This window comes from Staurois parvus, unplaced genomic scaffold (assembly GCF_062004578.1).
Source record: "Staurois parvus isolate SC_StPar_1 unplaced genomic scaffold, SC_StPar_1.0 ptg000172l, whole genome shotgun sequence".
Classification (NCBI taxonomy): Eukaryota; Metazoa; Chordata; class Amphibia; order Anura; family Ranidae; genus Staurois; species Staurois parvus.
Window position 1 is genome coordinate 4,216,059 of NW_028317968.1, and position 109,046 is coordinate 4,325,104.

Here is a 109,046-nt window from a genome sequence, read left to right on the forward strand (position 1 = left end):
CCATTAACTCCTTCCCAAACTGTAAGGCCCCCGGGGAAGATGGGATACCAATTGAGGTTTACAAGCTCTATGCTGATACTTTGGTCCAGCAATTGCTAAAAGTGTACCAGACCGCTCTGGAGAAAGGTTGTCTACCTGACTCTATGAGCAGGCCCAAAATTGTTCCATTATTGAAATCTGGTAAACAACATATAGAACCCGTTGTTATAGGCCTATTTTTTGTTACCAGTAGATGTTAAAATATTGGCTAAAATACTTTCCTCCCGTTTGAATAAGTATATTGCAACTATAACAAAGCATTCAATAGCATGGAGTGGCATTACCTCTGGCAGGCACTATACAAATTTGGCTTTGGAGTTGGAGATGTCTTTATCTCCTGAGTCAGATTGTTATACCACTCTCTGGTTGCTTCTATAAAGGAAGGTGGTATGACCTTGCAGCCCTTGCACCTGGGTAGAGGAATGCGGCAGTGGTGTCCCCTATCCCCTTTGTTGTTTGCCCTTTCTGTCGAGCCCTTGGCAGCGATGATTCGTGCAAATGACAAGATAATAGGCTTTCGGTATGGGGAATTACATGAGAAAATAACCCTCTATGCAGATGATATGCTTTTATTCCTGGGGGACTCCAACACATCCCTTAATGAGGTTATGACTGTAATAAATTGGTTCGGCCTCCACTCAGGTCTAACAATAAACTGGGCCAAATCCGCCCTCTTACCCTTGCATGGTAGAGTCTCCCCGTCCTTGTCCACTTTTTGCCCTGTACTTGTAGTTCAGTCATTTAAATATTTATCTATACAGATTTCCCCATCTATCACTGACCCCTGCATACTTAATATTATACCCCTTCACCGCTTTAAGGCCAAAATTATGGTCTGGACTAAACTGTGGCTCTCCCGGATTGGCAGTGTCAATCTCATTCAGATAATCTGCATGCCTCAATTGCTTTACTTTCTTCATATCTCTCCAGTAATAATCCCCCATATATTTTCAGATTATAGATTCTCCTTTGGAAAGACAAATCCTCTAGAAATAAATTTGAACAGCTTCAACACCCCAAGGACAGAGGAGGCGTGGCCTTGTCAAATCCATGGCAATATTATTTGGCTGCCCAAATGCAACATCTCATTGGTGCCTTTACACTAGAGGCCAATACTGCCATCCATCTATCACCCTCTGCTCATTCTTTAATGAGGCACCATATGCAGACCGTGGACATTCCAGGTGCCCTGGAGTCCTTTTTTTAAATCCTATAATAAGTCTTACCCAACATATTCTTTAGTTCAGAAGGTTTGGATCCACGTGAGGGAACTCCAGAGAGTTGAAGGATTCACTGACTATAGCCCTATTTGGCATAACTCTGCATATAAAGAGCTGAAGCCTCTGACATTTGCAGGGTTATGGAAGTTTTCCGTAATGGTCTATTTTATCCTTCTCTGACCTGCAGGCAACCTTCCACCTTCCTTCCACGCCACAGTTCCCCTATCTACAACTTTGCCATGCAGTCCGAGCTTAAGGTCGTATGAGCAATTGGTCACTATCTCCAATATCTATCTTTCAACATGTCCGTTCAGCGGAGGACACAAAGGGGTTTATCTCCAGCTGCTATAACATTTTACTCTACCCATATTTAGAGGGACACTCCTGTAAGGCCAAAGAACAGTGGGAGCGGGAGTAGGCCTACTAGATGAGGAACTCTAGGACGATGCTTTCAAATCAGTATTGCATGGCTCTCTTAACACCAGTCAGGGGCTTTCACAATTATATATTATTTTGTGAGTTCATTACACACCACTCAGGCTTCATCGAATGGGCACTCTACCATCCCCTTTGTGTGCTAAATGCGCAACTGCGCACCTCATCCACCTCCTAGGACGCTGCCCAAAGCTCCACCTCTACTGGGCAGAAGTTGTTGTGACCAGGGGCGGACTGACAACTCATGGGGCCCCCGGGCAATAGGGGATCATGGGGCCCCTATGTCCTTGCCCAAACTCAAAAAAGCCTATGAAAAAGGTACCAGGGGCATCTCATGGAGCCCCCTACTGACCCCGGGCCCTCGGGCAGTGCCCGAGTTTCCAAATGGTCAGTCCACCCCTGGTTGTGACCATTAACATGGTCTTCCAACTTACTGTTCCGGTTGAACCCACCCAGTTCATTTTGGGAATACTAGATGACCTCCCGCTAACAGACTTTCAGAAAGCAGCTGTTAATAGAGCTTTGTTTTAGGCCCGACATCTTATTCTCCAGCAGTGGAAATCGGACAGGGCTTCAACTCATAAAGAATGGGTAGCAACACATGGGAGACACCCTTAGGCTGGAAAAAATAATTTTTTAAAATACAGGATGCCCAAATAAATTTAAAAAACTATGGGAGGATTGGCTTGCAGGTCTGAGCTTTACACCTACTGACTTAGTACTTGACAGGCTTTTGATTTGAGCTTGATAATCCCCCAATGGAGGAAAGGAAGAGAATAGATCAGACCCTACTTTAAAAGTTATTATAGGGTTGGTCTCATGATGCTTGTCCTCAGTATTTGATACTTAGCTTGGTCTAATGTCTGCTTATACTGTTGAATGTGTGAACTGTCTTCTGGATATACTGTGTCTATAGAGCTGTATCTACACTTTGGATCATTATCCTTCTTATTTGTAAAGCTTGTACATGTTTGGTTTACAGAGAACTGGATCCGGAGTGCCACACACAGCGTGCGCTACACTCACTGGACGTCCCAAGGGCGGAACGGAACCAGAAATTACATCAACGCATTTCGCCCCTCCTCCAGGGTGTTATCAAAGATTAAAAAAGGACCAATAAAAGGTATTTGATAACGCCCTGGAGGAGGGGCGAAAGGCATCAACGTAATTTCTGGTTGTGACGTCTGGCAAGTGGAGCGCACACTGTGTGAGACACTCTGGATCCAGTTCTCTGTGCCCATTGTAGTGGTGATCGTGAAGCCCTGTGGGGTGACACTATTTGCAGAACACCTATTGTTTAGATATAACAGATGAATTTCTTTGAAGCACTGAAGCACTGTTTGTTGGGGACTCTAGTGCTCTGATTTATTCTCAGTGCATCACAGCACTGAAGCACTTTGTTTGGGACTTTTTCACTATATCTAAATTCCTTCACATTTAAGCATGGTTTGCGCTGTATTATTGATTTATTATTATTGAAGGTGTTTTTCACTTTGCGAACAGCAGCAACATATTTTATTATATTTTGGCATATATGATTTTTCACGTTAGTGCGGGTATTTAGAGTTACATTTTATGAACCAGGGCTTAGCCTGGAAATTGGTAATTGATTTTCAGGATCATAGAGCAGAGACATAAATAAGGTTTAGATTTCATTCTTTGAATCTGGACTTTGTAATGTGTTTAACAAATTCCCTGGCGAACTGAATCGAGACACATCTGCTCATCCCTACTGAGCATAATACAGGTATATTCTTCAGTTTAAAGTGTTACTAAACCCAGGACCCTGCATTCATATCTGGTCTCCCACAGTACACAGAACATGGAAGTGCAATCATTTTAGTAAATAAAAACTGCTAAATACCTTTTCTCAGCAGAAGTTAAAGCAGTCTTGTGACTTCAGCTGAGCACTGGTTAAAGCTTGAAGGAGGAGTTTTCATTCTCCACAGATTTTCCTAGGAGGCGGTATGACCTCTGACCCTCTGTCTGGACAGTGCTGATTGGCCCTGTGCTGATCAAATTCACTCTCTCTAGCAAAACACACCAAACTGAGCATGTTCAGCTTGCCCCCAAGGCTCTGTTCTATCAGGAGATGGATTGTGGACGGTTGAAGGGGAGGATCAGTGAAGACAGAATTATTATTATTAGGGCTCATTTACACTGCAGCTGATAAACTCACGTTTAGGAGCGTTTTTTTCAGCAGCCCCTGAACTCACCCTAATGTTTTCCTATGTGTCCATGTACACATCGTCGTTTACAGGCAATTGAGTTTAAAGTAATTTTTTTGAATGCAGAAAACGTGCGTTCAGCAGTAGATTTTTTCTGCATTTCAAACGTAAAATGCTTGTAAACGTGTGTAAACGCAGCTAAACGTGGCTACCCGCATTTATAGGCATTTGCAGTTGAATTATTTTTCAACTCTTCCATTTCCAGATGCTGTCCAGAGCCTTTTTTCATCATGAAGAATGCATGCAAAGTGTTTTCCCGGTACTCAAATGGACCTGGTACACCATACTTTGAGGTTTTTCATGAAAAAAAATGTTAGACACTGCTGCAATAATTTCTGCACAGAAATGAGCTGGAACACATCCAAACACCACAAATAAAAAAAAAAAGGACAGCTAATCTCAACAAATACTGCTCTGTCTGCTTCTGCTCTCCTCTATTTCTCTCAAAATGTCTGAAATCGGTAATTTTTTACTGTTTTTCAGTGCTTTCTTGGCATTTTGTAAGATCTCCTGAGGTTATCTTAAAAAAACGCTTCTAAACGCAAACGCTCAAAACACGGTATGCAAACGCAGCTAAACAGACATTTTTTAACCTACGTTTTCCAGCAGTCAGTTTCCATTGTTCAGAAGTGTCCCGTGTACATGGGGCCTTACAAGTACTTATATAGCACCATCAATTTACACAGTGTACGATCCACAGTTGCTCATCTGTTGACCATCTCAGTGAAGAAATTGATCCGCACTACCGCCACTGCGCTAAAATCTCCCTTTATTACATCAACCACAAAAAATTACATCAAGAATACAGTAGGTTTATTATAGGTACTCATATAGTGCTGTCAATGTACGCAGCACTTTACGTGTGTGTATGTGTATATATATATATATGTATGTATGTGTGTGTGTTGTACATTCACATCAGTCCCTAACCCTCAATTCACTATCGCTGTTCTCTAGCTGGTCTGAAACCAATTTTGACCTAAAGTAACGCTTTTTGGATGCCATGGACATTCTCAAGTTTCCAGGCAGAAAGAACAGTAAAAGTGGAGGCAGGGCACAGGACAAACCTGAGGTGAAATGGTTTGATACAGTAATGGAATTACAGATTACAAAGTATTGTGTGTATGTCATGTTTTTACTTTTTTGAATCTCCCGCCGGTTCCGCCCCCTGCGTCACGATGCTCGCAAGGAAGGGAGCCCGGAAGACAAATGCCGGCATTGGCCGGAAGACACGGCCGGAGGACACAGCAGGAGGATATCGGGGGATTGCAGGACAAGGTAAATTACACTACATTGTAATCCCGAGTGTAGCTTGGGGTTACCACTTTTGGTACTGAAAATGAACCCCGAGCCACACTCGGGATTACCGCTAGGGAGGTTAAGGTCCCTAATTTACATTCATACATACACATACTAGGGCCAATTTAGACAGGAGCCAATTCCAGCATGTCTTTGGAGTGTGGGAGGAAACCGGAGTACCCGGAGGAAACCCATGCAGGCACAGGGAGAACATGCAAACTCCAGGCAGGTGGTGCAGTGGTTGGGACTAGAACCAACGCCCCTAGTGCTGCCAGGCGGAAGTGCTAACCATTTAGCCACTGTGCTGAATCCATCATCCTTTTTACACAATGCAGAGGATTAACCCCTTAGGTTCCACAGTGAGTATATCAAGCATGCTTTACTGAAGATACAGACTGATTTTACTGATGTGGGTTTAGTAACACTTTAATTACAAAAGAACAATGTAGCCATGATTTTTTTTCCCCTGATATCTAACTAGCGTTAACATTGGATGCCTATCCACTGCTAGGTTTTGTTTTTTTTTTTACATTATATTTTGCAGATGTGCACACCATTTTTTTGTTTGGGTAGGATCTGCAGTTTAGCTAGACTGATTCCCTGGGCATTACAGGGTTAAGAATCTTCAAAATGATTCATTCTATGAGCAGTATAGAAACAAGTGAGTTTCCTGTGACTGTTCCCAGACTGCAGTTGATTAGCAATGCTGCTTTCACATGGGCTCCTCCTGCCTGCCTAGGGAGGTGCCTGGATCCCTGTAATCAGTGAAGGATGTGTAGCTACATATCCCACTTCTGAGAGAACAGAACTCCACAACTGGATGTCTTCCCATCACAGCTGTTGGACTGCTCACCGCCTTGCACTTCTGCTGGACAGAGGACTGTATTATCATGCTGGACTTACTGATAATGGTAAAAATATGCTGCTTTTCTGATAACTGAAGAAGTCCAGCTTTTATCATTAAAAATGTACACATTCCAGGTCACACTCAAGATTCAATTCAGAGATGGATTTAAATCTCCATAATACTAGGACATGTCCATGAATTTGTACAAATAATAGCAGATCAGGTGGTTTAGGATGCCACCAGCTACTATGCTAAGATCAATTTAGCGTGCTTCTTTAAAGATTGGACCAGTGTGTGCTACAGGAGTGATGGTCGTATTCTAAAGTGGGCTCTGAATCAGTTTGAGAATGAAATCTGGAATTGCCTTCCTACTCTTCCTTCTTGTCATTACTTTGTGCTCAACTATCAATCGTACCAATGAGGAGGCTGTCCACACTGCGCAGGTAAGGAATTGTATCGATACTGCTGCTCCTGGATGCGCATATACCATGTAGATTTATACAATGTTACAACCTAGTACAACCCTTTTTTTTTCACTTTTTTTTTTTTTTTTTTAGTACTTTATACCAAATATTTCTTGGCCCCTATTCTCTATGCATTTTCATTTCAAAGGAAGCCTGCACTAGGGTATGATCCTGTTGCTGACTACCTAAAATTGCTGGTTGTCTTCATAACACAGAGTTACTGACTCCTTATAAGCATACAATGAGTGAATTACTGATCTGGTTGCAAATCAGTGACTCCAAAAATCTTGACTCTGTTAGATAAGCAAGACAGCCAGACAATGAGCATTTTCAGGAGAGGCCAGCAACTGTGGCCTACAGATTTACATTTTAGTTTTGAGTTTAATACCAATTTAGATCCCAAAAAATAATGTATTGCTACTTACTATTCATTAGATGTGATGGCTACATTGCTTTTCTTTTTATCCTTTTTTTATCCTTCTGTTTTCCTCTGGTGCTCTGGCCAGCAACGCATTTCATGTATTAGGGTGCCTACACTCTGGATAAAGGAGGTACCGATAACACCTTAGGACAACAGCGTTGTCATTCTGGGAGGAAGGGAGTGTTAGGAGTGCTAGCAGATTTACACTAACAAATTGAAGCCAGACTCCAGCTAAAGCCGGCCATACATGGGTTGAATTCCAAAATAATTTTCTTTCGAAAATCTTTTTTAAGAATTTTCATTCAAATTTCACACCATTAGTGGGTCACAGAAACAGACGTTTTTCGTGTGACCATCGAATCTGAGTAATCCAGGCATGTTGGAAATATTTTGAAAAATGAACAAATTACGAATCAATGATGGGAGAATCGTGCAAGAAATCTAAACAAAAAAGAAATGAGCATGAGCTGTGACCTGGAAAGAAAAGAAAATTCTTGGCCACGAAAATTCTTTTCTGTAGCAATATGAGGTGAAATTGAAGGCTTGGTTGGTTGAATTTTGAAATCAGTGGTTACTCCATCAGGTTACAAAAATGCAAAAAATTTGTAATTTTCTAAAGAAAATTCATTTGGAATTCAACCTATGTATGGCCTGGTTCACACTAGTGTGATTTCAGATACAACTTGCATCGCACAGAATCGCAAGACAATGGAAATCACATTGCTTTTAATGGTGTCCGTTCTCATCAATGCAACTTGGCATAGAGCGATTTTGGAAAAAGTTCTTGTACTACCTTTTGCTACTCTTGTTACTTTGGTGCAATTCTGGTATGTTTTAGGCTCCAAACACTATACAAACCTTTTCAAAGTTACATCCAAGTGGCACTACATAATCACACTGAAAGTTGGATCAAATTGTATCACAACAGTGTGACCCTAGCCTAACACTTTTTAAGCTGGTACTACAAACTGTTTTTCCCTTTCTGGATAAGGGTTTTTAAATAAAAGATGATCATTGTAAGCACCCCTGTCAGTGGTAAGTGGTTTGTTTTGACCCTCAAACTGCTACATCTGCAAGACAGCTTATTCTGTTGAGAAACAGACTTACTGGCTACATCAGCAGGTGAGAAAAGAAAGAAAATGAAACCAGATGTAACTTTTATTAATCAGTTAGCTGAATAATAATGTTTGCTTTTAGGTTTAAGTCAACAGTCACACCACTGCAATTTAAAATTGCGTGATTTGTGTGCAGTTTCAGCGCAATTTCATTTGCGATTTCTGAAGACTTTATTGCTACTTGTGAATATTTAGATTTGCAGTGCGATTTTTTCCATTATATTTTATGTATGTGAAATCGCAACAAAACTGCAGAAAAAGTAATGCAAGAACTACTTTAGAAATCATGCTGCAGCAAATCGCACATGTTAAAACACTGACATTCATTAGATGTGATTTCAGGTGCAAATTCAATTCACAAATCGCACATGAAATTGCACCGGTTTGAACGGGGACTATTACCACTTTAAGTTGCATGGTTCTTTTAGGGCAATATAAGTATTAAATTCACTTACACAGATATCCCTTAGGTGGAATTGAACAAAAAATTGGGTTAGATGCCTTACTAATAGATAATTCTATAAATACAGGCGTACCTTGGTTTACGAACGCCTCGGTTAACGTAATTTTTGGTTTACGAATGAAAAACCATTGAAAATAATGCTTCGGTTTACTAATTTTTTTCGCAATATGAAGTAACTTTATTTAGGTTTATTGCGCCGGTTTAAGTGCACTTTCTAAAGCATTTTGAACAGATACGACTTATTTTGACTTTTTTCTGACCTCTGGAACGGATTAATTGGTTTTCAATACATTTCTGAATCTTTTTTTAATTGTGTCCCTGTACAGTATTTATGCCTTTAAAGTGCACTTTATAAAGAGTTTTAAACAGATAAAAGACTTTTTTTTTGTTTTTTGTTTTTTTGTTTTTTTACTTTTTTTCTGACCTCCGGAACGGATTAATTGGTTTTCAATGCATTCCTTTGGGAAACCACGTTTCAGTTTACGAATTTTAGCAATACGAAACGTCCTGGAGAACGCATTAAATTTGTAAACTGAGGTACACCTATAGTATAGTATAGTATGGAGGAGTAGGTTTGATCCAGGAGATATATCTGGATGCAACTATAATGGCAAGTACATTTGTTTCCTTGGGTTACACCAGATGTTTTATTTCAATGTCTACTGCACAAAAAGTGTGAGATTTTATTAAAAGAATGATGGTCTTGATTCTATTTTTGAATTCTACTAGCTGTATATTTTGATAGTTGAAATGTATTGAATATTATACAATCATTGCTGCTTTTGCCACACAGTTGAAGGTATACAGTTAGATGGCTGGTGAGTTAGAAAATTTACATTTTTGTACTAGTATGATTGATTTTTACCATTCAGTATGTATGTGGGGGCAATTATGGTAGATATGCAATGTAAAAAAAAATAAAAATCTTAAAGGTCTGCTTTTTAGGATGGGCATTTTCAGCTTGTTCTCAGTTGGTAATACTTTCATTGTCCACTCAGATCAATAGTGTGAATGGCACTGCAATACACAAAGGCAATGTGCCATAACACATGGTAGCAAAGTACTGTGCATTGTGGTGTGCGGTGTTGCAAAACAATGGTGCATGTCCTATTTCAGTCCACATTGGCGCACTGGTAGCCTATTCAAATGAATATGCTGCCTTAACCCAATGCACATTAAAGCATGACACAACATGCATGCAATGAACCCGAAATATCTGAAGAGACCTGCAACAAAGTTTAAAAATGCTTTGTAAAAGCTTGATGTGCACACTGCTCTTACCCCTAGTTCATATTAATGCGGGCCTGGTAGCCCATTCATTTGAATGGGCTGCTGTGTCCGCGGTAAACGCAGGGAAAAGGTGCATGCACCTTTTCCAAAACATGTCTGCCTGGAAACCGCATGGTCTTTTTGACAATGCGGCTTTAGTGCGGCTCCCATACCCACGATCGCACTGCGGGATGAGATGCATGTGGGTGCCATTCAGAATGAATAGCACCACCCACATCTCGCAAGAGAAATGTGTTGTGGTTGCAGCCATCAAATCGAGTCGCATTGATACCTGAAAACTGCCCACAGCGTGCAAGCTAGTGTGAATCTAGTTTGGCACATAGAGTAGTTAGGGCTGATTTACTAAAGAAATCAAGAATCTTCACACAATAAATTGTGTAAATATTCACTCAATAATCTAAGCATGTCCAAAATCCGATTCCTGTTCACTTGCTGAATACTAAATCATGTGCAGATTGAATAATTAAAAAATTATCTGTCTGACAAGATTGCATAATTGAAGTGATTATTCACACAATTTTTGTATGAAGATTATCAACTCCTTTAGTAAATCAGCCTGCTGGGCTGAGGGCAATTTACTTTATAGGCCTATAGCTGTTGACTATATTCTCTGTCAGGATGTTGACCCCCATGGCACTTCTCTGGAGATTTGGCCAGCACTGATGGGGGTGGTGGCTAAGAAGTGCCCCCTGGATGAGTCCACTGAGTATGTGATTTATTTTTGCCTTTTTAAAAGGCAAGCTGATTTGAAACAGTACAGTTGATGATGACTTATAACCAAATACGTTGCACAACTGTTAGCAGTTAAATTTTGATGTGATCTGAAAGTGATGAACTAACAAAAAACATACAATGGGTCTTTTCTCACATATATGTGCAATGCATATGTCAACAGATGCGCTGAGGAATTTGCAGTATGTGCTGAGAATATGCTTTGAATAACTGGATTTATCTATAAAGAAAGTTGCAAAGAAATATGGCTAAGCCACAAATATTAATGCATACAAAAGAACTAAATTGTTCTTTAAACAATGTTTATTTGCTAAATGTTATGGATAGACCTTAAAAGCATATTATTATTTTATTTTTTTTTATTTAGTATAGGGTAGATTGTTAAAGCTGAACTCTAGGCAGATTAAAATAAAACACATTAATCTTTAATACATCATAACATTAAACTACTTTTACATGTTAGCAGTGTCAATACTTGAATTTGACCTGGTATCAGCAGATTGCAGTCCCTGTATAGCAAAATGTGTGTGCAAGGAAAAATTCCTACAGTGAGCCAATCGGTGCTGACCTGACCAGAAGCATGCGGATAGGAGGATAAAAGAGTGACAGAGATGAGCTCATTGCTGTGCTGCTTCTCCTGTCACTTTCCAGTTACAGGTTGGGGTGGATCCAGGATGACCTGGGACCAGAGGAAGTGGGTTAAATGATGCTGGACATCAGACTGAGGACATCAGACTGAGGACATCTAGTGGCATAAAAGTGTTCTAGGGAGACATTTCTGGATTGAATGTTAATATTGCAGCAAAAAAATTTTGTGCTTTTGTTTTTGTTTGTTTGTTTTTTTTGTTTTTATGGTAACTTTCAATGGACTATTCATTTGTATCTGGTTATTATTGCCTGGAGTTCCAACTTAAAACATTTATGTTCCCTAACCTGTTCCTGCTAACCATTTCTACCACCCAGCATTTTTGATTCAGCAAACATGAACATAATAAAATAATAAGGTAACATTTCGCAAACAAGTGGTAAAAACTGTCTATTGCAGGAGCGGACTGACCATTTGGAAACTCGGGCACTGCCCGAGGGCCCGGGGTCAGTAGGGGGCCCCATGAGATGCCCCTGGTACCTTTTTTTTCATAGGCTTTTTTGAGTTTGGGCAAGGACACAGGGGCTCCATGATCCCCTATTGCCCGGGGGCCCCATGAGTTGTCAGTCCGCCCCTGGTCCTTTGATGATAAGTCTAACACTGGCAGTAAATATCTCCTTTTGTATTTAATCCTGAACTGTAGGCATATATAAGACATAAATGAATGCAGTTCTGTAGTTCTGTATTCATTATTACATCATTAAATTGCAAGCAGTACAGCAGAGCTCAATTGGAGAAAAAGAAGCGGCACAAAGATAATTGTGACAGGAGGAGAAAGTAGAGTGACAGATGAGCGCATCATCCAGTCTTAGGCTGGTGGTGGGTACAAAGCAATCTGAGCTCAGATAAAGTGGGGTGTAATCTGTTTTCCATCCATTCCTTTTATGACTATTTTAGGCAATTATTTCCAGTGCATGTGGCTCCGGTGTTTAAATGCAGGCGGAGGGCACAGGTGCACTGTCCAACCCCACTGCCACCAGTCTGTCAAACTATGAGAGGCTGGCAGTGGCTGGGCTGTACAATCCTGTTTGTTTTCACTAACCTAGAACAAGCATGTAGTCGATGATAAGCCAAAGTTTGAAAAGACTCTTTGGGTGCCATCCTTGTAGCCTGCAACTGCAAAATCTGTTCAGTAATGTCCTCTCCTTTTACATGCATGTACCTATACATTATTTATTTTACTAGAAAATCCATGGTAAAAGCACTTTTGGCAGATAAACGTGGAGTGGTTATAAAGCTTCCTTTTTTTAATAACAAACATGTTATACTTACCTGCTCTGTCTAGTGGTTTTGCATAGCGCAACACCAAACCCCCTCTTCTGTAGTCCCTCACCAGTGATTTTGTCTCCTCCTCCTCCCTCCTCCCTCCTATGGCAGCACTCAAGCAGGCTTAATCCTGAGCCAGGCTGTGTGAGTCCATAGTCACACACAGCATTGCTCAGCCCTGCCCCCTGCTTCCTTCTCACAGGAATTTACTGACATCAGCAGGAGCCAATGGCTGCTTCTGAGTCTCCTGTGAGAAGTGAGAGAGCTAGCACAGCACTGCAACGAGATCAGGCTCAAGTGTGATTTTAAGTGGTGGCTAGGGGGGCAACTTTTTTTTGTTTTCTTTTGTTATCTTTTTAATGCAGAGAATGCCTTAAGGTAAACTTTTTACATTTATAACCACTTTGAGATCAAATCTGCTCGTGATCACATGTGACACTCCTGACCAATTAATAACAAGCGTAGACATGCACATTGTGTGTTGGGGCACACCCTAAACCATGGCCAGATCTAGGGGTGTACTGGGGGGGGCTGTGCCCCCCCCCGATTTCATTTGTGCCCCCCCCCCAAGCCAGATGCCCCTCCCTCCATGCTCATTGTGCCTATGACCACTGAGCTTCCCCCGATCCCCGCACTCAGGGCTGGCCACAGTGGACTGAAATAAACAGTCTGCACAGGAGAAGTGACAGTGGCAAGAGAGAGCGGAGAGGAGATGGACAGGAGAAGTGACAGTGGCAAGAGAGAGCGGAGAGGAGATGGACAGGAGAAGTGACAGTGGCAAGAGAGAGCGGAGAGGAGATGGACAGGAGAAGTGACAGTGGCAGGAGAGAGTGGAGAGGAGAAGTGACAGTGGAAGGAGAGAGTGGAGAGGAGAAGTGACAGTGGAAGGAGAGAGTGGAGATGGACAGGAGAAGTGACAGTGGCAGGAGAGAGTGGAGATGGACAGGAGAAGTGACAGTGGAAGGAGAGAGTGGAAATGGACAGGAGAAGTGACAGTGGAAGGAGAGAGTGGAGATGGACAGGAGAAGTGACAGTGGAAGGAGAGAGTGGAGATGGACAGGAGAAGTGACAGTGGCAGGAGAGAGTGGAGATGGACAGGAGAAGTGACAGTGGCAGGAGAGAGTGGAGAGGAGAAGTGACAGTGGCAGGAGAGAGTGGAGAGAAGAAGTGACAGTGGCAGTAGAGAGTGGAGAGGAGAAGTGACAGTGGCAGGTGAGAGTGGAGAGGAGATGGGCAGGAGAGAGTGGAGAGGAGATGGGCAGGAGAGAGTGGAGAGGAGATGGGCAGGAGAAGTGACAGTGGCAGGAGAGAGTGGAGAGGAAATGGGCAGGAGAAGTGACAGTGGCAGGAGAGAATGGAGAGGAGATGGACAGGAGAAGTGACAGTGGCAGGAGAGAGTGGAGATGGAGATGGGCAGGAGAGAGTGGAGAGGAGATGAGCAGGAGAGAGTGGAGAGGAGATGGGCAGGAGAAGTGACAGTGGGAGGAGAGAGTGGAGAGGAGATGGGCAGGAGAGAGTGGAGAGGAGATGGGCAGGAGAGAGTGGAGAGGAGATGGACAGAAGAAGTGACAGTGGCAGGAGAGAGTGGAGATGGAGAAGTGACAGTGGCAGGAGAGAGTGGAGAGAAGTGGCGGTGACAGAAGAGAGTGGAGAGGAGAAGTGGCGGTGACAGAAGAGAGTGGAGAGGAGATGCGGGCTTCTCTGTGATCTCCCTCCTCCTGTCATAACAGCGATCCTCCATACAGCAGGATACACAGGATCGCTCTTAGATCCGACAGTGCACAGCTTGATTACCCATCTCCTCCAAAGACTGCTCAACTCCTGGAAATGTGGATGGGGACGGGTAATAAAGTCGTGTACTGTTGTATCTAAGAGCGATCCTGTGTAACCTTCTGTATGGAGGATTGCTGTTATGACAGGAGGAGGGAGATCACAGAGAAGCTGCATTTCCGCACTACTCCTGTAGTTCCCACATGCAAGATTGGGGGAGGGGGAGCTTGTGGAGGAGGGGTGGTGAGGGGGCAGTTTGTGCTTGGAATGGTAATTGGGAGGGATGTGTTAGGAGGCAGGATTGGGAAGGATTTGTGTTAGGAGCGAGGAATTTGGGAACGGCAGGGGCAGACTGACAACTCATGGGGCCCTCGGGCAATAGGGGATCATGGGGCCCCTGTGTCCTTGCCCAAACTAAAAAAAGCCTATGAAAAAGGTACCAGGGGCATCTCATGGGGCCCTCTACTGACCCCGGGCCCTCGGGCAGTGCCCGAGTTTCCAAGTGGTCAGTCCGACCCTGGGGGGGGGGGGGGGGGAATTAGTGCTAGGAGGAGGGAAATTGGGGGAGATTTGTGCTAGGATGGGGATTTGAGTGGGGATTTGTGCTGGGAAGGGTGAGGATTTTTTTTGGGGGGGGGAATTTGTACTAGGAGGGGGGATTTGAGGAGAGGAATTACACTAGGAGTGGCGTTTTAGGGGGATTTGTACTGGGGGGGATTGGGAGAGAATATGTACTAGGAGGGGGGAATTTGGGGAGAGAGTTTGTTTTTTTTGAGGCATGGAAGATTTGTGGGGAATTAGGGGGGATCGGAGCTGGAAGGTGGGATGGGTGGCAAAGATTTGTGTTGGGAGGAGGATTTGGACTGTGAGGATGGGGAATTTTTGGTTGTGTAGAATTTTGGGTTTATCTGCTAAGAGCGTGTTTATTAGTGCAAATGTTTTTTTTTTATTCCGTAACAGACACATTATCAATCTGCACAATGTGTAAGTGGCTGCTATGCTACAGTTCTGACCTGTGAAATTTCCTGATTGGATTGGCAGTTGCCAGCTACACACTGTGTGGAGGGATATAGATCCCGGCTATGTGCTGTGTGGGGAGGAGGATATCTCTTAAAGCAGAGTTCCACTCAAAAGCAGAACTTTGCTTATTTGCCTCCTCTCCCCCCCACACCATATTTGACACCTTTTGAGTGGGAAGGGGGAGCGGATACCTGTTTTTGACAGGTACTTGCTCCCAGTGGGAGAGGGTAGCGGATACCTGTTTGTGATAGGTACTCACTCCCAGTGGGAAGGGGGAGCGGATACCTGTTTTTGATAGGTACTCGCTCTCACTTCCGGCTCAGTTCGCCGTGAGTCATAAGTGCGGCCCCTCCTTCCTCCCTCAGTTTCCTGGGAACTTTGACAGGTCCCAGAAGACTGCTGGACAAATCGGAAGGCGCAGCGCGAATCGCACATGCGCAGTGGGCACCAGGCTGTGAAGCCGCAAGCTGTCACAGCCTGCTGCCCAGAGTTGAGATGCCGGCGCCATGGAGGAGTGAAAGAAAGAAGGGAATGCAGGGGTGAGAACATTGCTGGCCCCCGGGACAGGTGAGTGTGTGTTTATTAAAAGTCAGCAACTACAGTTTTTGTAGCTGCTGACTTTTAATAAACACAAAAATGGCTGGAACTCCGCTTTAAGTGCCCTGCTAGCAGTGACCCTGTCCTCAACTCCGCTGACCACTGTCTTCCACCATGCTACCCCTGTCCTCTGTCCTGCTGACCCCTGTCCTCTGCCATGCTAGCCGCTGTACAATGCCTAGATAACCCAGTATACACTGCCCTTCTAACTAATGGCCTTTGTACATTGCCCTACAAACTGCTGACCCTATCCTCTACCCTGTTGACCACACTGCCCTGTTGACCTCGCATCTTCTGCCCCCTTGCTGTTTTTCACTGCATCCCCAAGTCCGCTTGCTACTGCAGGGGATGTTACAGGATGGGGAGCAGGGAAGGGGCCAGTAAATATGTAATTTACGCCCCCCCTTTTTCCTTTTCTGAATCAACACAGTGAGTGATCGGTACCAATCATTTACTGTGTTCATTCATACTTGATGCATAGTAAAATATGTTTTTACTCTTCTTCAGTTTGTGAATGAATAGGAAGCCGTTCAGCACAGAATACTTCTCATTCATTCACTGTCCAGTGCAACTTGGGCTGAGGAGTGTGTGTTAGTTAAGCATGGGTACTAAACAACTTGATTCCGTGTTTTTGTTTTTTTTTTCAGATCACTATTCCTGCCCTGCCAGTTTCTGTTTCATATCTTATAAATATTACAGCTGCATGCAGAGTATGCTTTTAGTTGGAACACAGATGATTTATACTAGAAGAGTAGCCAAGAATAATGGTTTAAATGCTGTAGTGTTCCAGTGAATTTAACATGATTAATTTAGGTTCCTTTTATGGGCAAATGATATCATATGTTTTCCCAAGACTTGATTATGTGAAAGCAAGAATCTATGTATGCCTCGTTTGTATATAACCTCATATAAAAAGCCAAATGCTATATTACACTTAAGAAAAAGCTAGTTCTGTTAATCTGTTTCTGTTGATTTAATGTGTAATAGGACATTTTAATTACCCAGTTATATACATATGATACCCATTGCAAAAAATGTATGTATGAGGAAATAAGAGATTCAAGAAATGGGTGTACAAATTCAGAGTAGAATACAGGAGTTCTAGGCAGCCTTATGAATTTAAACTAGAGCTTACACAATATTATTAAGGGCTTAAACAAACAAACAAAAACAGTCACCTGTATATTTTGGAGCAGAGTGACTTGTTCGGCCTTGTATTTAATAAGCAGGTACAGTTGCAAGAAAAAGTATGTGAACCCCTTGGGATTACGTGGAGTTTTGCATGAATTGGGCATAAAATGTGCTCTGAACGTCATCTAAGCCACAACAATAGAAGAACACAGTCTGCTGAACATAATACTACACAAACATTAGATGTTGCCATGGTTTAATTGCACATAACATGTAAACATTCACAGTGCAGGGAGGAAAAAGTATGTGAACCTTTGGACTTAATAACTGGTTGACCCTCCTTTGGCAGCAATAACCTCAACCAAACGTTTCCTGTAGTTGCAGATCAGACCTGCACAACGATCTGGAGTCATTTTGGACCACTCCTCTTCACAAAACTATTTCAGTATAGCAATATTCTTGGGATGTCTGGTGTGAATCGCTCTCTTAAGGTCATGCCACAGCATTTCAATCGGGTTGAGGTCAGAACTCTGACTGGGCCACTCCAGAAGGCGTATTCTGTGCTGTTGCAGCCATTGTTTTGTTGAATTACTTGTATGCTTTGGGTCATTGTCCTGTTGCATCACCCATCCTCTGCGGAGCTTCAGTTGGCGGACAGATGGTTGTACGTTTTCCTGCAAAATGTCTTGATAAACTCTGGAACTCATTTTCCCATCAATGACAACAATCCGTCCAGGACCTGAGGCAGCAAAGCAGCCCCAAACCATGATGCTCCCTCCGCCACGTTTTACAGTGGGGATGAGGTTTTGATGTTGGTGTGCTGTGCCTTTTTTTCTCCACACATAGTGTTGTGTGTTCTTCCCAAACAACTCAATCTTGGTTTCATCTGTCCACAGTATATTTTGCCAGTAGTGCTGTGGAACATCCAGGTGCTCTTTTGCAAACTTCAAACGTGCTGCAATATTCTTTTTGGACAGCAATGGCTTCCTCCGTGGTGTCCTCCCATCTCCTCCATTCTTGTTTAATGTTTTCCTTATTGTAGATGTGTCAATAAAAATGTTAGCATGTGCCAGAGATTTCTGTAGGTCTTTAGCTGACACTCTGGGATTCTTCTTTACTTCATGCAGCATTCTGCGCTGTGCTCTTGCAGTCATTTTTACAGGACGACCACGCCTAGGGAGAGTAGCAACAGTGCTAAACTTTCTCCATTTGTAGACAGTCTGTCTTACCATGGACACATGAACATCAAGGCTTTTGCAGATACTTTTGTAACCCTTTCCAGCTTCATGCAAGTCAACAATTCTTGATCGTAGGTCTTCTGAGAGCTCTTTTCTGCGAGGCATGGTTCACTTTAGACAGTGTTTCTTGAAACCAGCAAACCCAAAACAGGTGTGTGTTTTTTAAGGGCAGGACAGCTGTCAGCAACACATCCAATATCATCACACTGATTGGAGTCAAGGTTGGCTCACTCCTGGCTCCAATTAGCTCTGGGAGAAGTCATTAAGCTAGGGCCTCACATACTTTTTCCTCCCTGCACTGTGAATGTTTACATGTTATGTGCAATTAAACCATGGCAACATCTAATGTTTGTGTAGTATTATGTTCTGCAGACTGTGTTCTTCTATTGTTGTGACTTAGATGACGTTCAGAGCACATTTTATGTCCAATTCATGCAAAACTGCACGTAATCCCAAGGGGTTCACATACTTTTTCTTGCAACTGTATATAGTGCTTTAAATAGGTATCCCAGAACATCTGGATATACAGAGAAGAGGTGATAAAAGCATATATAAGCATCAGAATAACCATACGCTAGAGTGAAGGGGCTGCGTTTGCTTTCTACAACAGGTTTGCTTTAAAGCTGAACTCCAGACATTTTAAAACTTCATTTAAAGTACAGTATATGTAAACCCTCACCTTGTAAAACAACCTATTCCATTTAAAATAGACATGAAAGGCAAAACATTTGTCTATAGATCTAAAAGATATTCTATACACCTTTTCCCCCCTTTTTTATAAGTGATCACATACCCTCTGCGCTCAGGGAGCTGGGGGAAAGAGAAACAGCAGCACACTGGTCTTCCCAGTGAATGATTATCTAGGGATATTGGCCTCTTGCAATTCAGCAAAACTTAGATTGGAAGAGGAAAGGACTGAACTCTGCATTGTATGCAGACAGAAGGAAAGAGGATGGATATGAGCTTTTGGGAGCGGGGGGGGGGGGAAGCAGGTACCCAGATTTGAGGGGTACCCGCTAACTCTTCCGCTGCGATCTGAAGTGGAAGTTGGCCTCCCCACCCCCTCCCTCCCCGTAGTCTTTTTGGACAAGTGACAGGTCCCAGAAGACTATGGGGCCATTCACAAAGTGCAGTGCTTCTCGCACATGCACTGTGGGCATCTGGCTGTGAAGCCGCAAGCTGTGACAGCCGAATGCCCACACTAAAGATGCTGGCGCCAGGGAGAGCAGACGACCAGTGAAACCAGCTGTGGTAAGGGCCCGAGGAACAGGTAAGTGGCTGTATTTTAAAAGTCAGCAGCTACGGTTTTTGTAGCTACTGACTTTTATTTATTTTTTTTTAAATCAACTGGAACTCGGCTTTAAAGTGTTACTAAACCCAGGACCCTGCATTCACTATATCTGGTCTCCCATAGTACACAGCACATGGAAATGCAATTATTTTAGTAAATATAAACTGCTAAATACCTTTTCTCATCAGCAGTTAGAGCAGTCTTGTGACTTCTATCAGTGTTCAGCAGGGCACGGGTTAATCTTGTAGTAGTTTTTATTCTTCTGTAGTAGGATGCAGGACCCCTGACCTGTCTGCACAGTGCTGATTGGCCCTGTGCCGATCACATGCACTCTCCTAAGGAGAAAAAACCCTCTCTAGAAATGCACACTAAACTGAGCATGTGCAGCTTGCTCCCGAGCCTCCGTTCTGTTAGGAGATATTTAGGAGACACCGGTAGAAGGGGAGGATCAGAGAAAAAGGATCAAGCAGCCTTTTTACACAATGCAGAGAATTAATCCCTTAGGTTCCACAGTGAGTATAACAAGCATGCTTTACTGCATATACAGACTGATTTTACTGTTGTGGGTTTAGTAACACCTTAATTGTGTAGTCTTAGGCTTGGTCAGCTCCCTGCCCCCAGTCTGTGGTAGAGAAAAGTCAGTTTTATATACAGGTGAAACTCAAAAAATTAGAATATCGTGCAAAAGTTCATTTATTTCAGTAATACAACTTAAAAGGTGAAACTGATATATGAGACTCATTACATGCAAAGCAAGATAGTTCAAGCCGTGATTTGTCATAATTGTGATGATTATGGCTTACAGCTCATGAAAACCCCAAATCCACAATTTCAGAAAATTAGAATATTGTGAAAAGATGCAATATTCTAGGCTCAAAGTGTCCCACTCTAATCAGCTAAGTAAGCCATAACACCTGCAAAGGGTTCCTGAGCCTTTATATGGTCTCTCAGTCTGGTTCAGTAGGATTCACAATCATGGGAACGACTGCTGACCTGACAGTTGTGCAGAAAACCATCATTGACACCCTCCATAAGGAGGGAAAGCTTCAAAAGGTAATTGCAAAAGAAGAAGTTGGATGTTCCCAAAGTGCTGTATCAAAGCACATTAATAGAAAGTTGTGTGGCAGAAAAAGGTGCACAAGCAGCAGGGTATGACCGCAGCCTGGAGAGGATTGTCAGGAAAAGGCCATTCAAAAGTGTTGGGGACTTTCACAAGGAGTGGACTGAGGCTGGAGTCAGTGCATCAAGAGCCACCACGCACAGACTGATCCTGGACATGGGCTTCAAATGTCGTATTCCTCTTGTCAAGCCCCTCCTGAACAACAAACAACGTCAGCAGCGTCTTACCTGGGCTAAAGAAAAACAGACCTGATCTGTTGCTCAGTGGTCCAAAGTCCTCTTTTCTGATGAGAGCAACTTTTGCATCTCATTTGGAAACCAAGGACCCAGAGTATGGAGGACGAATGGAGAGGCACACACGATGCTTGAAGTCCAGTGTGAAGTTTCCACATCTGTGTTGATTTGGGGAGCCATGTCATCTGCTGGTGTTGGTCCACTCTGCTTCATTAAGTCCAGGGTCAACGCAGCCGTCTACCAGGAGATTTTGGAGCACTTCATGCTTCCTTCCACAGACGAGCTTCATGGGAATTCTGACTTCATTTTCCAGCAGGACTTGGCACCTGCCCACACTGCCAAAAGCACCAAAACCTGGTTCAATGACCGTGGGATTACTGTGCTTGATTGGCCAGCAAACTCGCCTGACCTGAACCCCATAGAGAATCTTTGGGGTATTGCCAAGAGAAAGAGGAGAGACATGAGACCGAACAATGCAGAAGAGCTGAAGGCCGCTATTGAAGCATCCTGGTCTTCCATAACACCTCAGCAGTGCCACAGGCTGATCTCTTCTATGCCACGCCGCATTGAGGCATTAATTGCTGCAAAAGGGGCCCAAACCAAGTACTGAGTACATATGCATGCTTATACTTTTCAGAGGTCCGATATTGTTCTATGTACAATCCTTGTTTTATTGATTGCATGTAATATTCTAATTTTCTGAGATTGTGGATTTGGGGTTTTCATGAGCTGTAAGCCATAATCACCACAATTATGACAAATCACGGCTTGAACTATCTTGCTTTGCATGTAATGAGTCTATCTCATATATTAGTTTCACCTTTTAAGTTGCATTACTGAAATAAATGAACTTTTGCACGATATTCAAATTTTTCGAGTATCACCTGTATATAGCTTGGGTGCATACTGCCCGAAACGGAAGTACCGCTGAATGCACTGCCCAGGCCTGTCCAGCTGTAGAAGTTGTTTGACTCTTATAGAATTGGACAGGCTGCCAAAAGCAGGGCTGGATGGGCGCACCTGTGCTCTCTACCCACAGTTAAACACCAGAATCTCATGCACCAGGGCTAAGTGTCAAGTGTACATGGGATCCGAGTGCCTGAGAGGGTGTTTTTCCATATGTCCTGATTTTATTGTGCTGGGTGGAGGTCATTGTCATGTTTTTGTACTTGCTATGTTATGTTTCAATTAATACTGTATTTTAAGCCGCAGTTTTGTTCTCTTGAGGACTTCTTTTCCAGTGAGTTCTCTACTCATGGGTTTTTATGTGTCCAGTGTACATGGGGGCCTACAGTCTAAGGCCTCTTGCACATGGTACTGATGTTTTGAGACTTTTCTTTCTTGGACGGAATTTCAGGCGTTTGTTTTGCAAGCATGCACACGTATGCATGCTTCATTAACCATAGCCGAATGACAGCTACAGCGCGGTTGTCCAGTTCTGGGAGGGCATCATATGATCTCCCAGAACGCGCCCTCCTGCGCGCCCGCAGTGGCGCGCACCCGGTGATCTCCGTGATCACCAGCTGATTACATGATGAGGTAAAAGGCAAATCACAGCGGCCTTTTACCACGTGATTAGCTGTGTCCAATGACACAGCAGATCACAGAGTAAATACAGTTGCCGGTTATCGTCTGCACTTTCCTCACACTGTCACAGCATGAGGAAAGTACTGCTGATAACTGGGAGCTATCACAGAGGAGATCAGCACTGATGATCAGTGCCCTGCAGTGCCACTCACAAGTGCCCAGCAGTGCCACCCACTGCTTCCCATCAGTGCTGCCTATCAGGGCCCATCATTGCTGCATATCAGTGCAGCATCTTCAGTGCCACTTCATCAATGCTGCCTATCTGTGCCACCTCCTCAGTTCTGCCTATCTGTGCCACCTCCTCAGTTCTGCCTATCTGTGCCACCTCATCAATGCACATCAGTGAAGGTGAAAAATTACCTGTTTACCAAATTTTATAATAGAAACAAAGAAACTCTTTTTTTTTTTTTTCAAATTGTTTTGCTTTTTTTTTGTTTTATAGTGCAAAAAATAAAACACCCAGTGGCGATTTAAATACTACCAAAAGAAATCTCCATTTGTGTGAAAAGGATGATAAACATTTCATATGGGTAAAGTGTTGCATGACCAGGGGCGGACTGACCATTTGGAAACTCAGGCACTGCCCGAGGGCCCGGGGTCAGTAGGGGGCCCCATGAGATGCCCCTGGTACCTTTTTCATAGGCTTTTTTGAGTTTGGGCAAGGACACGGGCCCCATGATCCCCTATTGCCCGGGGGCCCCATGAGTTGTCAGTCCGCCCCTGTGCATGACTGCGCAATTGTCGACAGCACTGAAAATTGGCCTGGGCACAAAGAGGGTAAAAGTGCCCGGTAGGCAAGTGGTTAATATTTTATGCTCGTATGTACCTATTTGCACACATGATGCATAAATTAATGACCAAAAATGCAAAAATTTTTTTTTTCTTTACTGAGAAATATGCGGCCCTCTACGCGCCTCTATGCAAAGGCACATTGTAAATAATGGCCTGTATTTTACCTCATGAAGCTGCAGTGTTCAAGAGGCCTAAAGAGATTGAACTGCCTTTCATACACCTTGCAATTCCGTGATTTCCTTAGCAGTAAAGGCAGTCACTATGACCATGTAGAAGCCTGCACCTTGAATTCATTGAAGTCATTGAAAGCTGTCATCTTTTTCTTTCTTTTCTATTCTTTTTAAATACTTCGAGAATGAAGACTGGTAGCAGAGTTTGTGTGAAAGTTTTTTTTTTTTTTTTTTTTTTTTTTTGTATGTTGGTGCGGAGTAGGCTGTGCATGCTGAGCTACAATTCTCCTCAGTCCTGATGTGTCCTCTCATTGTATAGGGCTCATACAGCAGGAAGCCTTTCATGTCCTGAATAACTGGCTATAGTTCCAGGATCCCGCACTGCCAGCTGGAACTTCAATTTCTTATGTCTGCTCAGGAAAGCAGCATGCATGGTGCAAACTGAATAAGATGTAAGATCTACAAACAACACTAATTCCCCTCCTGAGGCTAGACGACAGAGGATATTCTATTTCTCCGGGACTATAAACATTGATTTAGATCTTTAATGGATATTGGTGTGAGCTTCCAAAAAATATGCTAGTGTACAGCCCAATATAAAGTCTGCATTTTTAGTTGCTTGATAAGGACCTGCAACTTTCAAGGGTTTTCTATTTTTTCTCTTAATACCCTTTTTTCCCAGCAATCTTAAAAGCTGCTACTGGCCTTTTTGGGATATGCAATTTCAGTCTCAGAAACCAATTGCCAGAAGCTTCACCAGACTTAAAGCGGAGTTCCACTCACCTGTCAAAAAATAAAAGTCAGCAGCTACAAAAACTGTAGCTGCTGACTTTTAAAAAAAAAACAGCCACTTACTTGTCCCTCAGTGTGTGTGTCCCCCCCCCCCCCCCCCCGTTTCACTGGCTGTCCTGGATTTCAGGAGGCTGGCATCTTCAGTGTGGGCACCGGCTGTGATAGTTTGTGGCTTCACAGCCTGGTACCCACTGTGCATGCGCGATTAGGGCTGAGCTTCATGAATGGTCCTGTAGTCTTCTGGGACCTGTCACGTGTCCCAAAAGACTACAGGGAGGGAGGGAGGACACCTTCTGTTTCCGATCACCTAGGCAGTCAGACCAGAAATGGGAGTGGGTACCTGTCAAATTCGGGTACCCGCTCCCCCCCCCGCCCCCCAAACGTGCCAATCCTTAATGGGGAGCGGGGGAGCAGTCCTTAAAGCAGAACGTCCCCTTTTGGGTGGAGCTCCTCTTTAAAGCATTATTTCCCTTTATGCAGTGCCCCTCCAATACTTACCTGAGCCTCATCGAGATCCAGCGATGTGCACTACAGCCTTGGCTGTCCCAGGTCTCTGCCTTCTCATTGGTTGAGACAGGAAGTGGGAGCCATTGGCTCCCTCTGCTGTCAATCACAGCCAGTCAGCCAATGAGGAGAGGGGGTGGGGTCAAGCCACGGCTCCATGTGTGAATTGACAGCAGGTGCCCCCCATAACAAGATGCTTGCTGTGGGGGCACCTGACAGTCTTTGGGGGACCCAAGAAGAGGAGGATCTAGGCTGCTCTATGCAAAACCACTGCAGACAGCAGGTAAGTATAGACATGTTTGTTATTTTCACCCTAGACCAGAAGTTCTGCTACAGGGCGGCACAGGTGCACAAAATCGTGTGTGTGTGTGTATATATATATATATATATATATATATATATAATGTGATTTTGCATTTCCAGGTAGTGTGCCCTACCCACACCGCCATTCGCGGTTGTCAGTCACCGGGTCCCAGCTGGTGATTACTTGCCAAAGCATGGTGATTGCCAAGCATCTCCGACGGGGGGGGAGAACTGTTTGTAAACAAACCAGTTCTCTCCCCTGTCAGCTCCTGCACACTGCTTTGCATGGCTGTGTACAGCACAGCCATGCAAAGCAGTGTGCTTACAGTGAAGCACGTATACAGTAAAACACTCCCAGCACACAGTTAACCCTTTGATAGCCCCTCATGTTAACCCTTTCCTGCCCAGTACCATTAGTACAGCGTCAGTGCTTTTTATTAGCACTGATCAGTGTCTTGGTGTCACTGGGGATGTCAGTGACAGCAAGTCAGTTTCCCCAGTGTCAGAATGCCCGCCGCAGTCCCGCTATAAGTCGCTGACCGCTGCCATTACTAGTAAAAATTAAAAGAAAAAAAAAAAAATCCCAGTCTCTATACCGCCATTTGTAAACGCTATAACTTTCACATAAACCAATTAATTTACACGTATTGTTTTTTTTTTTTTTTTTTAGCCAAGACATGTAGCAGAATACATTTTGTCCTAAATTTATGATGAAATTTGATTTTCAAATTTCTTACTGAACATGTTTAATAGCAAAAAGTCAAAAACATCGATTTTTTTTTTTTTTTTTTTTTCCCCTCAAAATTTACCTTTTTTTTTTTTTTTATAGGGCAAAAATAAAAACTGCACAGGTGATCAAATACCACCAAAAGACATCTCTATTTGTGGGGAAAAGAAGAACATAAATTTAATTTGGGTTCAGCATTGCATGACCGTGTAATTTGTCAGTTAAAGTAACACAGCGCCATAACGCACAAAATGGCCTGGTCAGGAAGGGGGGTAAATCCTCTGGAGGGCAAGTGTTTAAGCAAAATATTTTTCACCTAGATAAAATCAACTATATAGTACAGTTTATGTATTGTGTGTGTGTGTGTGTGTGTGTGTGTGGGGGGGGGGGGTTGTTTTTTTTGTCTTTATTTTGAAGAAATAGTATGACACAATGTTCCAACAAATATACAACTGAATGGAATGCAGAAAAAACATTTTACACTGACAGATACGTAAACAAGTTGCCTTGAGGGTTAGGGACTGATGTGAATGTTCAATATATGTATGTAAAGTGCTGTGTAAATTGACGGCGCTATATAAGTACCTGAAATAAATAAATACAAGCAATGTGCTGAACTCTAGTGTAATTAGTACAGCAAGTAAAAAAAAAAATCAGCAGATCTACTTATCTACATCCCTAAAACATACCATCTCCTCCTTTAATTTTCATGTTTACTATTGGAGGGGGAAATCACAATCAACCACAGTGGGGAAAGTTTAATGTGAGGAGTGAGTAGACAACAAGAGGGATTAGAGAGGATGAAGGGGGTGGGGAGGGGAAGGGATTAGCAAAGGAATGAAAGGGAATGAGAGCAGCAACAGACAGGTAGATAAATTGTAGGGAAACAGACAGCAGCAACAGACAGGTAGATAACTAGGGAAAAATAAATAAATTTGGGGGGGGGGATAGAAGAGGGATCCACCTATCCTCCTGGCCCTACGCCTGTAGCAATCCCACTGTATTGTATTCTTTAAAAGTGGAACTTTACTCTCTCAATCAACTATGGACTATTTTTTTGTCAGAAAACATGGACTATTTTTAATCCTACTCCTACTAGCATTAGTAAATAGATAGAAAAGTGTATCATATTTACTTGTTTTGAACCGTTTGTTCACATTTTTCAGGTACTTCCTGGTTTCCATGCCTAGGCAAATGATGTCATACATCCCAGGAGTCTTCAGGAAAAGAGGGAGGGTTCTCAGCTCAGCCTATGCCTGAGCTATGGGCAGATGGATTTCAGGAAGTAAATGACACATGGAATCATCTGACCTTACTCAAGATGGCCACTGCCAGAAATGCCAGTGGATGCTTTTCAAAATGATTTCTTAGCAAAATAAAGCATGGAGAAATGGATGGATGGGGGAGATGGTTTTGAATATTAAAAATGAATTAAACGGCATTTTTGGTTTGTGGTGCTCAGATGCAATGCAGTTCCACTTTAAAAAAAATTTAAAAAATGTCAATGTGCTAGTATGCATTGCATACTAGCACATTGTGAAGGACTTACCTTAAAACGAAGCCCTCCAGTGGCACGCTGTCCCCGCTGCAGAGGCTTCCATCCTCTCCCGGTTTTCCTTCCGGGTTCGTGAGCTCCGGCCATCTGACTGGCCAAGCCCAATGACGCCACTCCTGTACATGCACACAGGAGTTTTAGAATACAGCATAGTGCTCTGAAGGAACGGCACGGGTATGCTGTCAAATAGCATAATTAGCTCCGCATGTGCGGCTGTCAAATAGCATGATTAGCTCCTAAACCGTGCACGTTTTATAAGGTATACAATAAAGCTTACCTGTAGGTAAAAGATACAAAAGTGGGTTTACTTCCACTTTAACCACTTTCCCTCCACAGGATTTACTCCCTTCCTGACCAGGCCGTTTTTTTGCAATACGAGGCTGTGTTACTTTAACTGACAATTGCACGGTCATGCAATGCTTTACATAAATGAAATGTATGTAATTTTTTTTCCCACAAATAGTGCTTTTTTTCAATTGGTATTTGATCACCTCGTGCTATAAACAAAAAAAGACCGACCATTTTGAAAAAAAACCCCAATATTGTTTAATTTAGCTATAAAACATATCCAATAAAAAATGAAAATCAAATTTCTTTCATAAATGTAGGCCAAAATGTATGCTGCTACATGTCTTTGCAAAAAAAAATACCAATAATTGTATATTAATTGGATTACGTGAAAGTTATAGCATCTACAAATGGCAGTATATATACTGGAATTTTTTTTTTTTTTTTATACTAGTAATGGCGGCGATCAGTGACTTATAGCGGGACTGTGGTGGGCATTCTGACACTGAGTGGGAACTGACTAATGGCTGCTGACATTCCCAGTGACACTAATACAGTGATCAGTGCTAATAAAAAGCACTGACACTGGGCAGGAAAAGGTTAACCTCTGGGGCGAACAAAGGGCTAACAGTGTGCCGTGTGTGTTTCACATTGTGTGTTGTGTTTTACTAGGGAGACATGCTGCTTTGTATCTCTCTGCTGTGTAGAGAGATACAAAGCAGCATGGTCCATGCTGACAGGAGAGAGACCTGTGTTGACCTCTCCCCTCTCATCCCTACCGACGATCGCCGGGCTGAGACCCGGTGATTGACATTGCGATCAGCCAATAGCGGCGCAGGTAGGGCACACGTGCGCCCCCTGCCCAGAAATGCAAATCACATATGTATACGTTATTTTGCACAGCCCTGCTTCCCTGTAGCGGTACTTCTGCTATAGGACGGAGGGAAAGTGGTTAAGTTACTTTTAGCAGGATGACAAAAAAAATCTGTTTTCTGATAAAAGTACATTACATCCACCTCAAGCAAGACTCCATCGGCAGTGGGTTTCTGAGACTACAGCTGTGCTGTACATGTGCATAGAAGAAAAGTAAAAAGAATATAGCTTCTCTTTAAGGGACCAGTATACCCCGATTCGTCTTGGTTTATATATAAACATGTTGATGGAACTCCTATGCATGTAAAAGTATAATAAACTGATATTTGATATTTCTGAGACTTGGACATTTTCCAATGCTTCCTGTCAGTAATTTGGATGATATACCAATCCTAAATACAATAACAAATATCTCCTATATTGTAAAGCATTGGATTATTTGTTATTTGCAGATGAATGTAAGGTGTATTGTGTTTTATTTCGTCTGGGCGTTTAAAGAATTTAGAATATTTTTATTTTTCTCAACTCTTTAATCTATGGAAGAAAAAATATGGTTGATAGCACTACTATAGTCACATTTTATTATGAACACTGTATAAAAGCAACAAATATAGCACAGCAAGAGGGACAGGGATGAACTCACATGTTTCACGCCTGCTTGCACTTAACACGGAACTTCACCCAAAGGAGGATGTTCTGCTTGTTTTCATCTCTCCACCCCCCACAGCACTTTTCGGGGCTGAGCAAGAACCCGGTTTTGACAGGTACCCACTACCACTTCTGGTCAGATGCACTGTGGCGATCTGAGCCAGAAGTTCCCCCCCCAGCTTCTCCCACAGCCTTCTGGGACACTTCACAGGTCCCAGAAGACTACAGGACCATTCCTAAAGCACAGCTGAAGTACCTGCACCAGAATCGGCTCAGATGAGGACATCGCAGGATCCCTAGATAGGTGTGTCCTTTAAATTAAAAGTCAGCAGCTACAGAATTTGTAGCTGCTGAATTTTTTTTTTTTTTGGGGGGGGGGGGAGCCTGGAGCTCTGTTTTAAACATAGTTGCTACAGTAGTTGCATAGTTTTGTTGATTTTGTGAATTTTTCATAATAAAGCTGATATCATAGTGGGGGCTTCCAATACACCCCGTCCAAATACTATAGACAAAGGAGAGAGCAGAAGGAGTACATAACCCCTTTGCCACCAAACACTAGCGGATGTTATCGGCACAGCACAAGATGAACGATTAAAAGTGTAACAAATTTATTATAGTTCACATAACATCACAAACCGAAAGCATAAAATGTCCGGGACAAACCTATAGTCCCCACAACATTAAAATGTTCATCAATTCCCAAATGCTGCATTGGAAATCAAAACACCTGTAATCTTTAGCATATGTAACACAAACCGTGAGTCAACGGTATCATAATGCTTGTCTATAAGCCTTAAAGAAGAAGTACTGCCAAAGCTTTTTTGGCTGTACTTCTCCTGTGGATCACAGTTCATTCTGCACTCCTTTGACCCAGTTTCAGCTGACAGCAGGCTGAAGCCCGCTGTTGTTTGACGTCACTCAGCTGGTCCACGCTGGGAAAAGATCTCAACTTTAAGCAAGGCATTGAGAGCCTCAGCCAGTGACTCCTTTTCTCTCCACAGCCCAGCGCTCCAGTTAGTGTGGGGGGGAGCAGAGAGCTTTGATTGACAGTCACCGCTCTCTCCTCGCAGTGGTAGTGAGAAATCAGCGGTCATGTGATCGCTGAGTTCTCACGTTTGAAGCTGGCAGGGGACAGATGCAGCGTTGGACTGATGCTGCATCCATCTAGGTAAGTATAATTTGGGGAAAAATAAAAAGTTTCTCTTTTAATCATGTATTTCGTGTTGTGCCAGTAGTGTCCGCTAGTGTTTGGTGGCAGAGGGGCTCTGTACCCCTTCTGCTCCCTCTTTTCCATAATAAAAGCTGTTATTGTAGTGCGGACATCCACATTTTTTTCTTCCATATGCTCTACAGTTGCAAAATGGGAAGGCACCTATTCCTTTGAGTGCGCAAAACCTCCGACCATAAAAATCACAATAAAAATAAAGTAATACAAATAATATCATCAATAAAACCATCAATATAGTGGGAAAATAAAAGCATATTCAGTATAAATCAAACAATGATATAATAGAAATGAAAGTCCGCTCCCAAAGGGATATACAGGGCTGCACTAGGGGGCCAATATAAACAATCTTGTGTGAAAATGAAAAGCCACTCCTAAAATAATATTTCAAAGCTCCACTAGGGGGCCAGTGTTGAATCTTGTGTCAAAATGAAATGCCACAGCTCCACGTGTTTCAGTCCCAACCGGGGACGGAAATAGCATGTTTGATGTGGGGGTGCAGTAAAAAATGTAAGGGAGCAGAGGATGCAAGGTCAGCGGGACAGTGTATAGGAGTCAGTAGGGCAGCGTATGGGGGTCTGCTGGACAAAGGACAGGGGGTCAGTAAGGAAGTGTACAGGGGTCAGCAGGATGGAGAACAGGGTGTTAGCAGAACGGAGGACAGGGGGTCAGTAGGGCAGTGTACAGGGGTCAGCAGGGCAGTGGACAGGGGGTTACCAAGACAGTTTACAGGGGGTCAGCAGGATGGAGGACAGGGTGTTAGCAGAACGGGGGTCAGTAGGGAATTGTACAGGGGTCAGGGGGTCAGCAGGGCAGTGAACAGGGGGTTACCAAGGCAGTTTACAGGGGTCAGCAGGATGGAGAACAGGGTGTTAGTAGAATGGAGGACAGGGGGTCAGTAGGGCAGTGTACAGGGGTCAGCAGGACAGAGGTCAGGGGATCAGCGGGGCAGTGGACAGGGGGTCACCAAGGCAGTTTACAGGGGACAGCAGATGGAGAACAGGGTGTTAGTAGAATGGAGGACAGGGGGTCAGTAGGGCAGTGTACAGGGGTCAGCAGGATGGAGGACCAGGGGGTCAAACTGAACCCAAGCACAAATGATTGGTCTCAGTACAATGTCCCACCTGTGTGTTCCACCGCCCCCCCCCCCCTCCAAAAACAAAATTACAGTCAGGGCAAATGCTATAGAGCTGGAGGTGTGGTGTACAGGGCTGGGCTGTACTCTCCTCCACCTGTTAGAACAGCAATTCTCCATGTAGCAGATGACACAGGATTGCGCTTCATCAGGCTGTACACAAAGGTTTGATTACCCACCCCCTATGTCCCCCAAGGGCTGCCCATCTCCCAGCAGCAGGAAATGTGGATAGGGGGCACATAATCAAACCTGTGTGTACAGCCCAATGAACAGCGATCCTGAGTTACCTGCTGCATGGATGATCGCTGTTCTGATAGGAGGAGGAGAGCACAGACTGCACTTCCTCTCCACTCTATCGCAGTGACTTCTCTTGGACTTTCCGATTTAGTTCCCTAGCTCCAGGCTAGCTCCCTAGCTCCCAAGATTTTAGTGTTAATTTGGCTTATTGTTTTTCAGTCAAGGAAATCATTGGCCATTTTGGTGATTTATAACATTTTCTAGGAAAAGAGTGTAGACATATTTATGTAATAAGTTTTTGCTTGTTGCCACCTAGAACTCTAGTGAATGAGATTCTGAATGCTAGCTAAACCTCACAATATAGAAAGTGAAAGGATTTCAGCCTTGGAGGTGAACTCCAGAATAAGCAAATATTTGTCTAAATGCAAGAGGCATGTGTATTCTTGCTTGAATCGTGGTGTGCCTTTTGTGTATTTCTTCATATCTTTGTAGGAGCTTCCTGTAATAAAGATCGGTCACATCTGCTCCCTCTCCTTGTGCAGGGTGACTGGTCTTGTATCCACCTGTGGGCAGACAAAAAAAGAAGGAAGGTGCTACTACTCGATTAAGAATCCATATCAGTGACTAGGCAGGTGCATGATCCACAATTGCTCATTTGTTGACCATCTCAGTGAAGAAACTGATCTGCACTACCGCCACTGCGCTAAAATCTCCCTTTATTACATCGACCACAAAAAATTGCATCAAGAATACAGTAGGTTTATTATTTATTACAGGTACTTGTATAGAGCTGTCAATTTATGCAGCACTGTACGTGTGTATATATGTATACTTAGGTCCCTAACCCTCAAGGGGTGTACAGTCTAAGGTCCCTAACTCACATTCATACATACACATACTAGGGCCAATTTAGTCAGGATCCAATTAATCTACCAGCATGTCTTAGGAGTGTGGGAGAAAACAGGAGTACTTGGAGGAAACGCACTCAGGCACAGGGAGAACATGCAAACTCCAGGCAGGTGATGCTGTCATTGGGATTTGGACCAATGACCCTAGTACTACCAGGCAGAAGTGCTAAACATTTAGCCACTGTGCTGCCTTTAGGTTGATGCGTGACGGCTACACAGCCTCAGTCATAACCCAAGTTGATGTAATTTTTTATGGTCTATGTACTAAAGGAAGATTTTAGCACAGTGGCGGTAGTGCGGATCAATTTCTTCACTCTTGTATCGACCCTCTTCTGCAGTTTTCCCATATCAAGAGTAGAGAAACATTGTGATTCAGAAGTTTTGGCTTCACCATTTGGTAGCAACAGAAGGCAATATCCACATGTGACAACCACACAGGTCTGACATGCGATCCTGCTGAGGAAACTGTTTCTTTGTTTAATTTCTTGTCAAACAAAAGCTAACAAAATACACTAGTCTGACTCTTGGCTGCCTATTCACTTTGCAGGAAAATCCTCATTTCCCTGTCTCTGCCAGTATCCTGGAAAATGGCAGAAGTCTTGTAGCAATTTCACTTGAAGTTGGCACTAGACATAATGAAACCACTGGGACAAGTGTGAAATTCCTGTTCCTATTGTCTAGATCTGTTAAGTGAATAGGTTATCTTGGCCAATCTTAGCTAAGTGATACATGTAAACAAAGTGAGACATACTATACACACAGAAACTATGTACAGTACAGTATATTTATTTATTACAGGTACTTATATAGCACTTTACACATATATATTGTGCATGTTTGTTTAATACAGTGTGTGTATATATATGTGTGTGTGTATATATATGTATGTGTGTGTGTGTGTGTGTGTGTATATGTATATATGTATATATATATATATATATATATATATGTGTGTGTATATATATATATATATATATTGTGTGTGTATATGTGTGTGTGTGTGTATATATATATATATATATATATATATATATATTGTGTGTGTGTGTGTGTGTGTGTGTATTTATATATATATATATATATACACCTCCTAGATTGTAAGCTCGAAAGAGCAGGACCCTCAATCCCCTCATGTTTTGCATTGTATTGGTATTGTTCTGTCACATGTTCTGTCCCCCTTTGTAATGTACAGCGCTGAGCGAACTATTGGCGCTATATAAATACTGTATAATATATATATATATATATATATGTGTATGTGTATATATATATATATATGTGTGTATGAGATATTCAAAACAAACTCCTCCACCCATCCATGTCTCTGTGCTTTATTTTGCTGAGAAATCATCATTTTGAAAAACGCCTCCTGGCACTTCTGGCAGTGGCCATCTTGAGGAAGGGCAGATGATTCATGTAGCAGTTACTCCCTAGAATTCATCTGTCCTTAGCTCAGGCATTGGCTGAGCGGAGAACCCTTCCTTCCTGAGGACTCTTGGGACATATGACATAATTTTCCTAGGCATGGAAACCAGGAAGTAAATATAGGAATGCAAAAAAAAAAAAGTTAAAACAAGTAAATCTGATATATTTTCCTATCTATTTACTAATGCTAGCAGCATAAGGATTAGACATCCCCCATGTTGATTGAGAGAGTGAAGTTTCACTTTAAAGTGGTTGTAAACCCTTACATATACCCAGTGAAGTGACTGGCCTCGGGTGATACACATAGATGAAACAAATCCTCCTACATAAGTTGTACCTCATTTCCTAAAGCAGTCTGTCCCCTACATCCTTTCAAAGTGCACAATTTACATAGGATCTCTCAGCTATGAAAAGTTGGGGGTGGGTAGCTGAAGTTACATCAGTGAGGAGAGCTCTGAGAGCTGATTGGAGAGAAAGGAACACACCCCCCTTCACAAAGCACACAGAAACAGAGCTGCGGCTGTCAAGCAGATGGAGGTCCCTCCCCTGTCACCTTAACTACTTGGTGTCAGGAAAACTTGCCAGAAGTTACTCATGCAGATAGCAGAGGAATTAGGCAGCAAACAGAAATGACACTTAGTGATCTGAATTGAGACAAGTACACACTATAGAGGGATATGTTTTGTTCATATTTCATGTCTGAGGTTTACAACCACTTTAAGGTTTAGAAGATCCACAATAAAACTAAATTCTGAGGTTTAGTATATAACACAGATTAATACATTGGTTTAATACCCATGTAATGTTTTATGTGGATCCACAATCTCAATACGTTACTACCAGTGTTAATTTTGATGTCAAATTTCGATTTCAGTTTTAGTCATAGCCTTGTGACTAGAATACCATTTTAGTTTTAGTCATCTGAATTGTTTTAGTCGTATTTTAGTTGACTAAAATAGTGTTAATTTAGTCAAAGAAAATCTTTTTGTTGATGAAATTACCACTGCTTACAATGGGGTTACAATGTGAATGAATGTAGACTTAGCTCTGCATTTATTTTTGTTAGATAAAGGGTTAATCATGTGTGCTTTAGCTTTACAGGTGGGATTTAATTGTCTTGGGGCCATTTTGCAAAATAATTTGGATATATTGTAAGCATTTGTCTGAATTAAATTGGATCATTTCTCATCTGAAAACTATTTCTATCAATGATGTGTATTAATTATTGTGGGGTTTTGTATGGCTTCAGGGAGGATCAGTTACAGACCCAAACTGTTTGCCAATATGTATTATGCTAAGATGATGCATTGACGATGTGACATACAATCATATTTTTTGCCAAACCTTCATGGGATTAAGCAGTGTATGTCAAAGTACACAAAGGCAAAGAGTAAAGAATATTCCATAGCTGATCATCTCCAATACTTGCAAGCAGTAGCAGATTATAATTAGGGTTGTTTGGGGGCAGCTCTTGACCCAGCCCATGTCCACCTGCCCAGTGTACTCCATACACTGCTATTTTACTGTGATCATTAGCACTGCCTAATTGCCCATTCCCCATATTGGGCATTACAGAAACTGCTATTTTCAGTGGATGAGTGAGTTACTCCCTGTGCTGTTCTGTCCAGAGTTCCTTTTAGGGTATAATGTAACTCCGTAATGGATATGTGCACCACAAGTGCAAATGTTATTCTGCAGTATGTGTCTTTAGACTTTATAAGCTTCTTCTACAATGTACTTATAGTTCCAAGGTGAAGGAAAAACAATTGAGTATCAGAAGGTTAAAAAACTTCCTCTTTTTTTACTATGCGTATTATGTGAAAATCACACGGATTTAGCCATGTCTACTGAGCCATACCCACTTTTTGTGTCATCACTCTAAATGCATCACTATACTACCCTCTTCGCTTAACCACTTGGCAACCGCGCTATAGCCAAATGACGGCTACAGTGCGGTTGTCCAGTCCTGGGAGAGCGTCATATGACGTCTTCCCAGAATGTGCCCTCCCGCACACCCCTGGGGGTGCGCACCCAGTGATCTCAGTGATCGCTGTGTCCTACGGACACAGCTGATTACATGACATGGTAAAAGGCCAATCACAGCGGCCTTTTACCACGTGATCAGCTGTGTCTAATGACACAGCAGATCACCAGTAAATGCAGTTTCTGGTTATCGGCTGCACTTTCCTCACGCTGTCACAGCGTGAGGAAAGTACTGCCGATAACCGGGAATTGTCAGAGGACGGATCGGCACCGATCATCAGGGAACTGATGATCAGTGCCACTCATCAGTGCCGCCAACCAGTGCCCATCATTGATGCCTATCAGTGCAGCCTCATCAATGCACATCAGTGAAGTAGAAAAATTACCTGTTTGCTAAATTTTATAATAGAAACAAAGAGTCTTTTTTTTTAAATTTTTGCTTTTTTTTTTTTTTATAGCACAAAAAATAAAACCCCCAGAGTCGATTAAATACCACCAAAAGAAAGCTCTATTTGTGTGAAAAAAAGATACAAATTTCATATGGATACAGTGTTGCATGACCGCACAATTGTCATTCAAAGTGTGACAGTGCTGGAAGCTGAAAATTGGCCTGGGCAGGAAGGGGGTATAAGTGCCCAGTAGGCAAGTGGTTAATTAAGGGCTAGATTTTACAATCCTTGGGCCAATGGAATGGAAATGCTGTTTATGTCTCTTGCACTTGTCTGGCCACTGTACGTGTGGAAGTGCAGACATGATCCTAAAACCCTCAGGTGTGTCTGTTGTGCAGAACTTTCTCTCTCAGCTCAGGAAGAGATGGATGTACTTGGTGTCTTCAGTTTGGGTGGTCTTTTCCCAGCACTGCTAATTCTCAAAATAAGAAAAGCTGTATTGTGCATGTAAACCGGTTAGAACTAGCTAGTTAGGTTCTGCCTCAGATGGGAGGGCTGGGGTTAACTTAGTTCTTGGGTTTTTCATTTGGCAGGATCTTTTGGGTCCAAACCACTGCTTCTGTGAATATAAAAAGAGACAGTGATCTGGAGCCAGAGAGGCCCTGGTGAATGAAGGAGGTTCCCCTGAAGGAGTTCGGAGCCCTGCGACTGATCCATCAGCCGTGTTCCGTGGAGAGTATGGCCACCTAAGCACCTGAAAGATGTGAGAGCCATCCGACCTGGGGTTTGCCCCAAAGATACAAGCCACTGGAGAATGCCACTTATTGACCTTTATTCACAAGGACTCTACCTTTGCAGTTACCCCGGGACAGCATACAGCCTGATTAGGAGTAGGGATTTAGGGAAAATTACGATTTTATTGAATTTCTGTTGGACTGTCCTGTCTGCTTTTGGGCTCTTTTTGTACGGTGCATGATTTTATACAATAAAATGTTTAAATGTTAACTTTTGCCTGATCTGAAGTCCTTGAAAGGAGTGTATTGCAAGTAACCAGCATGGTTTCACACAAAGTGTACAGCTTGAGTCAATAGCACATGGGGTATGAATAGTCAGCATGTTAAGAATCATCCTTGTGCAAGTTATACATGTGGTTGCCATGGGCAACAAAGGTACAGTCAGCAAGCAGCCTGTCGATTAGCATGTACCTGTTACACCTGGTGGAATTGCCTCTAGCAGGGAAGGAAATGTTGTTGGCACTTCCTACACTGCATTCCATTTCCCTTAGTAAACTGAGTGGAACTGCATTGCAGAGGTCTCCATTCTGTACAGGGGTATTGAGGTTCGAAGAGTTAAAGTTAAAGCGGAGCTCCACCCAAAAGGGCAAGTTCCGCTTTAAGCCTTTGTCCCCCGCTCCCCATTAATTAGTGGCACCTTTGGGGGGGTACCCGAATTTGACAGGTACCTGCTCCCACTTCCGCTGCGATCACCTAGGCGATCAGAAGCGGAAGTTGTCCTCCCCCTCCCCTTAGTCTTTTGGGACATGTGATAGGTCCCAGGAGACTACGGGACCATTCACAAGCGCAGTGCTTCTCGCACATGCGCAGTTGGCACCCGGCTGTGAAGCCGCAAGCTGTTACAGCCAAGTGCCCACACTGAAGATTCCAGCGCCAGGGAGAGAAGATGGCCGGTGAAACCTGCAGTGGTGAAGACACCACTGGACCGAGGGACAGGTAAGTGGTTGTATTTTAAAAGTCAGCAGCTACAGCTTTTGTAGCTGCTGACTTATATTTTTTTTTTAGGTGGAACTCCGCTTTAAGTGCATGATTTAGCCAACACTATGTGTATGGTGGGGTTCCATGCTTCTGCCGGGATCGATAGTGGGAAAATGCTGGGCAGGTGGCTGTGGCCAGTGTTTGGCATGGCCTGCCTAATTGCAAGCTACAATGGAAAGATGTACATTTACACGGGGACCCAAGAGTTAACTGGAGAACAGTTGTTATGCCAAAGTACATGGTGTACGTTCATTTCCAAGAGTAGAGGTCTGCCTTAAGGTTGAGTATTTTTCCACAGCAGCCACAGCCTTGTCCCAGTGTGTTGATGAAATGGCACAAAAGTAAAGGTACCCTATGTGTAGGAGATTCAACCTTAGGTGCCTAGTGTAGCCCAGAAGAACCCATCTCAGGGGTAGTCCTCTTATATGATCCAGACTTGGCTCCCCTCAAGTTAATTGGAGGAAGGCCTGCCATCACTCGCCTACTACACCCCTACATATGCAGGATCCCAATATGTACTAAATGCTGAGTATAATTCTCAGTGCCTGTTACTATTCCTGCAAGGGCACAATGGTAATTTTGGTCACTGTTGGTAACTGCATATTCAGTATGTGTATAGAGGTGCACCATTTTATTCCCAGCACAAAGGCAAATTTCACAGTGCCATTTTAGATTTATTCCTTATGATGAAAATGGGTCTTTACATCTTTTATATATTGAATAATTTTTTATCTGCAAGAATGTTTGTTTGTTTTTCAACTTCAGAGAAGTGGCAACTGTGTTCTGCAAGATTCCTTTTCAGTTGTCTCCTGCAGAGCCTGGTTTTAGACTTAAACCAGGGAATTAACTAAGCGTCCCATGCATCACAGTTTGACACTTCTGGATGAGTAAGTCTGATGCCTGCTCCCAGTTTCTGAGCACCAGGCAGGGAGATTTTCAAGTCTCAACTTTGTATGGTGATTCAAGTCTCTTCATAAGCAGATAGACCTGTTTCATTTATTATGTTTAGAAGAGTGGTGCAAGCACATTGCTTTTTTCTTTAATTCCCCCCATAGTGAAAACTCTCTTTAGATTTGGATTGAGTGGGGAAGGATTAAAACCCCTGCCAGTTTATTTGCTGTTTCTTGCATATTTTGTACTTTAGGTCTAAGTCGATCAGAAATTCATCAGTGGCAGATGTAGTTAAGCAATTACTTTTTCTCTGTGGGTATATGGTTATTGTAAAGATCCTTCAGCTGAAGTGGAAGGTTTGGTTTGATAGTTTTGGTGTGCAGTACAAAGACACACAGTAAACCTATGGCTAGCATAGACGATTGGCAAAAACTAGGATGTAAAGCCCATTGTGCATGATTAGAAAATCGTACAAAAAATACCACTCTCAAAGCGATTATGCGACAATCTGATCGTTGGTGCACAGCTTTTGTCCAAAATTATTCAAAGGGACAAGCATGAAAATGTTTCTCGTATGATACCAGATCGTGTGATTTTCGTTTAATCAGTACAGTATTCATCCAAAAATACAATACAAATACATTACATCACTTTTGAATTTTTAATATGTCATAATAGAAATTTTGTAACTTTAGTAACCTCTTCACTTTCTATATGAGACTAGCATAAAAACAAACAATGGATGATCATTCGTCCGATACTCTCATCGTGTTTGGGGCTTTAGTGTGGGAACAGCTTACAAACTCTGACCAGTTTCTCAACAAGTTACCAGCAGAGCTAGTATGAACCTAAGTGATGTGAGTTGAAGAAAGGCCAACTGCAGTATATTCCTGCAACTGGCCTGTGTATTTTTACATTTGTAATGCAAGACAAGTTATGTAATATCTTTAGACAGACCTCATTTAGAATATGGTGTTTCAGTTCTGGAGACCTCCTCATCAAAAAGATATTGATGAGATAGAACAAGTCCAGAGACCAGCAACAAAAATGGTCAAAGGTCTGGGGATAAAACATATCAGGAAAGACTTCGGGAATTTATTATGTACAGTTCGGAGGAAAGAAGAGAAAGGTGAGACATGATTGAAACCTTTAAGTACATTAAAGGTGTGAATAAGGTTCAGGAGAGTCCAGGTTGGAATAGACTTCCAGCAGAGGTAGTGAGTCAGTCGAGAGTAAGGCTCCATGTACAGGGAACACTTCTGAACGATGGAAACTGACTGCTGGAAAATGTAGGTTAAAAAACATCAGTTTAGCCGCATTTGCATAACTCGTTTATGAGCGTTTGTGTTTAGAAACTTTTTTTAAAGATAACCTCAGGAGACCTTCCAAAATGCCTAGAATGCACTGAAAAACAGTAAAAAATAACTATTTCAGACAGTGTGGGAGGAATAGAGAGCACAGAAGCAGAGAGAGCAGTATTTGTTGAAATTAGCTGTCTTTTTTTTTTTTTGTGGTGTTTGGATGTGTTCCAGCTCATTTCTGTGCAGAAATTATTGCAGCAGTGTCTAACATATTATCTTTCATGCGTAACCTCAAAGAACGGTGTACCAGGTCCATTTGAGTACTGGGAAAATGCTTTGCATGCAGTTTTCATTATGAAAAAAGGCTCTGGACAGCATCTGGAAATGAAAGAGTTAAAAAAAATTTCCAAATGCTTAAAAACACAGTTAGCCGCGTTTACAAGCGTTTGGCATTTGAAACTCCTGAACACAAGTTTGGTGCATTAAAAAAAACGACTGTGAACTCAACTAACTGTAAATGACTGTAAACAACATAGTGTACATGGACACATAGGAAAACATTAGGGAGAGTTCAGGGGCTGCTGAAAAAAATGCAGAAAAGCTCCTAAATGTGAGTTTATCAGCTGCAGTGTACATGGAGCCTAAGTGGATGCACACATGCTTGAAAGATCAATACTCAAGCAAAAAAAAAAAAAAAAGTTTTCTGTATTAAAATATATGTATATTTTTTTTACTTTCTAGACTTATCTTATGAAATATGGCTATCTTAAAGAAGAACAAAGAGAATATAATGCAGCAAAGTTTGGAGTGGCAGTAAGGTAATGAAAGATTTGATCGTATGCATAGATCCTTCATATTGATCTCATTTAAAGGCTAAATCAAGTTATATGGAAATCAGGTCTCTGTCCTTCATCTGGTTACCGCTGACTTTAGACTACATTCACATAGCAGTTTAGTAGCAGCCAGGGATGGCCACCGTCAAATATCAGATTCTTGCCAAAACACTGCCTGCACACACTATGTACAACCAGTAGTAGCTGTCAGATTTGTATCCTGTACAAATCAATGGCAGGCACCCCTGCTCATCTGAGCCATTACATGCAAATAGAGCCTTTAACTGACCCTGGACACAGACAGTGCACCTCTAGGGTTGACATTTCTGCAGAGTTTTGGCCGCACACAAACTGATCACAAAGAATTGGCTATTTTGTGTGTTTCCAGAGGCAGCGTATAGCCACCTCCTGAATGCAGAAAACTGCTGCTAAACTGCCATTTGAATGTAGCCGTAAAGAGTTTAATTATTAGAAGGCTTACAGCTTTTATCTCTTACCACCTAAAATTCTGTTTCCTCATCTGTTCTCCAGCTGGACGTTTCTTAGTCAATGACAGCTTTGAGTATATACATCAGGTTAAAAGTCACTTGAACATACAATAAACAACTACATTCAATATTTTGCAACATAGAAAAGCAGTATGACTTTAAAATCTTATATACAGATTCTGTTTTCCTTAAAGGATAAGTTCACCTTTTCTTGTGGGTGGCCCTCAAGGCCATGTTCTTTTCAAATAGTGACAGCGGGTGTGGGGAGAAGATCCCCAGCCCACTGTCACAAGGAGGGGGGAAGAATCAGGGAGTGGCTGCAAGTGCAGGAACATGTTACATGTTCCACCCCTTTTAAAGGATAAGTTCACCTTTTAGACAAAAATTTTGTTTGCAGGTAAAAAATGTGCATTTATTATTTTTTGTCTACAGGAGCCTGGACAGCATTGCACCAGCGATCAGCAAACCACTGGTGCCATGCAGGTCTTCTGCAGACCTGTCAGAATATCTGCTTGCTGTGTGGGATGTACAAGCAAGCAGATATTCTAACAGGACGCTTCAATGAACTAATGTGGCGCTGTACAGCGCCGTGGTAGTTCATTGAAAACTACAAGTTAACATCTGCTAAGGCTGTCGGGACTCGTAGTTCGTTCATTCATTCACGGTAGTCCGTGAATGAATGATGCAGCCGTGTGGGCAGAGCCCTGCACGGCTGCACTGTTTTAAAATTTGACAGACAGTACGGGGAGAAGTCTCCCCTTACTATCTGTCAGAGGGAGGGGGGGGGGCAGCGGGTGGCGGCTATGGGTATGTTACATGTTCCACCCTAAAAAGAGGTGGAACATGCAACATGTTCCCAAAGGTGAATTTATTCTTTAAATTCTAGGTACCAATAAAATTCAGAAACACTTATAAATATAATTGTGTGCATCAAAATTATATAATGCATATACAGTATGTATGTTCCTTAATCTTTTATACATTTATTCATACATGTTATTTGATATGCCTACAGTGCCTTGAAAAACTATTCATACCCCTTGAAATTGTCCACATTTTGTTATGTTATAACCAAAAACGTAAATGTATGTTGTTGGGATTTTATGTGATAGACCAACACAAAGTGGCACATAAAATTGTGAAGTGGAAGGAAAATGATGATAAATGGTTTTCAAAATTTTTCACAAATAAATATCTGAAAAGTGTGGCATGCATTTGTATTCAGCCCCCCCCGAGTCAGTACCACCTTTCACTGCAATTACAGCTGCAAGTCTTTTTGGGGATGTCTCTACCAGCTTTGCACATCTAAACAGTGACATTTTTGCCCATTCTTCTTTGCAAAATAGCTCAAGCTCTGTCAGATTGGATGGAGAGAGTCTGTGAACAGCAATTTTCAAGTCTTGCCACAGATTCTCAATTGGATGTAGGTCTGGACTTTCACTGGGCCATTCTAACACATGAATATGCTTTGATCTAAACCATTTCATTGTAGATCTGGCTGTATGTTTAGGGTCATTGTCCTGCTGGAAGGTGAACCCCCGCCCCAATCTCAAGTCTTTTGCAGACTCTAACAGGTTTTCTTCTAAGATTGCCCTGTATTTGGCTCCATCCATTTTCCCATCAACTCTTGCCAACTTCCCTGTCCCTGCTGAAAAAAAGCATCCCCACAACAAGATGCTGCCACCACCATGTTTCACGGTGGGGATGGTGTGTTCAGGGTGATGTGCAGTGTTAGCTTTCCGCCACACATAACATTTGCTTTTAGGCCAAAAAGTTAAACTTTGGTCTCATCTGACCAGAGCACCTTCTTCCACATGTTTGCTGTGTCCCACACATGGCTTCTCGCAATCTGCAAACAGGACTTCTTATCGCTTTCTTTCAACAATGGCTTTCGTTTTGCCGCTCTTCCATAAAGGCCAGATTTGTGGAGTGCACGACTAATAGTTGTCCTGTGGACAGATTCTCCCACCTGAGCTGTGGATCTCTGCAGCTCTTCCAGAGTTACCATGGGCCTCTTGGCTGGTTCTCTATTTAAAGCTCTCCTTGTCAGCTTAGGTGGTCGGCCATGTCTTGGTAGGCTTGAAGTTGTGCCATACTCTTTCCATTTTGAGATGATGGATTGAACAGTGCTCCGTGAGATGTTCAGTGCTTGAGATTTTTTTTATAACCTAAACCTGCTTTAAACTTCTCCAAAACTGTATCCCTGACCTGTCTGGTGTGTTCCTTGGCGTTCATGATGCTGTTTGTTCACTAATGTTCTTTAACACACCTCTGAGGGCTCCACAGAACAGTTGCATTTATACTGAGATTAAATTACACACAGGTAGACTCTATTTACTAATTAGGTGACTTCTGAAGGCAATTGGTTCCACTAGATTTTAGTTAGAGGTATCAGAGTAAAGGGGGCTGAACACAAATGCACGCCACACTTTTCAGATATGTATTTTTGTAAAACATTTTGAAAACCATTTATCATTTTCCTTCCACTTCACAACTTTATGTGCCACTTTGTGTTGGTCTATCGCATAAAATCCCAATAAAATACATTTACGTTTTTGGTTGTAACATGACAAAATGTGGAAAATTTCAAGGGGTATGAATACTTTTTCAAGGCACTGTACATAAAACTACATGTAACTCATGTTTTAGTGTCCTTTTTTTATTTATATTGATCTGATTTTACTTTCCTTTTTTTTAAGTTAATTTTTAATCTGTGAAAGTGATTGCATTCCTTTTGCCAAACCTGCTGAACGAATAGATATTAGCTAGTACATATCTGCTCAGATGAGCCTTATGTCCTGTATTAGAAGCTTCAGCTTTGCCTAATACCTTCAATGTTCCCCTGCATATATAACAAATCTGTTAACTTTGTTATTTTATTATCCTACCTGCTTTTGTTCTAGAGATAGTATCATCAGCCTGCTATTTAATGTTTGAAATGTTATAGATTAAAGCCCTGTGCGAAGTTCTGCAAATAAGATGAGGTCACAGAGGGGTAGTATATCAGTCAGGGTAGAAAATCAACCACGTTTGTTACATTCCCTGATGATACACTGTACAGGCCTGGTGCAGACCAGGAGATAGTAAAGAGAGTTCTGCAAGAAGTTGGTAGTAAAGTCATAAGCAGAAGCCATCTTTAGTGAGGGCAGTGCTTATTTAAGGCAGATTGTGAAAGACTCTGAAGAAGATCTGGAGGTGAGTGTGTCAAGGTCCTACCTTTTCCCAGAGGTTATGCAGCTCCATGTGCTGGCATCCATCTTGGATTTCTGGAGAGCATGGTGGGAGTCTTTTATGCCTTCAGGTCTATGCGGTCCATCCCTTAGAGGGGTGTGGTTGATCACATAAAAGCCTGTTGTCCGCACATGCCCTTTGCATTCGTGTCTTGTGTGTTAGTGTGACTATAGCTCTGTTTATACTCTCGTGGCTCTCCTGGAATCTGACTCGGCTTTTGACTGACCATTCTCTGCATTTTCTATTGATCTGACCTTCCGTTGCTGAACCCGGCCTGTGACCTGTTATTCTTGTCTACCGTTCTGTACCGTTTGTCCCGTTGTTATCGACCCGGCCTGCCAGACTACTCTTTGTCTATCTGGTCCCTACCAGCTACACGCCATTGGCGGCGGCCATTACCGCAGCTGGGGTGTCTCGGGGGCCGCGACCTGGTTCCTTGCTGCGTCAAGTCCATCCCCATCAGGGGCCCTGGTGAAGGGCAGCCTGGGACTTAGACTCCACGCCCTGAGGGACTCCGGTCTGTGGGCGGTGGTTGTCGTCAGTCAGTGCGTGACCCTGCCCTGACAGAGTGTTAAAGAAGGTGAAAAAGGTGCTAGAGAGCAGAAGATATTGGGAGGAGCAAAGAACACTTTGTTTGGTATTTTGAGACAAAGTTGGTGATAAAGATGGGGCAGAGTTTTGAAGGTGATTTTTAGTATTTTGAATTTTATTATTTGGATGATTGGAAGCCAATGGAGTAATTGGTAGAGAGGGGTAGCAGACACTGAAGGTTGGTAAGGTGGATAGGTCTGGCAACACTATTGGAATATAATGGACTGAAGGAGGGATAGCCTATGTAAAAATACGCCAATGAGGAGGAAGTTGCAAAAGTGAGCTGAGAGATAACCAGGGAGTGAATTAGTAGTCTTGTGATGGTGTTGGTTAAAAAAGGGAGTATTTTGGAGATTACAGAAGTTGAGGCAGCAATAGATGGACAGTGATTGGATAGATTGTTTGTTTGAGAAAGTGTTGTGACATACATACTGCTTTGTCCATTGTGAGGAGACTGATGGGGTGAACTGGGAGGTGAAAAGATAGATCTGGGTGTTGTCAGCATAGAAATGGTGTTGGAAGCCATGGAAGGCTATCAGCTGACCCAGGAAGGAAATGTAGATTGAAAATAGAAGAGGTCAGGGGATGGAACTTTGGGAGACTCTGTCGGAAAGAGGAGAAGGTAGAGTTGTGACACTGAAGGTGTGGTGAGATAGGTGAGAGGAGAACACACAAAGTCATGGAGGTCAAGGTGTTTGAAGGTAAATTGGAGCAAGGAGTCTTAAGTTAAGACTAGTGGGGTCTAGCAAGGACTTTTAAATTATGGGGTGATCAGTGCATATGTTTTTAGGGTTTGGTAGGATGCCAGTAGAGAGGGAGAGATTGAAAATGTGATTTAGAGAGTGCAGGATAGAGCAAGGGGGTGACTGTAGTAGTTGCAAGTGAACAGGGTCTGGGAGGCAGGTGGGCATTAGAAAAAAAGTTTATCAACCGTTTCTATGGTAGCAGAGGTAAGAGGGTAGTATTGATTGTGCAGGTGGACATGGTGTGTTCAGTGGGGGTGATATCTATACAGTGGAGATCTTACTAAGAACTGCATCAATCTTATTTTTGAAGTGATTGGCAATCTCTTGGGCAGTGAGTGAGTTAGTGGGTGGAGGCAGTGGAGGATGAAGTGAAGAGTTAAAGAATGAAAAGAGTTGACAGGGATTGCATGAGAAGTATTAATGAGAGGGCAGAATTATACTGGGTGAAGTCTGACTGGGACTTTTATGCCACATACTTTCAAGAGTGTGTCTGTGTTTTTTGAGACTTCTGGTGTAATCTGTTTGCCAAGGTTGTAGTAGTCAGGGCCTGATTCTATGTGTATCTATTCCTGTGTCCTATCCGGAGTTTTGACTTCAGTATTCTGGCTTCTTTCCCTCTTGAATTATTAAGTGTTCTTGCATGGCAAGACCACTTACTGTTATCTCACATATATTTTCTTATTATAGCCAAATTTACCACCCTAACTCCTCCCACAGTTTTTACACTACATAGACAGTAATATACCGAAACATACGGATTGTTCCCAATTGGTGTGCTATTACTTTGTGGAACATTTTGCCGAATGGTTCACGAAATATCGGTGTTTTTGCGGTGAAATTGGTCCCATAGGAATGAATGGCGGAATGTTCAAAACTAGAGTGGGAGCTGACAAAAGCTAGAGTCTGAATCTTTTGGGGGTGGGGGGTGAACATAAAAAACTAAAATAATGTGGCTGCATAAGTCTGCACACCCTCTTATAACTGAGGAAGTAGCTGTGTTCAGAATTAAGCAATCACATTCAAAATCATGTTAAATGGGAGTCAGTACACACCTGCCATCATTTAAAGTGCCTCTGATTAACCCAAAATAAAGTTCAGCTGTTCTAGAAGGTCTTTCCTGACATTTTCTTAGTCGCATCCTACAGCAAAAGCCATGGTCCACAGACACCTTTTAACAATGAGATCCCTCTGATGTTTTGGAAGCTATCAGTCAGGAGAAGGGTGCAAAATAATCACATCCTACAGCAAAAGTCATGGTCTGCAGAGAGCTTCCAAAGCATCAGAGGGATCTCATTGTTAAAAGGTATCAGTCAGGAGAAGGGTGCAAAAGAATTTCCAAGGCATTAGATATACCATGGAACACAGTGAAGACAGTCATCATCAAGTGGAGAAAATATGGCGCAACAGTGACATTACCAAGAACTGGACGTCCCTCCAAAATTGATGAAACGACGAGAAGAAAACTGATCTGGGAGGCTACCAAGAGGCCTACAGCAACACTAAAGGAGCTGCGGGAGTATCTGGCAAGTACTGGCTCTGTAATACATGTGACGACAATCTCCCATATTCTTCATACAGTATGTCTGGGCTATGGGGTAGAGTGGCAAGATGGAAGCCTTTTCTTCCGAAGAAAAACATCCAAGCCCAGCTAAATTTTGCAAAAACACATCTGAAGTCTCCCAAAAGCATGTGGGAAAATGTGTTATGGTCTGATAAAACCAAGGTTGAACTTTTTGTCCACAATTCCAAAAGATATGTTTGGTGCAAAACAACACTGCACATCACCAAGAGAACATAATACCCACAGTGAAGCATGGTGGTGGCAGCATCATGCTTTGGGTTTTCTTCAGCTGGAACTGGGACCTTAGTCAAGGTAGAGGGAATTATGAACAGTTCCAAATCCAGTCAATATTGGTACAAAACCTTCAGGCTTCTGCTAGAAAGCTGAACACGAAGAGAAACTTCAGCGACCAAACCATACATTCAAATCAACAAAGAAATGGCTTCTTCACCAGAAGAAGATTAAAGTTTTGGAATTGCCCAGCCAGAGGCCAGACCTGAATCCGATCGAAAATCTGTGGGGTGCTCTGAAGAGGGCTGTGCACAGGAGATGTCCTTGCAATCTGACAGATTTGGAGTGTTTTTGCAAGGAAGATTGGGCAAATATTGCCAAATCAAGATGTGCCATGCTGATAGACTCATGCCCAAAAGTATTGAGTGCTGGAATAAAATCAAAAAGTGCTTCAACAAAGTATTCATTTAAAGGTTTGCACACTTATGCAACCGTATTATTTAAATTTTTTTATTTTTACTTTTCCCCCTAAAAGATTTCAGTTTGTTGTTCAATTGAATTGTACAATTTATAGGTTACATTAAAGGTGGAAAAGTTCTGAAATGATTTATCTTTGACTCATTTTTTTAAATCACAGAAACCTGACATTTTAACAGGGGTGTGTAGACTTGTTATATCCACTGTAACTGGGAGCAACAGCAACTCATAAATGACAGAGCCGGGTCAGCGCATGCTAAAGCTCACAGTGTGCAGAAGTCTCCAACTGTCTGCAGAGTCAATAGCTAAAGACCTCCAAACTTTGTGTGGCCTTCAGATTAGCACAACAACAGTGCATAGAGAGCTTCATGGAATGGGTTTCCATGGCCAAGTAGCTGCATCCAAGCCTTATATCGCCAAGTGCAATTGTAGGCCGTGTACCGAAGTGGGCTCCCCAGGATATAGTGAAGTCACGAACGAGGAAAGCAACCCCAACACCAGCTTTTGCCACAGCAGAATTTTACTTAGATATGGCAAATAAACACAAACACAAATGTTGGAAACATACAATAAATTTACATACACCCAACCCAAAGGGTGAGACCCTTGTGCTGCACAGCACGGTGCCTTCTGATGATGAAGGTAGAAAGAGTAGTAATTTACCTACTGGCGGGCACAACCTTACCTGTTATTACCCTAAAAGAGCAGGAATCAGTGTATGGGTGTATGGTATAGGCTAGCCTGTGGTGCAGAACAACAGCTTACAATCTTACACAAATCTACAGTATTCCCTCTCCCATAACTGGTCCTGTAGCACGTGCCTGAGTATTCCTTCAGAGCAAAACGCCAGTCTGGCTTGAGTTTGTAGGATTTTATCAGCTCTCCAATGTGAAATGTCACTTTAAGTTGTGGAGTCCTTCCAATGATCAGAAACAACACTTGTGGCCTGACACAAACAGAGACCCTAACTAACTAACTATAGGCCTGGACTCAGACTCAAGGCGCCAACACTGAAATGAGGTGCGTGCACGATCTTACCGACCCGGGTCTGCTTTGCATCCGCTGGTGATTCTGAATAGAACAAATGTCTCTCCAACAAGCATGCGGTCTCGCCGTATATGTTGTTTAGTTCCTCTGCTCTCATCAGCATTCCTGGCAGCAATCTCATCAGCTTCACTTAGCTGCAGCTCTGGTTATGGAGGGATGCTCTCACACCTGGATGTCATCAGATTCTCAGCTCACACGGCCCCCCTCATTCACCATTCTCCAGAACATGGCTGCTCTCTCTTCATCTTGTTCTCTCTCAACTCTGTGTGAAAACTCCACCTCTTCATGAATATAGAAATATCTATGCAGTCTGAGGCTGTGTTAGAAAAACAGTGACATCTTGTGGCTAAACTGCAAAATGTCAGTCAAAACATTTAATTTACTCCACACAAGCAGTATTCAAACAATGAGAGCTGTTTCCCCATCTCACACAATTCAAAGCATCGGATGCAGTGGTGTAAAGCATGCTGCCACTAGACTTTAGAGCATTGGAGACGTGTTCTCTGGAGTGCCAAATCATGCTTCTCTATCTGGCAATCCGATGGACATGTCTCGGTTTAGTGGTTACCAGGGGAACGGTACTTGCCTGACTGCATTGTTCTAAGTGTAAAGTTGGTTGGGGGGGATTATGGCGTGGGGTTGCTAAGGGGTTGGGCTTGGCCCCTTAGTTCCAGTGAAGGTAACGCTTAAGGCATCAGCACACCAAGACATTTTGGACAATTTCATGCTCCCAATTTTGTGGGAACAGTTTGGGGAAAGGCCTTTCCTGTTTCAACATGACTGCGCACGAAGCAAGGTCCATAAAGACATGGATGAGTGCGTTTTGGGGTGGAGGAACTTGACTGGCCTGACCTCAACCCAATAGAACACCTTTTGGGATGAATTAGAGCAGAGACTGCGACTCGGGCCTTCGTGTCCGACATCAGTGCCTGACCTCACAAATGCGCTTTTGGAGGAATGGTCGAACATTCCCATAGTCACACTCCTAAACCTTGTGGACAGCCTTCCCAGAAGAGTTGAAGCTGTTATATCTGCAAAGGGTGAGCCAACTCAATATTGAACCCTACGGACTAAGACTGGGGTGCCATTAAAGTTCATGTGCATGTAAAAGCAGGTGCCCCAATACTATTGGCAATATAGTGTATGTAAATGGAAATTGTGTTTCTCCTCTGTATACCCTTCAGACTCAGGCTTACTTGCTTGCTCAGGTACAGAATACTGTGTACAGAGCACTAAAGAGTAACTCCACTTTTCTGGTGCACTCTGTGTTTTAATGAAAAATGCTGCGTGGTCTGCATCTCTTTAAAAGTATTTAACTATTGGGGAGTATTAGGATGAATGGCACCCAAACATGCATCGCTCTTTGCCGCAATTTAGAATCATGGGTAAAATCTCGATTGTGTTTGCTATTCCTTATTGCTCAAATATGAATGGGGCCTTACAGGTTGAAGGGCTTAGTTTCCTTAGCCCCAGTGCTCGGATTGTCCAGTTCTTCAGTCCCTGAGCAGCAGATCCCTGCTTGTCATAGTGTTTTCATAAGCTTTTATATTTGCACAAAGGAAATGTACACCTAGTGAATTGTCTATGACCATAATTTATGGCTGTTAGTTTGAAATTATAATCCACAGTTTTTTGCTCAGGCAAGGGAGTAGCTTCTGGCATTTAAAAAAACACAAATGTTGTAATTGTCAGCTTTTATTTGTAAATGGGTGTTTTTTTTGTGAAAACATTTGAGTCCCAAAATAATTCTGGATATATTTTAGGCAGTTTTTACATTATGTGGCCTCTAGGCCAATGATGCTCATGAACCAGTGATGTAAGAGGGATTTTATTCGTCACAGCAATGCGTGAAATTTTGAAAAGCCAGTAGGGCCCAGGCCTAGAAAATTAAACTAGTGGGAACATCATTTGAATTTGAACTACCTGCAAACATAATGCAGACCGTGCCCTGGCATTAGGAGATTGTTAGGGCTCGTTCACACTAGGCTGTTTTGCCAACGCTTGCCAAACGCCCCTATAGCGTTTGGCAAGCGTTGGTCCGGCGTTTGCGGAGTGTTTTTTAACGCTCGGCAAACGCTCCGCAAACGCCGCATGCGCGGTTTAGCGGCGGTTGCTAGGCGTTTGGCGAGCGTTAATAACGCCCCACAAACGCCTATAATGCAGTTTGAGTGGTGTTACCGCTCCGCAAACGCCCCGCAACCGCCCCGCAACCGCCGGCCGGGCGTTTGCGGAGCGGCACCATAGACGAGAATAGGAGGCTTCAAAGCCTCCTGACTCGACCAGAGGCGTTCGTTTTGCCGCGACGCAACGCGACGCAAACGCTCCCGTTAGAACAGCACCATGTGCTGTAATGTGCAGAATTGGCAGAGGCGTTTGGGAAGCGGTAAAAACGCTTACCAAACGCCTCTCTGCCGCCTGCACACAAGGCTAGTGTGAACGTAGCCTTAAAGTGAACTACTAATACACCGCAATATTTGTTACTTATTTTGAGTTTATTGGAAAATGTGTTCTACTATCAGTGGTGAAATATAACTGTGCTACACACTTTCCCAAAGGCCCAGTTATTACTCTGTTGGGTGCTACCGTTTTGCTTCTCACACAATATGTAGAAGGTATATCTAGGCTGTTAAAACAACCACATCAAAGACACCTTTTATTCCTCCAGAATCCTGTGGGATTAGCTAGAGATAAAAATTATAATTTAGTCACTTTTGACAAAAAAAATCACACTTTGCATATCAGTAACATCACAGTTTTGCATGAAAAAATTTAAAAATTATTGTGAGCTGCTAAACTAAATACAAATTCCAAATAGTAAATACAGTAAATGAGATTGTGAATCGCTCACACCATACCCATACAAATGTGTTACATATAACAAATTTACAATCTAGTCCCGCGCTCTTGCAGATGTTTTAAGTTGTTTTATTGATAGTGGAGTGCGGCACTAATTTTCATGTTATCACAATTTTGCATATTTTAGGTAAATCATGGGTGTGACGTCCATCAATAAAGCTGATTATGAAGATGCTACTATGTTTAGGTGCTTGGGGAACAGAAAGGTTTAGATTAAGTGGTCCTATGTAATTTAGGGTCTGGGTCAGCAGGCTTTTCATATAACAGACACCCTCTCATTTCTATCATTCTACAACTGAATTGCTAGCAGAGAATGGTGAAGGAAACTGTCCTCATTTTCCTAGTGGCTTGGTTCTCTTATGTGAAGCTAGAACAGAGAGATCAGACAGGAAATGTCTCAGCAGGCTTCAAAACTATCTCACTGCTCAGGGATACAGATCAGCCAAACAAGTTAGACATTCCCTGCATCCATCACATAACCAGTTTCAGCATTGGAGATGAATGGCAAAGCCGGAGACTGCAGTTGTAATAATTCTTACTGATTACTGCTTAAAAGAGAAGTATGGCCAAAACTTTTTAGGCCATACTTCATTCTGGGGTCACAGGAGTGCTCTTGCTTTTGCTCTTCTGTGACCCAGAATTGTGGTGGTGGATCTGTTCCAGGCTCTGAAAGGATGCCAACATTGTTGGGATCCACCCAGCTGCCTAATTGACAGCTTCCCATATGGAAGAAAAATATATTTGTAATATATTTTTTTAAATATTCTTTCCAAATATATTGACATGTATTTGAAATACTACAATTTTGGCCATATTCAATATATTTATCTATGTGTATTTGTGTGTGTGTGTATGTATATGTATGTATATGTATGTATGTATATATATATATAATTTTTTTTTTTTTTTGAAATGCGTTTTTATTACAAAATATATGAAAAATGTTTTTAAAAATACATAAAATTTTAAAAATACATTAAAATATACTGTATGTCTTTCAAAATACAAATCTACATTTACATTACAGGTATATGTAAAAGTATATGTTAAAATTACTTTTTTATATGTTAAAAAAAATCTGAAGAATATATTTAAAAAATATATATTTTTACAAATATTTTTCATATATTTTGTAATATATAAAAAATGCATTTCAACATATATTTTTACATATATTTGTAAATGCATTCAAAAAATGTAGATTTGTATTCTTATAGACATACATTATATTTGAAAATGTGTATTTTTTAAAATGTTTCATATATTTTGTAATATCCCATTTCAACATACAGTATGTGTGTGTATATACAGTATATATATGTGTGTATGTATATGTGTGTGTGTGTGTGTGTGTATATATGTATGTATATGTGTATATATATATATATATATATATATATATATATATATATATATATTGAATATGGCCAAAAGTGTAGAATTTTAAATATATGTCAATATATTTGGGAAGAGTATTTTTCAAATATATTTAAAATATATTTTTCTTCCATGTGGGTTACTCTGCCTCTCGCCTCGTGGCTGAGAGTTGGAGCCGGCTGCACCTGTCCCCTTTCCTGCCAGGCGCTCCTGTTAACGCTGCAGGAGCAGAGTGGAGAGCGGTATATTCTGAGCAGACTGAGAACTAAGCGATCAGCAGTTATGTGATCACTCAGTTCTCCATCTTCGAGCTGACATGGGAGAGAGTGGGTAATGGAACCATTTTAAACTGAACTCCAGGCAGACAGCGACATAAAAAGATTGTTTTATCTTCTAAAGGATTTTATTTCATACAATGCTAGGAATTAGGCTCGGTTCACACTTGTCTGGGTCTCGCGTGCTGCATTTGCTGCTGTTGAATGGGTTACTCTACTTGCAGGAAAAGGTCCCCAACCCTGTTTTCAAAATGCGGTTTTGTGCACCTGAAAATGCGCCTTGTCTTCCAATGCTTGGGGTGCCCCAACACGTCTGTTAAAGCATAACATGTTTTGCCTGAGGCAGGGGCGGACTGACAACTCATGGGGCCCCTGGGCAATAGGGGATCATGGGGCCCTTGTGTCCTTGCCCAAACTCAAAAAAGCCTATGAAAAAGGTACCAGGGGCATCTCATGGGGCCTCTTACTGACCCCGGGCCCTTGGGCAGTGCCCGAGTTTCTAAATGGTCAGTCCGCCCCTGTGCCTGACCCACAAATGTGTGAACCAAGCCTTACTTAGCTCAACCACACAGCACAGCTCTGTTTGGCAGGGCAGGAGACCTGGTGTTTTCTGCTGTAGTTAGGTAGCACTTACAGGTCCTGTCTCTTTCCCAGCCTGTTACTGGGAAGAGCAGAATACTGGGCTCATCTCTCTCCTTCAATCATCAAGCTTATAAGCAGCATTATTTCAGAATAAAGGAACTCTATTTATTATGCTTTTAAGAGCTCACAAATACTTTGACTTTTTTAAAAGCGGTGTTCATTGTATAACTTTTCTACGGTGCAAGCACATTAGCATGCATTATATATGGCGATACATAAAATAGATTTTAAAAAACACATATACAGCACAACTTGTTTATTACTATACATTTAAAATATATTCTTTACATATATCAAAATTATATCCATTTTGGTTATTTCCTGATATTTGAGGCCCTAAAATGAGTTTGCTGGAAGTGTTTGTCCGATATTCTCATGGTGTGTACAGGGCTTAAGATTTTCTGCTGCATTTCTATTTCTCTCCATCTTTTTTTTTTACTTTGTCTATATTACATTATTTAACATGTCATTACCTCTATTTTTTCGCCTGTGCTTGATCCCTGCCAATCACTCCTACAACTTTTCCACATTCCAGCTACCCTGTAGAAAAGCCATGTTTGCACTTTTTTTTTTTTTTTTTGCTCAGGGCACTACTAACTTAATCTTTTAGAATCTTATAAATAAACTATCTAGTGATTTGGAATTCCCCTTAATGTAGATTCATTATGTATTCTTCACTTTCGGCTGTCCTGTGTATGTGTAACAGCTACATAGCTCTGATTGTTTAAACAGTCACCAACAAGCAACACTACCCAATAAGGATTTAAATGAAAGCTCTTATTTTTCCTAATAAAGCCCAGCTGCAGGCAAAACTTACACAGTTAAGGGAACCCTCTTTTCCTGCAGTTCTGCTGCCCTGATTTTTGTAGTTCTAGGAGTCGCATCTATGTGTAACAGGAGGCTGGTTTGTGATACAGCGCAACTGAAGACTAGGAAATAAATACATCAGATTGACTGCACAGGTGTATACTAGCCATTAAACATCTTAAGCCATCCAACATCTTGGAGTGGTCTCAGTCTGAGGGAACAAGTAACAATAATGCAAGTTTGTGTTTCCCTTTTTGTTAATGATGGTAAGTCCCTAGTCACACCATTGCGAATTGCCATGCAATTTGATCATTTCAAATCGAATGACAAGTTCCCCCCCCCTATTGTTCTCAATGTAAGCGGTCAAATCAGTGCGACCGATTTTGAAAGTAGTTCATTCACTACTTTTTGCATGTGACTTGCATAGACATCTGTACATGAAGTTGCAAAGATGTCTTCCAAGTCGCACTGACATCAGACTTTGAAATCGTGGGAATTCAAGTGAAGTTGCACGATTTCAAAGTCAGATTTGGTCTGAACGAGCCTAATCTGTAGTCAAAAAATGACCGTTTTCATATAGTAATACAAGAACTAATGTTCCCTACTGTACATTTACTCATAATTTATTAAATTTAGAATTCTTTTCTAAAGCGAAGATCTTGTGCTGGTTCTATTGTGTGCATTTTATTCACTAAATAGTTTGCACTGTGCACATAGAGTTTAGCCCAGGGCAAAGAACAGCTGCCATTAATTTGGCACAATAAAAGGGCATTCTTTGACCAGCTGTGTGTGAGGGAAGAGACTCGGCCACATGAAGATTTGATAACTGCCAAGGGATGTAGGAGGAAAGATGTATTTTTCTGGCTGGCAGACTTGTTTACTACACTTCTGTTGAAGAAATTAAATTATAAATATACATGCAATTATGATCTCAGTCTCATGGGGTTACTTGCAATTTTTTATTTTTTTAAATTAAAAACTTTTGTTCCACCCTCATCAGACACTCAAGATACCTTCTGAACTATACTAAGTCCTATATAACCCATGTGAGGAAAGCAGTTTTTCTGGTTATATCTTCTGGGAAAAAAACGCTGCATACCCTTACCTTCTCTATCTCAGCAGATCATCTCGAAATAGGAAACTACTAAGTTCACATCTCAAGATGCTTGGTGAACCCTCCAACAGAGTTCGCTGCACACTAAGCATGCCATCATTAGCAAATCTTGGAGGGAGATTCATTAATTTGATTATAAATTTGCTAAATGCAACATTGCACATCCTACTTACTGTATATCTACTTGGTATTGCACTGCCCAACTATTTCAGCCTTTTGGCAAGATGCTGTTTCTTACAGATGTAATGCCCTCTAGGTTAGTTTGGTAGATTAGCCTGGGGATGAGTCAGCCTGGGAGTGAGGTAGTGAGGTTACCTCAGAACAGGCTGAGAGGCTCTAACAGGTCAGGGCTTCTGGAGCCCTCCCACCTTTCCAGAAACCTGAGAGATTTCTAGAGCAGGAGAGGGGAGGAATCCCATATCTGCATGTTTGGGGAACCTTGGCCAATCCCCTGGCAGGAGGCAGGGCATGGTGACCAGGGCAACCCACAAATGTGGCAGGGCCTGGGGGGAGGTGGACAGTGTCGGGTGGAAGATGGATTGAGAGAGGCTGAAGTGAGGAGCCTGGGAGGGGGAACCTACCTACAGGCAGGTCACTGTAGAAGAGGATCTTCACTGCGTCAGTGTCTCCTGGGGAGGACAGCCTGTGGAGCAGGGAAGGAGCCAGCCTAGAATAAGGCCTGTAGGCAGCCACCATCCCACTAAGCTAACAGGAGAGGACAGTGTGAGTACTCTTACACCCCCCTGGGCCAAATAATGGGAGAGGGCAGTCAGGTGCAAGATCCAACTAGCTTCTCATCTGGGACTGTTCTAAATTGACAGCTCTAGGGCCCCCCTTGCCCAGGGAGCTCAGGCAGCTGGGTGAGGAATCATCCAAGGTCTGAGGAGGTAAACTAGAAAGCTTGTAGTGCTCTTTACATTTTTGTACATAGTCGCTACATAGTCGTTCCTTGGGCATCCCATATACCCCTAGACCCCATTCAAGTTCAACCCCTTAATGAAAAAAAACTAAAACACAAAACCAAGCTCGAAGACTGTTTGCTGACTCCTGTGCGCAAGGTGTGGAAAATGCCTGTTGCTTGGCCATGTAAAACATGGGAGCACCCAATTCATATCCAGTGGCCCCTAAGGTGGTAGTGCTACACATGAGTAAAGCCACTGGTATCCTCAGGCCATTGTGCCCTTCCATCCGCCATGTACTGTATATTGTGAAAATGAACTGAAGAGCCATGTGTTTAAACAGATGGGAAATTTTATGTTTTCTGCTGTCAAGAAGACCATTCTGGTGCATTTGCTGTCCATTAGCCCCCAAATGAGAAGGTCTTCAGGAAACTTCATTCCACCTAATGTTGATAGACAAAACTAACACCGTGACACAGAAATCCTTCCACAATGAGAAATAATACAGAAAAAGTAAAGGGTACATTGGCCATACATACTGTTGGTAGAGAAACCCAATTTAGGATTTGTTTAGAGGGAGTAGTGGAATCTGATTTTTGGTCTCATTCGAGCTTGTTGATGTAGTGTGTTGGCTAGGCTGGTAAATGTTAAACCCCAAACTGATATAATTGTTATAAATACAGATGGTATCATTTTAGCATGTTTTTGACTATGTACACTCTTGAAACATAAAAAAATAAATGTTACTAAAGTCATCCTTCATATACACGTCATGTGACCAAAGGTTTGTAGACACTTGACATCTGTGGACACCCCTCCAAATAATTACATTTCACTGTGTCTCTTAAATGATGCTGTTAATGCTGCCGAATACAAATACATTTTTGGACAATTGTGTGCTTCCAACTTGTGGCAGCAGCTTGCAGATGGCCTTTTTCTATTCAAGTGCTTTAGTACATGATGATGATTTGGTGAGTGTGTATGGAAGAGCACGAACTGTCTGCGCAGATCCTTTATCACCTTTGGGATGAATTGAAATGCCAATTGTGAACCAGGCTTTCGCAACCAAAATCAGTACAGGCCTTACAAGAGCTCTTATGGCTCAATCAGCACAAATTTCCAAACTCATTTTAGTATCTTGTGGAAAGCTAAACCAGAAGAGTGGAGGGTGTTATGCTAATATAGGTGTGATGGCCAAGTGTCTGTACTTTTTCAATTCATGAGGTTTATAAACAGCATAATGGCGTAAAGTTTGCAAAGTGTTCACATTGCAGTACAGTAATCTTTTACTATCTCTGATGATCTTAGGCACAAAATTAGTAGGAACTCAAAATTTAAAGTTGTTTTTTTGTTTGTGAGTACGGTAATAAGCTTCCTAATCATGATACAAGTTATGCACAAAATACCATGTAATAAATATATTAATTTAAAAGAAGGCATCTTTTGATGCCTAAAGTGTTCATAAACCCTGGACCCTGCATTCACTATATCTGGTCTCCCACAGTACATAGAACATGGAAATGCAATTATTTTAGTAAATATTAATTGCTAAATACCTTTTCTCAGCAGTTAGAGCAATCTTGTGGCTTCTATCAGTGTTCAGCCAAGCACTAGCTAAAGCTTCCAGGAGGAGTTTTCTTTCTGCTCTGAGAATGCAAAACCCCTGACCTCTGTTTGACAAGTGCTGATTGGCCTTGTGCTGATCACATGCACTCTCCCAAGAAAAAAAAAAAACTCTCTAGCAATTCACACCAAACTGAGCATGTGGAAAATGCCCACGGTTCAGTCTGTCTTATCAGGAGATAAGAGGTGGTCGCTTGAACAAGGGGAGGAACAGAGCAGTAAGGATCAAATGGCTTTTTTTACACAATGCAGATGATTAACCCCTTAGGTTCCACAGTAAGTATAACAAGCATGCTTTACTGCATATACAGGTTGATTTTACTGTTTTGTGTTTAGTAACACTTTAAATTATTTGGGCATAAATGTCTAACACCCTTGCCAGTTAGTTTATTATGTAAATCCAGCCGTGACTATATAATAATAATAATATTATTATTATTATGATACAGGATGGAGATATATATATATATATATATATATATATATTGGAATTTTTATGACTGGTTTGCCATTGTAGATCTAAATATATGAAAAAACCCTCTTGAATGGTATGAAAGCAAAAACTCTTGATTGGTTCTGAATGGATAACATGAGCGATAAAGAAATCTAATTATAAATGATTACCTTACCATAGTTTTGGTCATTTTATGCCTTGACCTCCTGTATAGTCTGGATATTTGTTTAGTTATGTGTGTAACCATATCTGACAACTGACTATCCAAACTGTCCAAATTTGCTGATGTGTGATGAGCACAGTGGGTGAATGATATTCTATGTAAGGATTGTCCTAAAATTCAAGGTTTTTCTGTGTGTAATGATCAGTTTTTAATTGCTTGTTGAAACAAATGCTCTTTTATCAGCATCAACACCTAACACCATTGCAGACCACATGGTTACTTGATCATTTAACATTGTGTGCTTTGAAATTGCTAATCTAGCTGGTTAAATACATTGATATGTTGCAGAGACTTCCAGCGATCATCTCACCTTCCAGTCACTGGACACCTGGATGAAGCTACAGTACATCAAATGCACTTACCACGATGTGGAATGAAAGATGACAGTGAAACAAAATGGCTGTTTAATAGACCACTTTATGTAAACCAGCGCAGGAAACGCTATGCAACAAAAAGTGAGTTATTACATATATAATAAACAGAACAAGTATATGGAATATTAGTGTACATTTTTCTGCACAGAGCAAATCTAAAATAATAAAATTTCTATTTCTTTTTAATGTAACCAAGATGCATATGCAGTCCAATATCAGCAGTGTATTACATGATAATCATTTTACCACTGTGTTTTTACTGTACACAATGTATTTTACCGCTGCTTTAAACTCAGGGATTCTCCCCGTTGTAATAAAAATGAACAGTTGCTCTCTGTAGCAATAATGAGCATTATTCCATAGAAATCTAACAGTCTATTTATATGAATGTTACCACAGTGTAGTTCTGTCCTTTTGATATATTAATTGCATTGAAAATCAGAAATTATGACTGCCAATACTTGTAAATAATGATTAAGGAAAGTGCTGTCACACGAAGGTTTTTTATTTAAAACAGTTGTGACTTTTTTAATGCTGAATTTTGTTAAATGCTCATGGGGATCTCAAGGGGAAACTCTAATTTAGCACTAGAAGAACAAAACTTCTATTCACAAAACTCTGCCTTCCTCCAGTAGTGTTGAGCACCAAATGTACCCAGCATCAGTTAAGTACCACTGCCTCCTCATATACAATGAGTTCCCGATGTCTAGAAGAGTGCACTTTTGATGGTAGATTAGGTGGCATTTATTGAGAGTAATGACAAGTACATCAAGTCTTTTCAGGAGAAAAGACTCTCCCTTCAGGGCTGTTGCTGCACGCTATTACCTCCCTGAAGGTATTCCCGAGTGTAGCTCGGGTAAAGTTTCAGCATCACAAGTGGTAACCCCGAGCTACACTCGGGAATACCCTGCAGCGTTGCTCCGGGATCTCTTCTTCACTTACCTTGTCCTTCGCTCCTGCGATTGTTCCCCCTGCAGTGTCCCCGGCCATGTCCTCCGGCCGATGCCGGCATCTGCCTTCCGGATTCCGTTCCCTGCGACGTCAGGATGTACGGGGACGGAACGGCGGGAAATTTAAAAATGTCAAAAAGTGACATTCACTAAATACACTAAAATCACATAATAAAACATTACTGTATCAAACCATTTCACATACATTTTGTCCCTAGTGCTTTGTCCTGTGCCCTGCCTGCATTTTTACTGTTCTTTCTGCCTGAAAACTGAGAAATGTCCATGGCATCCAAAAAGCGTCCCTTTAGGTCAAAAGTGGTTTTAGACCAGCTAGAGAACAGCAATAGTAAATTTGAACCACTTGTAGAATTTAGTGGGGAAATTCATGCACCGTTAAGGAGATATTTACTGTAAATGTTTAGCAGCCGGTAATGTCACCAGTGCTTGCGCACTGCGTTCTCAATGGATGGCATGTCTTCCTTTGAGAGAGCTGTGCCACAGCTATGACTCCTGGGTGAAGATGGATTTCCTGTCAGTGGTGACAGAATGCCACTGGAAGGATCCGTGTTTCAGGGAAGTCTGTTATAATGTGTTAGTATGTAGTGCATACTAGCACATTATGGCGTTTACCCTGTGGAACCAGATTGTGTTTTTTTTTTTTTTTTTTTCGTTTTTGTTTATTCTATTTACTACTGCTTTAACCTCTTCTAGACCACCCTATAGCAGAAATACTGCTACAGGTTGGCACAGATGTGCAAAATCACGTGTATGTATGCGTGATTTCGCATTTCGGGGTAGGGGGTGAGCACCCTACCCGTGCCACCATTCAATCAACGGGTCCCGGCCGGTGATTACTAATTAGCGCCCGGTGATTACCAAGGATCTCCGACGGGAAGGAGAACTGTTTTCTTTACTAACAGTTCTCCAGCCATCCAAAGTAGTGTGCTTACAGTGAAGCACACAGACACTGCCTCATAATAAAACACTCCCTGCAAGCAGTTAACCCTTTGATCGCCCTCATGTTAACCCCTTCCTGCCCAGTGCCATTAATACAGTGTCAGTGCTTTTTTTTTTTTTTCCCAGCACTGATCACTGTATTGGTGTCGCTGGGGATGTCCGCGACACCAAGTCAGTTTCCTCCAGTGTCAGAATGTCCGCCACCATTTCTAGTAAAAATGTTTTTAAAATATTCCAGTGTATATATACCGTCATTTGTAAACGTTATAACTTTCACGTAAACCAATTAATTTACACGTATTGGAATTTTTTTAGCAAAGACATATAGCAGAATAGATTTTGGCCTAAATTTATGACAAAATGTGATTTAAAAAAAAAAAATGTATTGGACGTTTAATAGCAAAAAGTCCAAAATATGTATTTTTTTTCCTCAAAATTGTTGGTCTTTTTTTTTTTTTTTTATAGTGCAAAAATAAAAAACACACAAGTGATCAAATACCTCCAAAAAAAGCTCAATTTCTGGGGAAAAAAGAATGTAAATTTAATTTGGGTGCAGCGTTGCATGACCGCGCAATTGTCAGTTAAAGTAACGCAGCGCCGTAACGCACAAAATGGCCTGATCAGGAAAGGGGGTAAATCCTCAGAAGGGAAAGTGATTAAGTAGCATGACCCATGTTGTGTAGAAGCCCAAACCCCAGTTAAGTAACTCTGTCCAGCCATAAACAATATAGCTTCTGCCTATGAAAGAGTTCTCTAACAAATTATGCTTTCAGCCTTCATATTCTGTCTTGTAAAAACGGCTAACAATATGTCTTTTCACAATGGAAATTAAATCTGGAGTTGCATATTTTTAAACCAAGAACCACAACTGAGACACTACCCTGCTGGAGTTCTATGTGGTCATTGTCCTTGAAGCATGTCTGATTGAAGTGACCTTCATGGACTGGATTAAAAAGAAAAAAAAACAAAAAACACATTCCCATTTTCAGTGACCTTTTTGCCAGTTTCAACAATTCTTCCCTTTACCATTTCACCATTTATGTAATGAAAAACGAGAAGCAGAAAATCCCAATTTCAGACATGGTGACATCTTGACCTTCCCAGCCAAGTTTACATCACATTCCAGTATGCTGAACAACATGGGGCTAATTAATTCACCAGAACATAAGAGCCTACACAAAGTTTCCTCTGATGAAATATCCTATAAACATTCAATTAAATTCAGAATTGGTCAAAAATTCTAGTAACTCATGTCAGACATATCTCTCAATAAATTGACTTCCAAGCCCCAGTGTTTAATTTTTACTAATGGGGTGATTCACAATTGGGTTAATTTTACTATTGAGTAATTCACAAAGTTAAATAAGCTATTGAAACTGCATTTGTTTTTTTTCTCTTTAAAATGTTAAATACAAGACATTATCATCGATTCAAAATTAGATTTTTTTGAAAACCATTTAATTGTAAAAATTAGAAAATGATTCACATTTTTGGAAATATCACATTTTAATGAATAGAACATTACCTTTTTTTTACAGGTCTAAGACTGAGTAAACATTAAGCTCTCTGCGTATTTGTTGATTTAAAGTCATTTCAAGAGAGCTTCTTGTGATAACACAGTATAATCTTTCAGCACTCTGTAGATGAGCAATACACACCCACAAAATTGCTATCCTTGTTTCGTGCATCAAAATGTTTTGAATGTATTCATATGTGTATTAGAATCTGGGCAGCACAGTGGCTAAATGGTTAGCACTTCAGCCTGGCAGTACTAGGGTCATTGGTTTGAATCCCAGCCACGGCACCACCTGCCTGGAGTTTGCATGTTCTCCCTGTGCCTGTGTGGGTTTCCTCCGGGTACTCCAATTTCCTCCCATGCTCCAAAGACATGCTGGTAGGTTCATTGAATCCTGTCTAAATTGGCCCTAGTATGTATGAATGTGAGTTAGGGTCCTTAGATTGTACGCCCCTTGAGGGTTAGGGACTGATGTGAATGTACAATATATATGTAAAGTGCTGCGTAAATTGGCAGCGCAATAGAAGTATCTGAAATAAATAAATACTTATAAGATGCTTCTGGGACCTTGGTTGCATTCCAACCATGTCTTTAATAAATTTGGTGAATCAGGTCATACTCTTGTGCATGGTGATCTTTCATGGTAGGGGACAGCAGGAGCACAATCAGAAAAATAATTCATATAGTCATTCACATAGCCATTTCCTTTGTGATTATATCTCATACCCGCTTCTGATATATATATATATATATATATATATATACACACACACACACAACACTGGGTATATAAAAGAATTGCCCCCTTTATAATAATCACATGTTGTTGCTTTGCAGCCTGAAATGAAGACAGACACAGTTTTTGTTTTATCTAGCTGTATAACATCCAAGTGAAAGACACCAACATGTTAGAAAACTGTAAAAAAAAAAAAAAAAAAGAATCCCTGGGTTGGGAAAAAGATCCTCTCCCTCCCTTCCATGTCAGTATTTTGTTGAACCACCTTTTGCTTTAATTCCAGCCTTTAGTCTGTTGGGATATGTCTCTACTTCCTTTTTTTTCATTGAAGCTTGGATCCACATATACATATAATCATACAACCGCAATCTCCAGCAGAGTGTGGTGTTTTATCAACAATTTACAGCTTTACAATGTAAAAAGGGTACATAGTCATGTATACCGAAGATATAAACATAGATTCCAAACCACAACATTTTCCACATCCGCTTTTTTGAAAAAAAGACAAACTGGGAGAAAACAAAAAGAAAAAAAAAAATAGCACTACATATAAAACCAAAATAATCTAACAAAAACCAGCCTTCCACTGAGCTGAACTCTTTAGGGTGAAACCCCCTCAGCTCATCCATGCACAATATAGTAGATAGAAATGCTAATTCAACATCTGTTAGAAACAAATTTTTACCATATGTATACATCTATATCCCTCATTCCCATGTCTCTACTAACTTTGCACATCTAGACTTTGCAATATTTGCCCACTCTTCTTTGTAGAACTACTCAAGCTGAGTTAAATTTGTTGGTGACCATTTGTGGATTGCCATCTTCCAATCATTCATTGGGGTTTAAGTCTGGGCTCTGACTAGTCCATGGAAGGACATTCACCTTTTTCTCCTTCAAGCACTGTGTGGTCATTTTTGCTGTGTGCTTTGTGTCATTGTCATGTTGTCATTGACAACTTTGTCACAGAGGGCAGTAGATTTTCTTCAAGATTGTGACGATATTTTGCTCCATCCATTTTTCCTTCTATCATGACAAGTGCTCCAGTCCTTGCTGCAGAGAAACATCACCATAACAGGATATTACCACCTCCATGCTTTACTGTAGGATTGGTGTTATTTGGATGGTAAGCTGTATTGGATTTCCCCCAGATATATCATTTAGTGTTGAGGCCAAATAATTCAGTTGTCGTCTCATCTGACCATAACACCTTTTTCCATGTGGCCTCAGAATCTTCAAAAAAGCTCAGTCATGACTGCATGTGGCCTTTCTTGAGGAGTGGCTTTTTTCTTGCAACCCTCCCATACAAACCACATTCGTGGAGAATTTGTGACATTGTTGTCACATGCACACAATGATTACTCTTTGTCATAAATTCCTGCAACTGCTTCAGAGTTACTGTAGACCTCTTGGTAGTCTCTCTGACCAGTTTCCTCCTGGCTCTTTCATCCAGTTTGGAGCGACGTCCTGATCCAAGGGAGGGTCTGTGTTAATACCTTTCACTTCTTAATAATCTATTTCATTGTGCTTCTAGGCATTGATAAAGTCTTTTGAATTTTTTTTGGATCCAGCTCCTGGCTTGTACCTGGCCACAACTTTTTCCCGGAGATCTTTTGACAGTGCTTTGCCACCCATAGTTGATTGTTTGCTTCAGTTGCATTACCAGGGACTGAAATGCTCCAGGAAAGCTGTGTGTGTGTGTGTGTGTGTATGTGTGTATGTGTGTATATATATATATATATAATTTTTTTTCTTTTAATTTGCCTAGAACATGACTTGATGCCAAGCACATCATGCTGTGAATAATGGAGGTGTGCTATGATGTCTGATGAGGTGGTGTGTGGAGTTTTTTTTTACAAAGTACTTATGTATTCATATCGTGTTTCTGTGCATTGAAGCAAGTTTTGATAGGTAGCCCATTGATTTTGTTTTGTTTTTGCAGTGGGGGAAATGTATCAAGACTGAAGCAGACAGGACATGGAGCTGCTGTGCAGGACTACCAATCGGCTTCCATCTTCAGGTTGCTCGGTTTGAAAATTAAACCTAAAAGCTGATTGGCTGTCGAGCACAGCTGCTCCAGATTCTGTCTGTTCTAGGTTTGTTAAATTTCCTTCAATGAGCTGTAATACACAGAGAATTTGCATCTGGGTGTTGCAGTACATTGCACTGCAGATGTGAGTTGTGGTGCATTTGACGATGAAAAGCAACACACCACAACACAAATATGCAGTGCTATTCTGTAACAAGCTTTCTAATGCACATTGTGATATAAGCAAGCATAAATGCTTTACTTATCTATCTTTAATAGAAACATGCCAACTGCAGACATTATCAACATTCCAATGTTCTTCAGCATAATTCCAATTTTAGGCTGCTTTCACACTGATCTGTTTTTCTTCCACTTTTTGTGTTAAAAAAAAAAAGAGCAGAAGGAAAACATGAACATGTATTCCTATGGAACTCTTCACACTGATCCGTTGTGGGTCCGGTGTGTTTTTTAAAATCTTGCTTGCTGCATTTTTTGTGCAGGTTTGGTGTGGTAAAAAAAAACTACACCAAAAATGCACCTTCCCATTGAAATCAATGGAAAATGCTGCAAAATGCATCAAAAACACACCCGTGTTGCATGTCCTGTAAAAAAATGCACCTCAAACATGGTAAAAAGACATATGCATTTTTTCCCATGTTTTTTGCCATGGATCAGTGCGAAAGTAAACAAATTGGTAAACCAGTATTCATGACATTCCAATTCTCGCTTGTACTCTTAAAATGCTCTATAACTCTTTTAAAATGTAACTCTAGTTAGAAAATTAGGTACTGCTAGAACACTTCATGCTGTCCCCATTTTGCAGCCATAACTATGTAAAATATTAACCACTTGTTCTCTGGAACGTTTTACCCCCTTCATGACCAGACCATTTTTTGCTATTCAGCACTATGCTACTTTCACTAGCAATTGCAACACTGTACCTGAATGAAATTTATATTTTTTTCTTTCAAATAGAGCTTTCTTTTGGTGGTGTTTGATCACCATTGGGTTTTTTTTAATTTTTTTGCTATGTAAATGAAAAAAAAAACCTGAAAATGTTGAAAACATTTCTACTTTCTGTTTATAAATTTCCAATAAAATCTAATTTCTTTGTAAATTTAGGCAAAATGTATTCTGCTACACATCTTTGTTAAAAAAAAAAAAATAATAATAATCCCAGTGTACATTCATTGATTTGTGTGAAAGTGATCGCATCTACAAACTATGGTATATACTGTATATTTGAAAATAAATCAATCCTGAGGTACTGAAGGCCTACCTTATATCTTGAAGAAATTAAAATGCCCCCTAAATGATCCCTTTTTGGAAAGTAGACAGTCTGAGGTATTTAGAAAGAGGCATGGTGAGTTTTTTGAAGCTATAATTTTTTTGTCACAATATTTTTGAAAAATATTTTAAAAATTAAGAAGTTAAACTGTGTGGTTTTTTTTTGTTTTGTTTTGTTTTTTTCCCCACAATTTTTTTTTTATATACATACTCTCACCAGTGCAGTACAGCGTTGTCATATATGACTGGTGTGGCAGTGATCAGGGACACTGAATAAAAAAAAGTTTAAAATGTATTTATTTATTTTTAACATACTCTCACCATTCAATTTTTTAAAACATTAAAAAATGTTTCTTCTATTTTTGCTTTGTTTTTTTTCTACATAGTTTCATCAGGTAGTTCCATGTCTGTACTACTTTGATTGCAGTTACTATGTTGATAACTGTAACAACAATGTTTTAATGGGTTACATTCATAACTGTGATTAATATTGTGTGCTGTGATTGGCCCACAGCTAAAATATGGTACAGGGTGCTGTGGTTGACCCAGTTACCGTGTGATTGCTGTGGGTCAATCACAGCATCACTCTACAGGAATCACAGCTGTTCGAATGACATTCATTCATAACAGCTTTGTTAACATTGTGATCTATGTGATCACCTGATTCCTGTGCTGCTCAAAGCCGCCGGGTACCAGGAGTTGTAATCCACTGTGTCTGGTGGACACAGCAGTCAAGGCAGCGATGTGGTGTGCTAGGATGGATCACGTACATGTACGTGATCCAGCCTGCCCATGCTGCCCTCCTGCACTAATTGCATTGTGGGCGGACAGCAACTACCGTATTGTTCGTTCCATAAGACGCACCTGACCATAAGACGCACCTAGGTTTTAGAGGCAGAAAACAGGAAAAAAAATTCTGAACTAATGGACTGCAGACATAGTACAGGAGATGACCAGAGACTGCGGACAGCACAGGGATGACCAGAGACTGTGGACACAGTACAGGAGATGACCAGACACTGCGGACATAGTACAGGAGATGACCAGAGACTGCGGACACAGTACAGGAGATGACCAGAGACTGCGGACACAGCACAGGAGATGACCAGAGACTGCGGACAGTGCAGGGGATGACCAGAGACTGCGGACAGTGCAGGGGATGATCAGAGACTGCTGACACAGTGCAGGAGATGACCAGAGACTGCGGACACAGTACAGGAGATGACCAGAGACTGCGGACAGCACAGAGATGACCAGAGACTGCGGACAGCACAGGGATGACCAGAGACTGCGGACAGCACAGGGAAGACCAGAGACTGCGGACAGCACAGGGATGACCAGAGACTGCGGACAGCACAGGGATGACCAGAGACTGCGGACAGCACAGGGATGACCAGAGACTGCGGACAGCACAGGGATGACCAGAGACTGCGGACAGCACAGGGATGACCAGAGACTGCGGACAGCACAGGGATGACCAGAGACTGCGGACAGCACAGGGATGACCAGAGACTGCGGACAGCACAGGGATGACCAGAGACTGCGGACAGCACAGGGATGACCAGAGACTGCGGACAGCACAGGGATGACCAGAGACTGCGGACAGCACAGGGATGACCAGAGACTGCGGACAGCACAGGGATGACCAGAGACTGCGGACAGCACAGGGATGACCAGAGACTGCGGACAGCACAGGGATGACCAGAGACTGCGGACAGTACAGGAGATGACCAGAGACTGCGGACAGTACAGAGATGACTGCTGACCTTTGGGGGGGGTGGGGGAGCGGGTACCTGAATTTGACAGGTACCCGCTCTTACTTCCGCGGAGTTGTTCATTGACCTTACCTGTTCCTCTATCCAGCCGCGCGCTGTCTTCCCGGCTTCTGTAGTGTCGGTGCTCGGCATGACAGCCGGGTGCCCAGTGCGCATGAGCGAGAAGCACTTGCGCTTTGTGATTTGTCCGGCGGCTTCTGGGATCTGTCATGTTTCCCAGGTACCGCCTTACCATTCACAAAAAGCACCGCTTCTTGCGCATGCGCACTTGGCACCCGGCTCTCAAGCCCAGCGCCCACACTACAGAAGCCGGGAAGACAGCGCGGCGCTGGATAGAGGAACAGGTAAGGTCAATGAACAACTCCGCGGAAGTAAGAACGGGTACCTGTCCAATTCAGGTACCCACTCCCCACCTTCCCAAAGGTCAGCAGTCATCTCCATAAGGTCCCGCTGCAGAGCTGAGCGGTCGGCCCGGTATTCTGACATGGCGGCGGTGGAAATACCGGACTGGCAGCTCCATATTCGCTCCATAAGACGCACTGACATTTTCCCCCCTTTTTTGGGGGGAAAAAAGTGCGTCTTATGGAGCGAAAAATTTGGTAATTAAAAATAAGTGCCTATACTATTTAAAATCCAGTAATACACTGTCTCACCCTTCTGCATATGCAAGATTTGCTACTGCTCAGAGGTTCTGGGCTATAGCAAAATGGCAGCCTCCAGGAGGAGGAAACCAGAACAATACTGGAGGCAATTTACAACACACACTAGTTTTGGTAGCATAATTATTAATCTGGAATGTATGTTCCTTCCTAAAGAACATTATTTTTGATTAGGTTGGTTTGGGTAAAGTTCTGCTTTAATTGTCATCCTGGTAGGTTAATTGGATCCTGTCTAAATTGTCCCTAGTATGTGTATGTATGAATGTAAGTTAGGGACCTTAGATTGTACACCCCTTGAGAGTTAGGGACTGATGTGAATGTATAATATATATGTAAAGTGCTGCGTAAATTTATAGCGCTATATAAGTACCTGAAATAAATAAATTGTAAGAAAATCATAGACAGAACCTTATCTGATATATATTAACATTTGTCATCTGGGCAGCTGGAAGTAATGAAGGACATAAAGGCAAGAACATTCTATAAGTTACCTACAGCCCGTACCAGGAAACAGATTGGTTTCAGATTGTCCCATGGGCAGTTCACAGTTTTAAACCGAGTGAATTGTTGTTACAGGGTGACTCTTGGTGACCTTAGGATCAAATGTCAAAGCAATCATTAATTAAAGGGTAGTTTCAAATAGCTGTTTCTATCTATCCTCCAGATGTTGCCCTATATTCAGATGGTTTCAACATATTGTAGCACACTAGACATGAACAATCCTGCTACTTGTAGCTATGAAAAAAATGAAAAATGAAAACCAATGGGCAGAGTGACTGTGTCTCAGTGCCATCAAAATTTTACACTATATATGTGTACTTCATGCTAAAGAGTCAAGCAAAAAGAGTGGATCCAAACATAATTAATAGAGCTTAACTTGAGTTCATGGAAAGTTTCATATGATGCCCGATTGCTTTATTCCTCGGCATTCTTATGTCCAGTGCAGGGCTATGGTCCCTGCAAACGTCTTGACGATGTCAGAGGACCTTAGACCACTGAAGTGTAGGGAAGCCTGCAGGATCAGATAAATTAAAGCTCTTTGCAAAGGCCCCTAGACATAAATGAGCAGGTAACCCGTTCAATGTGGGCACAGCCCCACAGCAACAAAGAATTTTTAGCTTTCCTGGAGTTCAGCTTTAAGTAACACCTTACAGGTCTTGTCCTTTCCCTAGCCTGTGACCGAACATATAAAGGAGAAGCTTCAGACTGATTTTTATTTATTTATTTTATTTATCATTATTATACAGTATTTATAAAGCGCCAACACTTCGCTCAGCGCTGTACATTACAAAGGGAGACAGAACATGCGACAGTACAATAACAATACAATGTGATACACGAGGGGTTCGAGGGCCCTGCTCCTTCGAGCATACAATCTAGGAGGGGGGGGATAGTGGTACAGGAGGAGATAGCTGTGGGGAATGGAGTGGTAGGAAGATTGGAGGAGGTCGGGGTGGGGTAGGCTTCCCTGAAGAGGTGGGTTTTCAGGGTGCACCTAAATGAGAGGAGAGTAGGTGATAGTCTGATGGATTGGGGTAGGGCGTTCCAGAGGATGGGTGACGCCCTGGAGAAGTCCTGGAAGTGGGCATGGGAGGAGGAGACCAGGGAACTAGAGAGAAGGAGGTCTTGAGAGGAGCGGAGTGTGCGTGTTGGGTGGTACTTGGATATTAGGTCAGTGATGTAGTTTGGGGCAGTATGATGGACAGCTTTGTACGTCAGTGTTAGGATTTTGAATTTGATCCGTTGCGCAATCGGAAGCCAGTGGAGGGATTGGCAGAGGGGGGTGGCGAAAACAGAGCGGTTGGTGAGGTCAATGAGTCTGGCTGCCGTATTCAGGATCGACTGAAGCGGGGATAGTCTGCGGTGAGGCAGGCCAGTGAGGAGGGAGTTGCAGTAATCGAGTCGTGATATGATGAGGGAGTGGATGAGCTGTTTAGTGGTTTCTGGGGTTAGGAACGTGCGGATTTTGGTGATGTTGTGGAGGTGGAGTCTGCATGAGTTTGTTAGTGATTGGACTTGGGGCTGGAAGGATTGGAGTCCAGAATGACACCAAGTACTCTGGCCTGCGGGGCGGGCCTGATAGTGGCATTGTTGGACGTGATGGAGAAGTCAGCGGGGGGTGGGGTCCGGGCTGGGGGGAAGACTAGGAGCTCGGTTTTGGAGAGGTTCAGTTTAAGGAAGTGGAACGACATCCAGTCTTATATGTCATTTAGTAAGTTTGTGATTCGGGCGGAGATTGCAGGGGTGAGGCGGGGGGTAGAGAGATAGATTTGTGTGTTGTCGGCATAGAGTTGGTAGTTGAAGTTCAGGTAGTTTTTTTCAGGTACTTATATAGCGCTGTCAACTTACGCAGCGCTTTACATATATATATATTGTACATTCACATCGGCCCCTAACTCTCAAGCGAAGTACAATCTAAGGTCCCTAACTTACATTCATACATACACATACTAGGGCCTATTTAGACAGAATCCAATTAACCTACCAGCATGTCTTTGGAGTCTGGGAGGAAACCGGAGTACCCGGAGGAAACCCACACAGGCACAGGGAGAACATGCAAACTCCAGGCAGGTGGTGCTGTTGCTCGGATTTGAACCAACGACCCTAGTACTGCCAGGCGGAAGTGCTAACCATTTAGCCACTGTGCTGCCCACACATAAGTCCATCTGTCTGTCACTCTGCTCTTTCCTTCCGTGAGCATGCTCCATGTACTGCAACACAACTGATTGGCTCTTTCAGTTACATTTCCTTTATCTAGTCTGTGCTCCTCTGTACAAGGACTGCAAAAGGCTCACACTGTCAAAATCGGCTACAGTGTTTACATGTAAACTAAGGATGCATTAAGTTATGTTTTTTAACCGCTTTCCCGACGCCCTATAGCAGAAATACTGCTACAGGGCGGCAGGGGTGCGCAAAATCATGTGTAAATATATGTGATTTTGCATTTCTGGGTAGGGGGCGTGCACCCTATCCGCGCCGCCATTCGCGGCCTTGACTGTCAATCACTGGGTTCCGGCCGGTGATTACTCGCTGGCACCCGGTGATCGCCGAGTATTACTGACGGGGGAGAGAACTGTATGTAAACGAGCAGGGCCCTCCTAACCCTCTTGTATTGAACTGTATTGTTGCTGTATTGTCTCCCTTTATATTGTAAAGCGCTGAGCAAACTGTTGGCGCTATATAAATCCTGTATAATAATAATACAGATCTCTCCCCTGTCAGCTCCTGCACACTGCTTTGCATGGCTCGGTATAGCAGAGCCATACAAAGCAGTGTGCTTACAGTGGAAAGCGCGCACACACAGCCTCATGGTAAAACACACACAGCGCACAGTTAACCCTTTTATTACCCCAGATGTTAACCCCTTCCTGCCCAATGCCATTAGTACAGTGTCAGTTCTTTTTATTAGCACTGATCACTGTATTGGTATCACTGGGGATGTCAGTGACACCAAGTCAGTTCCCCCCAGTCTCAGATTGCCCTCCGCAGTCCCACTATAAGTCACTGATTGCCACCATTACTAGTAAAAAAAAAAAAATTTCCAGTATATATACCGCCATTTATAAACACTATAACTTTTATGTAAACCAATTAATTTACACGTATTGGGATATTGTAGCAGAATACATTTTGGCCTTACATTTATGTCGAAATTAGATTTTAAAATTTTTTTTTACTTGACATGTTTAATAGCAAAAGGTCAAAAATATAGTGTTTTTTTTTCCCTCAAAATTGTCGGTCTTTTTTTGTTTATAGCGCAAAAAATAGAAAGTGATCAAATACCACCAAAAGAAAGCTCTATTTGTGGGGAAAAAAGGACATAAATTTTATTTGGGTGCAGCTTTGCATGACTGCGCAATTGTCACTTAACGTAATGCAGCTCTGTAACACAAAAAATGGTCTGGTCGGGAAGGGGGGGAAATCTTCTGGAGGGCAAGTGGTAATATCTGCCTGGACATGACCGTTAATCAAGTGATTTATATGATTGCCTACTTGTTGAGAAACCTAAAACCCTACTAGAGGTTAAAACAGCAGATAAGAGATGGGAAAATCAATTGTTTTTTAAGTAGTTAGAGGAGTAGTTCTGTTTGGGCCCCTTGACCTCAAGATTAACTTCCCCCCTATACATCTCCTGCAGCTAGTGAACCAGGTTGCTAAGGATTATAAATGTTTTATGTTTATTCATTCTAACATCATAGCAATGTACAGACTGTTCTTTTTTGTTGTTTTTTTTGTTTTTTCGCAACTGTGTGTAAAAACAAGTTGAAGCATTTGAGGTTTGGAAGTCTGATTATGCTACACTGGCTTTCCACCACCTGCTTTCATCATAGAAACATCTTGTCCAAACCTGAGCAGAGCAAACCCTACGGCTTAGGCTGAGAACACTCAAAAATGCTGGGAATTTTATCTGAAGAGCTGAAAGGATTGCAGGGGTTTGAGTGATTAATGGGTACTGATTATTGGTGTGTGCAAAGGGATTCAGAGGCTGCACAATCCTAGTCTGAGATTACTCAGCCTAATGCTATGTTAGGATATTTGACAGGTAAACACAACGCATGAATTTCTATTGTGCGTCTTGCCAATCCTGACGTTCTTTCCAGGCTGTTGTGCAAGAGACATTGTCACTTGCATACTGAAGTACATAGTGGGGTTGGTTTACTAAAGGAGTAAAGAGTTCACTTTTCTTGCATACAAGTGGATGGTTTAAGTTACACAGCTTCACCTTATTAACTAAGTAATAGTTCACCTTGGAAAGTTAAGACTTACTTTGCTGAGTGAATAGTTTCTACTCTTTTAATAAATCAGGGTGGTAATAGACAGGCACTTGTCTCATAAGTGTGGATTCATACCAGGGCCGGATCTAGCCAGTCTGATGTGGGGGTGCAGCAAAAAATGTCAGAGGGGCAGAGGATGGGAAGTCAGCAGGGCAGTGTACAAGGGGTCAGCAATCTATAGGGCAGTGTATAGAGGCCATTAGTTTGTAGAGCAGTGTACAGTTGTCAGCAGGGAGGAAGATGAGGGCCAGTAAGTGAGGCAGTGTGTAAAGATTAGTAGTACTGTGGGTGAGGCTGAGGTCAGTAGTAAGTGATGCAGTGGACAAATTTTACCTAACAGTGGGAGGGGCTTAAAGGGGATGATTAAACAAAATCTGTACAATTTTTCAGGTATCTACCAAAACATATTCAAGTTATAGTTATATAATTGATATGGGCTGAAAGTGCACACTCTCAGGTTTAATTTGAGGGTATGTACATCCAAATTGGAGGAAGGGTTTAGGAATTACAGCTCTTAGAGTAGCCATCCCCCTTTTTCAAGGGACCAAAGTAACTGGCCAACTGAATATATTCATAAATAAAATGTTCATTTTTAATATTTTGAGAATCCTTTACTGGCAATGACTGCCTGAAGTCTGGAACCCATGGACATGATCAAAGACTGGGTTTCCTCCTTTCTGATGCTTTGCCAGGCTCTAACTGCAGCTGTCTTCAGTTGTTCTTTGTGGGTCTTTCTGCCTTTAGTTTTGCCTTCAGCAAGTGAAATGCATGCTAAGTTGAGTTGAGATCAGGTGATTGACTCGGCCATTGCAAAGTATTCCTTTTCTTTTCCTTCAAAAGCTCCCGGGTTGCTTTTGCAGTGTGTTTTGGATCATTGTCCATCTGTGCTGTGAAGCGCCGTTCAATCAACTTTGCTGCATTTGGCTGAATCTGGGCTGACAGTATATCTCTAAACACTGCAGAATTCATCCGACTGCTTCTGTCTTCTGTCACATCATCAATAAACACCAATGACCCAATGCCACTGGAAGCCATGCATGCTCATGATATCACACTGACTCCACCATGTTTTACAGATGACGTTGTGTTCTTTGGATCATGAGCTGTTCCAAGCCTTCTCCACACTTTTTTCTTCCCGTCATTCTGGTACAGATTAATCTTAGTTTCATCAGTCCAAAGAATGCTTTTGCAGAACTGGTCTGGCTTCTTTAGATTTTTTTGGCAAAGTCTAATCTGGCTTTTCTATTCTTCAGGCTTAAGAATGGTTTGCACCTTGTGGTGAACCCTCTGTATTTGCTCTCGTGAAGTCTTCTCTTGATTGTAGACTTTGACAATGATACGCCAATCTCCTGGAGAATGTCCTTCACTTGTCTGGATGTTGTGAATGGGTTTTTCTTTACCATAGAGAGGATCCTGCGATCATCAACCACTGTTGTCTTCCGTGGACGTCCATGCCTTTTTATGTTGCTGAGCTCACCAGTATGATTTTCTTTCCTCAGAATATACCAAACTGTTGATTTGGCCCCTCCTAATGTTGCTGCTATCACTCTGAAGGATTTGCTTAGCTTTTGAAGCCTTACAATGGCCTGTTTCACTTGCATGGACAGCTCCTTTGAACGCATGATGTAGGTTCACAGCAATAGATTTCAAATGCAAATACCACACTTAGAATCAACTCCAGACCTTTTACCTGCTTAATTGATGAAGAAATAACGAAAGGAGTAGCCCACACCTGGCCATGAAACGGCTTTTGATTCAATTGTCCAATTACTTTTGGTCCCTTGAAAAAGGGGGGATAGCTACTCTTAAGAGCTGTAATTCCTAAACCCTTCCTCCAATTTGGATGTACATACCCTCAAATTAAACCTGTGAGTGTGCACTTTCAGTCAAAATCCATTATATAACTATAGCTTGAATATGTTTTGGTAAATACCTGAAAAAAATCTAAAATTGTGTCCAAATATATATGGACCTAACTGTATATACATACTGCATACCATAGTCCCTGTATCCACAAAATACTCCTACTTACCAAGTGACAGCCTCACAGATACACATAAACCTCAGGAAGAAGAATCATTTTTAAATATTTGAATGTTTCCATCACATATAATTTTCTGCACAATTTCAGTAAAATTGTGTGGGGGGCTTAAAACTTCAGCCTAAATACAGAGTGCAAGGATCAAAAGTATTTAACATTTAACAAGTGTCGGTGTATGCATTTTCAGCAAGTATCAGATAATACCTCTTGATCTTGACAAAAAGTGTATTGTCCTTGTCTCTTTCCAAAAGCTGAATTGTACGCACAGAATGCAGAGGTCAGGAATATGTACTGTACAGAGCGCAGGGGTCAGGAGTGTGCAAAGCACAAAATGCACAGTCATCTACTTATCTTTAAAGGGTCAGCACTTGCATTTTGCTCTTTAAGGACCAGTTCACATAATGCGGTGCGGGAAACATTTGTTCCGTGTGTGTTTCCCGCACCCTGTTCAAAACACTGCAGTTGTGATCTGTAAACGTAAAGTGGAACTATACTCACCTCAGTTCCAGTGATGTGATGGCCTGGACCTTCCAGGTATCAAACGTGAGCCACTTTCATTGGCTTTGTGGGGATGACATTACTTGCATGCGTGGGAGTTCTGTCTGTTGTGGCATGTTGAGCTGACAGGCCATTCAAGTCAATAGGGCTGCACTGCAACCGTGAGGAAAAACTTTTGGCTTGCATTGTGGTGCATTAATCCCCACTATAAACTGTTGTCCCCCCCCCCCCAAAAAAAAACAAAAACAAAAGAAAACACAGGGATTCAGGATGTGGCAGGATCACCTCTTGAATGCCTGACCTTGGCTGCTTAGCCACATTCTAAAAAGCAATCCACTGCAGATTGCTTTTCAGAGCATTGGCTATTGTGAAACTGGACTAATAACAGTCACTGTAAGGCCACCCATATTGCTGTCTTTTAACATGGTGACAGTAAGCTTACACCTGTACTGAACATGTTTAAGGTTACTCTCGCCCTGTTTGACAGCAATATTGGTGCCATTACAGTAACTGATATTATTACGGGAGAGAGGGGCACAGGCTATGCATTGTATAGGCACATTTAGCTACTTCCAATTCCCACTGGGGCAAAACACAATTTTTGCTACTTCTGCCTCACCTTATTATTGTAGGAGCTTCTTTGTAGAACTGCTCCATCCAACAACACAGGAAGCCCACGGGACAACTTGTAGCAGTGATGGACACCGCACCCTGTATGTTCATTGGCTGGGGAGGCAGTGCAGGTCACCCCCAGGTGCCTCCTCAGCCAATTTGTAGCTGAAGTCCCTCCCTTTTAACACCTACCTTCCGATCTTCTGAGTTCCAACCCAGTTGTCTAGCTTACTATGCAGGTGGGTCGGGATGGCATGTATTTTAGTACCAGACAAGACAGTGGCAACCAATACATCCTTCCTGCTGGTGCCTCCCCGCATACGTTTATGGGACCTGGGCTCAGGCAGCGAGGGGGGAGCTGATGGCTTTGGGGGGGCACAACTAAAATCTGGGAGGGGGGGCGCAGCCCTCCCCAGCACTCCCCTAGATCCGGCATGATTCGCACAGGCTTGTGGAAGGGTCTTCATGGCCTGGTCATAAGTAGTAGGTTTGCGGAAGGGTCTTCATGGCCTTGTTAGAAGTGGCAGGTCTGTGGAAAGGTCTTCATGGCCTGGTTAGAAGTGGCAGGTTTGTGGAAAGGTTTTCATGGCCTGGACATAAGCGTCAGGCTTGCAGAAGGGTCTTCATGGCCTGGTCATAAATAGTAGGTTTGCGGAATTGTCTTCATGGCCTAGTCATAAGTGGCAGGTTTGTGGAAAGGTCGTCATGGCCTGGTCGTAAGTGGAAGGTTTGTGGAAAGGTGTTCATGGCTTGGTCATAAATAGTAGTTTTGCGGAAGGGTCTTCATGGCCTGGTCATAAATAGTAGGTTTGTGGAAGGGTCTTCATGGCCTGGTCATAAGTGGCAGGTTTGTGTAAGGGTCTTCATGGCCTGGACATAAGCGTCAGGCTTGCGGAAGGGTCTCCATGGCCTGGTCATAAGTAGTAGGTTGCCATTCATATTTAAAGCAAACCGATCATGATAAAGTACTGAAGTACATAGCTTCTCTCATAAAAATATTTATAGTAAACAGAACTTTTATTGGTTTGTTTTACTGGTTGTATACAGGCAATGCTTTTTTGTACCCAAGGTAAAAAGGCCAGAGTGTGCACCCACCCCCCTAATAGGCTGTGAACTACTTCATACAGCATAGGTTTTAGGTCCTGTCCATTTTGTATCCCCCTCCTAAAGGCGGCCACCTCTTCTACTTACCCCTGTATAAAGGGTTAGAATATTGTGACAATGTATAAATAAGCATAGAGAAGATGAAAAGAGAAAACAATGTGCAACTGATACCCTTACAGGAAAAAGCAGTCTTTTTGCCTCTACCTCCTAAAGTTACAGGCAGGGGCTGACTGACCATTTGGAAACTCTGGCACTGCCCGAGGGCCCGGGGTCAGTAGGGGGCCCCATTAGATGCCCCTGGTACCTTTTTTCATAGGCTTTTTTGAGTTTGGGCAAGGACGCAGGGGCCCCATGATCCCCTATTGCCCGGGGGCTCCATGAGTTGTCAGTCCGCCCCTAGTTACAGGCCTAAAGTATCTAACTGTGGGCAAAACTTGTTCACCTTTGCAGGTACCTTTCCTTTTTTAGCACCACCTCACAATATACTCTACTTCTCACAAGACAGGATGTGTATTGCATGCCAAATTAACAGTTAGAAATCACTACTCCAGAAGCTTCAGCAATGTGTTACACTTCACATATCCGTTTGCAGACACGGGTAGATGCCCATTTAATTTTCTCAGGATCTGCATGCATTACATGTAAAATTGCCCCTATTTACCTGATACCTGATAAGACAGGCAAAACTCACAAGCACTACACCTCAGCCGTACAGCTGAAATTAGCAGTCAGTACATAGCTATACTCATGTGTCATCTGAGGTGTGCTGCAGTTCTGACCCCTGCTTTGTGTGCTTTACATTCAGAATTCAGTATAGAATTAGGCTAGGTTCACACCAATGCAGGTGCAGGACTGGGTTTAAATTGCACACGTTTCTGCACCCACAGCAGAAACGGCTGTTTAACAGATGCTCTGGGGTACTATTTATTCTTAATGGCAGCCCTACCCTTAATGGTTCCCCGTGTTCAGAAATGCACAGCACTATGCGGTTTCCGTGCGATTGTGGTTTTAGAAAAGGTGCAGATACAGCAGTCCATTCAAACAAAAGGGTTGCTGTGCCCACGCAAATGTGGCCAAAGGGAAACTGCACAGATGTGAGCCTAGCCTTAGTATGGAATGTCTCTGATGCATATACAGTGGATATAAAAAGTCTACACACCCCTGTTAAAATGACAAATTTCTGTAATGTAAAAAAAATGTGACAAAGATAAATCATTTCAGAACTTTTTCCACCTTTAATGTAACCTATAAACTGTACAACTCAGTTGAACAACAAACTGAAATCTTTTAGGTGGAGGGAAGTAAAAATAAAAAACTCGAATAATATGGCTGCATAAGTGTGCACACCTTTAAACTAATACTTTTGTTGAAGCACCTTTTGAGTCTATCACAGCACTCAGTCTTTTTGGGTATCTATTTGGAGTCTATCAGCATGGCACATCTTGACTTGGTAATATTTTCCCATTCTTCCTTGCAAAAACACTCCAAATCTGTTAGATTGCGAGGGCATCTCCTGTGCACAGCCCTCTTCAGAACACCCCACAGATTTTCGATTAGATTCAGGTCTGGGCTCTGGCTGGGCCATTCCAAAACTTTAATCTTTTTCTGGTGAAGCCATTCCTTTGTTGATTTGGATGTATGCTTTTGGTCGTTGTCATGCTGAAAGATGAAGTTCCTCTTCATGTTCAGCTTTCTAGCAGAAGCCTGAAGGTTTTGTACCAATATTGACTGGCATTTGGAAAGGTTCATAATTCCCTCTACCTTGACTAAGACCGCATTCCAGCTGAAGAAAAACAGCCCCAAAGCATGATGCTGCCACCACCATGCTTCACTGTGGGTATGCTGTTCTTTTGGTGATGTGCAGTGACAATCATATCTTTTGGATTTGTGGCCAAAAAGTTCAACCTTGGTTTCATCAGACCATAACACATTTTCCCACATGCTTTTGGGAGTGGTTCTGCAAAATTTATCCGGGCATAGAAGCCTTTTCTTATGAAGAAAAACATCCATCCTGCCATTCTACCCCACAGCTCAGACATGTGAAGAATACGGGAGATTGTTGTCACATGTATCACACAGCCAGTACTTGCTAGATATTCCTGCAGCTTCTTTAATGTTGCTGTAGGCCTCTTGGCAGCCTCCCAGACCAGTTTTCTTCTCATCGTTTCATCAATTTTGGAGGGATGTCCAGTTCTTGGTAATGTCACTGTTGAGCCATATTTTCTACACTTGATGATGACTGTCTTCACTGTGTTCCATGGTATATCTAATGGCTTTGATATTCTTTTGTAACCTTCTCCTGACTGATACCTTTTAACAATGAGATCCCTCTGATGCTTTGGAAGCTCTCTGCAGACCATGACTTTTGCTGTGGGATGTGACTAAGAAAATGTCAGGAAAGACTTACTAGAACAGCTGAACTTTATTTGGGGTTAATCAGAGACACTGTAAATGATGGCAGATGTGTACTGACTGATTTAACATGATTTTGAATGTGATTGCTTAATTCTGAACACAGCTACATCTTCAGTTATAAAAGGGTGTGCACACTTATGCAACCACATTATTTTAGTTTATGTTTAATGTTTACAGTTCTGAAAATATTTCTTTGTCTCATTTTTTTACATTACATAAACCTGATATTTTAACAGGGTTGTGTAGACTTTTTATATCCACTATAGATATAAACTTAACCTCTTCCCATCCAGCCCATGTACATAAACAGCTGGATGGGAAACATGCCAATGCGGGTGGCTCTTTCTAAACGGCCACCCGCATCAAAGGCTCGTGCGTGGCTCGTAAAGCACACACCCCAAGCCCAGTGATCGCTGTGTCCCGTGGACACAGCGGTTAATATGACATGATAAAGGACCAATGTAATCAATCCTATACCATGTGACCAACTGTGTCCAATAATCACACTGTCTAAACATTAAGATGTGAGTTCTGTCTGTGAGAGGAGAAGGAGCTGTTAGCATCGCCAGAGCTTGTAAGCACACTGCCCTCCACCTCAGTGTCCCTGATTGCCATACTGTGTGCCCTGATTGCCATACTGTGTGTCCTGATCACTGCCACACCAGCGGGTCCTGATCACCGCCACACCAGTGGATCTTGATCATCATATGTATATATGGTGTACATACCATGGTTTGTGGACTCTCTAACTTTCTCACAGACTAAATAATATACACTGATTTGGGTTATTTCTATCAAAAAAAGGTAGCACAATACATTTTGTCCTAAATTTATGAAGAAAGTATATTTATTTGCAAAATTGAATAACAAAAACTAAGGAAAACAGGTTTTGTTTATCAAAAATGTTTTTCATGTATTTAGTAAAATTAATTAAATACCACCAATAGAAACCTCTATTTGTGTGAAAACATGATAAAAATTTAATTTGGATACAGTGTGGTATGAGTAATTGTCATTCAAAGTGTGAGAGCGCTAAAAGCTGAAAATTGGCCTGGACTGAAAGGGGGTGAACGTGTCCGGACTTGAAGCCTCAGTTCAAAATTAGGTGTCCTTTTTATGAAACAGAGATCAGCGGCGATCCTGAGGATCATTGCTGATCTACGATCATTAGTGGTTTAGGAAACAGAGATGATCAGCGGAGAACATGTTCTCCACTAATCGTCTCAGCACACAGATGGCCAGTTTATGAAGGAGTGATGTCAGCCCTTCACTGGCAATCTGTGTTCTCCCTTCAGATTCTCCAGCCCAGAGCTGGAGAAGCGGAGGAACCATAAATGAAGCAGCGGTAATTTACCACTGCTTGGTAAACGGTGTTTGACTGATCTCTTACTGTAATTTCGTGAGATTGTAGTAAAAGCAGCCGTTTTCCAGCGTTCAAAGCTTTTGTAGATTGCTTCTCCCTTCCTTCAGAGAAGTGATCTACACCGCTTCATAAAAAGGCATTCAGAGGAGAACCGTCTCCTCTGAGAATGCCGGAGGACTGAGCAGCGGTCACTTACTGCTGCATGATAAAAGGACACCTTGGTGTCCATTGGAACTTTGAGAAGTTTACAAATTTTCCAGAGGGGGTTTAGGAAGCCCCAGGGTTTTCTTTTGTTTTGTACTACAATTACTATATTAACTAATTGATAAAATTGTTGTATAGCCTTTAATATGACACTACTAACCTGTAAATGATCAGGTCAACACTACTATCTGTGCCCTTGATTTCATTGCTTCTCAACACATTCTGAGAAGTCTATAATTATATCCATTTTGTTCAGTTAATTGCAAAAAAAAAAACAAAAAATAGAAAAAAATGTGTTTAATTTTAGTTAAAAAGCGCAAGCTGGAAGGAATAGTGCAATACAGGTAATATTCTGTTATGCACGTTATACATGACAATTTAGCGAATCATTAACAGGACAACACGCATTTCCTTTTGTTGCTTGGCGTATGTAAGGTTTGCCTGGTAAGGAATGCAGATTATTAACTGTCTGCAGGTGATGATACATCAGATGAGGGATGACAAGCCGTGTCAATTTGAGAGTGAGTCACTGCACCTTGTGATGCAACTTTTGAAATCTAAGGTTGGTTCTGTGGTAGAACACACCTATCTTAGCACACATTGCTTCTTCTAGGCAGGCTTTCAATGGATGTTTCCTCAGGTAAAATGTAGATGACCCATTTATTTAGGATGTTCCTTATTGTCCCTGCCTGCCAACTTATCTCACCACTTAAAATTATCTGTCTTCTCAAGTCTTTTTTTTATGGCTTCAATTTCCTGTGTCTTTGAAGTTGCACACTGGGGTGTTAATTTCAATTAATTATGACTTTCAAAGATAAATAAGGGTTTGAACAGTACTTGCATCATTAACAGAAGATTAGAAGAAAAAAAAAATCTTCTAAACTGCATGACTTGTCATGCCCATTCCTATGTATGTGTTTAGAACATGCATTGTATATTCTAGATTGTAAGCTCGAAAGAGCAGGGCCCTCGATCCCCTCATGTTTTGCATTGTATTGGTATTGTTCTGTCACATGTTCTGTCCCCCTTTGTAATGTACAGCGCTGAGTGAACTATCGGCGCTTTATAAATACTGTATAATAATAATAATATTGTGGTTACATCCTGTGGCTGTCAGCGAAACGGCTATATGGATTACAGAGCTTTTTATTGAGCAATACAAAAAAAAAGTATTTTCAAATTTTATTACTTTTTAATAATAAAATACCTTTAAGTCAAGGTAATAAATACAAAAGTCAACATAATTAACAAAATATTAATCACAAGCCATCATCAGATTTTTACATCCCTACAGAATTTGGTTACCATACGTCCCCGATTCCCAAGGACTATCCTAATTTTGAGGTGTTTGTCCAAAGAAAGCATGAATCCCTGGCACTATCCCCGGCGACCTGGGCAATGTAGCTTATAATTTGTACAAAGAAGGGGCCAACTCATCAGTTGCACTGTGCAGGCATCAACTCAAAATGGAGCTGCTGGAGCCCTTTATGCGTTCAAGGTGTCCACCCTAACTATGCATGCACATGTCTTTAAAGTAAATTTTACTTCAGTTTATTTTAACCACTTCCCCATCCGGCCCATGTACATAAACTGCCAGACGGGAGCAGTGCAGGAGCAGGTTGCCGTTTATAAACTGAGCCCGCATTCACAGCCTGTGCGCACTCCCTGGGAGTGCGCAGCACCACGATCTGGTGCCTGCTGTGTTTGGAGGACACAGCGGAACACCAATCGCTGTACGGGACCTCTGTGTGAGGTCCCGGTCATGTGATCACTGATTGGCCAATCAGTGATAACATGAATAGTAGTAAGCAAGATGTCACTTCTGTCATCATTGCTTACTACTAGTGAAATCTGTAAATGATCACAGAGATTACATGGTACAAGACTATTCACAACAGCCTTGTACCATGTGACAAACTGACCAATCACAGCTCGCACAGTATTTCTCAATGTCTGCAAGAATGCAGCAAGAGAGAAAGAGAAATGATTGCGTTTACAGCCTTTATGGGTGTAAAAGCAATCAGTGTTAAAAAAACAAAAAAAACAAACTTCATCACCCTCCACAAGTAGTAGAGTGTCACTATGGTGACACTGTACTGCTAGGGTGACAGTATGTTAAAAAAAAATAAATTAATAATATAAAAAAATTAACTAAAAATGTAAAGTTTTTTGAAAAATTATAATTTTTGGTTATAAACTAATTTGGGTTATATTTTTTTTGTTTACTAAAAAGATAACTGAATAAATTTTGGCCAAGATTTATGAAGAAATTATTTATTAGCAAAATTATATAAGAAAAACATGTTTTTTTAAAAAAAATTTTTGGCCTTTTTCATTTTTATAGCAAAAAAAATAAAAAACCCAGTGGTGAATGAAGTTTTATCTGTCTCAAAAAAAACTTCATACGGGTACAGTGTTTCATGACTGCGCAATTGTCATTCAAAGTGTGATAGCACTGAAAGCTGAAAATTGGCCTGGACAGGAAGGGGGTGAAAGTGTCCGGACTTGAAGTGGTAAAATCAATCCTGCCATAAACTTAATTAGCATTTTTTAAATGCATTTTATGCATAAACAATTGAAGCAACTACCGTTTATGATCTGTAATCCCCATTTACAGTAGAACATTAATGTGTTTGTTTTTTGTTCCAGGTAAATGGTACAAACATCAGCTGACCTATCAGATTGTGAACTGGCCATGGTACCTGTCTCAGCATCAGGTGAGGCAGGCAGTTAAAGCAGCGTTTGAATTGTGGAGTAATGTTTCCTCGCTGACCTTCTCAGAGGTTACAACGGGCCCAGCAAACATTCGTCTGGCTTTCTTCGATGGAGAACATAATGATGGAGCTAGGCATGCATTTGATGGACCAGGTGCTAAACCATTCACTCTTGTAAGCTCTGTTATTGAAACAGTGATGTATGTATTAATCTAGAAACTAGTTTAGAATACAGAGAACCCAGATTCCCTACTACACAGAGGATTTCAGCACAGATTCATCCTGTCGTTAATGGTATACAACCATACAGGCTTTGATAAATTATAGATTTCTTTTCTGATCAATCTCTCCCAATAGGAACATTCCATCTATAGTGTACCACCCATTCAGCTGATATGCCACACGCAGGTAAACATATTTCAATCGATATTTGGCAGATATAATCCTAAATTATTGAACGCATATCTGTTTCCACCATGCAATCTCAAAATTTGATCGTTCAAAATATGTTCATATTCATCTCCGTGCCAATGATCGATGCCAGGGGCGGACTGACCATCTGGAAACTCGGGCACTGCCCAAGGGCCCAAGGTCAGTAGGGGGCCCCATGAGATGCCCTTGGTACCTATTTCTTAGGCTTTTTTAAGTTTGGGCAAGGACACAGGGGCCCCATGATCCTCTATTGCCCGGGGGGCCCCTTGAGTTGTCAGTCCGCCCTTGATTGATGCAAATTGATCAGTAATTTTCTGCCCTTGCCATTCAACTCAAACCTATTCTAAATTGATCAGAAGGGAAGTTATGACTATTTGATTATTTGCAGATTAAATCATCTTGATTGAATTGCACATCGATCAGATAATAAAAACAAAGCAAATATGGCCACTCTTAGACCCAGGAGGACCCTACATTCACAGTTCTTCTACAACCCCAGACAAAAAGTATGGAATCCCTACTCTTGGAAATTGTTAATTCAATTGTTTGTGTACAAAAAAAAAAATTAATCAGACATGCCTCAAAACTATTTTCCTTTAACATTCCAACCTTCTGGCTTTAAGAAACACTTAAAAAAAATAAAAAATAAAAACTGTAGTCAATTGCAACTGTTTTTGCAGATCAAGCAGAGGAAAGCATATGGAATCACCCAGTACAAATCAAATGGGAAGGTTGTAAAAGGGAAGTGTACTGGTAGACCAAGGAAGACATCAAAGCGTCAAGATAGAAATTTTAAAGTGATATGCCTTGAAAACAGAAAATGCACAACAAAACAAATGAGGAACAAATGGACAGAAGCTGGAGACCATGTCTGTGACTGAACTGTAAGATATTGCCTAAAGGAAATGAGATTTACATACAGAAAAGCCAAACGAAAACCATCATTAACACCTAAACAAAAAAATATAAGGTTACAGTGGACTAAAGAAAATCAATCATGGACTGTGGATGACTGGATGAAAGTGATATGCAGTGGTGATCAATCACGAATCTGCATTGGGCAGGGTGATGATGCTGGAACTTTTGTTTGGTGCCGTTCCAATGAAATGTATAAAAATGGCTGCCTGATGAAAACATGCAAATTTCCATGATCATTGATGATATTGGGTTGCATGTCAGGTAAAGGTATGAGGGAGATAACAGTGGTAAGTCTTCAATAAATACACAAGTTTATATTGAGATTTTGGACACTTTTCTTTTTCCATCGATTGAAAGGATGTTTGATGATGACATAATTTTTCAGGATAATGCATCTAGCCATAGGGCTAAAGCCGCGAAAACTTTCCTTCAAGAAAGACCTATAACATCAATGGTATGGCCTGCAAATAGTCTGGACCTCAATCCAATTGAAAATCTATGGTGGAAATAAAGAAAATTGGTCCTACAAGACTCCAACCTGCAAAGCTGATCTGGCAACTGTAATAAGATAAAGTTGGAGCCGGATTGATGAAGAATACGGTTTGTCGATAGTTAAATCCATGCCTCAGAGAATTCAAGCTGTTATAAAAGCCAGAGGTGATGCAACAAAGTCTACTAATGGTGTACTGTAGTGTTTTTTTTGTTTTGGTTTTTTCATGGTTCCATAATATTTTCCTCAGAGTTGAGTGATTCCATATTTTTGTCCTCTGCTTCATCTGCAAAAACAGTTGCAACTGACTACAGTTTTCTTTCTTTTTATTTAAGTGTTTCTTAAAGCCAGAAAGTTGGAATGTTAAATGAAAATAGTTTTGAGGCATGTCGATGATTAATTTTTTTTCTATGTACTATTGATGGAAGATAAGGCATGAATTGGTTAATCCCTACCTTCTGATTGCAGCATGCCTGGTAGTATACTTTCCTTCCTTCCTACCTGTTTTGAGTTCTTTACTCTTTGGCCTCCAACAGTCCAGCACAGGACAGCTCATCTATAGCAGAAAATATGAGGCTATGGTGCGCAGACACCATAAGAAGAGGACTGGTTCTCGTTGGAAAGGCTTTGCAGCATTCAGCAACACTGCACATTGAAGATTGCTGAAATGTATTTTAAGAGGCACTGCACTTGGGGAGTGGGGGATTCCTAACCATAAATTCTATATATGAAATGTCTGTTAGGTGATCTAGCATTTCTTATTGGAATGATGCATTCTTTGCACTAACTGACTTGTGTCTTCTGGCAGGTGGTGCTTTGGCTCATGCCTTTTTTCCAAGAAGAGGAGAAGCCCACTTTGACAATGCTGAACACTGGTCATTGAATGGGAAGGGCAGAAATCTGTTTGTTGTCTTGGCACATGAAATTGGGCACACGCTTGGGCTTCAGCATTCACCCATCAACAACGCCCTCATGTCTCCATACTACAAAAAATTAGGCAGAGAATATGTGCTGAATTTTGATGATATCTTTGCCATCCAAAATCTCTATGGTAATTTTTTCTTTGTGATGAGTACGTGTGGTATGGATCTTTCTGCTCATAAACAACTTGATTGGAGGTTGTGAGTAGCTTCTGTTTTTGCTGCCAGTACAACAAAAAGAAAATACAGCTGGTGGCTTGTGAGATATATAATAACATTTTCAAACTCCAAAAAAGTTACACCAAACTATTTTAAAATGTAACATTCAGGGCTCGTTCACACCACGGTGCAGAAATGTCAGTTTTTCTGCATGCGTTCTGCAAGGGCACAACAAAATCAATTGTTCTCTATGTGCTCTGTTCACACCACAACACTAGTATCTTGTGCAGATTTTTTTCTGCGCTGGAATCTGCAACGTGTTTAAAGCTCATTGAAGCGCGCATGAAAACTGGTGTAAACTGATGTCTCTGCAAGTGAAATCTGTGCATCAGTTTTTCTGCACGTATTGCATGAACAAGGCCTAAGTCTGGGAGCATCTGTATATCTACTGTTTTTCAACTAAATGCATATTCACAAAAATGTGGGTCCTGCACCATACCTGTGGGATCCCCCTTGGAAGCTGGAAATCGCTGTAGTAGGCACCACTACTGTCATTAACACTAACTTCAAGGTCCTGTCTCGAGCAGCTGCCTTGATGCTTGGTGAACATAGATGGAAGTGTTCTCTGAATATGGCAGCTATCGAGCAGGCAACCTCCTGTGTTCTGTAAGCTGAAGTGCAGCCACTTAGCAAAGGAAACTCTAGCTGTGGTAGCGGCGACTGCTAGAGGCATTTTCAGGTTCCATGATGATCGGCCAGGTATGGAACATACATACTTATATTGGTTCAACCTGGACCAATGTAACTATGCAAAAACATACATACCCAAACTCCAGCTTTAAATTCAAAAACGTTATATATTAAATCTTACCTTAAGGGCTTGTTCACACCATGGTGCAGAGATGTCCGTTTTTCTACATGCATGCTACAAGTGTCCTGTTCACACCACAAGACTAGTATCATGTGCAGATTTTTTTCTGCGCAGAAATCTGCAACGTGTATAAAACTCATTGAAGTGCGCATGAAAACAGATGTAAACAGATGTCTCAGCAAGTGAAACCTGCGCGTCAATTTCCATCAGTTTTTCTGCACCTATGGTGTGAATGAGACCTAAATTTGGTGGCTGCGTTTGCTCATTTTGATAGGCTTTTCCTTTTTCACCTGGTGATCTGGCCAGTAACACACTTTCTGTCTTAGGATGTCTCCACTCCACTGGATGAGCAACAGAGACCTCTTTGGACAGCAGCATTGGCAGACAGGGGAGAAAGTAGTGCTACGTGCACTAGCAAATTTAGATGGACTTGACTAACAAATTAAAGCCAAACGGACAACACTTTTTAAGCAGTTATAGTGATATTTTTCATTTTTTGTGATAAAGGTTTTACATAAATGAATATAAGCTGACCATTCCAAGCATCTTTGACAGTGTTAAATGGCTTATCTCAACCCTCTAACTGACACTTTTGCTGGACAGGGACCATACCACATGTGAACTACAACTTAAACAGCACAAATACCACAAGTATCCTAACATACGTGAACATGCCACGAATAAAACAAGTCCTCGACTGGAGACGTGTGCCATAATACTAAAGTGAATAGTATATTTATTTATTTCAGGTACTTATATAGCGCCGTCAATTTACACAGCACTTTACATATATATTGTACATTCACATCAGTCCCTAACCCTCAAGGGGTGTACAATCTAAGGTCCCTAACTTACATTCATACATACACATACTAGGGACAATTTAGACAGGATCCAATTAACCTACCAGCATGTCTTTGGAGTGTGGGAGGAAACCCACACAAGCACAGGGAGAACATGCAAATTCCATACAGGAGGTGCCATGGTTGGGAATCAAACCCATGACCCATTTACTGCAAGGCAGACGTGCTAACCACTAAGACACTGTGCCGCCCATATATAATAAAGTGTATATATAATAGAGTGGTAGAAATAATATATAAATAAAACTATACTGGTATACCAAATACAAAAAGAGCCCAAAGTGATATATCCCAATGTCAATATAAACGTGGATGACATAAAGGTCAGGGAAGAATATAAATGGATGATGAGTGAAACATAAACAGAAAAATATAAATGGCATAAAAAATGCCTAAAATGATGCCACAAAAGTGAAAATGAGCACAAATATCACAAATGCACTACCATATGTGAAACAACACAAATTGACACGTACAAAACTAAAGACACGTACAGGGGCGGACTGACAACTCATGGGGCCCCCGGGCAATAGGGGATCATGGGGCCCCTGTGTCCTTGCCCAAACTCAAAAAAGCCTATGAAAAAGGTACCAGGGGCATCTCATGGGGCCCCCTACTGACCCCGGGCCCTTGGGCAGTGCCTGAGTTTCCAAATGGTCAGTCCGCCCCTGGATACGTACCGTAGTGATAAAAGTGCACTGTTCATGAAACATGAAAATGATGTTTCACATATGGTAGAGCACTTGCGATATATGTGCTCATTTTCACTTTTGTGGCATAATTTTAGCCATTTTGTATGCCATTTATATTTTCTGTTTATGTTTCACTCATGTCCCATAGGAAACCATGTTAAATGTACTGTAGTGCTTTTAAGCAAAAAGCAATAAAAAACACATGGGTGCAAACCAGGCCTCAAACTGAAGAGTGCAAAGTCTGGTGCAGGTCTGCATACAAATCAGCTTTCAGGTTTTATTGTCAAGAAGTCAGAAGCTGATTGGCCACCATGCACAGCTAAACCCGATTTTGCCAGTTTTAGTAAAACAACCTCACTGTGTAATATTGTAACCTACGTACAACAGTGTAACAAAGAAGTCTAATTTGGCCAAATCTGAAATATCATTTAGGAGTAGATGCTACAGAGCAGAATTGCCTGTTGACTTTGTTGGTTTGGCCTTGAGGACTCGGTGGGGTAGATTTACTAAAACTGAACTCAGAATCTGGTGCAGCTGTGCATGATAGCTAATCAGCTTTTAACTTCAACTTTTTCTATTAAGCTTTGACAATAAAACCTGGAAGCTGATTGGTTTCTGTGAAGAGCTGCACCAGATTTTGCACTCTCCAGTTTTAGTAAATCAACCCCAGTATGTGATGTCTTCCCACCACAGTTCCCTGCCTACTGTAGAGTAGTCTTGCCTTACAATAGGTAGCCATTGTAAACTCCTCTGTCAGTGTTAAATGGTTTTTCCCAATCCTCTAACTGACACTTTTGCTGGACATAATTCTTCCCACATTATTCTCCATGAAATTGGAACAAATGCAGAAAGGAGAGTGAGACTGCCCCCCTTGTACTGGCCTTAGGAAATGCACAGATCTGCCAGTCCCCAATAAATAAGACACTACTGTGTAATACAACACAACAGCTTCTACTAACACATGAAATTATTCTTGATGGGTGGGATAAACTTTTTAATCTACTCACCACTGTTGTTTTAGGGCGAAACCTACTCAAGCTTGACATGTGTAAGAGCCCACTCTACACCCTAAATAATAATAGTTTGTTTGCCTATTTATTTAAAGTATTTTATATAGTGCCCTTGTTCATGCACCTTTAGAAAATATATATTCACCTCAGTCCATGTCCCTTAACCACTTCAAGTCCGAACACTTCTACCCCCTTCCTGTCCAGGCCAATTTTCAGCTTTCAGTGCTATCACACTTTGAATGACAGTTACGCGGTCATGCAACACTGTACCCATATGAATTTTTTAGCTTCTTTGTTTGAGACAGATAAAGCTTTATTTTGGTGGTATTTATTAACCACTGCAATTTTTTTTTTTTTGCTATATAAATGAAAAAGTCCCAAATTTTTGAAAAAAGTGTTTTTCTTATAAAATTTTGCAAATAAATAATCTTTCTTCATAAATCTTGGCCAAAATGTATTCAGTTATCTTTGGCCAAGATTTATGAAGAATAACCCAAAATTAGTTTATAACCAAAAATTATAATTTTCCAAATTTTATTTTACATTTTTTTTTTATACTATTTGTTTTTTTGTTTTTTTTTAACATACGGTCACCCTAGCAGTACTACTTGGGGGGGGGGGGGGCGCGATGAAGATTTTTTTTTTTTTTTTTTACACTGATTGCTTTTACCCCCATAAAGGCTGTAAAAGCAATCATTTCTCTTTCTCTGACTGCATTCTTGCAGCCATTGAGAAATACTGTGAGACTTGTGATTGGTCACAGCTTGTGACATGGTACAAGGCTGTTGTGAATAGCTTTGTACCATGTGACCTCTGTGATCATTCACAGATTTCAATTGTAGTAATGATGTCAGAAGTGACATCTTGCTTACTACTATTCATGTGATGAGATGTGATGATCGGGACTTCACACAGAGGTCACGAGCGTGCGCAGGCATAAATGTGGGCACTGTTTATGAATGGCAACCCGCTCCTGCACTGCTTCCGTCTGGCCCATGTACATAAACGGGTGCAGGAGCGGGTTGCTGTTCAAGTGGTTAAAGAGAAGTAAAAAAAAACCCAAAACAATCCTACTCACCTAGGTGGATGCAGCATTGATTCGATGCTGAATCTGACCCCCACCAGCTCTGCATTGAAAAGTGAGCTATCAAATGCCACTGATCGCTCAGCTCTCCCCCTCCACTCTGAGCAGAGAGCCAGGACTGTCAGACACCGACTCCCTGCTCTGCCTCTCCAGCGCTCACTGGAGGGGGAGGGAACTGCTGGCTCAGCCTCTCAGCAGTTTGCTGATAGGCTGAGCCAGGTGCAGGTCCAGGCTTCTGAGTGGATCCTGGCTGTAAAGTTGGGATGTTTGCAGAGCCTGGTCCGGCTGATTGCCGTCGGCCAACAGCGGACTTTAGCCCACTGTCAGCTGAAAACGGGTCTTAGGAGCACAGAACTAAGTACACTCCTGTGACCTACAGGAGAATTATAGACAAAACAGCTTTGGCTATACTTGTCCTCTAAGGAGCTCACAATCTAAGGTTTCTAGCTCACATTCATACATACACATACTAGGATCCAATTAACCTACCTGCATGTCTTTGGAGTGTGGGAGGAAACTGGAGTACCTGGAGGAGACCCACACAAACACAGGGAGAACATACAAACTCCAGACAGTGTCCTGGTTGAAACTGAAAAGAATAATATCAATGCTGCATTGCATAAGTGCTAACCACTGAGCATTTGAATTGACCATAGTAAATACATTTAAAAGTATAAAACAAATATTAGAAATATGCAACTAAATGTGAAAACGGGTATAGATGGAAAAATGATCTCATGAATTAGAGCAAATTTAATGTTAAGGTTTGTTACTAGGCTTTTTTTACACTGAAAAATAAATGTGAATAATAAGTGAAATGGCTTTATCATCTTCATTGTGCTTGTGTGACAGGGGCGCCCTCAAGTGGCAGGATGGTGCAGCTTCCCGGGAAACTGTTCAGTATGTTTGAAGACTGGAGTGAAGAAAAGAAAGGAGTCACAGATGGTGCAGTCAGACCATATTACTGCCAGTCCATGTTTGATGCTGTCACTTGGGGTAAGGATTCCCTAATTATAAGCAGACAGAATTTTCATTCGTTTATAATTAAAGTTTACATAATAGAAGCATGCAACTAAACCACTGTTAAAAGAGAGTACATTGTGCAAAGTATTAGTATGCTGTTGAAGCCAGCTAAAAAGGGAAAAATAGAGCACATATATATAAAGCACTGATTAATATATGTAGCACCTACCCCCTTAGGAGTAGCTGAGTTTTAGGCCCCCTAAAGCTCTGCACTGCCAGGCAATATGCATTTTCTTCACTTTGCACACTGGAGACAGTAAACAGTCATTGAGCTTGGTTTTGTTTTATTAAAGGGTTAACAAATTGGATGGGGTCTAGAGGTATACAGGATGCCCGCGGAAACTGTAAACATGAGGACAACTTAGAGGAGAGACTATTTTAGCCCACATTTTTGTACATAGTTGCTCTAAGAACATCCAAAGCTCTTTGGTGTACCTCCTCAGATCCCAGATGAACCCTCTTCACCCAGCCGCCTGAGAATGCTTGGGCAAGGGGACCCAAGAGCTGTAGTATTAGAACAGTCCTGGATGAAAACTAGTTGGGTATTGCACCTGACCTCCCTCTCTCCTAATCTGGCCCAGGGGGTGTAGGAGTACTCACTCTGTCTTTCCCTGTTTCCTTGGTGGGTTGGTGGCTGCCTTCAGGCCTTATTCTGGGCCCTTCTCTGCTGGCTGTCCTCCCAAGGAGACAATGGGACAGAGAAGATTCTCCTTTGTAGAATCCTGCCTGCAGGTGGACTCCCCTCCCTGGGAACCCCTCCCAGGCTCCTCACTCCAGTCTTCCTCTCAGTCCATCTTCCACCCTACACTGCCATCTTCTACTCGACACTGCCCTAAGGGTTGCCTTGGTCACCATGCCCTGCCATCTGCCAGGGGATTGGCCAAGGTCCCTCAAGCATGCATATCTGAGCCTCCTCCCTTCTTCCATCTCTCCTCCAGAACACTCTCGGCTTTCTGGAGAGGTGGAAGGGCTCCAGAAGCTCTGACCTTCAGAACCTCCCTAGCTTGTCCTGAGGTGAACTCGTGCCCTTGTTTTTTTTTTCTCTCTGTGAATGGAGGAGAGAGATACATTGTATCTCTCTAACTCCTGGCATAGAGGGGAAAACAATGTTTGTTAAAAAATAAATAGATATTAAAAAAGGAAAAAAAAAGAAAAAATACCTAGATCAAGGTTTGATCTAGGTCAGTGCCAGGGTAAGTGTTTGGGACAAGGTCAGAGTAAAAGGTCAGGGTCAAAGGTCAGGATTTTTAATTATTTCTTATTAAATTGGTATGAGTGTCAGTGTGTCAGTGCCAGTGTGTTTTTACGTAAACAAAAAACAAAATGCACACTACTGTTTCTGGGCTGTACTACGGGTACAAACAACAAATAACATACACATATATGGTATCGCTGTGATTGTCAAGAGCTGGAAAATTTATTTTGGGTTGTTCTTTGGTGGTAGGTTATGGTAGTAATAAGAAACACACAGCTAAATGTAAAAAAAAAATATATATTTTTTTTTTACTATTTTGGGCTAGTTTTCCTTAATAAAAAAAAAATCAGGAGATATCCATTACCATTTACCACCAAATAAAATCAGGAGATATCCATTACCATTTACCACCAGCCCAATTTGTCCTGAAAAAAAAACCGTGGTATAATTAACCTGGATGTACAAAGTAGTTGTGATGATACAGTATGTACAGTTTTACTAACACATGTCAAAGTTGCACAATTGTGCTTAGATTTGTTTTACCCTTAAGCGTGAAGGGGTTAATCTTGTGTTTTTCATTACACTAAAGCTTCACTGCCACTAAAATTATTTCTGCTGGTTACACAGACTTGAAACAAACATTGTACATCTTCAAAGGCCGACACTACTGGATGGTGACGTTGGATGGGAATGTCTCAGGGCCCCTTCTCACACAGCAGAGGTGGAAGAGAATACCAGCTTTTGTAGAAGCTGCAGCAGTGTCAGGATCAGATGGCAAATTTTACTTTTTTAAAGGTGAGAAGTTGGTATGAAACCTGCAGTTCAGTAGCCGTGGAGCTGGCGACATTTTCATCAATGTTCAGACACACCGCCAGTTACTCACACTATCAGAGGACATTGTCACACAGCAGACCCATCTCAACCTTTGCTAAACTGGATTACAGTATGCTTTTTTTGGATTTAAAAGTAGATGTCAAACTTGAGTTGTTGAAACACACAGGATGTCATTTATTTGTTTAGTATCCAATCTGAGACTTCCAAGTAATGATGCCTAAAATATATTTTTATACAATATTCTACAGTTATGTGACTATGGCTTCTGGGCCAAGGCTGAGGGTGGGTATTAGCAGCACGTCACTTCCAATGATGATACTGATGAGCCCTGGTCCCTGGCTTCTGGACTTTAGCTGTCAGCAGCCTTTGGGCACTGTCCACTGTAGGCAGAAAGTGGCAGATGGTTAAGACCTCTCTATATTACCTGCAGCAATGGGAATCAAGCAGTGCTGGAAGTGTGCCTAGAAGTGACTGGCAGAATGACATGCACTGCCAAGGGTAAAATATGGGCATAGTGTACTTTGTCATGGCTGCTTGTTACAGTGAGAGGCCACTGGAAGGATGACAGCACTACTGCTCCATTACAAGGCAGTGGGTGAGCATTGTCACCCTGCAACAGGAAGCCCCCTAATCAGACTATAAATAAGTAGTTGTACAAGCACAGGTGCCAATATGTATTTAAATGTGATATTTAGATTGATGTACAGTTTATATTCTGTGCTCTAAAAATATTAACCTGAAAACTTTGCAGCTACAGACCGATGTAACAAATTCATATTACAGGAGGCACTGTCAGCATCCTTCTTCCATTCACTCTCTACCACCCTTTCTGGAGAAGGGGATCAAACATTTGCACCACCCTCCTAGTATAGATGCTAGATTAAAGAACAAAACAAAGCGCACTCTCCTCGTGCATTAATTCAATAACCAAAAATGTATTAAAAAGATGTAAAAATATACTCACAAGCCATAAAAAGTCATAAAAACAGAGACAAGAAGTCAAAGGTGCCAGTCGTGGACAGCATGTATCCTCAGGTGACGTGCTAACACGTTTCGGGAGTCGAACTCCCTTCCTCAGAGCAATAGATGAGGAAGGGAGTTCACCCGAGGACGCATGCTGTCCACGACTGGCACCTTTGACTTCTTGTCTCGGTTTTTATGACCTTTTATGGCTTGTGAGTATGTTTTTACATCTTTTTAATACATTGTTGGTTATTGCATTAATGCACGAGGAGAGTGCGCCCTGTTTTGTTCTTTTCTGCTAGTATCAAGATTCCCAGATCTATCAAGGGCAGCACCTCAGCAAGTGTAAAATTCCATTTTTAGTGCAGCAAGAGAGATTTGAGCGCCGGTTTCTGGTTACGGTTTTACAGGTGCTAGATTAGTGTAGTTTGCTCTTCTGCCTGACAGGGAAGCTATTGGGTACATTTAATCCTACTATTAGTTAGGATTGCGCATGATGCTCTGGTGCTGTTTAAGTTTGCCTAGAACTCCTCCTGCCTTTCAAAACCACTAGAGCTTTCCAGAACACAGGAGGGAGTTAGGCAAATAAACAGCATGTATATGAATACAGCTCTGGGCCGTTACAGGGGCAGATGGTACCATTGCATGTGTGGAGCTGGTATTTATATTCTGAGAGCACATGGGTCAGTGTCCTTCCCAGAGTGGATTGCACCAAGCCAGGGTCGAGGCAGGCTTGCCTCCCCTGGTACCTGCTGCCAAGAGGCCTCAGATGGGTGACCTGAGGGCCTGAAACTGGACCTCATGAGTGGCCCAAATTCTCCTAAAAGATGAATAGAGGGGCATCTGGTATCACTGAGAGAGGCTGACAGTTGCTCTACAAAAGCCTCTGAGTACAGACATTATAGGATCTCAGGACCAGGTGCTGTTAACCCCCCTCTGCTGTCCTCTAGTCAGCTAAAGGGATTCTTTACTACTACACTGCCATTATGGGAATCCATGGATCCCAAGTGCTCTCAAATTTAGAAGCATTGTTAAGTATACTAGTAAGTTTATCATTAATCATAATCCAATTAAGTTTCTGCTTGACTAATTCCAGTGAAATCGTTGACTGTTTCCAATGTCTGGCTATCGTAATTCTCACAGCCAACAGGATATAAAGAATCAATTTAACCGATTTCTTAGGAATATCAGTGGGCAATAAATGAAATAGAGCTATTTCAGGGGATTGACAAATATTACCCCCGTTACAGAATAAAGGAAATTAAATAAACTGATCCAAAACCTAGTCACCACAGGGCATTTCCACCATATGTGGAGCATAGTACCCTCTTGTCCACAATGTCGAAAACAGCTGGGTGACACAGAAGGGTATATTTTAGTAAGATGTGTAGGAACCAGATACCACCGAAGAAGTGTTTTGTGGTTAGATTCTGGTGCCGGTTTTTAAATGTAATTAAATACCACTTTTTTTTTTCTTCACTATAGCTCAGAAATTCAGCTGTCACTTTCTCCCCAGCTAAAAGAAAGAAAGTTTTCTTTTAGTTTATTTCCCAGAGTTAAGAGAAACAATGTTTCCTTTTAGTTTCTTAAAAGAAACAAAGTTTTCGTTAACTCCAGGGAAAATAACAGCTAATTCTGTGAGCTATAGTGAAGAAAAAAAAAAGCTGGCAATTGCTTTTAAAAATCAGCACTGACATACACTTTGTATTGTGAAAAAAATTTGTAAACTGAGGCATTATTTTCACTGGATTTTCATTCGTAAACCGAAAATTACATTAACAAAGGCATTTGTAAACCGAGGTATTACTGTATTGTCACAGGTTTCAGTAAATAGCAGTATGCACATAAATGTGTAAGTAAAGGATTAGATCAATCACTGTTCACTAGGCAATATATTCATAAGACTGTAACAGCATAGAATGAAGTTATATTCAGCTAAATTCGAGTAAAGCTGGTAATCTACAAAATCAGCAATAATCAGTGGCATTTCTAAACGTCACCCACATTCACATTCACTGCCTGTGCGTGCTCCCTGTGAGCGCGCAGCACCGTGATCTAGTGCTGCTGTGTCTGGAGGACATAGCAGAACACCGATCGGTGTACGGGACCTCTGTGTGAAGTTCCGATTCATGTGATCACTGATTGGCCAATCAGTGATTACATGAACAGTAGTAAACAAGATGTCACTTTCTGACATCATTGCTTACTACTTGTGAAATCTTTGAATGATCACAGAGGTCACATGGTACAAGGCTATTCACAACAGCCTTGTACCATATGACAAGCTGTGACCAATCACAGCTCTCACAGTATTTCTCAATGGCTGCAAGAATGCAGCCAGAGAGATGGAGAAATGATTGCTTTTACAGCCTTTATAAGTGTAAAAGCAATCAGTGTAAAAAAAAACAAAACAATCTTCATCACCCCCCCACAAGTAGTACAGTGTCACTATGGTGACACTGTACTGCTAGGGTGATGGAATGTTACAAAAACATTAATAATATAAAAAATAAAATATAAATGTTAAAAAAATGTAGAAAAATTATAATTTTTGGTTTATAAACTAATTTTGGGTTTTTTCTTTTTACTAAAAAGATAGCTGAATACATTTTAGCCAAGATTTCTGAAGAAAGATTATTTATTTGCAAAATTTTATAAGAAAAACACTTTTTTTTTTCCAAAATGTTTGGACTTTTTCATTTATATAGCAAAAAATAAAAATCCCAGTGGTGAATAAATACCACCAAAATAAAGTTTTATCTGTCTCAAAAAATGCTAAAAAATTCATATGGGTACAGTGTTGCATGACCGCCCAATTGTCATTCAAAGTGTGATAGCACTGAAAGCTTAAAATTAGCCTGGACAGGAAGGGGGTGAAAGTGTTGGGACTTGAAGTGTTTAACTTATGTGAAAATGGAGGAATAAAGGGTGAGTTGGACTGTGGTTCCTCATGTGTTTGTGTGTTTAACATTTGTTGCTCATTTTGTGTGTTTTACTTGTGTTGCCTTAAAATAGGGTGCCAGCTTGTAAGCTTTAATCAGGATTCAAAAGCAGGGCCATTTCCAGGAGCAGATCTCAGCATCTGTGGTAGGCAGTGTAGATATGGACTCTGTGTTCCTATTCCCACTCTTTTCCCTGAACGAACACAAGTATTTCTAGATGGCATTTTTACCATACCTTAAAGACTTTGGCCACTCACAGTGCAAGGAGTGCTGTCACACAGTGAGCAAAACATTCAAACGTCAAGGAAACCAGAGCTAATTAGCAACACTACTTGCCCTGAGAAAATGATGCCATTGTTGCAGTCACCAGGAACTAATAACCAGGCTGTTTTGCCTCTAGCACAAAATTAGCACAGCTGTTGAATTCTTGAACCTGAGCTACTTACTGCCTGCTGTCTGAGCTGCCAAATAGGTAGATTTCTTCCAGTTCCGTTACTTATGTCAAGATGACGTCAGTGGTAGGGGGGAAAAAAACAAGACATGCCTTTATTGTAAAAGCTACAATTGTTCAGTGAGACTGATTTTTTTTTCACTCCTACATGAAAGTAGGTTTATTTTAAGGTAAGCTATAAAAACGAACACAATGCATGTAATCCCGCCAAGGCAGATCAATCATGAGAGTACTATCTGGAATTGGAAGGGACAACTTACTTTAACTGACCCGAGGATTTGTTTGAATATCCCCGTAATTCCCCTTTTCTTTAGCTCTTTTATATCTGTTGATAATTTTTTGTTATCCATGTATTTTTTAACTTACTGTTTGTTTCCCCTGTGTGACATATTTCTGGTTTGGTTGTAGTTCAGTCTTTTTCTATAATAAAAAATGATTACATGGACAGCTCAGTGGCTAAGTGGTTAGCACTTCTGCCTAGTAGCACTAGGGTCATTGGTTTGAATCCCAACCATGGCACTACCTGCTTGGAGTTTGCATGTTCTTCCTGTGTCTGTGTGGGTTTCCTCCCACAATTAAAAGACAAGCTGGTCTGTTGTCTGTCTAAACTGGCCCTAGTATGTGTATGAATGTGAGTAAGGGACCTTAGATTGTAAGCTCCTTGACAGCAGGGACTGATGTGAATGTACAATATACAGAGGTTAGACAAAGAAAATGGAAACACTATATTATTTACCTTAGATTGTACGCCCCTTGAGGGTTAGGGACTGATGTGAATGTACAATAAATGTGTAAAGTGCTGCGTAAATTGATGGCGATATATAAGTACCTGAAATAAATAAATAAATGATTTGCAGGTGCGAAAGTGACATGTTTTGCGCTGAAAGTGAAAGCAATGTGGCTTTCTTTTGCTTGCGCTGTGTGATGAGACACCTAGCTAGCAGGTGGGAAGCCTCACTTTCGTCATTAACTGTTTGCGCTGCTAGTAATATGGTGTTGTATCAGAGCTTACTGAGCTTCAAAGAGGGCAAATTGTTGGTGCCCGCTTAGTTTGTGCCTCTGTGACTGAAGTTGCCAATTTATTTGCCATGTTGCGAGGTTCAGTATCAAAGGTTATGATGGCATATACAGTTTCTGGGAAAACACCATCTGATAAGCATGCTCAACTGACCAAAAGAGACAAAAGGACATTGCGCAAGACTGTGACCAGGAATAAGAACACAATTGCTGCAAACGTGACTGCAAAGCTCAATCTCAGTCCCATGAAGACTCAGTTCCATGAAAACTGAGATTGACCTCTGCAGTCACTTTTGCAACAGTTGTTTTCCTATTCCAGGTCAAAATACTGCACAATGTCCTTTTCTCTTTCGATCAGTCGAGCACGCTTATGCTTATCAGATTACATTTTCCCAGAAACTGTAAATGCAATCATAACCTTTGATACTCACTACATGGCAAATAAATTGGCAACTTCAGTCACGGAGGCACCAACTAAGTGACACCAACAATTTTCCCTCTTTGAAGCTCAGTAAGCTCTGCCATGACTCTGTATTACTAGCAGAGCATTCAGTGAATGAGGAAAGTGAGGCGAACAGGTGGGAAGCCTCACTTTTGTCATTCACTGTGTGCGCTGCCAGTAATACAGAGACATGTCAGATTGTTGGTGCCCACTTAGCTGGTGCCTCTGTGACTGAAGTTGCCAAATTTTTGCCGTGTTGCGAGGTTCACTATCAAAGGTTATGACTGCAAATACAATTTCCAGGAAAACTGTAGTCAGATAAGCATAAGTGCGGTCAACATGGTCAACTGACCAAAAGAGACAAAAAGGACTGGGACCTGGAATAAAAAAACTTCTGCAACAGTGAATGCAGAGCTCAATCTCAGGCTTCACGTGACTGAGATTGAGCTCTGTGGTTAATTTTGCAGCAGTGACTGGGGTGACAGTTGAGAAATATGTATACTTGGTATTTCATTTCCAGATTTTGAGATGCCATACCAGCACCAAAAGCTACAAATTGTTTCCTGCTAAGGGCTGATTTTCGACTAATCCATTTTGTCAGGTATGTGGCCATAGCATGCAGAAAAAGGACCATGTAAGTGCTGTACTGCATGGGTAATTTAAAGTAGAACTATGGCTAGACTATGAACATTCAAATATTTACATATAATTAATGGGCATAGTTAATCAACTTTACAGCAAATGCTTGCTAACATCTGTAGCTGCAGGCACTGTGGAGTAATTCAAAGTTTGCAGTAGAAGCACTTTCACTTTTAGAAGCTCAACTTCCCCTAACCCTCCCTTACTTATAAAAAAAAAATGCCTTTAGTTTTTTCTCTAATACAGAGCAGGTTCACAGAAACGGAAGCAGTGTGGAAAAAAAGAGACTTAAAGGACTTCACAGCTTCTCTTGTGAATTGAACATAAATGTACTCCACAGGACCTGCAGCTATAAAGATCACTGAGGGTTAAATTTAAAGCTAAAGTATTTCTTGTTAAAATGGACCTTCACTCAAAGGTGAAGTCCCATTGGTTTGCAAACTCCTCCCAACCTGTAATCAAGTTTTTTGGGGGAGGGGGAGCGATTTACAGATTTTTATCAGTATTCACTCCCACTTCTGCAATCCTTGCCTAGTCCTGTGTGTTATCCTTTGTTGTCCCGTGCCCCACTCTGGTATTCTGGAAGGTTCTTTTGCAAATACATGCTCTCTGAAAGCTGGTATTTGAATAGGTTTTGGCATGCCACTCAGATCCCCAGGTTTATAACTTTATGAAGTAGTATTCCAAAAAGCATATATTGGGTTATTCACCCAACATATACATTGGGGAATGAACAATTGAAATTTTAGAATATATATTTGCCTTGTGAAGTATATATGGGAAAATGTGCCATAGTATCAGCTGTATGAATAATTAAGACAGCACAGTTGCACAGACAGCTAAACCATGTCTAAATTGGCATACAAGTGATTGCTTAACGAAGCACACAACCTTGAGCAGGAAACCCCAATTAGAATACTGGGTCCATTTCTGGAGACTTTATTTACAAAAATATATTGATAAGATAGAACCAAAGTCCAGAGATGGGTAACAAAAATGGTGAAAGGTCATATCAGGAGAGACTTCAGGAACCTCATATGTACAGTCTGGAGGAAAGATGGTAAAGGGGAGCCGTGACTGTAACCTTTAAATACATCAAGGGGGTGCATAAGATTCAGGAGGGCAGGATTTGTAATAGGAAGCCAACATCAGGAACACGGGGACATGACTGCAAACTAGCAGTAGGAAAGTTGAAAACGAATTTTAGAAAGTATTTCTTTTACTGAAAGAGTAGTTTATTGTTGGAATAAACTGCCAGTAGAGGTAGTAAGTCAGTCAACAGTAAGTGGATTCGAACATGCTTGGGGCAAACATAGATCAATACTTAAAGCGGAGTTCCACTCACCTACAAAAACTGTAGCTGCTGACTTTTAAAAAAAGAGCCACTTACCTATCCCTCAGTCCCGTGGTGTGTCCCCTGCAGCCTGTTTCAACGGCCGTCCCATAGTCCAGGAGGCCGGCATCTTCTGTGTGGGCACCCGGCTGTGATAGCTTGCGGCTTCACAGCCGGGTACCCACTGCGCATGCGCGAGTAGTGCTGCGATTTCTGAATGGTCCTGTAGTCTTCTGGGATCTGGCATGTGTCCAAAAAGACTACAAGGAGGGAGGACACCTTCCGTTTCTGATCGCCTAGGCGATCGAACCGGAAGTGGGTACCCGTTCCCCCCGCCCTCCAAAGGTGCCAATCCTTAATGGGGAACAGTCCTTAAAGCAGAACTTCCCCCTTTTGGGTGGAGCTCTACTTTAACAACAAAAAAACAAACCAAATCATAACATAGCAAAAACATGTATAAATAGAAAAGTGATAGCAGAAAAAAGTAAATTTCCCCATTTTTTTTATGTTTCTATGTTAAAGTACAGTGTGGTGCGACTTTTAAACATTTTACTTGCTTTATTTTGCGTGGTTCTTGAATAGCACATGTTCCATTACAGTCAATAGCATTGCATTAAAAATGTTCTAAAAATGCAATATGCATTTTAATTGGTGTGCTTTCAATTATATATACTGTATATGATTTCACGTTTTGTAGGGAAGAATTTAAAAAGAATAAAATGCATGTAAAATGCCCTTAAAAAGCATCTCGTGTTGCAATAAATTTTACTGCAGCACATTAAGCAAATGTGTGCTTTCTAATGTGATGGTGTGAACGAAGCCCATATGCATGCATCCCGTGAGGTAGGATATTGTACCTGCTATGTGAGGCTTCTGAGACAGGTACTTTGTTTTTTGTGACTTTATACATAATTACATGATTAATTTAGGTTCATAACTGGAGCAGTATTGTGCAGAGTACAATGAGCAGGGCTCTCTGATTCCTCCTGTATTCAATTGTATTGTAACTGTGCTGTTTGCCCTCATGCTGTAAAGCACTGCGCAAACTGTTACAGCTATATAAATCCTGTATAATAATAATAATAATACCATATTCTTTTTTTGTGACATTTTTGCAGGTGGGAGATGCTGGAGATACAAAGGTTCTAGACTAGAGGCTGGTTTTCCTCATAAGTGTAGTGACCATGGTTTCCCGCGACATCCTGACACAGTCTTATATTTTCCACCACTTGGACATTTGGTCATTTTCAAAAGAGAAAAGTACTACGTGATGAATGAGGAATCTATGATGATGGAGCCCTACTATCCACGCAGCATACAGGACTGGAAAGGTGTTCCTCACAGTGCTAATGCAGCAGTGACTCATCCTAATGGCTCAGTTTATTTTTTCAAAGGTGAAAAATACTGGTTATTTGATCAAGACACGCTGAAAGTTACTGCTTCTGGGAAGTGGGTACAAGACTTATCTTGGCTCAACTGTCAAACGTCTTGACATCTGATTGCAATAAAAGTTCAATATTATCATTGTCATTATTAAATTCACTTTTATAAAAAAAAAAAAAACACTGTTTTTGGAATCAGGTTTTTATAAGCTTTTACTACATCACAATAAGGTGTCACAAAACTTTTTGTCAAAAAATGTATACATGCTGAGAAATTTCTAGCACTATGATCTCTTCTACTATCAATAATGGAAAACTGTAAAAGCTGGATTGGAAAACTATTTGTGATGAAAGCCCATTTTATTTAAGATTTTATTTGGGTACAGTAAGCCCTGATAACTATCACAGAGCAGCAGTCTTTTTCAGCTCTTTGCGTTTTCACAGTTATAATTTATCCCTCACAATTCCCATTTATAGCATGCATATTTAAAAATATGCTTTACATTTCCAATCATACTTTGTGCAGCCCACTTTCTTTAGTCTACAGAAAATTTCCTAACACAAAATGGCCAGTTGGTCGTGTCTGCCCCCAATCCAAGCCAAATATTCCCATTCTTCCCCAGGGTAGCAAATATCAGGAGGGGCTGGAAAAAGTTGGTGCAATCTGGTCCATCAATAAAGCACTTCATGGTTACTGCCTATGGCACCTATACAACTGTTTTTAGTTGATGCTGTTGGCACACATACTCTCTAGCCTCTTTTTTTTAGGTACACCTGTTCAATAGCTTGGTAATACAAATTGCCAATCAGCCAATCACATAGCAGCAACTCAATGCATTTAGTCATCTAGATGTGGTGAAGATGAAAACTTGCTGAAGTTCAAACGGAGCATCAGAATGGGGAAGAACTTGTGACTTTGAACATGGCATGGTTGTTGGTGTCAGATGGGCTGGTCTAAGTATTTCAAAAACTGCTGATCTACTGGGATTTTCACGCACAACCATCTCTAGGGTATACAGAGAATGGCCTGAAAAAGAGAAAATATCCAGTGAGCTGCAGTTGTGTGGACAAAAATGCCTTGTTGATGGCAGAGGAGAATGGGGAGACTGGTTCAGCTGCGACATTCAGATGGTAGGGTCAGAATTTGGTGTAAACAACATGGAAGCGTGGATCCATCCTACCTTGTATCAATAGTTCAGGCTGGTGGTGGTGTAATGGTGTGGGAGATATTTTCTTGGCACTAGCAAGGTGTACCTAATAAAGTGGCTGATGAGTGTATAAACAAGCATTGTACAAATTTACTTTAAAATTGATGGTGTGATAGGACAATTCAATAATCCTGTCTATATCAATGCGCAGCATTAAAAATTCAGTATCCTAATTCAGTAGTGGCTGCATTTGTATCTTTTGACTAGGGATGGGCTGTATGTTTGAGTTGAACGTCAGTTTGACTCAAACATCGGCCATTCGTGTGTTCGATGTAGAACATCGTGATTGACTAAAGCAGGGGTCTACAAACTTTCTAAACAACGGCCCAGTTTACTGTCCTTCAGACTTTAGGAGGGCTGGACTGTGGCCATTGGGAGCAGAAAAAATCTCAACATCAGATGGAAAAAACGATGTCCCAACATTGGTGTCATTGGGAGAACTTGTGCCCCACCGTTGATGTCATTTGAAGAAACTGTGCTTCATCATTGGCGTCATTGGGAAAAATTGTGCCCCTTCATTTGTGTCAGGGGGGGGGAATTATGCCACTACGTTGGTGTCAGTGGATGAAATAGTGCCCCAAGGGCCGGATGAAAGCAAGGAAAGGGCCACATCTGGCCCCCGGGCCACAGTTTGGAGACCACTGGGCTAAAGAAATCCACTTGACCACAGCGCATCACTGTATTTAAGAACTGTCATTGTGGTGCAGCTGTCAGCCAGCCGGGAGCCAGCGTGAAGAGTGGAGCAGTTTTTTGGGGGTTTTCTGGGTTGGCGGTGGGCATTGTGATTGATGTTGGATCTACTTCAGGGGACATTTTCTTCATTTTTGTTTTTAATAAAGGACTTGTCAAAGACTGTCTCCTTTTACACATTTCTTTTTTTTTTTGTGAATGGGTAGCAGTACCATGTACCCCATACTCATTCACAAAGGGGGTGCCCACAGACTCCCACAACACCCCCTACCCCAAAGAACCCCCCCATATTGAGGGCATGTTACCTGGTATGGTTCAGGAGGGTCGGGCACTCGCTTGTCCCCCCGATTTCCTGACATGTCGGGCTGCATGCCCAGATAAGGGTCTAATATAGATTTTGGGGGGACCCCCACGCCATTCTAAAAAAAGAATGTTGGCGTGGGGGTTTCCCCCTCAAAATCTATAGCAGACCCAAAGGGCTTGGTATGGTTGGGGGAGGATGGCGTGTTTCCGAAGGGACACACATGGAAATGTTTCTTGTACGATACCAGAATGAATGATTTTTGTTTAATCAGAGTATTCGGTCGAAAAAAAATCAGTAGACCAAGACCACGCATCCTCGGAAACAAAAGAATACATTACATCACTTCCAAGTTGTATTCTGTAGTATGAGAATTTTTATAACTATAGTAACCTCTTCTTTTTTTCAATGTGAGACTAGCATGCAAAAAAAAAAAAGACGGTAATTCGTTGGATATTTTCATTGTGTGCACCAGGCCTAAAGTACTCTGCTGAATCAGGCATTAGTATCATGTTTGTGGCGGCTGAAAGATGTCCATTTATGGAATATGGTACTTTGAAAACCTTCCCAATATCTTAGATATACAAATGCGTGATCTTCTGAGTCAATCATATCTTAGCAGGAGACATGGAAGGAGACAAGGAAGGAGATTTAATACCTGGGTAATTCATCACAGTGCACTATGTGTAAATAATTGTCAGGCAGTGGTCACCCCATACAAATAGTGTCTTAACGTATTGAGTAAAGCTTACCTGTATAGGTCTGAAACTTATAAGAAGCCTATGTCAAGACACATTTCTTAAATAAAAGTTGTTTGTTGACTGCAGCATGGAGATTTACCTGTTCAGTAAAAGGCAAGTATAGGCGCCTCTCCCTTTGAACCATAGAACATCTGAGGACAAAATATTGACATTACCTTTGTAAATGTTTGACTTACAGGTATTATAATCTTTGTGCTTTTGTACTTAGTCCTTCCAGACAGGTTTATATTGAATGCACTGACACCTTATCGATCAGGGTTGCATTGTGTGATTTAGTAGTAATTGGCAACAAGGTAAACTGTAGTGTTCAGATCTGCCTCTAAGAAACTTGAGAAGTCCTGGTGATTTCCTCCCATAAGTGCATGGTTAAGGTACCCATAGGGTGGCCATAAATGGCCAGTCCAACTGTTTGCTGCAAATACCCTATCTCCTTTTGAGAATACACCTAAAAAGTGATAATAGGTTCTTTTCATGTTGTGTTTTTTTTTTTTTCCAACAACAGAGATTTAAAATTTGTGCATGACCTGGATGATTTTTTTTCTCTTGCAAGAAAGGTGCTAGTGCTAACTGTC

At 41.6% G+C, this 109,046-nt stretch overlaps 1 protein-coding gene across 1 annotated transcript; it reads left to right on the plus strand.

The window, feature by feature from the left end:
* The first annotated feature begins 5,933 nt into the window (after nucleotides 1-5,933).
* Nucleotides 5,934-105,653, plus strand: MMP28 (matrix metallopeptidase 28). The gene is made up of 8 exons (XM_089676597.1): nucleotides 5,934-6,511; nucleotides 41,112-41,188; nucleotides 60,134-60,300; nucleotides 85,790-86,008; nucleotides 88,503-88,745; nucleotides 94,146-94,289; nucleotides 96,139-96,306; nucleotides 105,251-105,653. The coding sequence occupies exons 1-8, from the start codon at nucleotides 6,416-6,418 to the stop codon at nucleotides 105,622-105,624; spliced, it is 1,488 nt and encodes a 495-aa protein (XP_089532723.1). The 5' UTR covers nucleotides 5,934-6,415; the 3' UTR covers nucleotides 105,625-105,653.
* Nucleotides 105,654-109,046: the final 3,393 nt, after the last annotated feature.

What these genes read in the sequence shown, in the direction of transcription:
- MMP28 (XM_089676597.1), top strand. Translation starts at nt 6,416, where the DNA reads ATGAAATCTGGAATTGCCTTCCTACTCTTCCTTCTTGTCATTACTTTG. An exon ending in GAAACGCTATGCAACAAAAA is followed by an intron (nt 60,301 to 85,789) that starts GTGAGTTATTAC and finishes TTTTTGTTCCAG; the next exon opens with GTAAATGGTACAAACATCAG. An exon ending in CAAATTTTACTTTTTTAAAG is followed by an intron (nt 96,307 to 105,250) that starts GTGAGAAGTTGG and finishes ACATTTTTGCAG; the next exon opens with GTGGGAGATGCTGGAGATAC.